General features: G+C 44.2%; 2 protein-coding genes across 5 annotated transcripts; one reads left to right on the top strand and one right to left on the bottom strand.

Annotated features, from left to right (window-relative positions):
- Positions 1-1,176: 1,176 nt before the first annotated feature.
- On the top strand, positions 1,177-34,039 carry LOC118310054 (caM kinase-like vesicle-associated protein). The gene is made up of 11 exons (XM_035632812.2): positions 1,177-1,402; positions 23,928-24,035; positions 24,174-24,305; positions 26,909-26,983; positions 27,631-27,769; positions 28,383-28,503; positions 28,639-28,714; positions 28,825-28,961; positions 29,124-29,202; positions 30,964-31,051; positions 31,204-34,039. Exons 2-11 carry the CDS (start codon positions 23,941-23,943, stop codon positions 31,561-31,563), a joined length of 1,302 nt encoding a protein of 433 aa, XP_035488705.1. The 5' UTR covers positions 1,177-1,402; positions 23,928-23,940; the 3' UTR covers positions 31,564-34,039.
- A 5,933-nt stretch (positions 34,040-39,972) lies between these two features.
- Positions 39,973-99,573, bottom strand: sema3fb (sema domain, immunoglobulin domain (Ig), short basic domain, secreted, (semaphorin) 3Fb). Of its 4 annotated transcripts, none has more exons than XM_047332858.1 (19): positions 99,105-99,573; positions 96,900-97,063; positions 62,099-62,259; positions 61,706-61,768; positions 61,131-61,250; positions 59,808-59,897; positions 58,037-58,130; positions 55,896-56,015; positions 55,511-55,650; positions 54,136-54,250; positions 48,997-49,066; positions 48,754-48,898; positions 48,314-48,536; positions 46,823-46,911; positions 46,577-46,618; positions 45,436-45,593; positions 44,970-45,037; positions 44,535-44,668; positions 39,973-42,901 (listed from the first exon to the last, which is right to left on the bottom strand). In XM_047332858.1, exons 2-19 carry the CDS (start codon positions 97,015-97,017, stop codon positions 42,449-42,451), a joined length of 2,403 nt encoding a protein of 800 aa, XP_047188814.1. In that variant the 5' UTR covers positions 97,018-97,063; positions 99,105-99,573; the 3' UTR covers positions 39,973-42,448. The 4 variants fall into 4 exon arrangements, with proteins under 4 accessions (XP_047188814.1, XP_035488117.1, XP_035488120.1 ...); XM_035632224.2 differs by having other exon boundaries at positions 44,970-45,052; positions 99,105-99,572; XM_035632227.2 differs by lacking the exon at positions 59,808-59,897.
- Between the last annotated feature and the right edge of the window lie 44,606 nt (positions 99,574-144,179).

The following is a 144,179-nucleotide window of genomic DNA, read 5'->3' on the forward strand; positions in this document are numbered from 1 at the left end:
AGGACTTCATCTCCAACAACAACAACAACAATCAGATGGACAAACTGATTTTCTCACCCACTGGTTGGAACAGAGCCACGCAGATTTTGTTTTTCACAGTGAATTAGCAATGAGAAATTTAGAATCCAGAGTAACGTCAAGGCCCCCTTTTTCTGGAAGATATCTAGTCCAATGTCTTGATTTTTTTTTCAAAGAAGAAATTAAAAACAGTAATGCAAAAAAAAATACAATAGCATGACACAACACAGTAGACTAAGATGTCCGTCACTGGTGGTCCCCTCTCGCTGTCGGGTCAAAGTCAGGGCAAACGCGACACACACAATGCTGCCGTCTGTACGATGCCTTGCTGTCATGGCAACTGTCAGGAAAAGAAAACAGGTGTGGAATATCGCGCTTTCCGGGAGAAACTGACAAACGGTTTTCCTTTTTTGGTCGAGGTAAAACCAAAGCCAGTGTCCCTCGTTTGCTGGAAACATGCAGTTGCAAAAACTTCTTTTTGGTAAATCAATCAATCAATAAGGAGAAATAGGAGACACCTGAACCACATTCAGCTGAGTTACACCAGCAAAGGTTCTGAATACTCGTGTCAATGTGATAATTCAGGGTTTACACATTTGCAAAAACTTCTCACTCATGTCATAACGGTGTGTAGATATTGAGTGTAGATTGACTCATTTTATTGACTGTAGCATCACAACCTACTTCTGAATGCACTTGTATACAGTCCCCATGACTCTGCCAATCACTTGTCACTGAGCACAATGTAGACGGCGTCTTGTATGTCCAATCTGTCATGAGAAAAAATCTTCTTTTACCTCTACCATCGGACAGTTTATGGTAAATGTTGCTGGGAATGGATGGAGAAAAAAACAAAACAATACATTCGTCTAAAATGCGGTTAAACTGTATTTGACTGTACTTAAAGTTAAAATAGTGGGCAGACGACAGTGAGGAGTGCACGCGCGCCCTCCACTACATCCTCGGTTATCATGTACCCATATGAACGCGGCGCATCTTTCTCTGATTGATGGTCTGTACAGTAAGGTTTGGGGTTTGAACTCGTCGCCCAGTATCGTCTCTGCCCCCCCACCCCTCCTCCCCTGTGCCGCCCTCCTATGCGCGCTGCGCTCCGTGCGCCGCGCGCCGCCCCCTCTCCTCCTCTCCTCCTCACCGCGCATAGCATCGACGCGCGCGCCGGCACAACAGATGGTCCACTACTACAGACCGGAGGAGCGCACGAATTCCCCCCCCCCTCCCTTTGCACAAGTACTTTCATTTCTCCGAACTTGACAGGGACGTTTTTTAGTGTTCTATAGGAGCAGAGGGGGGAAGTTCTCCGGGGGACAAAGTCGACCTCGACAGTCACTGGATCGTACAGTCACAGGCGGAATTTGGTGTCAAGGTAAGTTGTGATGTTTTGGCATTTTTGTTGCAGCATGCGCAGGAAAAGCTCATGTTGCGACGGCTTCCAGTCTTTCCCTGCCTCTATTTAAGCCCATATATTGATAACGGTATTATTTATAACACTGCCCCTAATTCATTTATGTTATATAATATTTTACAGAATGAGGAATGGGAAGCGGGGAAGAAAACGCTCCCGTGCCATGAGATCTAAAGCATGCAACGCTCATTCTAATGGACTCATTTATTTAATACAAAGTTGTTGTCCCTTTAAGTTTGAACCTGATCGTTTTCTCTTGTTATCCTTTAAAATTTGACACCGATACACAAAGCCATTGAGATGTTTAATATGACAAAACTTTATCGCAAACTTCGCAGCGACAACATTATTTGGGTCACAATTACGCATGGACAGAAAACATCAGAGTGTCTCAGAGTTCGGACATTCCAGGAGTTCATTACACCACCAAGTCATCACTGACTCCACAGGCACACGTTAGTGCTGCTGCTGCACCACCGCGATGATTTCAAACTTCCAAAATATAATCAACCCCCCCCCCCCCCCCCCTCCTCTAATGGAGTGAACTTTTAATGTGAAAGACCAGACAAGACAGGACAGTGTCAAAGTATCTGACCTCGTGTCTGTGGTGGTTTCTCATGTTGTGGTGGGCTAAAGATGGAAACCTCAGGATTTTTTTTAACAGAAAAGGATGACATAATACCTCTAGGTAGAATGGGGAAAAAACCAAAAACTAATTTGGGCGTTCAAGTAAGAATTTAAAAAAGTTTTGTGAAAATGGTGAAAAATTATTTTGTTGTTTTGCAGAACACGTGCTCTGATGACCTTTCATAGACACTGAAATCAATCAGCGTTTCGTAAATGCGCCCATCCCACTCGTTCCAATGCAAACGTTTATAAAGAGCAACTCCGTCCGCCGCCAGCATGCAGCTGATAGATCAGGCTTTTTTTTCTTTTTTTTACTGCAACAGCCTGTGACATTCTGTCCTGCCGCTATTCTCTCTGAACTCCTGCATGTTCTGTTCCTCAGGTGAACAATGGAGAGCTTGACACGCGTAGTTATCAGATACATGTCCAGGTCTGTAGCTCTGTCGGGTCAGTAAATCAGCTGAGACCCCAGCACCACGACGATAGGTTGGACCATTCATCCGTGTGTCACGTCCCTAAGGCCGGTAAAGATGAGGATTGCACACTGGGTCACCAGTGAGCCGTATATAATGATTTGCTCAGTCCCAGAAGAGCTGCAGACATGCGGTGGACCCCAGGTGGCCCCATGGCAGCGGCAGCAGCAGCAGCAGCTACAGGAAGGCTGAGCAGATTACCACACACGCTCACAATTTGTACACAATGAGATCTCCTGGGAGAACGCTCCAACTTGATTCCGCGTGTGCTGCCGGCACGGCAGAGGAATGTGGAAGTGTGAGGCTTGCTTTGAAAATGTGACTGCGGATGCAGACATTTTTCTAATAATCCTGATATGATGAGGGGGAAGAATGATGCTGTGAATTAGTGGAAGTACATAACCAGGAGAATAAAAAAAATTGCGGCGTTCGTGTTACTTTGTGCCAAAAGTGTGGTTCTCTGTTTACATTGCGGTACAGATTGCACTGTGTTCGTATCCTCTGTCTCGATACATCATGCACATAGTGTTTCTCCTCCTTTGCGTGAGGCTTTGTTTGTGCTCATTAAAAATTTCATGGGACACTTGAGAGTCTTTTGCCACCAATGCGCCGGTGCATAAGAGCCACGCGACAGACCGACTTCGCTTTGTGCGCTCCGACACATGTCATGGAGTGTACTATGCTGAATACTTCATCAAAAGACACACTGAGCAGCAGCGCCGGGACTTCAATTTGGCATGTGCCGCAGTGAGGAGACCATGTGGCGGGCCAGGAAAAGGTTTTCACGCTGCTCTTCATGTGTCCAACAACAGCCTGTTCTGTTTGTGCGAGTGCAGAGTGCGGACGCAGAGATGCGCAACAGAGAAGACGCCTTTGTTGGTCCATTTTGCTTTTTTGATTATCAAAAATTGTATGTGTCTACCTGGAAAGGCAGCGTCGTTTTTCTTCGAAGAAGAGTGAAGTACGCATTTCCACACTCAAGCGTAGGAAATGTCACTGGGAGGAGGCAGCTGCTGCTGCCCAGTATGGTATTTCATGATATTGTTGTGAGAGAAATAAGAAGCAGTCGTTTGAGTATGAGTGAGGGACCTGTATTCAAGAGAAGGGAGTTTAATGACTTAAGTCAGAGACAACATCCCACAGGTGTAGAAGGCTTCGCTCTGAACTAATAAGACAGGACTGGCTCTTTTATATGAGAGCTGTGGTGTGCGGACTGGACCGTGAGTGTATAGTCTCTCGCTTTGAACAGTGGAATCAAAAGTTTGTGGATGCTCAGCCACTGCAGAGGCCGACGGTTGTATTGCCTTTACGTAACCCCCACGGGAGGTATACATCATAATTACTGGTTTTAGAACCGCATAGCCTGTGTATTCCTCGACTCCGGAAACAGCCAAGTACATAAAATACTACACTGGAAATGAAATATTGTGAGCACTAGCTTGCTCATTAGGGAAACTTTCCCAAACAAGCCTGCGGATGCTTTCCGTTTCACAAATGACTCGTGCCGTATGAATATGACGTTTGAAATATCGCAAAATAAATCCTGTTCTACTAATTCGCTCCGTTTGATCGCCTCATCGGCTCTTTTTCACTGCCGCTGTTCACGCAAGCAATCGCTGTCCTCACGTGACTCAAGCCGTCCCAGTGAAAAAAAGGGCCACCGTGAAGTCAGAGGCTAACAACACCTGGGTTATTCATTTTTCATTTATTTGCCGTGCCCAAGCTCACCCCATTGACAGTGGATCAATAGTGAGAGTAAAATGGGGGGTGGGATACTACAGCGAATTCATCCTGCAGTGATACTGTACGTCTGACGTTAGGCAGCTAATCTCAGCATGAATGAGATGCCGACGTTCGTGACAAAGATGATGGATGCCTTCAAAATGAACTCAGCAGACATACAGTGTATGCACACATTACCGGTTGATTGTAACCTTCCTCGTTATTTAGAGCTCATCCATGCACTTTCTCGCTGCTGGTTAGTTATTTATTCATGATGTGACAGGTAAATATCATTGCCCCGGCACAAGCCATCAGAATTCAGGTTCAAGATTTTACAAATAGGGACAAAGAGAAAACAAGCAGAGGGAAGCGATACATCTTGTTGCAGTGTCAAGTCAACTAACCTTAATGTGATTTTTTGGGGGGCTTGAAATTTGTTATGAAATCGAAATATTTTAAAATAAGTGTGGAGATTGACTAGAATATCCATTGAAGCCATCGGTATTTTGATGGCTTCAAGACTTTCCAAATCTCAAAATATGCCCCCTGTGGTTCCTGCAGTGATACGGGAAAGAAAGATTGTAAATAAGGGGTATGGGGGGATGTGAGGAGGGAAAGGAACAGGCGATCTTTTCGGCAAACATTAACGCAGATACCCGCGTCTCTGAAAGGCTCACATCGGCCGATTTCATTGGCCAACCGATGAATCGGCCGAGCTCTACTGATGACAGTCGTGCAGAGACAACTAAGTTCCCAAGTGCATCATTGTCAACTCTGACCTTCTACATTTTTCAAATACATATTTTCGTTTATTTTCCTCTTGTTTTTGCAGCTCTACCCGTTCGTTGCAGACTTACCAAGTTTGTTTTTCAGTCATTCGGTGAGGTTTCCCACGAAAAAACACAGTCGTGGATTAATCACAGATTAATTTCTCCCTGTCACAGGCATCTGGGAACAAATTGCTGGCGTAAACTCAGGTCGTTATGGCTTTCATGGAGGGGGAGCACAGCGCGTTGTCATGATGCTGGTGCTGTCGGCTCTGTTCATGAGCAAAAAAACAATAATTGTCTACAGTCGAAGAAATCCAACAGGAGCGTATTCTGCTCTCGCGACTCGTCTTCGGTGAAAGGGTTACTTATGGCACCATGCAGCTTCAAAGAGCCGTCCTGCCGGCATCCACAAATAGAACAATTTGAAGGGGAATTTTAAATGGAAATGGATTAATATTTCACCTCAGCATTGATTCATGCCGCCAATGTAGACGTGTTCATCTGCGAGCGAGTCGCTTATGCGAAAGCAATGCGGTGACGTTGCCGCAGTCTTGATCTGGCACATCCTCTCCTCTCCACTGTGCATTAGAAGTAATGGGTCTCCTGTGTGGAGCATTACTGTCATCACCACTTAGTTTGTCACCCCGGCTGCCTGCTCTGTCATTTTCTTATTCGCAGCGGTGGTAGAGATAGCTATGGGTTGAAGCGATAAAGGCTGCGATGGATGGAAGGTATTACCATTGAGTTGTAGTGTTTGCTGACTGCGTCCTGAAGAAATGGATGGCGTTCTCTATTATATTTGAGCCTGCGAGGTAATTTCTCAGGTGACATTTGCAGTATCACGTCAAGTGTGCTGCAGGGTTTCTGCAACAAAACACAGATGAAATGTGCTGCAATTTCTAATGACATCTTCTGTTTCTTACCAACAATAAGATAAGTGCAACAAAAAAACAACAACAACAACAACTGTAGATGTCAAATAGAAAATTTGATTATTTTCTGGAGTAAAAATAAAAATGACACCGCTGATGTTTGTCATGTTTCATGTGTCAGTCCTGTTTATTAGATCCTCTCCCCCTTTTAATATTGTGTCTTCCACATGCTGAATGGCGTTCTACTGCATGTAGCCCAGGTGAAGGACAGGGGAGATCTATTTTCATTAAAGTTGCATGACAGACCCTGAAGACAAGTGGCAGTTGCATGACTAAAATCAATGGCGCTCCCTCATGCTCCGGTTGTTTGTCACCGTGGCGATGCAGTTAAAGATGCGCCGCGAGTTGACCTCTTGGATCAGGATTTAATGATGCTCAGGCATCAGCCTGAAGGATAGATTACAGTACTAGAGATAGAGAGGCATGTTGGAGGTTGAGCAGCTTTATGATCTGTGCATTTTCTGTCTTTAAGCTGGATTTCTTTCTTTTTTTTAACAAGATCACAAGCTCTCAGCTCTGTCAGTTTACAATTTTGAAATCTGCAACAGTGCAGTTTTGATAGCTGGCAAAAGAAAAGGAGGAGGACAAGAAGGAGGCTGAAGGGGCTTGTTAATGGAGCAGGCAACTTTTTCAAGACACTGTGCAATTAAATCAGAAACGTTAAAGGAAGTCCCCCAGAGGAAGCAAAGTTTAGGCGCCCAGCAGGCTTGTTCGCTTACAGTACACTACAGTATGTAATACATTTTAATTGCACAACTGAAACAAAATGAAATGAATGCATCTGCTATTCATTTTTTTTTACCCCAGTAACATTGCACGCTAAGAATCCATTTACCGATTTTGATTGGGGGCAGAGGACACAAGTTGTGAACATAGATATCATCACCTCTTTAGTTGATATGACATGTCTGTTAGCAGTTTCCTATTCACACACAAGCAGCAATATGTATCTGGAGCGTTGTCAGTCCTGATGAGTGTGCTGTAAGTCCAATATTCAAACTCAATCAGTCATTTTTGTCTCTGTTTTGGTTTCCACCAACTGCCAGGGGAAATATCAGGCTCTTTGGCTGCTAATCATGTCATAGTTTTCACCACATAGTCTCTAACTGCGCCTGTCTGTTCTTTGCAGACCTAAAACAACGGGACGAGAATGAAACAAAAAGCAGTAAAGTAGTCTGGACATCTGCGAGCGACATTCTTCAAGTACGCCCCCCTCCCATATTTACATTGTAACATTGCCACTGGATACATTTTCATGATTAAAATATTCATAGACGCTTTAAAAAAAAACTAACAATCTTGTGGTATTTTCCTGAACTGCTGTTCTTATGGCTCAGGAGGTTAGTAGCTTATCATTTCAGTCTGTGCAACACCAGAGAGGTCTGATAACCTGGAATGAGTGAATAAATGAACAGTAGGATCGGACATGTGTTGTTACAGAAGGTAGGTATTTGGGTCAAATATTGTTTACATGACCCGGAATCAATCTCTCTACTGAATGTGCTTTTCTAATTGGACTCGAGTGCATGAGATGCAGCCATTTCTCACGGAGCGAGAGCCACTTTGCAAAATCTTTGTCAACAGATTAAAGGAGGAGGGAAGCTGTGCTGAGGGAGCAGGTGGTAGACGAATGAATGAGCAGATCGTTCAGAAACAACTGCTCCTGCTCGCGTTGCGTGAAAGACACAGTCGCACCACTGATCCATGCGGTAATGTACACGTGAATGTTTTATCTCAACTTGCCGTTTGAAGACATGAACAAACCTCCTGGACCTACGAATGACGAGCAAAAAAACCCAACAACTTCTAAATTTAGCAATATGCAGCATACGACATGCACCGTCCTCCAAAGCAAGTGATGCTTTTCTCTGCATTGAACACTACTGTACTATGATGCCATGCTGAAGGACTTTGTAACCACGGCAACTGACAACAGGCGCAGAGAACGGCCAGATTAGCCGGCAAAGTGTGTACAGAGGGAGCATTTCAGATTAGACATAAAGCATTACGGCCAAGTTGTCTTATGTCAAGCAATCATTTAAAAACTGAAATAAATCGTTTGATGTGAGATGACTTGCAGCAGCCGTTGTGTTGCTGTGCACACCTCGTCGTTAACGAGCTCTAGCTATTTTGGAGCAAAAAAGATTTTGTGCAAATCCACAAAGGGATATTTAGACCACAAGCTCAAAGGCTGAAGGCACGTAGCTGAACTGCAAAATGAGCTAATCACAGGCTTCAGGAAAAGAGCTTTGTGGAGGGGGTGGATGCCTCCATTAGCAACAAGGATTCACACCTCGGTCATTCATCTCGCCACCTCCCACTGCATTGACCCCCCCCCTGTTCTGAGTCACCTGGCTCCTCGCCACTCCTCCATGGTGGTTACGTGAGCCTCTCTCTCTCTCTCTCTCTCTTGCTGTCATCTCCTTATAAAGCCAACACACCAACACACCAAGAGCAGATTATCTGTATCAAGGCCCAGACAAAGCAAGAAAACAGAGAGAAGTTTATATTTAGTTACAGACTGCTACTATTGACTGGAGATAGACTCTTTTTTTTCCAAATCGTGTGGGAGGAAAAGAAGCATGAGTCCAGCTTTGTGGTGGATAGTAGGTTTTTGTAGAGCAGTGGGCATGCTCCTCTTGCCACATTAACTTCTCCGAGAAAGGCCAAGCATGCGTCAGAGGACCAACCCCGTGGGCTTTTCAGTGTTACGGCTGCAATCTTACCAACATGCATTTGAGCCGTGGACGGACACCGTCTAGGCTCGGTTTTAAATGAGTCAGTCACTTCAGACTGAATTAACTGTGCCTGCACAGTGGCACGATATTTTTTGCCAGGGACATTGCCGTCATTCATCATGAAAATAAAACCAGGGCACAACCACATGCCACATATGACACAAAACAGACAGGATTTGAATGGTCGCCAACGTAGATACATAATAACTGCGGTGTTTGTGCAAATGGTCCAAAGTTTATTGCTATTAGAAGCCAAACTATCCAATAGTTAGGTAGTCAAATTCATGCTTTTTACATGCTGGCACCATAGGAAAGAGGTTTTAAGTGGCTCACTCAAGACAATACCATTCATTCTCTGGGGATCATGAACGTCTGATCAAACTTTTCTACCAGACTGGTAAATAGGTATATAAGTTGCAACATTTAAATGCTGATACAGTAAGTGGAAAGCTTGACTTGCTGGTGGTGATAATTCAGGAGAAGTCCTTAAGATCCATCCACAAAGGACCATGAATTGCTGTGTTAATAATATTAATATATATAAGATTGCTGTGTTTAATAGCAATCCATCAGATATTTAATTTGGTCGGGACCAAATTTGTGAGAAAAAAAAAAGACAGATGGACTGATATTTCTAACTCTATAGCCATGCTGCACGAATGGGCAAAATGGAAATTTGATCATCTAGAATTTCATGAAAAAGAATGGCCAAACTTCATCTGCTGATGAAGATCGTGTGATTTAAGCAAAAGTTCCAGATCAGCTATTAAATCAACCATGAGTTCACATTTTTTTTTCCTCAACCCATGCCCCAAAACCTACCAGCACATATAAAACATGGCATACATGTACAAGTTAATGTAGTATGACATTAGAAAGAGAGTGGCCAAAAACATTACATTTTGGCAAGAATCTGCAAAAATGAACAAGTTTTTGACACATAGTGAACATCAGTGTTACGGGATGTTTTGGGGGATCAAATGATAATGTACTAAAGGGATGTACACAACTCACCTAAACTTTGGTTTTAAGCATTAACTGAGTGAGTACCATTCAAAGTATTTAGAAAAATATTAAAGGGGGAATGTATTGCATGGATTAGTAAAGTGATTGGAGCATGCTCTCCCTCCCTTTGTGAAATACACATGTGATCACACTGTGGGTGTGAAAAAATGTTCAGCACTGGCTGAAGAGCAAATGGTGATGATGTTTTTTGGATGGCCCTTGGCGTGTGCAGATCAGCATTTGCTTGGCTATGCTGACAGCTCACCGCCCCTGCAACAGTGGGCCTGTGCTTACAGTGGACCATAATGTGCTCACCGTGGTCTGAGGATTGAGAACGCAGCAGCAGGCTGCTCCGCCAGCAGGCAAAGTTCTTTATCCACCAAGAAACATGTCATCGCTTACATTCAGAGGTGGTCCTCGTCCCGCTGTTTTGCTCACATGGCCACTGTGTAACCATGGAGACAAGGCTGTTCTCATGTGATCACACTCATTTTGAAACTTTAAAGCCACTGCGGCCCCATTCAGTCTGCCGTTATGCATATGCTGTGTCCCCGACATCAGTTAACCTGCACAGAGCGAGAAACACCGCCGCTCTGCTCGCGTGCCATTTGCAGAGCAACTGGAAATTCGGTGCAGGGGCTGGCATCTCCTGCTAAGTAGTGACACGATGCTAAATTTCATGAACATTCTGTCAGGAGAGATTATGCATGCATCACCCTGCTGGGTTTTCTCCTCCACAGAGAAGCTTGTAAATATGGTGAGGCTGTGGAGAATATTACACATCTGTCTTGCAAAACATTATTAAAATACTGTAGGTTTTTGTGACAAAAAAAGGTGGATACTAGAACACGTTGATGTCTCCTATTTTTCCAGACAGTAGTCATTATATTATTCCGAATTGAATGACTGCACTGGTGTGATCCCATATTTATATGACGATGCCCAAACACGAAGGGAGTCATCCTCAAATACGACAAAGTCAGTGAACTGAACTGCTTTCACTGCACACGTCTGCAATCATCAGGGTATGACAATGTTTTAGAGAACATTTGCAAACATCTCGGAAATTTGAGCTGCAGCTTTCCGTCTGCAGAGCATCTGTCAAGTTGTGTTCCATCTAATTAATGACTAAGCCGTTTACAGATGGCTCATTTGGACACGGCCACTCATGTCCACGTCATGTGTTGGGATGATTGCTGAGACGGAACGGCTCACTTGTTAACTTTTGTTCTGTTCATTCGGTTAAAACATACGGTGCGTTTCAGTAGCAAGGATTATTAATCTCACAAACTCCTGCAAAAGACAACCCCTTGCCCCGTAGCACACACACATTAAACATATGATGCTTTCCTTGACTCAGCTCACAACTGTGCTGGGAGAGAGAGTGGCTGTCAGATCAGGGTACTCTTCTGTTATTACAAATCCTGTGTGAATCACATGCATACTGATCAGCTTGCTGCCGTTCGAACATTTCATGCTTCCTTTAAATAGGACTACTTTAATAGCATTCAACAGACAAAGAGACAGCTTGTAAACCAATACGCACAAATAGCTGGAAGGTTCTGAGAGGTTAAAGGTAATATTTTTCAAATTATTTTTGCTTTATGGCTATTTCTAGATTTCATTTTCAGTATAAAGCTTTTGTAGTTTAGACTTTGGGCATTGAATTGTACTTTTTGTAGTTTTCCCTAGTTTTAAAAATGTGTGGTTTGTAAAAAGGTTTTAGATCAATTACTTTCATTGATGAAAGACATTGTTAAACGGTACTATACTGTATTTAAGGTTTTGCTATCGCTGCAAAGCCAATGGCGGCCGTCCAATAACCAGAAGGCCGGCTGCTCAATCCCTGCCCGAATGCTTAAGTGTCCTTAGGCAAGGCACTAAACCCTAAATTGCCTCTGATGGCTCTTCTGTCAGAGTACAAATGTGACAGGAAAAGCGCAGTAAATAGCAGCTGTATGAATGCGTTTGTAAACGGGTGATTGTGACCCTGTGCCACTGTAGTCGATAAAACTAGAAAAGCACTATATGAACACAGTCCACATTCCATTATTAATTGAACTCCAAAATTATGTCATGTGGTTAAAAGTACAGGCATACATATATAATGCCGTTGCCTGGGGTTTTATCTGGGCATTCATTGTAATGTTTCATGACTGAATTAAACCTCCAACCTTGACCTGAAGGCTTATATGTACAGTGTAGCAGAATATATGTACTGTATTTGCATACGTGGACTTGCACAGCTCAGACAGCTGCAAAATGTGCACAAATTCCACGGAATTTTCATTGGAAGCGATGAATTAGAAGAGATATTTAAAAATAGGATTAATAAAGGACATGATGTGACTGTGCTTAATGCTCCTAGTATCACATTCCAACATTGTGTGTGGTGCCGCAGCCCAAAGTAAATCAGTGAAAAGTATAAAGAGGACCATCACATTAACTAACAGTAAATGATACAATATTATTGTTCCATTTTCTAAAGGCTTCTCTCCAAAGCAGCGAGCAATAGAGAGAAACTTCTCTTTGATTTCACACCAGGCCCCCAGACAACAACCGCTCTGCAGCAGTCCAACCTTTCAGTTTCTATCTCCTCCAAGAACCTCGTAACACACTTCTAACAAGCAGCGGCATGGTGCTCTGGCCGTGAAGTCCCTTCATGCTGTTGAGTTTTATTTGCTCTCTCCGAATAAAAGAGAATTTAAATGAACCCGCGGACGGCTTTTCAAGACAGGACTTGGATGGAGAGCAAACTAAATTTAAAACTGCTTGGCCTCTGAACAATGGGGAGGGCTGTGTACAAGACTGAATCATTACAACCTAAGTGGCTTTTTGAGTGTTGTACTGAATTGTGCCGAGTTGATGATGCTCTCCAGCTAGGAAATGTCATACGTACGAGTTTGCACTATGTTAAACCTTCCACTGCAGTATTCCTGTTTTTGCTGACTCACTGGTTTAGTTGAATACCGAAAAATACTCATACAGAGCTCGAGTTGTGGCAACTGGACAGAAGATCCAGACAGAAGATCCCTTACATTTCAATTTTTTTTTTGAGCGGTCGATAAGACTAGAAAAGCCCTTTCTGAATACAGTCCACTTACTGCGTGAATTATGTCGTATTGGAGTTAAGGAAAAATATGTTTATCTTCCTGCAGTCTGTAGAAGAAACCTTGATATCTGTGCCAGACACATGACGTCAGTCACACACAGATACATGTCTTTTTTCTGTGATTAATCCAAAATGGTCCACAAAACAAAATGGCTACTCACCCCTAAGGTACCAGGATTGCTCTATTCAAAGGTTTTATCCGACACAATACCTAACAATGATTCAATCCACCACACAAACTCTAACAAAACACGAGAGCACAGCATGGTCAGGCTGGAAGTCAGGAAGATGGCAGAGAGAGCGTCACCATCAGCAGGCATCCTTTTTAAATCCAGCTTGATCAGCTCCCAGCCAATCACCATCTCCAATCTCCAACTGAAAAAAAGACATAAGAGGAGCAGCACCTCCCACTGGCAGGGAGGGTTACCACAGGGAACATCCACATCCACATACACATAATCTTTGCCTTGAATTTTCGTGCAAAGATTCATGGTCTTCAGAAGATGAATCCTGATGAATATGCGGAATCCCCAGACTTTTTATCTATAGCGCCACCATCAAGTCAAATTTTTTACTCATCCACAGAAATATCTCGGCATCTACCTAATGTAATAACACAAAAGAGGCTGACAGTTTTCAGTGAAATGTCTTGACAACTATTAGACGGATTGCCAGGTAATTAGGTAGATACATACATGGTGCCACATGAACTTGGATGTTTTCCTTTTTTTTGATTCATTTTGGATGTTATCCAATATATATCTCAGTCATATATCCACAAAAACATGGATTGGCATCAAAGTTTGCACGTATGTTTGTGATTCCTGATAACTTTTGGCAAAACTTTCAATGAGCCATCCTCACATGAAAAATGTAATTTGAACTTTGTCTTCGCTTAATAGCAAAAGTTGATGAACCAAGTCGGTAAACATGGTAAATCTTACACCAGCCATGCTGACATTGGCATATCAAACATGTTAGCTTGCTTGACTTTATTCAGTATTATTATTTTATACATTTTTTGACTGCAACCATGATAGCAATTGCACAGCTGTGAGCTTAGGCCTTGAGTGATCTCAGAACTAACCAGAAAATATTTGGGGGTCTTTATTAAAAATGTGGCGGGACAAATTAGACTATGGCAGGTCGCCACGATCTAGGTAGTTGATGGGAAACTCTGCAGCAGGCAGGCAGACCTCGGCTGAACATGGTGGTGATGACTTGATGGAAGCCAAAGGTATGAAATAAAGACAGAAATGGAGCATACAGCATCATATACAGGCAAGAAACTAGCAGGAATATCTTCGCTAAACTAAAATAAAAATAGCTTGATAAAAGGATGGCCACACGAAAAGCTGGTGATTTCATGTCTCACAGTAGATGAAAATGCTCTGGATGTTTCGCTGGGCTAATAACGTACAGCCCATTTTGCGAGACTGATTTTGTTTCGAACAATTCAATTATGTAATGCAAAATGTGGTACAGAAATGTCATGAATGTGCCCTGGTGAGTACATGTTGGACATTATGGGGTTTGCCCTGTCCTATAGCCTAGGGTTGACTTCTGCTGCGGTTCAGATACAGTGCACCATAATTCCATCAAGTTGGCTACAGTAGTTCAATCCCACAATGGGGAGGCGTTCACCATAGAAGAGTATTGTTTGCATTCAAATGTTATCAATTTACAGTCTCCTTCTGTCAGTTTCAGTAATAGGATTTCTTGAATTTACTGGTCATAATCTTTGTCTCTTTTGCACATCAATTTCACAGTCAGCACTCTGAGGGGACTTTTAATTAGTGCAAGCTTGACAATAAAAACTGAGCTCTGCCTTTATTCATCCCTGCCTATGGATGATAATATTTCATGTAATGTCGATTTTATGTGTGGCAATTAAAGTTTCTGTCCACTGAAGCAGCATGGAGGAACTGAGAGCTAATGAGATTTGCTCTGTCATAGAAGAGGAGCTGGGCAACTGGGTCTTCTCATGTAAACAAGAGTCCTGTGTTTTGGAGTCAGCATATTATAAGGCATTTACATTACTGTCGTGTCAGAGATAATAAAGGTTTGATCATCTGAATAATGTGAATATTTTCACATTTGTGTATACGGTTATTGCCCAACATAATGCATAATATACTGTTGTTATTCCCAGTGTTTAAAAATATGAAGCCATTGAACAATACTGTCTACAATTTTTGCATTTATTTCAAACTACTTGTTTCTTTCAGCCTATTAATCTCAGTGAATCCTACCTTGATCCATGGGCCTGTATTGATTTATGATACTGTGGTGTTTTATAATTCTACCAATGGGCGGAATGAAAAGTGGAGATCTGGTAATTCGACACATGGTGTACATTACCAATAAGGACATTAAGGAGGAGATAATAGTATTACTCAGCCTACTGATAATTGAATGGACAGAACATTAATCACCAAACCAAATGACAGAGGTTTTAGTTTAAACTTCCTCGCATGACGGTTTGTTGTATTTTTGTTTAATGTAACTGAAACTTGAAATCTTTCGCTTTTGAACTATTGGTCAGACAAAATAAGCAATTTTAAAACATTTGGTTCTAGAATTTTTTTTTAAATTCTATAGAGTAAAAGAGTAATCATCTTAAATGGCATCAATATAATATCCCTGCTGATTGTTGAGAAACGGCTTGCATAGGATTTGTAGTAGTTAAGGCGGGACATAACCATCAGAGGTAGTCATAGTCAGTCACATAAGAAAATAATGTGTGACATTGGTACAAGACATAACGTACAGACAGGCGTACTACAGTAAAACACACACTTCTAATAGCCTTTGATAAGAATGGAGGCAACAAGACCAGTTGATAAAGTTCTCAAATGTGAGCAGGTCGAGTAAAAGCTTCTTGAGCGTTGAGTTGTTATCAGAACCATGGTTGTCTGTGTTTGGAAAATGTTTCTGAAGCCATTGAATTATTTATTACAATATGCGATTGCTTGCACAATGTTGGGAGATAAGGTTTCGGATGAGGTTGGTAGGAATGAGGTCAAGAAGTAGTATGATGGCTACATGTCATCAGTAGCCTCCATGGAGGCTATCATACATAGTAAAGTTATAGATTTGTCTAAATGTGTTTTTGTGGATGAGTGTGCATATTTTAGAAATGTAAAGGCTTTGTCAGCCAAAACTTTGCCAGGCTTCTCAGCAGATAAAATTCTCCAGTTGGATTTGATGGGAGTCTTGCTCCAACAAATTCATAATGTTTTGGACTGTACATGTAATAAGGGCATTCAAAATGTGTTTTTAGTTTTTACTTCATGTTCCTGTTTCAACACACTCCCCTGCATCCGACCAAAAAGGTACAGAGACAAAAAGAGACATTTCTTGGGCTAAAATTAGAGATACTGGCTTCATCCGTTGCAAATGTGGGAGGACACGAATGTTCACTGCACACTGCAGTGTATGGATTCACACTGCAATGCACTTGTGCACGTGTGCATTCAGGCATGCACTCATGTCTATACACTCACACACACTATCTCCCCTCAGGATGGATTGTCTGTAGCTGTTTTTGTCAAAACAAGATGGCATTTGTTCTCACACACTCTTTCCGTAGAGACAGCACTTCTGAGCCGTCTTACCTGAGGAGTAATATACATGATACAGTATTTGGCTGCCCAGGTCACACTGACACACCCCGGGCATCCATATTGGAGGTGAACAGTGGACATGTGGCCGTGGGGGGACTCCACTTCTAAACATAAATTTGGCCTCTCAGCTGGACTGTCACAGGGCTTCTCTTTGTCTATATGCTTAACAACTTAATGCGTATTTAATCCATTTTATTACTTGTTGCCTTATTGTTTCTTAATTCCTCACTTTACTAGACCTGCTGTCATTGAAAAAAATGTCATTAACTTGTTTGAAACATATTTAAAAGAATTTGATCATGGTAGCATGTCTCTGCTATTGTTAAATTAGCCTGTAAAAGATCATTAGCCAACCATCTAGGTTGATAACAAAAAATAACAGTATTTAATGCATTATCTTCATTATGTACATGATCAGGGTTTCCTTCTATGATTTCACCAGTGCTGAATTTTTTTAGGCTCTGTTCCTTACTGCACAAAGTTTATTTACTCATGGAATCCACTCATGGTGTTTCATAGTATTATCGTATAGTATAGTATAGTATATTTATATTTTTAAAAAACCAACATAAAGAAATAGAATAATACTTTAGTATAAATAGCCAGCTTTGGGCACTAATTATTTAGTAACATGTTACATTGAAGTGATCACTGTTTCACAGCTATTCAGTAATTGCATTACAGTTACTTTCCCCAGCAAGGATTTGTTACTTTACACCTAGAAGGAGTTATATGGTCAATATCTGGGTGGTCTCTCTGCGTTTAGTTGGAAGACTGGTCGAGGTTGTGCCCCAACTTGGCCCAGGAGGACTGAATCACCGGTTTTCGTTGGATGATCTATCCACGTGGCTGAGGGTTCGGACTTCTGCCGAGCTGTGTGCATTCCCAGAGGCTGATTTGGCCTGAGCTGCTGGATGGTCTGCTTGTCCTACAAAAAGGTCTTATTTTCTATCGCTACATCTGCTACTTACAAAAGATGCAATGGAAGCTTTGGACTTGTAAGTATGATGAAGGGCTTACTTATTGTCAACACCTAATTTGTATAAGGTGCCAGAGTACATAATAAATTAACACAAATCATGAACAAAATCATTTAAATCATATTCCGAAGATCGCAGGAAATGCAACTTCTCCCCCGGCAAACCAAGTTCATGCCACAATTACCGTTCAAGCATCAGTAGCGGAGTCAGCTTATTCGCTTGCTTGAATCAGTTTAATAATTGATGTAACAAAACCACAGCATCTCACATTCACAAAGTCTTGCAGGTTAAGCAGACAAAATGCAGCAAAAGGCTTTTTTGTTTTGTTTAAATCTGCTCCTTGCAGTTCTGAGTGAGCTGCTTCTGCTGGTTAACTTAACTCTGGGTCTTTGTCCATCTGTGCTCTATAAACGCTTTTTTGAGAAGGAGGAGATGTATTTCGCCCTTGCGATTCTTGTGAAGTGCACGGTTGAGCCCTGCGGTGAAGTCGCTGTAAGTGATTCTCCATAGAGAGAGCGATGGCACAGGGAGACTGGAGAAAGTGGGAAGGGAGTGAATTGGGGAAGAGTGAGGTCCGTCCCTTCTGCTGAAGGAGCCTCTTCAGTGTTTCCCCATTCACAGACTGCAGCAATACGAGTGAGATTCAAGATGAATAACAGCTCATAATGTATGTGATTGTAATCATTTTATGATGGTCACTTAATGATTAGGGTCCATGGGCTTACCTTGAAAAAAATATAAGGTGCATTAAACCCACCAATCCCCCATGATGTCAGGCAAACAGAGATTCGCTGTATGAGAGGCTGACACCGACAAGTAGTGCATCGCGCTGAACTGGGATTAGAGGAGGGCTAAGCAGAGAAGACTGGTAATTATTATAGAACTGTCAGAGCTGCCATGCTTTTGCTCCAAGCACACTGTTAAGCAAGCGCCCCGGGACCCCGCGATTCCTCGATACATGAAAGACACGAACCACGGGCCCAGGGAGAAACACTGTGGAAAAGGAGACTATCATCCATGAATAATTAATATGACTGTGTACGAGCCCACTTTTTAAAACCTTTACCACCGTCCTTATTCGGATTCCTGCTCCGCGCATGTTGCTGATTGATGCAACTTTCCATCTCTTCGTGCATTTCCCATCTGCTGTTGTTGCCCTGCCCTTCTCCAATCGTTACAGACTTTCTCCGCTGGCCCCCACAGTGGTTGAAACCGGAAGCCTGATATGCTGCATTGCGACTCTAATTAGTGTGGTCAGAGACCCATGAGACAGCGCATGCACACTTTTATATCAACATTTCCAAGAAGCCATTTCCCGCTTAAAGTCATATGTAAGAAGACATAACTCTTGTGAGGTACAGTAATGAATGTGATAATGTTGCACATAATTTTGTTTCCATCTTCCCCCGGCGGGTGTCTGAGGAGTGCTTCAACAAATACATTGGCTCCCCACTGAATTAATGCAGATTTTACTGTGAAATAATAAACAAATGAGGTACGTTCATTGCATCACAAGCTCAGGTTGCCCATTTCCTCTCATTATATAGAAATATTCAGGGAGTGGTGCAGAGAGGATTTCACCACCTGTGACAGAGGCACTGCCGGGGTCATGTATCAATGGATTCGGATTTGCATAACATCAATATTCAACCTGGAGTACAATGTTCATACAGTAAATCTGAGATCTGATGGATTCTCTTGGCCCTTGGTTTGGCCCTTGGTTGACAAGAGTTCCCCTCGGTGTCAGACAGCCTTGACATTAATGGGACATCGTTGTTAGTGTAAAGCAGGCGATGACGGTCATTAGCAAATTGATGTGCCACATTTTGAACCTTTGGAACATAATGGCGGCAGATGCACAATTACAGTTAATGAGATCTAATTTGATAAGTGGTCGTGTTTTAGTAGTATTAGCAGCACCGCTAGGCTGCCTCCTTATCATCCTGATTACTTACTTTGGACTTTGGCTTTGATTTGACTTTCTCTCTTGGCACCCATTGATGTGTTAAGACTCCACCCCTGACTTAAAAATATTTGAATACTTTTGGTGTGGTCATGTCTTTAAAATGTATGCATTACCCCACCCAAACAGCAACAACAAATGTTGTGCACGTCTGACAAATTCACTGTAGAATTAGGTCCTGCTAGATGAGATGTAGTTTATATCATTTATTTTAAAGTTGGTATTCAGATCACATCTCGTGACATCGCAGCTCAGTCTGACCTCTCAGATCACCTGTTCAGATGCTGTTCACCTTTTACTTGACAAGTGTCATGTACAGTGTTCAACATCATCATAAATAAACATGGAGGAGAAGCTTGAAACTTCAACATCCTGTCGTGATTGAAAAGTTCTCTTGCTAAGTTTCCTGTGAGCATTGTGTGTGGAGAACATTCAAGTCAAGTCCAACAAGAAAATTGTTTTTCTTGTGTCGTCCCCCAGTCCTTGTTTTCCTAATAAGCATAGTTTACCTGCTTTCTTCACTGGAAGAGATAGTGAGAGGACACAGTTCAAGACGGCACACTGGTCTCTGTTAAAACTGAAATGTTTCTGCCGTGCCCATGTTGTGCTCTTGAACTTATCTTCTCCTTCCAGCTGAAGGCAAAGTGCTATCACAATCTCCTCCAGGAGCTCAGCGCGGATGGAAGAAAATAAATGTCGAGGGTTTGTCTCCTAATAGCTGCAGAGTGTGCCGTTGTGTGGCTTTGGCCAATCCCCAGGATCAGAAGAGAAAGGTTGAACATCAGAGAGAAGGGGAAGATGATCATTTAGATCGCGGAGCTTAGCCTTGTCAAAACCGAAATACTAGTTTGTCCAAATACCCCTTGAGAAGGGATTGTACAATACTGTGACAAACACAGCGCTATAGCCTGGAGGAGAAAATGGTGGAAGTTAAACTTGGATTCATAGAGGTTTTTTTTTTGGTTTTTTTAACCTCTTGGGATCAGTGCAAAAAGCACAACACTGATGTAATATCACACTAAAACATTGGTTTGGGAAATTGTTTGCTTTCACATTCAACGGGCACAGTCACAATTTTAGCATTACCTTGGATGTGATGCTTCTGGCTACCTGAGCTCTTAAAACCTAGATAATCTGAATGAAACCTTTCACACTAAATGTAGTCATTTGATCCATTGTTTATATTCAAAATGGATTAGTGCAGCTTCAAATGTGGACAAGAGAATGGAACGGATGATCGAATAATTGGTAGTCCGTCAGAATTTAAGTAAAAAAAAAGGTTTATTTCGACAGCATGTATTAAATGGACAGATTTTTCCACAGATGGTACTTTAAAAAAAAAATAGGAATTACAATCACACACAACTTTCCTTGAAAATATGGTTTTGCACAGCAAATCAGTAGCATATGATTTGAGTTCACTCAGTGCCCCGGGATAAAGAACGAACGACAAAAAACGTATCATCCATCAAAGTTCATGTGCAATGAATACAGCATATTTTATATGATCATTATTTTGTTTATCTTGCTCAGGTGTAAAATATAGTCCCTGCATATCTGTTGAGCCTTAGCATTTCTCAGGTTCACTTCAGTGAATTTGTAATGACCTGCACATGTCAGCACAAGTATGATGCATGGGGTCTGATCTTTACTGTGCAACCTCATTTAGAGGCTGCTGAGCCAGAGGGAGATTAAAAGAGTCGGGGGTGAACGAAGGGCAGAGCCAAAAAAACTATACAGCAAATGAAAGATTTCCAAAAAGACGAGGGAACACTTCTTCGTCTCAGAGGAATTTCATGGTGGGATTAGTGCAAACAGCTGCTCCTTCACGTACATAAAGGCTTACCATACCAAACAGGTACCCGCCATTTCACTGGGATGCAGCACCCACATTATCCCACGGCAGCAGAAATAATCCTCCCTACCAATGATTAAAAACTTTCGACACTATGCCGATCCGTAAGTGCTGCATTTGTCCTAATCTTTAACTTCGCCCAGACACAGGTTTGCTCATCGCCTTGTCTGGCTACAGGAGGAGCTGTGCTTATCTAATAAGCCCATGATCTTTATCACCATCCCCTTCATTATCCTCCGACCTGTAGATCCTCACTGCGTCTCCAAAAAAAAAATTTGGTACCCGAGTCACACGCTGGGCCATAAAGCATCGCGAGGCATCGATCGGTGCCCCCGAAGGGCAGATAGCAGTCGGAACATAGAGAGATAATGCCTGAATGTTGCTGATGGTGGTCAGTCTAAACGGGCCCATTACACAGTTATGTGATGCAGCCGGCATCGGGCTCGTTCTGCTTGAAATACTTTAAAAAGTCTTCATCCAATACCCTAATCTGCACTTTTTGAGAAAACAAATAGAGGCTGAATGAGATTCTTTGTGGAATCACTTTTGGTTTCGTGTTTAACTTCTTCTTTTTTTGTTTTTGTCTCAATAGTCCCACTGTTAACGTCTTCACTGATTGGACTCAGAAAGCTTCTCCGCCTGTTCTCCTGCTCAACAATGCTCAGCTCTCCTGTGCAGTGTTACAGCTACTTGCTGAGTGTAAATATTTTCTCGAATATTATCGATTTTTCCCAATGCCTGGCTTCTGCCAGACTTACTCAGAACAACGTCCATTTAAACCACCGCTCCTGCAGAACCTTTCTTTCCTCTTTGTGCCGTAGATTTTCTGAGCCAAAAGCACTTGTACAGTATATCAATGGCGAAGGAAAGAGATGGGAAGTCGTAGAAGGTCAGCTCCTCATGCCGACTACACAACGCAGACTTGTGTCCCAGGACGAGAAAAAGGGAAGTTCAGAGAGAGACCGCAGATTCCTCTTAGTAAATTGCCGCGTCTCTGAACTGAGCGTCGCTCATTTAGATTGGATTACAGTCAGTACGTGGAGCTACAGTGGACAGATTGCCCTTCTTACACGGAACGCTTTACTTCGCATGCTGGCTGCACTCATTTACATGTGGACATCCATCACCCAGACTGTCGGCGCAGATGGATGCTGCGTGGCTAGGAAATAAATATTTCTTGCCCTTTATTCATCTGGAGGAGTTTTTTGCCGTGCAAAATTGTTTTCTCCGGCAACTTCACACAGAATGTTTTACACAGGCTCGGGACTTGTCGGTGAGACTGCAGCGTTGTACTATGGCCCCCAGAGCAGTATCACTGGTGCAATAGTGCCTTATTGAAGAACACTTCACTGTTATAGTTGTTCAGATAGGCAGCAACTGTTCTCCCACCAGATTTCTCCAATCTGTCCAGGGATTTCAACCATGAGGAACAGTTAATCACACGCTTGCTTTTTGTAACCGATCCCACATGCCGTTTTCTTTCAAAAACAATTTGCCCACATCGAGCTGGCTATTGTTGAAGAGCATTCAACAATGAAATCACCTTTTCCCCCCCCTACAGTACGTGTTTAATCTTGGGTGCGGCGATATTACAATATCACTGTGAACAGAGGTGTAAGAGATGTAGCCATTTGTACCATGAAAGATATCCCTTTAATATTTTTGCCATAGTGTTTGGTCATTTTGAGCAATATTGGAAATCGATGAGCAGGACCAATTTATGGATTTTTTTTCCATCGATGTGATGAAATCTGTACATTTGTTGGATATAAAATGCCCTGAATTAACTGAAAAGGTGGATTTTATCCATATCTCCCATCCCCCTCCCTGTTGATGACCATGTGTGCTTAGTTTTACAGTGAGAGTGATGTGTTGGGGATGAGAGTCTAATCCCTAGTCACTCATACGTGTCCAACTGATAGATTAGCAAATACAACATTAACATTTACTGTTGCAGACTCTAAAAACAGCTAATTTCCTCTGTTCCTGACTGAGGGGGGAAAAAAACACCCCAAAAAAGGAAGCCTTTCTCACTCCTTGAAACACAAAAATAACTGCTCCAACTTAGCTGACTCCAAATCGTCTGATTGTGCGAAGAAGAAAAAAAACACAGTGAAGTTGCACAGACTTGGCGTCAAATTTCACTCCTTCGCTGTTGGGGGGAGGCACAGAGAGGCTCCGTCGCAGTGAAGGGTTCAAGTGTTGATGCGGAGCCGGTGAAGTACTTTAAATTCCTCTCCGCGTCCCGCGGTGATGTGCCTCCAACTTCTGACTCCCTTTCTTGATTGGAAATGCTTCACTTGTTGCCGTGGTTGAATCGTATGAGCTGCACCTTCTGCACCCTGACCCCCTAGGGTCCGTATACTTTCCTCCTGCAGAAAAAGCGCCGGTACATTCAGTCCAGACTTCTGCATCCCAGCAAAAAAAACCCAAAACCCTGATGTCATATTAGTTATATAAGTTAGCATTAACATTAAAAAAAAAAAATCTGAAGCTCTGGCCTTTATTAATGCAGCACCATGAAAGGCTCTGTGGCAAGCATCCGCTGCGCTCACACCGCCTCTGTTGGCTCTTTAGCCCTCACCCCGTTGAAAAGCTTTTCTCAGCATAACTGTTATCTCTCTCTTGTGATTAATTCCATTCTCTCCCTCTGCCGCCTCTCCGTCTGTGTCTTGTACCGCAGGTCAGGAGTGGCCATGCCATTTGGCTGTTTAACAATCGGGGAAAAGAAGGATTATCACAATCCTTCAGACGTGACGGACAAATATGACCTGGGTCAGGTCGTTAAATCGTGAGTATCTTACCAGTGGCTTGTAGAGAGAGTTTTGAATGACGTTTGTATCCTTTCTCACACAGCCATCACGATCTGTGTCTATATATTTTTTTTGCCAACACATCTGACATTCTGTGATGATGTGCTTGCTTTCAGGGAGGAGTTCTGTGAGATTTTCAGGGCCAAGGACAAAACCACGATGAAAATGTACACGTGTAAAAAGTTCCTAAAGAAGGACGGAAGGAAAGTCCGCAAGGCTGCCAAGAATGAGATCGTCATCTTAAAGATGTGAGTTGCCGATTGAGATTAATGTTCCCCTCAGTCCAAATTCCCGTGTTAACCAGTGCGTGATAAGGTATGGGATGGCAATGTCATCAGAAGTTTTTCTATTTGTTTTCTTCTTTTCTATATTTCTGAAACACTTATTTGACAGGAAAACTAGGTTTTTGCTCATTTGCTGACTGGTCACACGCAGCCATGTTTGTCTGACTGAGACTTTTTTTCTTTCTCTCAGTTTCCCCTCGATTAATCTAACTTTCTAAGCCGCATTAGCATAGCCCGGGCCTTATCGAACAATTTGTCGCAGACAGCCGGTGAAGCGAGATGAAGATGAAGGTGCGATTACTTTACGAGAAGACATTCTTCTGAAAATTACACTTCAGACACGACAATAATGGGGATCTGCACTACTACCGTTTTTCACGCTCTAATCATTTTGTGAATAATCAAATCTGGTGATATTCGCAAAGGCTGTGAATGATTGCTGGCAAAATTTCGAATGCAGTCTTGAATGTGAAGTGTTTGAATATAGGGATTAAAAATGAAAAGAAGTACTGCTTCAGGTATTAATCCTGATTATTTCATTTTTATGACATAGAATGAACATTGTTTGTCAGTCTCTTATGCCACGATTAGTTTTTTTCGTTCTACTTTTGATACGTACCCCTCCTTTAAAAAACGCGGCTTCCTTATTGTTGCTTAACTCGGATGTTTGAGCCTCACTGTGCAGATGGACGTGCGTGCAGAGTTTGACACTGGACGGCACTTTTCACTTTCAGGAACCTGATAACTCAGCTGGAAGTCCGTTGTGGTCGATCCATTACACGCGTGTGACGTGCAGACTCAGTTGAGACTTCTTTCGTCCAGTTACATAGTCATAAAATCTGGATTTTTTTTTTTTAATGATGGAGATGGAGCAGATGTTATAAAAAAGTTTTGAATGAGGAAATGTTACTTTTATTTTAGAAAAACCACAATAGACGCACGTTTTCTCCGAGCAGAGTATATAATGTCTGTCTGGAGGGGATCATTAATGTTGTGCACGAGCTTTGTCGTTGGTAAATAATTAACCCCTTTCGCAGCAGCTGTTATGGAAATCTCACACAACCATGGATAATGGCCTAAAGTGAGGAGGATGCAATTAAATCTGAGCATTGGCTTTTTTCTTCTCCATGTCCTCTGTTCTAAACATAGCACATTGAGTACACAACTATTTTGGATTGAGAAACTAGTTTTTGTGCCACTTTGAGTAATATTTATCCATCCATCCACCAAATGTACTGTCCAGCTAACTTTGGGCAAAAGGCAGGGTACACTGTGGACGGCTCATCAGGTGACAGTGATAGCCTCTGCTCCACAGTGCCGCCCATCAATATTTTTTTTAATAATACGAATCGTGACATTTTAATCTTATACATAATTTTTTTTCAAAAGCTCACCATGAAAATAATATGAAAATATACAAATTATATTAAAAATACTAACAACCACAAAATGAGGGAATTTCAATTTGGTATATAAAACGAAGGGTTATGTGGGTGTCCAAAAACCGGACACGTTTCCAAACCTCTTCCATCAACAAGATGAAACAATATTGCCCAGTAGTAACATATTGCTTCGCTTCGGCGACTTCCTGGCAACGCTGAAGTTGAGTTGTCCAGTGCTGTGGCCCTGTGCTGCGTCAATCTGTGAAGCAGAGACCGGCTGGGATTGTGAACCGAGGGCCAATACAAACACTTCACTGGGCGATTGCTCATTTTTTCTTTCTTCTTCGTGGCGAAGCAGAGAGCGCGGTGCTGAGACCAATCCAATGTGAGGAAAGGAAAATGATTGTCTGTCACACGTGTAGGCCAATGCGTGCAGCGCACTCACGCTGTTGCAAGAATTACAACAGCTGGTTGTGGAGGATAACGTCTGACTTGTTGTAGATTAACAGAATATTATCGTCCACGTGTAGCTGTGATAAGCAAAATGACCGTATGTCCCAAATGTCTCCCTATTATCTACCTGCTGGACTACAATACATTCACTGTCTGCCAATGTATGTTCTTTCAAGAACACCTCACGACAGAAGATAAATTGTCCAAATGAGGTGCAATCATATATTTTCTTTGAAGTTCCACCCTGCAGTGTTTTCCCTTCGCTCCGGATGTAAGAGATATGTAAATTACAGTTGTGAAACACCAGACCTGTCAGCGACGCAACATGAAAATGACTCGAATCCATCCTAGATCTCAATTTTCCCTTCAGTAACTAAGCTATTGTGGCTTGAATTGTCCAGGGAAGTTTAGAAACGGGTTGACGGGCGAGGACAACAGTCTGCAGCCTCAAATACTGTTGCTTTACCATTCTCTTTACCACAAAGTTTCCTAGCTGGTATTGTGTCAAACGAATTGTCATGTTCCTCGGAATAATTGTCTCGATGCCCACATAAGAGCACATACTGTAAAATCTGCAAATCTCTGGACAGACAGGCAGTTGATGGAGTTGATCTCAGTCTTGTCCTGGATGAATGATTCAGACTTCATCTCCTACATGACTCCTGACATCTCTCTCTCTCTCTCTCCCTCTGATTCTCCCCCTCTCTTATGCTTTGTGACGTGTCTCCCCAGGGTGAAGCATCCCAATATTCTCCAACTGGTGGACGTCTTCGAGACCAAAAAAGAGTACTTCCTTTTCCTTGAACTGTGAGTTCAGATGTCTGATGAGCCAGGGGAAATGGCTCTCTGCTTTTCCTCTGCTGAACTGTATGTGTTGATTATACACTTGTGGGGGAATGAGCCGTTGTGGCCCGAGGCCTTGTAGATACGAGCACAGCTCTGGACTCCACTCATTTGGTATGCGGATATGATTGCTCGCTAGCTGCTCCATTCTCATCAGCGTCGTGTTCTTGGGTAATTTGAGGCATTTCCATGAATATGCTTCATGTAGGACACTCATCACGTCCTTCGAGAACACTGGATATGTGGGATTAGGAATTCCGGTTAGGATTAAATTGATAAAATAACACCTCTATGGCGCATGGAGTAAAACCGTTTCCCTGAAGCAGGTATGGCAGAGGGTTAAATCTCGTCCAAAGATGATGACGATGATGTGATAAACATTTCAGTAATAATGTACAGTTATAGCACATCCACAGAAAACCCACCTAGGCCCACTGTGGTTTAGCGTTCTGGGACCACTATAGGGGCTTTCTGTGGGCATTTTTTTTTTACAGCTATAGCCCACACAAGGGCCCCAAAGGGCTCACTTCCTTTGTGGATGCGCCACATAAACACACCCGGCCCGCAATTTAACCCCAGCCTAACACATTTCACGCCTCCTGCTTCCACAGAGCAACAGGCAGAGAGGTGTTTGACTGGATCCTGGATCAAGGCTACTACTCAGAGCGAGACACCAGTAACGTGGTGCGCCAGGTGCTGGAGGCGGTCGCCTACCTCCACTCGCTGCACATCGTTCACAGAAACCTCAAGGTGAAGTGTCTCGTAATCTAGGTTGTAAGCAGAAGTGTGTCACATTCAACCGCCTTTGCCATGAAAAAGGTCTCGGAGGATTTAGTGATGAATAAATACAGCCACTGAAATGAACAGAGAAGACTTCTAGTTGAATAGATTTCTAGAGACGCATTGAGGCCTTAAGCATGTGAGGGTCCGCTAGGTTAGACACTGTTTGGCTGCCCTCTTTGTCCTACATCGCTAATCATGTCTCAACATTATCTATAGCAAAGGTCTGCATCTGTTTCTCCATCTGGATAAGTCTCATGTTCCCAGTACGGGGCTGTCATCTTAAATTGAAATCAATGCAGTCCTTGAGTTGAAATACTTCAAACTTGATACAAGCACTTAGTTTTAGCTCAAAGATAATACACATACACATATACTGGAAGTCTCGTTTGATTTGAGTCTTCTTCTTTTTTTATTATCAGCAAAGCATAATTGAACTTTTAGATGGTTTCTTTAGTCTTCTCATTATTTCTGCTAGAACGTGACACAATCAGTGCAATTCAATCTCTGCGACCTTCACTTTGCTGCGAACATGAAAGATCTTCAACATGAAATATTGTATGAATTTTGTCTTTCCGCGTAGTTGGAGAACTTGGTTTATTACAACCGATTGAAGCACTCTAAGATAGTCATCAGTGACTTCCACCTTGCCAAGCTGGAGAATGGACTGATCAAAGACCCCTGTGGGACACCAGAGTACCTGGGTGAGAATGTACACCTACGCTGTGGGAATAAAAACGCTGTTATGCAGGCAGATTGGTGGAAAATGCCATGTGTCAGGACATTGTAGCTTTCAAACTTGAGACTATTTTTTAATTTTTTAATTGTCTCTTGTGCAGCCCCTGAGGTGGTTGGCAGGCAGCGATATGGCAGGCCTGTTGACTGCTGGGCTACAGGTGTCATCATGTACATACTGTAAGTTGTGACAGGAAACAGGAAAAGAGGAAATCGTGTTTATAGACCTGGTTAAAATATGGCATTTAGATGTTTTTGACTGCCGATACTCTTTTCTTTTGCGACGCCAGGCTGTCGGGCAACCCTCCTTTCTACGACGAAACCGACGATGACGACTATGAAAACCATGACAAGAACCTGTTCCGAAAGATCCTCGCAGGCGATTATGAGTTTGACTCTCCATACTGGGATGATATCTCGGACTCAGGTACTTTAAGGATTAAGATGAACACTTTAAAGGAACTAAATGACAGCTTGCTGGGTAAACATTTCAAATGTGATTTTTTTTTTTTCTTACAGTCTATAGTGATCAAACACATAGATAAACCCTTTCTTACTGACTTTCTTTTGTGTGATTTCCCTCTCACAGCTAAGAGTCTGGTTGCCCGTCTGATGGAGGTGGATCAGGACCAGAGGCTGACAGCCCAGGAGGCTATAAACCATGAATGGTAGGCAACAGAGCTTTGATAAACTGTATTGTTTAATTCAGAGCAGCGTGATTAGCCAGCATTAATGTGATGAGAAAGGTTACATGAGATCAGACTCTCTCGTTTGAATGACATGTCAATTGAAATTGTTAAGGCGATGCTCAAACTATCTAAAATTCCGTGACGATGAGTATGTACGTAAGTAATGGTCCCACAAACTTTTGCTAGCCCACTTCATATTACATCTCTTCCCTTGGCCAAAATCATTGAAACAGTCTGCAAGAAATTTTTTCATTCAGATCTTTGTTTTGATGCTCAATTTTAAAAAAAAATGTTTTGTCTCTCAACTCTCTAAAATCAGTCATCATTACTGTCTTCTACTGAATTATAGGAGGTCATACCTGCATTTATTTCCACCCGTCATGATTATTGCAATACGCTGTCCACTGGCATCAGTCAGAGCTCCCTCCACCGACTCCAACTAATTCAGGACGCTGTTGCTTGGATGCTCACAGGCACTAAGAAATATGGACACATTGCTCCTATACTTGCCAACTTACACTCGGTGAACTGTTGCACTGGCATTGATTGATTTATGAATTCATCACTCATAAAGCAGCTAATGGCCTCGCTCCAAACTAACTCCAAAAAAAGTGCCCTATGAATGAAATGCATTATTGTTATTATATTATTATTATTCCAAAATGTTACTGATTAGATAGATAGATAGATAGATAGTAGGTACTGTACTGATCCCACACACTTTACTCAGCACCTTATGATGTGGCTCTTGAGTTATACTGCTGAATTATTGCTTCCAGAGAACTCCGAGTTCAGCCTCATATTTTCAGCCAGGGCTTGTGGCTGGGCCTGAGTCCTGGCTCAAGACTGAAAGGAGACTAAAGGCTTTTTCAGTCAAGGCCCCTCAGCTCTGCCACTGCCCGAGGATCCGAGGGCTTGCAGTATCAGGGACATATTTTAAACTTCAAATGTATCTACAGAATTTAAAGGTTTTATGTTTCCAGTTCTTCAATGCCTCATACTTATACTTTAAATATTTGTGGTATTATATTATTTTTATTCTCTCAACTTTGTGTTAAGTTGTTGTTAATAAATGATGATTATGTCGACGTTTCCAAGGACTTCAACTGTGTTTAGTGCTCCCTAGCAAATGTTCGCCTGCTAATACCCTTGCCTCTACTATGTTTACCTGCTTAGTCTAATAACTCGGTCTAACTGATGTTTGGTGATAAGCGGGTAGTGTATATAGGGGTTTTGAGCCTTTAAACACAAACTATAAAGCTTGTTAAAGCTGAGGTGGGCTGCATATTCAGGTGACAATTCTCTATAGGTTCATCACTACAATTGACGCCCTCTCACACTGTCACACTCTTTCCACATTATCATTAGATGGATTGTCATTATAAACATTGATTTAAACGGTTTTAGTCAATAGAACACAGTGAACATGGTAAGAATTACACCTGCTACATAACAGCATGTTAACATGTTCATTCAGAGCATGTTAGCATGAGGACAGTATCAGATTGCTCACATAAATCACTGTCACAATTGCAAAAGCTACAAGAGAAAAACCATGGCAGGAAAAAGAATTAGATAAATCCTAAAAGGTTAAACAGTTTTTGCGAACGTTTACCATTCCAAAAAATGAATAGAGCAGTAAATTGAGTAAGACTGTGTGCAGCAGCCTGTCACATCCAAAGATAGGGGGAAGCGTGAAGCGCAGTAGTGAAGTTGTGTTGTTCCCATTTTGTGCTGCAGGATCTCTGGTGGCGCGGCTTCAGATAAGAACATCAAGGAAAATGTGTGCGCACAAATAGAGAAGAACTTTGCCAGAGCTAAATGGAAGGTAAGCCCGTTCTGTTTCTCTCCCCCAGGAAGCTCTTCTTCACAGAGTTCAACGGCATTGTTATGGTCCTCGAACAAGGGGGCATAGTGGAGCAGTACTGTTCAGGTTAGATCACCTATCTGAGATCAGTCCCTTTCTTCCTCCACCCGTAGAAAGCAGTGCGAGTCACCACCATCATGAAGAGATTGAGGGCGCCTGAGCAGAGCAACTCGAGGGCAACCAGCCCTGCAGCTGGCTCCCCGGCGGACCCCGCGGACCCCCAGGCTGCCGCCGACCCCTCCGCACCGCCGCGTGGCGCGTGTCCCGGCGAAGCGCCTGCTGCGGCCACAGAGCTCCCTGCCGGAGCTGAGATGAGCCAACCGGCGGCGGAGGCCTCACCTGAGGTGTCGGCCCCGGCCCCCGAGCCACCGCCGCAGGGCCCGGCGCCGCAGGAGGCCGAGCCGGTGCGTTGCAATGGAGAAGCCTCGACTACTCACAACGCATCGGCCGAGGCCGGGGACGAGCAGGGTTAGACCCCCGACCCCACCTCCCCGCGTGACCACTGCTGTCCTCACCAAGTCCCGCACACTGTACATTAGCTGCTAGCACGGTGACACTGACTCTGCTTCTCTCTCACTCTGCAGCATTAGCATCATCTGATGGAGGCTGTGTGCTACCTTTCCCGAGTGCTGCGTTGCATCGGCTTTCTCTATTAACGTATTGTGTCTTTTTTTTACCGACCCCCCGGTGTGTTGTGTCGGATTAGACGAACCGAGTCTATCCCCGCGTATTTGAGTTTTAGGGGCAGAGAAAGATTTGCTCCTAAAAGGTGCGGCTTACATCCTAAGTTCACTTTCTAATTCTTCTCTTGGTGATAAGAGAAAATGGGAAGAAGTGGTTGTGCTGAAAACGGCTTTGATTCCCTTTTAACGAACCAACTTGGGAAACTTCTCTCTGCCAGTCTTGTAATTACAGTATTTGTTCTCAGAGTCGGTATAATTTTTTTTTGCTTCGCCCTAATTTTTTGGACCTTGTACCATAATAGCCTACTCAGTAAGTTCTGGCCCCTCACACGGAAAGTATGCTCATCTTTCCTACCTGTTTTTGTCAACACTAACCAGTTATTGTGCGTCAGACAATGCTGAAATTGGTGACTGGGAGTTTTTTTTGTGTCCAGTACTAAGAGTTGAATTAGGCAGCTTCACATATAAGCACACATACACACAAACACTATGTTCCTTTGCTTAACTTCCTGCTCAGGAAAAGAACCTCATAGCTGTAAGTGTAAAGATTATGTACATAGAGACCTTTGTAGAAGTAGCCAAAACAGCATGCATTCTCACTTTTTTGCCGTTCATTTTGCATTTACTACTAATGGTGGATAATGAACACTCTCGCCTCTCGCCACAAGCCATGTTGAGGCGAATGTATTTGTATCTGTAATCTATTATTACAGATCGGTGAGCGCCCCTGCTATCAGTTTGACTTATATGAAAAGGAAATTAAAGAGACAGTCATTACATAGAAGATCTATGCATTCAAATTGATTTGTAGCCTTTTTTTTTTCTTCTTTTGCAACATCACAGTAGTGTTTATGTCATCTTTATCCATCACGTGACAAAAAAAATACTGTCCATGTTTTTGTGAGATATCAGTCTATCTGTGCGTCCTTTGATTTGATCACATCCTTTGTGCAAGGACACGGACTCAAATGCCACACACGTCTTGATATTTGGTTGTGATTCCGGCACAAGACAAAATGTGCATTGAAAGACCACATGCGGCTGTCAGGGGAAGACGTGATCATTTGGACTTTGTGGTAACTGGGATCGTCTTCGCCAGCTCCGTTTCGTTGACCTGTATTATACTGAGAAAAGAAAAGTATGACACGTGTTTGACATTTCAGAACTTATTTATTTGTTTATTATTTATCTATTTTTTTATTTCCATATATTTTCAGCTTATACTTGCTACCCAGTAATAACAAACTATCCTTTCTTTTCGCTGGTCCCCTTGAGCATTAATAATGAGCTACAGAAGGAGTTCTCTTTAATCACTCTAAGGAAATTGAGCAATATTTGACTGGCTGCAGAAACTGTGATTCCCGGTGTCATTTTAAATCCGTGTACCTGTCAGTAAAAGTCTACAGTCTTTGCAAGTCCCCTTGGGCAACTTAACCAACACATGGCTGCTGTCAGAAAAGTGTGTGTGTGTGTTTGTGTGACAACTGTCAGATAAGCATTACGGGCATATCGATCTCCTGACCTGTAAGACCCAACATTTTTTCCTGCGCTAAAATCGCAATTGATATCAATTAATTCCCAAGTTACACAAAGACAGCAGCCACATTTTCAACAAAATGATTCGATTATATAATTAAAGTGTATCACATCATTCGGCTGATGCTCGGCCACATTATCCGTCTCTTCCCAATCTGTTGTCAAGCGTACTTACTGGGCACACCTGTGAATTTAACATGAAAAGGTGCATTTCATGAAAAAAAATGGGGAGAAAAATAATCACTTTAATTATCTGATGACTCTCAAGTTTGACTTTGTTGTCGCCGAGTCTTTTATTCCCTCAGATTTCTCCGTTTGATATGTGCTGAGGTAGATTTGGTATACACAACAGTCAGTCAGCTTATACATACTACATTATTTCCTACATTGCTGAAGATAGATATTTAGATTTTAACGAGAAGCTTAAGCAACAGAGATTTTTATGTGAATAGATTATTCCATGTAGTCCGTTCTCTTTGTTAGATGGCGAATAAACACTGTTTAAACACTGTTACACAATTCAAAGCAATGCTTTTCCCCCCAATACATTGCTCATCGTATTTAGTACTACATGTCTGTTCATTTTACCACTTACAGGTGTATTTGTAGATGTGATGTTTGCCAGGACCAGTGGTCACCTGTGGGTCCTGTCTTGCATTCGTGATGTCTGTACCGTACTCCTTCACTGAGTTGATGAATTTGATGGTAATAAAATTTAATTCATCCGTAAGTTCAAGCGTCATCCTCTCGTTTCTCCCCTCAGTGGACAGTCAGCGGGAGGAGGGTGTACAGAATCTTTCAAAGCAGAGATGGCTCCGCGGAAGCTTATTTTGAGAAAATGTGTGGAAATTGCCTGCGTCATCACACTCCCCTTAACTCGAAAGGAGAGCATCTGCGTCAGGCTGTCTCAATTAGCACAAGCTTAGCGCCCATCCTGGTGGGGTGTGAACTTGCGTTCGATAAATCCCCAAAGTGCCATTTGGCGACGCTTCCCACGACACTTGAATCGCATCGTATTCGAAAGGATAATGCACAGAGCTCCGTCATCCTCGGCCCTCTGGGGTTTGAATAGGCTGCCCCTCGGGAGCCTCTCTCTTTTTCATGCCCATTGTACAACATAATGCCGCCAACCATACAGCCTTCTGGGCTCAGGGAGAGTCTTCCTCTGTGACACTGGATAACATCACTGGGAGTGGTAGGGTGGAGGTAAGTGTCAGTTTCCAGCGATGCGGAGATGAAGGGACGTTCATCAGAGTCTGTCCTTGCTGAGAGGAAACACCAAGATACTTCATCTTGAGGGCGATACCAAACGTGCACACTAAATAAACTAAAAGAGCCGTGGATTGGGTTATGCGGTACGATCAATACTAAAGGAATTCGAAAGCATTAGCAAGCAAGAATTAGTCTCCTTACACACATCTGAATTCGCCCAATAAGCTCTGCTTAGAAAAAGTGTTTGCATCTTTCAGGTTCAGCCGGCGTCACATTCAAACCGATGACAATGTTCTGAGTAAAGAATTTCGATGGTGATGAATGGGCGAAGTGTGTACAGTAGTACTGACTTATTTGCATGTTGAGGTCAAATAGCAGTCAATCACATCAACTCTGCTTATTACTTTGCTGCCGGGGCGACATGGCTCAGGAGGCTCGCGTGGCAATGTCCACTGATCAGAAGGTTCTGTAAGGAGTTTCAGGTTTCAAGAAGTTTGCAGACAGACAAGTCGTAGCAGCCGAGGGGCAGTTTCAGCGAGAGACGTTTATTCCGAGATGTGGTTCATAGCACAAAACAAAGACGATTCAAAGTGCATATGGGGTGTACAGTCTTTTGTACCCACTATCTATGAAACAGGCAGCGTGAGACGTCACATGTTTGATTGTCTACGCACGTACACATCTCCGTCATCATACTAGATATCTTGAACATGACATTGGTCATCTATGTCATTATATTCGATAGCTTCAACAAGATACTGGTCACAGCAAGGACACATCTGCGTCAGCATGATTATGTTCAGCATCAACAAGACATTGCTCACACCGCCCACAATCAGGACGAATTCTGCTTCTACGTATCCCCCCCTTTTTTAGGGGTCTTCTAATCCTGCTTTGATCACTACCGTTGAACTGTCCTTGAACAAGACACCGAACCCCCGGCTGCTCCTGATGCTGCATCATCAGCGTGTGAATGTCCCCTTTGACTGACGAACTGATGGGTAAATGTCACATGAGTGGAAAAAAAGAATAATGATAATACAATCCATTTACCTCATCTCACCGCGTGCCTCTGAAGGCCCCACAGAAAAACACACCTTGATAACTTTCTTCAGCGTTTGACCATAATCACTGTCATCAGATATGTAGACCACGGCTTCAACAATAATGAATAATGCCAAACAGCCAAAAACATCCATGGTAAATCAACCGACAATTATTAAGTTATTTTTTCATATTAAGACAGTTTTTTGAGATTCATCTTGCTGCACATCACTGTATCTTGTTGGAGTGGACTGAGAACCACTGAACTATATTAAACTATGAATTAACTCAACTACAAACTAGTTTTGCCACAACCAGCAAAAGTACAACAATAAACATATTATTGCATCAGTGTTAACAATCTAAAATGCATCAGTCATAGAAGCCATTTTTTCCCCCCTGCAGAATGAGAACTTCGACTTTAGATGCATTGGGTATACTTTGCTTGGATTTTGAATGTGGGCCTCTTTTTTTTTTTACATGAACATTTCATAATGTTCATTGATATTTAAGTAAAAAATCTGAGTTCTCCTCCACCACTGTTCGGTTCCAAGTTTCAGTCAGCAAAGATGTTTGAAGCAACAATGCATCATATAGTGCAAATTGTCTTGTTCACTTTAAATTGAGCTTTTGCATGCAACGCAGATTTGTTCTCACAACACAATGCTGATTATTCCATTTGAACTGTACGGTAGACAGTCGCATTCTGCCACCTGCTGGTTGACAGCGTGTAACGCAGCCGTCGGCAGGAGACTTGGTGAGACTCGGATGGAGCGGCAGAGGGCGATGTTGCTCCCTCTTTTCCACGGTCGACCTATGAGAGGCACTGAGGGTGCACAATGATTTTTCCACACTTGGCCCCCTGAGTCTCCTCCTGCATATGGTTACTTCATGAGGCGGTCAGACAATATGAGAACTGGGAGTTCAACGAGGCCAGAATAGGGTGGAACCCAAAATCTTTAACCTAGTTCGTGACTCATCCCAGGTTGAGACATCAAAATGAATGTCAGCCCATCATCTCTTTGGCGGGCCGAGTTTAGCCGACAGGGGACAAGTCTGTAGGTCTTCAGAAGGATGCCTGTGCACAAAGGCCTCTCACTATCCAACTTCAGAGTCTCTGCTCCAACAATGCAGTAAGTGTCCCACATGCTCTCACTGCGAGAAAAGCAAAATGCCCACAGAATGCCACCACTGCCTCTGAGCCACGGAGCTCCAGATCAAACTCAGTGATAAGACCGAGCTGAAATCCACATATGACAAGTCAATAGAACGATGCGAGTGTTTGCCCATGCTTGGCGTTGTACCATGTGAAGGCCCACAGTAATCTCTGTTGTGTTGTGAAGAGCAGTGAACAGAAGTATCTGATCAGATTCCCAGGGGTCAGCCTCAGTTGTGGGTAGCTTTGAATTCCCAAATGTCGCATCGTGCGCCTTGGTTTCTCCGCCAGTTTCTGAATCGGAGACAGACGTGGCTGGATTAGGAGTGATGTGGTGGTGAGGCTTTTAACCGACAGCAGTGCGGGGTGGCTGACCCTGAACATTAGCGTCCCACCCCGACTCCCCTCGTCTGCTCTGCTGCTCCCCGGCAGAGATCAGATAAGCAGAGGGGAACAGAGCTCTGCCTATTGGGAGGAATGAAGACGGGGGACAACAGATTTCATCTGACAGCTGGAATGTTCTGTGAGGGTTTTCCAAAACCATTCGACCTATTGTCTCTTGTGTCCTGAAACAAACCCATACTGGCTTGAGAAGGTGCCTCCAGACATGCGCTCATCACAGTGAGCCACGCTACAAAGTGTATATTCAGATCAAGTCGTGTATATTCAATGTGTATATTCAGATCAAGTCATGTATATTCAAAGTGTATATTCAAGTCGCAGTCAAATAGAACAAAAAACACAGTGTTATCTGCACTATCTGTTTTCAATTAATAAGTAATGCCAGTAAAAACATGGCCACAACATTTTTTTTTTATCCGTGCTTCTTCTAGTTTGCTCATTATGTTTTAAACTTACATGAATTATGAACCGCCCGAGTTGATCTGAGAGTTCAGAGAGCATGCATTCCTCACTTTTTTACATGGCAGTTTGATCCCCATGATTTTATACATGGGGAAAATATTTGCACTCGGAGGTGCAATGTGTCGCTTTTCACCATTAATAAATCATCAAGCTACATTTGTTTTGATAAATTATCAATGATGAGCTGCAGCTCCATGGGATTAGGTGGTTTGTCTCAGTCAGTCCAGTGGCCCGGTGTTCACTGGATTGAATTTTATCAACACTGCATTCGTTTTGAGTGGCACTAACAGAACCATCCCTTAGTCTGGTCATATTCTACATTTTTGTTGTTTACGAATTCTATGAAAACAGCAATACCAATGATAAACTGGTTGGGCTAATAAGTATTATTAGCCCACACTTGTCCCACACTTGATATATCTCATTCCTCTGTGCTTTAGAGCTCCATGGTTGTCCAAAAACTATTAAAAACTCATCAATCGTCACTGTTCCTTCCACGACCATGAACACATAATCTCCCTCAGTCCCACATACAGTACACTGCCATGAATATACACTATAGCAGCAACAGTTCTGCAGATGAATATAGTCCCGAAAAAAATGTCTTATTTGCATAATGTTGGCTAAAAGCTCCTGGTAGTTAAAAATCAAAGTGCACATTCATAAAACATTTTGAAGACATTATATCTTTGGCAAACCCCACATTGGCTTTGGGCTGAGAGCAACAAAACTGTGGAAGTTAGAAAATAATCATGTGTTTTGGACTTTTCCTAGTATTTGTTGTCAAAAAGATAACTTAACAAAATATCTACAGCATTATCATGTCAACGCAGGGTGTGTGTCACTGAGTTGTGAGCTGTTTTGTCAAATTCAAATCAGATGGCAAATGTTTAAAGGCTGGATAAGAGCAAAACTAAACAGTATTTTAAAAGAAAGGAAAGCCACAATTAGTCATTTGTTCTTAACTTAGATCTCAATATTTCTTACCCCAATGAAAATCTGCCAACCTTGTTGGGGGTCTTCATCCTACCAGGCTGGCACGTGTATTAGTATTCTCTCATATTGATAGTAATCATTTGAATGTAACTTATACTATCCTTCTGTGTGGAAGTTTTAGTTTAGATTATCAATCATGCAATACCAACAGGGCGGATTTTATTGGCCCCAATTTCATCCTGCATCACGACAGTGACCCCAAACAGGTCACAATTACTATTATTGTTTTTCCTCTATTTACCTCGGAAGCTTTTATGAGCTTGACTGACACAAGTCTGACCTGACAAAAGCCTGTTCCCCACCGCTGCTGTTAGCCCGTCGCACAGTACACAGTCATTATAGGATGGAAACAACACCGATAACCGAGGGATCCTGAGAGTTTAAAAAACGGAGAATAAAAAATGCAGTCTATTACTGTGAGAGTCCTGGTGTCCAATCCTATAGGTGCACTTAAATGTCTCGAACTAGCATCAGCATTTGCACTGCATTTCCGACCATACCATCTTCTCTGAAGTAACACATGGTTCGGCCACTTCCTGTGGAAGATCCAGAGCCTGAAGTGAGGCGGGGTCTGACAGTGCAGTGGCCCAATCAGGCGTCACCTTCCTAAAGCATGTTTCTTTAATCGCTGAACCAAAGGTACAAAAGCAAATAAGTTCACTAAATTGCAATATATCTCTCTGCAGCTCACACTACAGGATTTGGACTCGATGACAAGTCCAAATATTTCGACTGCTCGATATCTGGCAGACCTCGGCAAGTCGCTTTGAATGCGTCATTGGTATTTCACACATAGCCATCAGGTGCAGATTTGCGTGCCCAGAGTTTGTCAGCGAACGAAAATCGGGCTTAAAATCGTCTAGTGTGAACTCGGCATAAGACTCCTTGATTATCTTATCAGCACACCTACCTAAAAAAAAGGCCCATTGGCTGCCATTGACTTAGACTCTTCATAATCTAACCTGTAAAGGAAAGAAGTACATGTTTTAAAATTAGTAAAGCAAGAGTATTTTAAAATGAGTAAAACTAGTTAATTATGTTAATAATTGTGTTATAGAATTCATTGTGATGCATGATACCGAGATGTCCTATAAGCACTGAGCAGTTGAAAATGTGGTAGAATATCTTTGGACATTTTGTTGAGAAATTGTTATTGTTTAACAACCCTTCAAGTATATTCTGGTGATTTACTAAACAATAACGTTAATGAACATTTAAATACTGATCAAGCCTTTTCTGACTTCATTAATCGATCAAGAGCTTTTATAATCCATATTTATTTTGCCCAGGGCTAAAGACCCTTGTCCCATCATCACAAACGGTTTCCCTTCCTATGGTTTCATTACAAACACCAATGTAATGTGTATAGTTTATACAAATGTGCATACGTATCTCTTTAACAGGTATAACTTTATTCCAAGGATCCAGAGGTTTCTGGGCAGAACATGGAAAAACATTCAATATAAGGCCAATCACAATGAAGGGGGGGAGCATTCCATTCTTATAAAATATAGAGCTTTAATTTATTAGGCAGCAACAACAATGGAAAGGGAAGATAAAGTAATTTACACAAGTCATTACAATAACATCACCTCTGTGCATTTAGCGTTTTTTTCTTTTTTTCATAAAGTCTGACGATGCAAAAAAATACAAAACAAACACTCAAAAACTAAAGACACAATCTTAAAAATACCAACAAATTGTACAACCCCACTTTGCCTATTTTCTCTCTTTTTTTTGCTGTGGAAACCATGGTCTCATTTGGTAGAGACGCTCGAGAGCTGCGATTGATTCCGGGAATGCAGACAAATTCCAATTTGAGGAGGACATACAAAAACCCTTGTATGAATTATTAATGCATCTTCCAATAGGCATTCATGCCGACTGTCACAAGGCCTGAATAGAAGCTAGTCAATGCGTATTAAAAGCCATTTAATATCAGAATGATACAAAATTTCTCTTGTTCCAGATAATTTTTCCTCAGTTGTATTTTCTTATACATGAAAACTCCTTTCATTTATTATTTTGGGTAACTGCTGTACTAATAATTTTAATAGAGCAGTGTACTAAGTGGCGATTGTAAAAATTGGAGTCAATAGAACCGTTGCATACTTCTTAATAACAACTCTCATAAATTTCAACATGCCTCAACTCTATGACATTCATATGCCACTTGTTTGCATTTATTTCAAAGTATGCTATTACTTGCTCTCAATACACAATAGCAAGATAATTGCACTTTGCACTTTAACATAACTAAATTTATGCCAGTGGGGAAAAAAATGCATTATGCTCTAAACAGGAGTATATTTGGAACAAGAGGGTTTTTAAAGCATTTGTTTTCCCCCTTTTGCAGTACTGAGAGCCGTCCTCCGTCCATACTGTACACCCCTAGAAACAAAGAACAAAAAAAAAAATAGACAACCACACAGTATCTTATCAGAATTACAGTACAAATACAGGTTCATGCACACAATGAAAGCCAGCTTCCCAATATTTTGGTTAGTGTCACAACATTGTTACAATGCTCTGTTGTGTATATGGGCAAATCTTTTTTTTTTTTTTCCCCCCACACATGAATGTCAAAGGAAGAAAGAACAAAAGATGTCTCGTGTGCTTACAGCTGCTGCCTGATCGGAGCACCTCTTCCCTCTGAAACTGGACCTGTTTTAGTTACAGTCAACCACACCTTGCCGAGTGTGCTCTGTTGCATTTGGCCCCAGCCAAAGTCCCTTGAAAGTAAAATAATAATGCCCTTTGTGCAAAACCTTGACCTTTTACTGCACCTCGTTTGCATTTTAAAAAAGAACCCTACCATTAACTGCCATTCCAATGCTAACCATTGTAATAATAGATATCATTATAAAGCTGATCTGATCCTTTTTTTTTTTTGTATGTGTTTCATTTGTTAACGCGCACCATTTGTTCATGGCCAGAAGCAACTACGGGTTACTCAGAGTACAATACAAGTGAACACCTCGCCATTCTTTTGTATAGAAAACGTAAATCTCCCTAAACAGAATTAGGATCTAGTCTGACAAGTAGCGACGATGCTGCATCGTTTTACAATAAATCCTCCAATCAGGAAAGAAATAGAGATTAAAAACAAAAAACAAAGGGCAAGCACCAGTTTAAAAATATATCTATTAAAAGGCCCAATTACAACATACTGTAGGTGCCTATGGAGAAAGTACCGTTTCCCCACAATAACTGGGACCATGTGTCGATGGTCCCCTTGCAATATCGAGTCTCTGTCTGCAAGCAGCCACAAGGAGGCTGCATTACCAGCATTCCTGGTGTGTCCAGTAATAAAAGGGTCCTGGCATTGCGTCAAAGCAAGCAAGAAACAAAGGAGATCCCATCAACCCTTTATCAACAATTCATTTCCCCGCCAGGGCAAGCGTCTCATAGTTCTCCCCCCGACGAGCTTGCATGTCCGATAACACATTCCAAACAGTCGCCAAAGGTCACGTGATGCTGACAGATGAGTCTTGTAATGACAGTAACAGCAACAATAAAATTAACAACATCAATAATAACAATAATGTTTGCCCCCAAAGGTACCTATACACAAAGAGCATGTTTTTTTTTCTTCTATAAGTACAAAGAAATCCACAGAATGATACTATATACAACCTACAATAAATACTGTGTATCATATATCTTACTGTTTGAGAGGATGTATGTGGGGTTTTGTTTGTGAGCCTCTTTTTTTTCCCGTTTGCGGACTTTTTTTTATCCTGGTTTGTGGACTTTTTTTTCTTTCATGTAGCTATTCTCAATGAGTCTCTCCCAGTTTTCACAGGGTTTGGGGGGGTGGGGGCGGGGGGCTATTTGGGGTTTTCTCCAGACACAAAGCTAGGCTCCTCATGTCTCTACCTCCTCCTGTTCCTCATTCTCCTCCCCCTCCCCATGATGCCGGCGGTTGCGGGGCTTCTTGTGCTCCTTGAGCTCCTTCAGGTCTTTAGCCTTGAGGGCGCCCAGCAGCGGGTCTCCAAACTGCCAGTAGTCCTGGCAGTACTGATTGATCAGGCTCATCTCTGGCTGGCTCAGGATGGTCAACAGGTCCTTGTACTGGCCCGCACTGGGGGTCCACTGGGTGCTGCTGGAGTGGAGAGAGGACGGCACCAGCCCTCCCCCGCCCTCCACCAGCACGCTGTTGACGGCCCGGCTCGACAACACCACCAGCTGCAGCTTCACCAGCGTGTACTTGAAGTTCTTCTCCGTGGCAATGCACTGGTACATGCCGGAGTCGGAGGGCTGCAGGGACCGCAGGAGCAGACCCTGCTCCGTCTTGAAAATCCGACCGTCAGAACGCATCTGGGACAAGATCATAATCAGAAACACTTGACACACGGGGAGAGACGTAATGCGTAAAGTATAACAGGGGAAGACCTCAACGAAATGGAATGTGGATCTAAATGTAAATTTGGTCGGAAGTTTTTGTGATAAAAAAACAGAAAGCTATTTTTCAAAAAACAGACCAATATATCTCATTAGGCCATACTGTGAATAAAATATATTTTTTGGTTTTAAAAGAGGGTGGCTATGTAGTGAATGAAAATAAAGTAAAGTTGGATGAAGTAAAAATGTCTGAAAAAGAATTAGAGAGCTTTTGACGGAAAAAAAGCTTGTTTGACCTTTATGCAATTTCAAGATGCTCCCTAACTTGACTTCCTTAGTTTTCCCAAGATGCCAGGTGGGGAGGCTTTAGTACTGAATCTGGTGGTAAAAATAGGACCGGTGCAAAATCATTTAAGATTTATTCTTCACCACATATCAAATCTTCCATAACTGATGACAAGTTAATTGTAATTATCTATATCTTTTCGATTTTGGACCCCTAGCTTGTTGACATTTTGACATATCTTTATCATGGAAAGTGCTGCTCACTTGGCTATTAGCGGCTCCTGTTCACATTGTAGAAACAACAGCGAGCTGGATTACTTTGACGACCTGACGACCTTTAGCCTGAATCTGGTGGGTTCTGATATAAAGTAAGATATGAAGTCATGAGAAGCTGCTTTGTCTCTTGATATCTGATCAGATTTAGGGACATGGTTAGGGAGTGGGTTTGCAGTGCGTGTACGATGTTTCTGTATCTGAAGGAGTTATGAAGAAGTAGTGTAATGTTTTCTTTGTGGCAAACTGTAAGTCATACAATGAGGGGAGGCGGACAAGACTGCTCCTGCAAAACCTTGATAATAGTACTCTCTCTCTGTTCAGAGCTGTCACGTCAGAATGATGTACAGTATTCATATTTACTCACATCCCTACTGCCTAAGCCTTTATGGTGGATTAATATCCTTCATTAAAAAAAAAAAGATCAATCCAAATGTAATCAAACAGTAAGTAGTGGTGTGACTCCATTATTTCATCGATTCCCTTCACATCTATGCCCAGGAATCTGAATGGGTGATTTTTTTTTGCTCTGAATCTGACGTGCAAAGTCGACTCTGTCTGTGGGAATGGAGACCTTCTAACAGAATAGTCAATAAAAGAGAGGCGGCGACACTATATAGCTTCAAAATAAAACTTTTACTAGTGTCCCAGAGTTGTATATCATAGCAGAGGGCTCTTTCACAGCTCCCATTTATATGCCCTTCCCTTGGGGCCTGAGGACAGACGGATGTCTGCTTGAGAAGTAGGGGCATCGTTCGATCAGAGCCCGAGTCACTTAATCATGTTCACAGATAATTACACTGGACTCATTTTTCACATGTGTCAACGTTGCATATATACTGTATCGCCAGCTCTCCATGGCAACAAAGCAACAATACGAAATGAAATACTGTGGTGGAAATGTCCAAAAGCAATCATTCATGGTCATCTGTGGGAATACTTCAACCCATTTGGAGGTTGATATTACACTTTGCATTTGATCAAACTACCCCATGAAACAATAGGCTTATATAATCACAAACTTTGAGATATACACCATGCCAGGGCTCACCTCCTTCTTGCGGTCGCTGTTGTCTCTCTGCAGATGCCACTTGATGACAGCCTGCGGAGAGCGGGCCTGACACTCCAGGAAGGTGCTGCTTCCCTCCACCCCGTACTGCACCATCTCCAGGGTGTTCTTATTGGCTGCAGGGCAGAGAGAGACAGGGATTTCCATGGCAACCAAATAACTCATTACCATGAGACCAAAATCTCAGTTGAGGCAAAAAGCAAAGTCCTTCTCGCAATATGGCTTTCACGGATTAGCTATGAAGCTGCCAGAAAGCATAGAATCACAGCCCATATCAATGGAAACATTGAATCTTTTGGAGCAGCAAAAGTGAGACTTCACATTACGTTTCTTACCTTTCTAAAATCATTAATAAACATTCAGAAGCAATTAAAGCAGTGAAGGAAAACCCATGAGGTGGAGGAACATGCATCTTACTGTTGGAGTTGAAGCCGCGGCACTGGCGGATGGGGTTCCCGTACTTGACGTCCTGCCTCCGGCTTCGTCTAAAGGGGTCAGACCAGTGTTGCCGAATAAGGAGAGAAAACAATAATAAAGCAACCGCAAGCCATTCAAAGCCATTCAACAATACATGAAGCCATTATTATGTGTTCACTTCAAATGGAGATAACCATAAACCACGACCACCCCATTATGTCATCATCTTTTGCAAATTCACGTCGCTTATAATAACATATAATTATTAGTGTAGAGTTAACAGTTCCCCCATACACCACGATCAACATATTATGCGAAACTGATTGAAAAATGCCATTAAAACAGCCATTCAGCGACCCCACGATCCACTCTGTGCATCGTTCAAACACGCTAGTCGAGTCAGTCAGTCGGTTAGTGGTGAGGTTAGTGCAGCTCATGCTGGAACGTCACCGCTGTTGGCGCTCACCTCTTCTGCGAAGCGGAGTAACGGGAGCAGGACTTGCCGTCCCAGGCACAGTAGGGATCTCTGGCCAGGCAGCAGTCGGCGCAGGCCTCGCCGTACACGTCACACCGGTGGAGAGCCAGCTGGGTCAGCCCCACCGCCGAGGACACATACAGCTGTTGCTATTGAGAGGAAAGGGCACGGGCAACGGTGTGAAAACACAACACTGGACAACACTGCCATATTCAAATGGAGCCAAATGTACGGAGGAAAAAGTGTTTTTAACTGTCAAGTTTAAGTTGTGCAATTCATAAAACTTTATTACCAGTATATTTATAGGATTCATAAATTACGCAAGAAAATGAAAGTGCCCAATATTCAAAATTTATATTGACATTTTTATGAGCCAGTAAACTCAAGCTAGATCTAAAAAAGATATGAAAATGAAGCCAAATCAATCTTGATTGACTATAATCTGGAAATAAGCGCCTTGACGTTGCACAACTTGAAAATGACAAATGGCCATAAAAAGATGAGAATTCAGACCACATGAATTCATGTAGCTGCTTTTCAAAGTAAAAACAAAGTGCCATAAATATACATATATATATATATATCATAGCACATTTTGCAGTTATGTATTCAGTGGCTCTTTTCTAGGACATTATTTACTCTCATGCAAAGATTTCACAAAGCCAGATGTATGTAATGTAATGAGATGAGTGTAGAGTCGAGTCCTGCACTGTGCTGGGACAGCAGCAGGCTCTGCATCATCCGGGAGAATATTGAGCTCATCTCTTATCAGGTTGCATTCATGATTTCATGATCAGCTGTTGAGATTCATCAGCCCGGCAGGCTGTGTGTAACACTAACTCCCCGTCGGTGGACTGATGTCATTAAAACGTGGAAAAGGCCAAGCATTTTAATCACTTTGAAAGACAACACTAAACTTGAATGTCTTTTCCACATCGCTCTCTTCATTGTCTCCCCTTGTCACGCGCGCAGCATAAGAACTATGAAGCGACAGGGAAGCACAGCTGGTTATATGTATCTGGGGACCTTTGCAAAACTGTCATTCGTTTCCTTTTTTTGGAAGGTGGCTCTTTTTTGTCCCTCTTTTTACGTCAGCAAAGGTGGAGAAAATGTGTTGCACAGACATGCTTACCCTTTTGGATGAGATCTTCATTGTTGTAACTGGAGTAGGGACCTTTATGGAGAAACAATATATTTTTGGTTATCTTTCCAGCAGATGAAAATGAAATACACAGAGACATTAGCAGAAGAGAAAAAAAGAATTTATTATGGAGGGGGAGGTGAAGGACACGCATAATAGAGAATAAAGACGCAAAGAGGGAAAATAAAAAAAAAGGATGATGGAAGAAGAGGAAGGCAAAGAGAAAAAGGGGCTTACCTTGAAAACCTCCACCTCCTCCAGGACCAGCTCCTCGGTCTGCAGATCGTCCCTGGGCAGCACAATGACCTTCTGAACTGTCCCCTTGTCTACGGACCACAACACACACCTGTCAGCCGCACACCTGCACCCTCTCGCCCGTCCGCCTGTCAACAGCCCCTCGGGTTTTTCCATTTTATTCTCTCAGCAACCTCAAACAAGGGATAATCCTCCCATCAACAGGCTGCGCTGTTCTCTCCACCTCTGCCATGTGCTTCTCTCCAGTTCAACCTCTCCTCAATGACATGACGCTCTGGTCCACTTAGTGCGCTCGCTGCCGCCGCCGCCATGACAAACCTCTCCTGTCATCCTCAGCTTCAGTCTGACCCATATGCCTATTCATCTGAAAGCCGCGAGACACTCCCAGGCCCCTTCGCTGGCATGTTTGATTTCTGCAAAGAGCTCAGCGCTCCTGTTAGCGGGACACCTGAGATTTATTATGACTCCTGCATTGAGCCTCGGCGCAGGCCTAAATGGTTTCGCCCCTGAAAGGACACACATTCCTCCACAGTGGCCGCCACCTCACAAATAAAACCCCTGTCCGTGTCCTCCCCGTGACACACAGATGAACAAAGAAGCCAGTTAAGAGGCGTCGCATGCAACCTGTGAGGGCTGCGTGCCGTGATGTGGCGGCTACGGGTCGAGGCTGAAGACCGCGGGTGACAGGGCCTTCGCTGTTCGGGGCAACGTTTACCTGAGGAGCTCAGGACTTGAAACGTCACCGTCTGTTTTTACATCATCTCTTAAAACGTACTTTTACCGAACGGCTTTTATATAAACGTATTTATTTGTTTCAGTTCTTTTACCATGGCTAACTGTAATTGTAATTGTTATTTTTTTAATTATTATCATAGTCAACCTGGGATCTTATTAAAGGCTTTAAGGCATGCAGACAAACACATAATCTCTCTTACATCATTGGACAAGATTAAGGTGATGGATGAACTAGCTGTAACCCCCCCCCTGCATCCTCCTCCTCCTCTTCTTAACCCCCACTCCCCCCTGGTTTCTTTTCTTTACCCTCCTGCTGTTGATCCATCCCCTGCCCTCCAGGTACAAATCTCCTGTTGTTTACTTCACGTGAACAGTGCGAGGCACAAACCCTTTGATTGGTTAAATTTCCGCTCGAGCACAAAAGGCAAGAATGCTTTTCTCTTAATGATAAATGGTTGCAAAAGGAGACAAGCCCTCCATTTCCATGGGATTTATTTCCATTGGGGGGATTTTTCTCCCTTCATTTTTCAACTTCCAAGTGACACCGTCATTCACCATTCTCCGTGTGATAAGGGGCGGAAAAGGGTTCACAGGTTCAGACCTCTGACTGACTTCCCGCACACCTAAGTCCCCAACAAAAAAACCCTAAAAAGGACTAAAAATTTTATAAACAGAGAAAAAAAACCCATTGTATTCTCTTCTTTTACATTTTTCAATAAAGTTTAGAAAAATACTCACCAGTCCCTAAGAAGAGCACCTCATAGTTGCCATCCGCAGCTGTCACCTGGTCCACAGTGATGGTGGTGAATTCATAGTCCACGTTGGTCCGCACCACTAGGGGGCGCTTGTGCACCGGGTATACGGCATTGTACATAGCCGGGTGGTTCCTCATGAAGTTAATCACTTCATCTGGGTAGTCCTTAGTGGACTTCATGTTGGGGGTGAAGGTACCTCCAGGGCACTGAGAAACAGAAGCATTCAGATTAGTATCCATGAATCCATAAAGTAAATGGAAATCATCATTATGGAAGCCGAGAGCTATCCGAGAGCTTGTCTTGCAGTAATACTTTGGTTATGCATGGTGCCGGATGGCTTCCATTTGAGGTCTTAGTTGGAGAGAAAGCACTGTCATTCCTGAGGGATTTCAATGTGTGGGGTCAGTATCAGGTGAGGCTCACCGTGCCAGGGCGAGGGTACGGGATCTTCCCAGTGTAGGCCACCCATTGGTAATTGGGACCCTCCTTGTGGGCGAAGGGTCCGTTGAAGACCATGCGAATGTCGGCCATGGAGTAGACACAAACTGCTGAGCCCTTGAAGACAGAACTGTGAAGTGGGGCAAAATGTATCTCGAGTTAGAAAAAACTGAGCCCATTATTGCTGTTTGGAAAAGTACCATACAGTATCTGTGACGGTGAACTAACCCAGAGACAGAGAAGACTCCATATATCACAGGGTTTTTGTTGTCCTGTGTCGGTTGTATGTAAACATCACCTGTGAAGCAAAAAGAAAGAGATCACGTCAGCGCAAAGAGTGTGTGAAGGAAACATCCAGCTCATCTTTGCTAATATTTGCACAGCTTCCAGACAATCCAGCCGCTCTTAGCTAGAAAGACCTTTAGGCCGCACATCCCTGGCAGGGGAGGTTTGGCTAACAAAGAGGCTGAACCTTCATCTTTGTTGGAAACATATGGTGCCCATTACCGGATTTAGATAGTGAGCTAAATGGGCTCTTGGGTTGTCTCCTAACGCTTCTGTGAGTCTCTGAACTCCATAACTGCACCAAAAGAATAAAAAGGTCAGCGACGGTCGTGAGACCGATGACAAATTTTAGCCCGACTGCAATAGTTCATAACACAACTACAGCGCTTTGAGCAAAATACAAATGTCAATGATGTCATGGTTTTTGTGATAATGTTCCTGCTCAGGGTATAATTGTTAAATATCTTGGTTTAGTGTTTGGTAATTAGGACTCAACACAAAGTATAGCCAGATATCATTTGGAATTTTCTTTAAAAAATTTCCTCATTTATGGCACCAAGTTATTTAAAAATAATAATAATCTTAAGGGGCACATGGGTGTGTGTACCAAATCTGATCTACCCATTAAATAGTTATGGACATATTTCACTAAAAGCCACCTAAGTGACCAGCAGGCTGACATTGCTATCTGTAGAATCATGCTGGCTTGAAAGCTAAAAGGAAAAAGAGATATAAGCTGACAGTCTAGAAATAATAAGGAGCAAAAAAGACTTGTTCCTTCCAGACGGCCCACCTGGCCTCTCCATATCCCGCTGACAGAAGCCGTAGGTGTAACCACAGGAATCAACCGTGTAACGGGAGAATTAATCATGAGGACTTGTACGGTGGAGGGTGTGGTTGGGTTCAGGTAGTTCATTAATGCATATTTTTTGCGGCATGAGCAGCGCAAATTAACTCTCATTATGGGTCGGGCGAGTGCAAGTATTTAAAAAAACAAAAACCATCATCATATGATTTCCTTCACTGCCTGTGAGTCTGGTTTCCCACAGTCTAGACTGTAGCAGTGTGATTGCTGAACCACCTCAGACCTCTCCTGAAGAGACAGAAAATGTGAGCATGATGTGCCGGGGATTCTCCCTCTCCTGCATCTGTAGTTTATGTCTTCCACAAAATATCCCTTTTCCCCCCCAGGGGAGAACTGCATCATACACACGTCTGAGGCCAATTCTGGAGGTCCGTAAATCACGGACGCTCACATGCTCGGTCCCGCAGGGCTCTGACATCGGACCTGGCCTGATTTAGATCATCCTTTTCTTGTTGCCGACGGAAAAGGTCCAAAGCAACAAATAAAGAGGCGCTGAACACGGGATGGGTGATAAGTCTCTCTCCTGTTCCGTACCTGACCTAAATACTCGTCCCGGGGGGCATGTTCATCGCCTACGGTAGGACAAGGCCCTTCGAAAGGAAACGGAAAAATGTTATCCCAACCCAGTTGTGCAGGGGGAAACGACCGTGGAGTAAAGACAAGATGGAAAATGTCGAGAGACGAAATATATAATATGATATGAGAACTGATCGTTCCTGGAGTAAAGGATAAAGCTGAGAGCTAGAAGGCACATTGTCCCGATTCCTCCAACTCGGCTCCCAGATTCGCCGCAGTCACAACCCTACACACACACACACACACACACTAACACACACACACACACACACACTAACACACACACACACACAGCACCATGCCACCTTCCGCAGCTGCCACAGCTGCAGGAGTGGAACGGTCACGGGTTAGCGTGGATGCAGCGCAGCGCTCTGCCATGGGTGTCACACGACAGGCGAACCTTGACACGGCATACAGCTGCTGTGCGGCAGGAGTGAGCGATTCGCACGCAAAAAAACCCCACAAAGCGCACGCGTACGCAGAGGGGGCGCCGCCGAGGCCGAGATAGAGCCGTCGCGAACGGAGAGGTCACGTGTACAGTCACTCAAGAAACAGATCACGGCTGCATGAGAACACGGGGCCCACGTGATTTGCAATAAAAGCCGTAATGACAGCAACTGTCTTTCCTATGTTTTTTCATGGCGATATAATCTCGGCATCCCATTTACCCAAAAAAGATATTTCCATTTCTGCTCGATCGACCCATGGGTTCATGCTGTGTTGGTGTCTTTGCGTCTCCCTGCCTTTTCATCCCTCCGGCCACTGACATGCAGCAGTGTCTTCTATTCCAGACAACGACACCATAACAACGACTAAAATCCCAATTGGTCAGTCAGGAACACTTTGCCACATAGAGCCTTAAAAGTGCAACGTACTCCAACTGTAAAAACCCCCCTTGGTCATCATCATGTCTTTCTATACACGACGGCCAGGCCGAGAACAGCAACAGTTCCGTTTCAACAAACTTCTCGGCAGTTACCTCTACAGTCATTTCAACGAAAACTCACAAAGAAAAGGGGAACGATAATTAAGACTTCTTTTTTTTTTCACTCAAGCACGGCTAACCTTCTTTGTGGCTTAAAATAACCAATTGTAGGCGTAAAAAGAAAAGAGAAACACGCTCATTTTCTTGTTTGAGAGTCGGATGAGAAGAATGAGTTGAAGCAGGACACAGGGAGAAACGGCTCGTCAGACTCGTCAGGAAAAAAAAATCCTACCTCTCCCAGCAGCAGGATATGTCTTGTTTGTTTTATCCGTCCATGTAGAGTATTGAAACACAGAGCTTGTGGTTTTACAGGAGGTTATGTGAGGGGATATTTGTTAGTCGGGCGCGGTGGCTTCCTCCGCTGGTTGCCAGGAAAACACTGTTGTACTCATGTTTGGCTTTTTGTACAGATTGAACAAACATGACATGAAAGGTTAATGAAAGAGCTTTGGAGGTGCCGGCAGGCGGATTTCATTACCTTTGGACAGAGTTATGCCGTTTCCAAGGAATTCATTTTTATTTTTTATTTTTGCTAAAAAGCTCAAAGCAGCTGGCTGCCGTCGTGACTTCGCGGTGAACAGACAGATCCCGTATGAGGGTGGTGTCGATCTCCTCATCTGGCTCTCGGCCCCAGAAAAGCAGAGAACATGAGCGTTTCCTCAAATGTCAAACTAATCATATAATGATTTAACATTGGAATGTGCGGTAGTTAAAGACCCACTTGCCCTTGTGAAATCTTGAAATCTCAAATGTTCCTCTTTAAAGATAACCCCCCCCCCCCTTCCCAGTGAGGGAGCTTTATAAACATTCAAACTAGACAGTAAATGTGAAGCCATTAGCTTGAAACTCAATCATATCCAATTTACTGTCCCCTCTAGGAGTCCTTGGCGGAGATGACCGCTCTGCAAACTGGCGTGAGCACGCGTCTTTTTTCCCTCCTCTGCGGAGGCGTCTTCGCTTGACATGCCTGTCCTTGCTCGTTCACTGGCCTGTTCCACTAAACATCTACAGACCCGGGCAATGTCCTGAACCTCCTCGTCGGTGCCAACGGATGACGACTCTCCGACCGTGCCGCACTGGTCGCCTGTATCAACACTGACCGAAACCGGTAGAGACAAAACCCTCATTTGTCAAGGCAAGGAGAGCACGCTCCCACTCACAACCGCCTTCTCCTCACTTTCCGTGAAGGGGCTGCGCGCGGGCGGGGGGAAAAAAGGAGGCCGCAGAGTATTTCAGTGCATGTTACTGCTGTGTAGATCTGTGTGCGGCAGGTTGAGTTAGGAGCAAGGAGCGTGTCGGCGGAGATAGAGAGACTGTAGCATTGAACGGACACGGCACTTTTCATTCTTGAGATTAGTCCGAGAGCGACAGTAGCCCTCACGCATCAGTCTCTTATCACTCCGTGGCTCTATTTTAAACCGGTGAGACAGAGAGGGATTCCTCCGGAGAGGCCAATAGTCTCACACACAGTCACAGACATTCCTGCTCCGTGATCTGATCTCACCTTACACACACACACACACACACACACACACACACACACACACACACAATGTAATGTGTCATTCACATGCTGTATGGGCCATATGATGGGAGCGGGCTGCCATATGGGCCGAGGACTGAGCTCTGGTGGGTACGTGTGTGTCCGTCTGTATTACTCTCTTGGCAGGTGCTGCAGTAGAAACAACGGACCCTGCAAGGAGACCATTCTCCACTTAATATTTCAGACGTAATTATACATGACAGGAATCTAAAAGTTAATATGTCTGAGATAAATCCAGCCGTGTCATTTTTATACTTTCTCTTTGCTATTCGATACCCAGTGTCAAAATGATTGAGTGCACAAAGGCCCGGTGTGGTTTCTTGAAAAAAAAAACAGTGTGTAACAATAGTTTTTGTGGTTGTATTACAAATAATACAATAATAGGTTTTTCTTTGTGAGAAAAAAAGAGTCTATTTTACTACTCCATATCACAGTGATTGACATGTTCTACATTTGCTGCCCCGAACTACTGGTCTAAGATTACTAACAGTAAACTAGATCCCTGTGCCTCAGGTGCACAGGAAATAAGATGTCTACAGTAGAGCTGAAAGGATTGTTGGATTATTTGATTAGTGGATAGACAGAAAATGAATTGGCCCCTATTTTGCGAAATCATTTCTATGTTCATGAATGTATGTGTTTCATAAGCGAAAAATACCATTGATTCGCCAGTTGTCGCTTCTAAAATGTGAGGATTCGATGCTTCTCCTTGTCATATATGATAGTCAACTCAATATGTTTGGGCTTGGGATTGTCGGTTGGATAAAACAAGAAGTCTGAGGAAATACAATATATTAGTTTACCCTTTTCTGAAATGCTATAGACAAAACCATTAATCACTGAATCAATAATGAGCAGATTAAAATGGAAGCAATTGTCGTTTGCAGTGCTCGATGTGGTTCATGTAATCTGGCAGAACAACATTGTGACGGCCACCTTGGCTGAACTGCCTACGAAAGCACTACCTACGGAAAAAGCTGTCGCAGTGCTGGCAGAGGGATTGATTGACAAGCTGGTCTGTATGCGACACTCCCCACCCGCACCAGCGCCCGCACAGATCAGCGCTTCCGCAGCAAGATCTGTCTGCACGCGCGAGGGCGTCTTTGTACTCACGGAGCTCGTCGAAGTGCGTCTCCATGCCGTCGGCCCCGGGCACCGAGCAGATGAGCCTGGCCTTCAGGAAGGTGCTCCACTTGTTGACCAGGCAGCAGTGGCCCCCGTCGTCGTTCTGTATTGGGAAAAGGGTGGATAAGACAAAAGAAGAGTTTCTCCATCACTCGCTCACACTCAAATCCTCCTCTGTCCTTCAACTGCTGAAAACGAACCCAGGTGGAGCCATTCCCTCCCACCCACCCACGAACACGCACGCACACAAACACACACACACACACACACACACACACACACACACACACACACACACACACACACACTGTACAGTATGTGTTGGTTCGCAAATCTGGGAAGCTAAAAGGAGTGATGGTGGGGGGGGGATTGTAAACACTGTCTCCCCCTACTCAGACACTTCCATCTGTGGTGGAGCGAGGCCAGAATCCATCCCAGTAAGAAAGAGCCCGAGACCAGTATGTGGTTCTAGAACCGACATCTATAGAGTGTGTCACACTTTTACTTATATTCTCATGTTTTTCCATTTTTAAACGGAGGCCCGTGCACTTTTGATGAATCCCATTTGGGGAGCGGACATGTTTTTATACTTTCCAGTGTAATTACAGTAAACGGCATGGTGTGTTTCAGGTGGCGCGCAGGGTGCAGAGAATGGCAGTGAGCGTATCCAGATGTGTGGCGGCGTGAGAATGACAGGGCCGCGTCTCCGGAGGCCGTGGCGGGGCCCCGCTGAGAGGGGGATGAGTGTTTGTGTGCCGGGTCAGCGCCTGACCCCCTCAAATAAATACAACAGTGAACAGCTGAGGCGATGAGCACACATGCGCTACATTTTCTCGCCCGCACCCGTACTCATATACCCGCTGCAAAATTTACACATGCACGCAAACATTCACCCACGTCGCATATACACTGTACGCTCAGTAGGACAAACCTTCAGAGACATCTGTCGTTATTTGTTTGCATGGCTCAGCTCACTTTGTATTTCTATGGCACACTTCTATGTGAAGAAATTCTAATTTAACTGAGAAACACTTAAAATTATTCAAATTTTTTTTTTTAAAGCACAGAAAGTTTTTCTCTTTTCTGTTCACTTAAAGCTTCGAGTGTTCTAGGACTGCCAGGGAGAAGGGGGTCAGGAGATCACGGGGTCAGAGCTCAGGGGGCAACCGCACAGACAGAGGGATGCATTGTAGACAGGAAGGTTAAAGACATGTGGATTCCAGCACGTCAGCGTTGGCCAAATACTCAAGCGCAGTGGGTGACTCGCCTCGGGGGGACTCCAGCCTGTTTTTCATATCGTCGCAGGTTTTCTTTTCATTATGTTTACATCCCAAAACAAACACACTCCTCACTGTGTACACACCAGGCAGATGCGTCCTATACGGGACTGGGTCACAGGACTCTGGCCCATCTCCGAGGACTTTTCCCGGAAGAAGAAGTACAGCTTGTCGTCATTTCTCTCCGCGCTGTCGGGGATGAGGTGCACGTGGATGAAAGTGGGATCTGCGGGGAGAAGAGATGGTGAGATGGGGGGAAAGATATTGGGAAACATCTGGCTGAAATCAAACATAAACGTTATGTTAGTATTTCCTTTTTTTTGTTGAAAAACCGGCAAACTCCATTATCTTCACATTTCAGCTACATGTATACATTTGGAACCCGGTCTGGATTGTATGTCTGAAAAGTATTTATGTTAAATTTACATGAAAGCCATTATGTATCATTTACAGGCGAAATAGGAGTTTTACCATTCAGCCATCTGGAGTTATACTGATCTGTCCGCATGGCAGTCTTTGTCCCCAAAGTACGAAAAATGGCAGAGTCGGTTCCCATAAAGTCCACATAGACGCCAGCGTACAGTTCGCCATCTGAGAGAGAGAGAAAACAGCTCAGCTTTAGTAAAAGTCTTTGACTCTGACCTCAAATTATATTGTTTCCAAAAAAAATATATTCAAGAGTCGAATATCACAGGAGTCTTCACTCCACAATACAGCAGCAGTCGGGATGATATTATCTATTCATAATAAACCTTCCCTTTTTTTCCTTTTTGTTTCTTAAATTTCCTATAATATAACTGAAATGTAGATTGTTATTAATTACAGAGATGTATACAGAGATAATTATCATTATTATTATTATTATTACTATTTATACATTTTTACCTCTAGCTACATTTCTTTTGAGCAACTTCCTGTAGAAATCCATAACTGCTTAACCTCGGCCAACAACTTCGCCACCCTATCAGCTTCTGGTTCTTTCTCTGGCTCTCTTCTTGAAAAATAAAAATAAATATATGGGTATTAACTATATTGAAAGCCTCCATCTTCCTTGTAATTATTCCTGACTTCCATTATTCTTTACATAAAACTTTGAGGAAATCATCACCGCACATAAATCATTACAAAAAAACAGTGGTCAATCTTCCTCAAACAGCCCTCACACGCACTCCACCAAGACGTAAAATACGAGCAGAATCCATGTCTGGAGACTGACAAATGGAGACAACAGCCTTGTTACGCCACAGGAAGGCAAGGTGCTTGTCCTCCAGCTGCCGACAGGGCCCCACTGGAGAGCAGGTGTGACTGTCAGAGCTGTTAAGGATGGAGCAAAGAGACAGCGGGAGGTAGGGCAGAGGAAACAAAACACACTGTCCTACCACCATTCTATTCAATGTCATGGTCCTCGGCCGTGCTATGTGGAGATTGATGACATATCATTAAAATGTCCTCGGATGACAGGATGTCTAATGTGGTGGAGAGCTGAGCAGTTAGTGGTCAGTGGTGAATCTATTGTTGTGGTACAGGCCTCTTAATCTTTATCAACACCAACAACAGTGTGCCTTGTACGATGTGAACCGGTGGAGGCAGGAGGTAAATCCATCTTGGATGACAGCGCTGGTTCCATACCGGTCAGCTGGCACTGCGCTAATGTGGGAAAGCAGGGCCGGTGATTTACACCCGCTGTCTCGCCCCGCAGAGAGATCGCCTTTCACTAGCGGCAACTGTGAGTTCAGGACCTGACTGAGTGACCTTGGGCTAAAGGAGCAGAGGACGCCGCCTTCAGGAGCAAGGCAAGAGATGAGAAGTTACAGTATCAAGGCCTAGGTACGTGTTAAAACACGCTGGACAGTGAATGAAAATGGAACTAATCCTTAAAACCACTCCGATTACACAGACCAGAGGCTTGCAGGAGAGTTTTCAATGCTCCTTGTCGTATATTCTCCAGATCGGTCTACTGGTGTGATGAACTGAATTTGGTGTCTTCATGGTGTTGGTGGAGAGCAGATATGCTACAGATAGGTTTTTTAACATATCTGTAACATATCTGTCCAAAATCTCTTACAGGGGCGTAGTTGGGCTAAGATCTGGTAGTTGCCGTCAAAGGAAATGTTCACATTTATTATGTTTCTCTACTTGTGGAGCATTTCAGGCACCATGGGAAATAAGACTGAATGGACCCTGGTTAATATGGGAATTACTTATGTAGAGAAACTTTTACTTTTCAAATTGTGACTAACCCTAAACCACTAACATGTTTTCCGAACGTGTCCAAAGAAACAGTGGGGGTAAATTAATATACACATAATATTGTGACCATCGTCAGCTTAACAAGAAAAAAATCCTTAGGATCAACTGATTAGTCTGATTGGACTTAAAAGCACACGGTGGGAAATAGGCACAGAATGAAAAAAGGACACTATGTTTGACCTTTGGGGACAAAAAAAATATGAATTGTGAGCAGAGAGAAAGTCATATCAACAGGAGATGGAGAAAAAGACGGTGAATCCACATGGGACCAGACGGTTGTTGCTATGAAGACCTAAAAATGCGCTGGGCTGGACTGTATCCATGCCCGGGTCCCCAAGTGACCAAACTCAGATGACACTTACTGATCAAAGCCGACGCGCTGTTGAGCTTCGGGTCGTAGGAGCACTTTCCCTTCCCAGATTCCACTTTTCCCGGCTCCAAATGAAAGATTTCTTCCTGTAATGGGAAAATCACATGGAGATGGCAATGAATCCAGCGCTCTTCATCTTGTCACTGCGATTCCCTCGCGCAGGGTAAATGAGGCAGCGTATGTGCTTCCTCTAACTCCTGTGGGACCTATACAGCCTGATGGGGGATGAAGTATTAGAATAATGAGGGTGCGTTCATAGGGAAAAATACATGCGGGGAGAAAAGCAAGGAATTTCTAATCCATCTCCATGCCACGCTGCTGCGGAAAACAATGTGTCATGGGCTGGTTCCCTCGGCATAATAAGCCACATGCCAAATGTCTCTCAGCTTCGCGGTGCCTATGGCTGTGCAGGCCTACCGCTGACACCTGTAATCCAGCACAGTGAAAACAAGCCCGGGATGGAGGCTGGATGACGGATGCTCACGGCTCGTGGCAACCCCGCACGCAAGCACTGATAGGTGATTGGCAGGAATTTGCGTAAGAAAGAACGGGGGGAAAAAAATGAATCAGTGACATGCGTCGACATGTCCTGTAGCCCCGCCTCACAAAACCAGAGCATGTCCCATCGGCTTTTTTCCCCACTCACAACTGGGACAGAGAGGGAGACTTCTCTGTCATTGTCCATCAGCGCCAAAGCAGGAGAGCGCTTATGGCACTGTGCCAAACTCACTTCATTGGATCACACACGCACCCCCTGCGCAATTCACTACTCATCTTTGATTAAAATCACCACTTGTGCAAATAAGAAGGTGCTGGCAGCTCACTCCCAGTCATGCCAGATGTTGACATGTAAAAAAAAAAAAAGGAAAAAAAGGTCACAAACATTTATGTGAACCAGAGGGAAAGTGTGCCCTGCGCCATGTTTTTACAACCCTGCTGTAAAATATGACCCCGTCAGAAAAGTTGCAACATATTTCTCAAAGACGTGACAGAAGAAAAAAGAAAAAAAGGTTGCAACATTTTCAAAGTGTCCCACTTCACCTCAAGCCCTCACGCCCTTTAAAAGTCCCGTTGTGTGTTTCAAAGTGCTTGGAGAGCTCAAACAGTGGAGACGTGTTCAAGTATGTGGCTCTTTTAATTCTTTTCTCTGTGCAGATAGTTGGCTACAGATGGCTGGTGTTTGCTCTGCGCTAACAGAGCCTGCTGTGGGAGTGGGTCAGATGCTGACTAGTCCCGCTGCCTCTGTGGGAGAGACTGCACCACATTCCTACAGTAGGTGGAGGGCTCGGTGGGGTGAAGGACTGATGGGTGGGACGTCCTGCATTGCCACAGATAAGCGGGATTATTGTCCTGGCCATCTGTCTTTCATGTTCATTGAAATATATGCAAAATCAAAAGGGAATAGGCCATGCAATGAACAGAACTGAAAGCCGGCTTTTAAGAAGCCATTTCCTTCTGATAAGCCAGTTTTCATGCAAAACCTGGCATTTGGCGCACAACACAAAGCACAGGGAGGACAATGGTGGACAAGAAAGCGTGCTCGGACAATGAGGCTTCACACACAGAAAATGAAATGAAACGTGAAACTTTAAAAAGACGGACTGGAAAGGATGCATGACAAATGTTACGGAGATAAACAAACGATTGGTTAAAGGTGGTCTTGACAAAATGTGGTCGGACACAAAGAGAAGGGAGCATGCTGCTGGTGACCACGAGCCCGGGCAGTATGCAGGGCTGCGGTGCAGACAGGGCCCACATCGCACCTTTAGTCCGAGTGTCTCGTGCACTGCGCTGGGTTCAGCTGCGCGGCTGGCCCTTCCTCTGGCCTGGGCCATCTGTAGATACATGGACGCCTAAAACAGGAGACAGCAAACCGGATGTTACGCCGCTGATTAGGAAGGACCACGGACCTCCCTTGTGTCCTTGCACACTGCTTGAATTTGTCCTGACTTCCAGACAAGGTGAGAAAATGTGTGTGTGTGTGCGTGCGTGCGTGCAAGATTGTGCAGGGAATATGTGTAGCTTTATTTGACCAGATGGTGGAAAAGGCAACAATAACACTTCTCTATTCTGTTGTCAAGTCAATAAAGGATCTCATAGTGTGCTAAATTCATTCCCTTCAAAGCTGCTGCCAAAGCTTCTAACATTTAACTATTAGTTTACACACATTACAAGGCGTATACACGCTACGACAACCGATCTAAACGTTGAATCAATAATGAAACAAATAAAGATTCCTCAAGTTTTATTGCGCGTGTCAGGATGTGTGTGTGTGCATGCATCTGTGAGTGTATAGTTTCATGTTTTTGCGATCAGGGTTCCCGGTTCACCTTTGGGGGGGGGGGGGGGGGGGGGGGGGGAGACTCAGACCTGTTTGCTCAGTGTGATGGAGGCAAAAGCAGCCCTCTTATTAATGGACTAGAACTGGAACATTCCACTGGCACCCCATAATGGGAGCTCCCACTTCCAATTAGCCAACGTCTCACATGGTAGAGGGTGGCGGGTGGCCTGGATGGATGCATGTAGGGGCAGATGCATAGGTGAGTAAATGGATGGATGCCATTCGTTAGTATGGGCTCGTGTAGGATCTGTACGCGACAAGGGACTCGTGGAGGCCACGCTTGCTTGCTGCAAGTTCCCTGCACTGTTTTGAGACTAGTCGGAAGTTTACTTTTTATATACACCCTTTTTTTTTTTTTACTCCCATGGTCATCATTAGGGAACAAGTGTGGATATTTAGAGAAGAGTGAGGTGTTAAAGGGGAGTATGCTGAGGTAGCGATGCCTGGCTTGGTTTAGGAAATTCAAGAGGTCCCATTAAAGGCTGAGACTAAACAGAGTAGTTGTAACAGCTCACTGGGGACGGCAGCTGTGTGCTGGTGAAGCTTGCGCTGGCTGCTTTGCCAGATGCTGAGACATGGTACCATGAGCTTGAGGCTTAATGACGGACGAAAATCACTGCAAAGGGACCCAATTTACAGTAGATAGAGAGTGAGGGACAGGAAAAGAGAGGTCCAGCTATGATGGAGATGTACTGTTGAGAGATCACCTTTGTGGCCTTCACACTCATCAAGACTTAGACCTCACCTGAGGTTTTCGTCCACGGTTGACAAAGGTACAGACTGGGTTGTAAGCTCCTGTCCCACAGACGTACAGCTGAGTCCGATTCCATGGCTCGACCAGACGGATAAAGTTTGCACACTCCTCCTGGAAACACAAAGATGGAAGCAAATTAAAACCCAATAAGCATCTAATAGGCACATTCATATCCTTATTTTACCAGTGCACCTCCTGCATATTAACCAAATGCTGAGCCTAAAAATATACCAGGAATACTGTTCCTCTAAATACATTTGGGCAATATATCATACTCTCAGCCAGTGGTGTGGTGCTCACACCCTGGCCTGGCAGTGAGGAGGACGGTGAGGATGACTAGGCTTTAATCCATTCCTCTCCAGTTGGCTAGACAGAAGGGAACCAGAGTTTTTACTGGGCCAAGTCTGTACCCAACAGGTGAGTGCCTTTAAAACAGGTTCCTTGAATTGAAACCAACAGAGGTAGCTTTCAATGCAATATTTAGTGTTTTTTTCCCCGAGCTAGCAAGTAGGTGGAAATGAGATGAGCCTGCTGACGCTGTGTGTGGTGTCAACATGCATACTTACATTGGCGTCCTTCCCACTCACAAGGCACTCCATCCTTCTCCGCTCGGACACTGGCCAGTGGATCTGTGACGGGGGGAACGGAGGAAATTTCCTATTTAGAATCCAACCCGTTATACATCACTGGCATTTATGAGAGTTTGGGGCTAAAACTGTAAAAGGGATATCCACCCAGGATAATATTTTGGGACTGTCATAACCCAATTACATTGCTTGATGACCAAAAGAAATGTGCACTCCAAGAAAAATAAATATGAGCAAGCCAAAACGGCTGCTGCTGGGGCAATAGAACAGAACATTTTGCCCTGGGGGCAGCTGCTTCATCCCTGTGTAACAGCCAATTTAAAGGGGCCACAGCTTGAAGAAAGGGGAGATGGAGAATGGGAATGGTCTCACGATATGTGGTTCCTTGTTGATGTCATGGAGATCCAGGGACAGGATGTGGTCCTTGCTGCCAACATACATCCGGTCATGGTCTTCGTCCATACGCAGGATACGGTAGTCGGACGTGTTGAGGAGGTAGGCGAAGTGATGAGCGGTGCCGGTAGATCTCAGCTCTGTTGGGAGATGGAAAACGCGTCCATTAATGACAGCTGTGGTGCACATGCAAATTTTTACCCACAGATGCACGCACAACTGACACATTCCTCATGCCACTCCTGCATACCCGTGTGGAGTTATCTGATGGTTTTCCACCAACACTGTTGTAACTTGACACCACACATTAGAGGCAAGTGCTACTGAGTGTCTGTCACTCTGTGTTGATGGCTTAATACCGCCCAAGTGGATCAGAAGATCTAGAAAGTCTCTCATCATCAGCTGTCTGTCACCTCCAGGCAGAAGTCAGGAAAAACACACAGTAGTTTGACATGGTGATATGGTGTTTACTGGAAATTCTTTCCATACACAAGGTTGGGTACTGTTGGTGTGCTGAGTTTAGCCGAGTTTAAACAACTCCATTTCTGTTTGGACACCACTTGCTGAAGGTCAGAGGAGTGTGTGCCTTCGCCAACACAATGCAGTCGACACGTTCCCTCATGTCGAGAGTAACCCAATCTTCCGCCAACTCGGTGTTGGAGTGTTTGTTTGATATGTTCTTCTTGGTTCAGCAACCATGTACAGGCAGGGCAGAGAGGCCACTGCTAAGACAGCAAAGGCCCCATGCCACGCCATAGACAAACACACTCCCCCACTCTCTATAGGGGAGAGGCATTAGAGGGTGGCTTTCGCATATTGTTGGACAAACACTGAGGTTTCACTCAAACAGCAGAAAAGTGCCATTTCCCTGTGCCACTTTATTCTACAACCAAGAGGTAAAACACGGAATCAAACTTTGAGGTACCCGAGTTGCTTTGTGTTGTTTAGAAGCCAAAATGTGGTGGAGAGAAAAACCAGAGGATAGACTGTCAAATACAGTTAGCCTTGTTTGACTGTTTGCATATCATGTATCAGAACAGGGGTGTGCCCGTGTGTAATTAAGGACGGACGTGTGAAATATGGTCAACATGGGATTTCTGAACTGACAATCAGCACACAAGATAAAATTCAAAAAAGGAATAATTTAAATATTGGAAAATGATTTAGAGGGTTGATAAATAACCACATATCGTTTGCAAGTTCTTTGTGCGCAGTCATCATTGAGTTTGAAGTTATTGAGAAAGAGCCCGGCGAGGAGGAGATCACCAACACATGCAAAGCCACCCACATGTCCAACATTGGCCTTAAAATAAACACCATCAAGAGACCGTTTTAAACAGTCTCCCTATGGAATCTGATATTACCAGTCTTTCCTGCCAGGCCTAAATTTAACACGGGGTTACGTCAATAACCAAAGACTAATAGCATTAGATTTGCCATTTTTGTACAGTTTGATTTAATAACGGTGCCCACCAAAGGAATGTTTGCAGGTCAGCGGAGTGATTGACAGCTGTCGGAGCACCGTGCAGAGGGGCTGCAACATGTGGCCGCACCCTGTGATTATTTGTGTTGCAGTCTTAAGTTGAATGATGAGTCCCAGTACACTCTAGCTGTGTTTATGCTTTGCGGGCGGATAAATTGAAACACACAGGACCGGATAACAAAGAATTGTACACACACACACACACACACACACACACAAACATTCCGAGGGCCAGTCGAAGCCTTTCCTGAGGCAGGTTGTCAGCGACTCCTCACTGTGTGTTTGTTGTCGCAGAGAATCTGGACGGGACCGTCTGTCAGCTGAGGGGAATGTGAGCAGTGCATAGCAACAGCACACCCTATATAGTGCTTCACATTGAGAACTAAACACATCATCAAAATCCTCTGACTGATACACAGACAGTGATGATCTCTCCTCACGTGTGTATCCAGAAAATGTAATTGTAATCTAGCCTATAATCACAGAGGGCTATACCTATTAAATGATGGTGATGTTGAAGAAATTACACACATAATAAGCCTTTTCTCTTTAATTATACCAGCGTTTCAAAGAAAAGTTCCTGTAACTTTTAGTCCCATGAACTCTTTCTCAAGGAACTAATAAGTTCCTGCAGATGCAACGGTTTGCCTGCATTTTCACTGCCGATTAAAGACCAGGGGAGGTGACCAACCAAGGGTTAGAACAAGCTGTTCCACTCCAGGCAACAATACAACATCAGTATAAACATGGAGAAGATTCAAATCGTGCAGCTGTTTATGGATAAAAGGAAGAAACACTGGCAACGGAGTGTATTCAAAACACCCAAAATGCTAGTCTTACTTAAGTAAGGAAACAGATTTTACGAACTATTGTGGAGACTGACCAGCTGAAATAAAAAAAACACTGGTACTCCACATCAGGCCCCTGCGACGATGCACGCTTCATCCCAAGGGTTCCTGAACTTTGGTAAAGCACTACCCCCCCGAGCAGGGACCTTTTTAGGGGGTAAAAAGATTTCCCTGGAACTTAATTTAGACCCTGGTCTCTGTGGTGGAGTTCTTTCAAAGGTTTCTTGCAGTGAAAACTATGAAGCTATGACTGGATAAGTCCAAGGCCCTGTCGGGGTAATGCTGCAAAGGATTCACCAGCCAAAGCCTAAAGGCCACTGAGCCCTCGGATGCCACAAATATGAAACTGTTGAAACCTTTTTCTCAGAAAAGAGAAAGAAAGAATCAGAGTAAGAAATCTGGTTTGAAAAAAAAAATATGTAGAGGCGTTCCAGCTACTAGCCATCATTCCCTACTCTGTCAGCCTTTCTCAACTCAGTCCAAAAGTCAACCTTCGCCTCAGGCAGGGGCACATGCGGCTTTGTGCTCGTATGAAATGTTGACGGAGGACGTATAATAGCGGCGGCGTGAGCTTGGCTGCTACGCTGCTCTGGAGGTCGGGCTGCCTGTGGAAACAAGCCCAGCAGGTCCCCGGACATACACTTGGTGCCAGGCAAACACCCGGTCACGATCGGCCTGGGTGGACCTGCTGAGAGACTGAGCTGCTCAGAGATGATGCTGAGGCGAGGCTCTTGTTGTCAATGTTGAGAAGATGAAGATGAAGAGTAGAGTGTGTGATGATTACCAAAAAGGAAGCAGAAGGAGGATTTTGCTACTTTAATACAAGTACAATACAAGTAAAGAGCTGGCACCAAGTTTCAAATGATCAAAAACAAAAGTTAGTTGAATTTGGCAAAGATCCCTGATCTCTTCAACTAGTCACATTTTATTGAGCACAGATATATTGAGCTGTGCACTGAATCCACTGTTTTCCAGAAGCAACTTCTTACTCGCAGCGGGAGATTACAATTTCAAACAGCAGACGCTCTGAGAGGCTGAACCACTGTGTTTCTTTGTCAGCCACATTAGGGCATGACAGCGTTTTCTGCACACACAGACTTATCCTGGAGATTTAGAGGCTGGGAGCAGCGTACGAGTGTGTCTATTAGAGCCAGATAAACTCTTAAAGAAGCCCATTACTGCGTGTACGGTTTAGGTTCACTCTGGGGGGTCTGCACACACACAGCGGAGGCTTTGTTTCGGGACCGCACCACTTCCCCCCCGGTGGAATGGCAATGGCTCTATTAGAGGTGAAAGTAAGCCGGAGAGGGAACCTGATCCTCGCACTCAATGTCTCTTTCTTTTTCTCATTGACTCACTCTCGTATGCTTGCACGCCCGCACTTGCACGGAAAGAGGAGTAGGTCAGTGTATGAGATCTCTCATTATTTTCCATCTTTGTAATGGTGTACAGAAAAAATAAGGCAATTGCACAGGAGTGGGACCTCCAACCTTCCACTAGTCCACTAGTGGGAGGAGATCCGGTCCACTTTCCTCAGTCTGCTGAACTCAGACAATCCTCTCCTCTCCCCCAGCATCTCGAGGTGCTGCTGGCCGACACTGCCTACTGCCGGAACACTCTGCTTTGGCTCCAAGAAAGGTTTGCGTTGCTGTTTGAGGACAGGCCCCAGAGTAAGACGAGTCCGGAAGACATCGTAGTTTGATGATAGCATCAGAGCCAACTGCTAAAAGCTGCGAATCACACAAGCTGAGCAGGACTTTAACTGGAATTATTTTTAATTTGTGATATGAATCTGAATATTACTACTTCTGACAATGATAAAATTCACTTTTGTGCTCATTTGCCACTGTGAATGATCAGCAGTATCTAATCCCTGTAAATAATGAAACCAAATACCCAAATAAATGTTGCTGATTCATTTGCGGAGCTGTTTGCACTTTGCAATAGCAATTGCATCAATTGTTAGTATCTAGATTTGGAAAGTGAAATGCAGCCACAAGCAACATCGGTGCGGTTTATGTCCAAGTGCATTTGTACCATTCATGTGGGACTTTTTTGTGGTGATGGTGGTCGAATTTTAGTCATTAATGAATAAGCCATATCCACCCATCATATTTACCTAGGGCAGCACGATTTGAGGCTGGAGCCAATCCCCATTTATCAAATGTCAAATTCACTTGCCAATGTTCATTGTCTGACACATCGATTCTCTGCAACAACTTTAACCTATTGTAGGGTTGGGGATCTTTTCAACTTTGGCATACGTGTACCTACATGTACAGCTGCTTCAAGGGAGACGCTCTACAAACTTAAAACCTTTAAAAAGCCCCTAGTCCTCCCACACACTGTACACAAAATGTCTCACAAAAAACAGTACCTCCAGTGGCACCTTAAATGCTACAAGTTCGAGAGGCTAATTGTTTTATCTCTCTGCCAGCACGCACAACTGCAGAATCGCGACTACAAATATGGCCTTTGCTTGAATAAATACGGATCGTCTGCGCAGGAAAGTCTATCCAGCAGACATGAAGCTGGGCCAACAGTAACACGAGGAGCCAAACAGCGAAAAGTTCACAGATGGTTGATTTTCCGGGCTATACATATTTGTTTTGCATTGTATTAGATTTATTTCTCGAGACTGGTAATGAGTTCATCATTTATCGCATGAGACTGGTTTGACACTGTCCTCCAGTGCACATATTGACTGAATGAGCCGACCAGCGGCCTGAAGTACATAATAGTGGTTGTACTGGGAAGTGTTGGACGTAGTCCGCCATCCTATTGCAGCCGCTTCTATAGACCATTATAAATAAAATGTATTCTTGTGGGCTTGCCTGGTTAAATGAGGTATAGAAACAAAGAGGGGAGTCATGCCTCACTGTCAGACTCACCCAGGCCTCCCTCTCCTCCTGAGAGAATACTTGGCTGCTGTCGGTGATCTCCGGGGCTGCAGGCTTGCATGCTATTGCACATCTCTCCATCTTAAATTAATAGCCAATGGGCCGAGTTTACTTTGGAAATATGTTTGGACAGGAAAAGCTCACTGGCATGCGGTTCACTCTCAAGATCACATCTCCAGAAATAAGAAAGCTCACTGGTTAATGCTTCCTCATATGAAATGATTTCCCACCTTACTGTGGCACAGGGGGAAGAGGGGTATTTTGTGTATTAAATTCAGCGCTCGGTGCATCCTGCCGTGTGCTTCAGTAGTATTAGAACTTCCTCTCATTAGGGAGTGATAACTGCATCCAGTGTGACTTAACAGGACACAGCCCACCACACTCATTTACTTTCCTGGCAAATTCACAAGACGCATTGGGTAAGTGATTGTATCATGGAAAAGTCTAGTGTGTGTGTTTTTAAATGAAAACATCCAAGAGAAAGGGAATTAAGAGGGGGTAAATACACATCCTGGCACTGGACAGTGCAGCACACACTCACCATTGACACTGATATGGGTGTTCCACCCCACTGCATATTTCTCTGGTTTTAAATTAGGTTAAATAAAAGTGCAGTCCATTGCCAGTGACAGTGCAGAGCGTGTTGCTGCTTGCAACTTGCACAACTCTCAGCAAAGAAGTATTGAAGTTAAAGAGGATGGGGGGGCGGTGATGGGAGGAAACAAAAGTTTGCGTTTTTTTTCATTGTGAAACTGAACAGGAAGGCAGCGAGATGAGCAATGTGGAGCGAAGTGTGTGGCAATCACCTCGGTTCAGTGGTTTTCCATAGTGGAATGTGTGGCTGATGATTAGAAAGCTGCAGCCACTGCATCGCACCATCATTCTGTCCAAGCATCACAGGAGGAGAGCCGATCACACGCGGTCATTCACACGGTGGGTGGGTGGTCGAAAGGATGAAACTGAAAAAGTCTACTATTGGTATTCCTCTATTGTACTTTTTTTTCCTGCCAACCAATCAAATATTCAAACAAGAAAACACACGTCAAGTGACCCTTCACGTACACAGGCTATGTGTAAACCATCGATTGCTTAGTGACAGAAAACAACACGAACGAGAAACAGCAATGGGTGAAAAGTTATACGAGGGATTCCTTTACTTAGACCGAAGATGAGGTGGAACTGTTACTGACAGTAGGTGTTTACAACATTTGGCCTTCACCGCTGGTATTCGAGTCATAACTGATAAGATGTGACGAGTCAGGAAGCGAATGAGGGTGACTGCGTTAAAGTTTCTAAATGTGTCAGCCAGTCCATACGACAACGCAATCTTCCAGATAAAATGGGACTGGCAGCATTGCCAAACGTCTCTGATTTGGGCGCTTGAAAACGAGTGTGGACGGCATGAATGTAGCAACAGTGATGTGTTTTAAAACTAAAAGGTAGTAATGTGGAAGCAGCGTTAGAGTCGTTGATCGCGTCACCAAAGATGCATTTTAAAGTCCAAAAAGAACAAAAAAATCATATATGTATATATTTGGTACAAAATTGGGGAACATAGTGTTAACAATAGTTTGATTCAGTCTTTTCAGGTAGTGCAAGAAAGTGACAGAAATACCCCGTTAGCCCCTGGCACATAACAAACAAGCTGCACTACCTGAGCAGTGTCCTGAGGCAGTTTCCAACTTGCCAGAAAGAGGTGTGTTGGTTCACACACACACACACACACACACACACACACACACACACACACACACACACACACACACCGGAGTGGCAGGAGTGATAATTAGGGTGTTTAAGAGGGGTTGGGAGAAGTGGCATGCTCTCACACATCAAAGGCAGCTCCTGTCAAGAATCCTGGCCAAATATTTCCAATGCTGTCAATGCCGAGGAGGAAAACTCCCGTTAAAGACAGTCATACTCCTCTTCAGAAGACACACTCCATTTCGACTGCAATGATGGAGCTCTGCACAAAATCGCTGCAGAGACTTGAAGGTTGCCAGGTTGGCAGTTGGGTCGGCTTTTAACAAGGCGCCGTAATGAGTTGAGACACGACAGGGGGAAGTCTCCGACGTACTCATTAATTTATATTTGTCGTAGTCAAGGTAATAGTCACAAGTGTCCGCTACCTATGTGCCTGCACAAGAGTGTATTTGTTCTTTTGACTACAGTTGCCATAGTAGTTTGTTCAGTTTTTCCAAGAAAGTGGAAATGACCCGGAGAATCTGGATGAGATTGAGTCCACAGACTATGCTGCTATCGGCTGTGTGATCTTAGCAAATCGGTCTTCATCCTACTGTCATGTTGCTTCAGCAGATTTTTTCATTTACTTATCTACAGCAAACAAGAGTTGGCAGTCCGAGGGTATTCTTGGCTTGTCTGTGGGTGATGCTTTGGTCTGATAGATGAATACTTAATATAAACAGAAAATATATTTACACTTTTATCGGGTTTTAAGTATGAACTTAAACATTAAAATATTGACTTTCTGTGTGCTATTTAACTGTTGGGTGTAAATTAATTTGCGCCTACCTTCAAAGTGTCCGCACAGAGCTGTAAAAGTACAAAAAGTACAAGTGTCTTCTTGTACACCAGCTTTAGGGGGTACATTTCACAAAACATGAAATTTAGTTCTTTGAGAGATTGTACTGAATTTACACGGTAAGAACGGAGTTGGCGTGAATCCAGTTGCCTGTATCTGAGAGCGGCAATGGTTCTGCCTCTTATCTTAATCTTGCTCAGCACTCTAACAGTGATTTCCTGTATCTGTAGGATAAGGAAGTACCTAGTATAGGGGCAATCACTGAGCTGATGGAGATTAAAGACACCTTCCCCCTACATTTGGACAAGTGTACGTGTGGCTGCTGGAGGCCAGATTTGGCACCTGCACTGCTATCTTGTTAGCAGAGTCACTGAGGGCCCACAGTGCCCTCCGTCGCTCTCCTTCATCAGCCTCTTTCAACACAACTTGTCTTCATGTCAACTATTTACATGAGTTATTTGGGTTTGTGCAAGCCGCACGCTTCAAAGCCAGCAGAGAAGTGACATGGTTGTTAAAGAATGCCTGTGCGATTACCGGAGAGCGGGTATGAGGTTAGCTGTGCAGCTAAATGAAAAGGAACGATAACAGCATGGGAACTCAGCAGCTGCTCGCCTCGGCTTAGTCACTCCGTGGGATGGGGGATAATAAAAAGCGGCCAGAGGCTCGGCCACTGTGTCACATCAGATAGGACGCGTCACTCAGCAGATAACGGGATACGCAAGGGGCGAAGCATCCAGAGGCCGCTGCTAATCTTTTGTGATGCGCTCCCGGAGACGTGGTCAAGCTTCGCTGCATCCTCTGTGCGCGTCCATGCCTCTTGGCGGAGAGGCAGGCTCTGCAGCTCGCTGCTACGAGAGAAAACACAGACATAACAGCATGCCTGTGCAAACACCTGCCTCATACATACAAAGCATCAACACAAGCGACTTCAGAAGCCATCATCTCCTTTCAAACCTTGAAACGAACAAGCCGTTACACTCAGAAAAGCATGACAAAACTACTCTGCAGTCTGCACAGCTATTGGAAAAATGAAGAGTTTATTTTACTGGGATCGTCATCACTTGCAGGTACTAGTATATACTATTATAAGTCATCAACTGTCTCAGATAAGGGACAATACTATAGTAAATTATTGTATATTTGCTTGAAGATTACTTCTTTGAGTGCAGTCAAAGCCATTAAGATGCTCGAGACAAGATCAAATGGAATGTCTGCCAACCAAATTTGAAGGGAAGGGTGTGGCCAGATTTGAATGTGGGGAGAAAAGCCAGCCATTGTGGAGAGAGGCCTGATGTAATTTGTGTTTAAATAGGGATTGTGCCACGAAAAGTCATGCTAAGAAATGAACAAAGCAGAGCTTGGGAGAGTTTATATACTGTGTACTTCTTCGCCCCTGCATTCCCAGTCAATTGCTACGCGTGGCCGCAATTGCATGATGTTGGTTTTGTAGATTTACAAGAAACGTTGCAGCCCCGGCCGCATTTCTAATAACCGCAAGGTGTGGGTCAAAGGGAGTCGAGACATTTTCTTATTATATGGTAGTTAAGTTGAAGCATAGTGAAGTAGGTCTGTGCGATATGGTGATATATCACATGCCAACAGAAAAAAATGTCTATTGTTTCACGTTTTGCCCACTTTACTTTTTTGGTGTCTCAATTCACTCTGGATGCTAATATATTTTTGTCATTTGGATGATGCAAAGTTCTTCTACACGGCACGGATACAGGGGGGAAATTTGTATCAAAGAAACACAAACAAACATGGAGGAAAGTGACAATGACACAGAATGATATAATTCCTTTGACGTGTCTCCCCGCCAGGCTTTACCAGCCGTTAAAGAGAAAAGTAAAGCTACTTAATGGCAGGTTGTTTGTATCCTGTTGCTGTGAGCACCCTCACCAGGGAAGAGGTGTGACCCTCTCTCGTCTCAACACATGTCCGATATGATCCATCATAATGGGCACACATTAAAAGCGCTGCCATATCACACATCATTAACCACCACTCCTGACCTCATTGTATTCAGAAGTTGCGCCAATAATGCTCAACGTGTGTCAACGTGACATGTGACACCTTGCCTCCTCTTTACCACTCCCTCCCTCAGCACCCTGCCACTCCCCTGCTGACCTGGGGGTCTCAACCACTCCATAATTAGAGAGCTGCTGTAGAACCACGCCCCTCTTCGCCCCCCTCTTGCTAATGGCAGCAATTTGTATTCACTGTCAGCTCTGATGAGCTCTCATGCAGAGAGATGGCCTTATATCGGGGCCTCTGGCTCCCATCACCTAAGCCCCTCTCCTGTTGCCTGCCAAGCCCAGCATGCTGATGGACAGGCAGAGTAAAGGGCCGGGGTAAAGGGTAAGGGTGAGGGGGGGGGGGGGGGGGGGGGGGGGGGGGGGGGGGGCGTTTATAAGTATATATGACTTATAAACGTAAGCGTGTTCCGCTGGACCTGCATTACATTCTCTCACCAAACAAATGAACACCCTTCCCTCTCATTCCAGCAGAAACGTATAATAGCGGAGTTCCAGCTGAGGAGGATATGAAATTTGGAGAACTCGTAGGGAAGGAGATCCTCCCAAGAGAGTCTTGATCTAATCGCACACATCTGCACAAACACGGCTCCGTTTTAACGGACATGCTTTTTATTAACAGTCTCCAGCTCGACAGTGACACATCTTGCCTTGTTCCCATCCCACATGTCAGTTTCCATACGTACACACTGCAGTTGTTAATCAGTTCCTCTGTTTTATAGATACAAATAACTCTACCAAAGACCTTACTTGTTTCTGCCTCTGTCTAAAGATATCTGAGCTCTTTGGATTCATCCAAATTCGAAAGGGCTGCTCTTGCAAGTCGTGGTCAGCAGGGCTGCTGTAGCCTAGACAGTAGACATGAGGATGACAGAGGTCGCTGGACAGCAGTGGCCACTCTTTATGTTCTGGCTTAATCTGGGATTAGCTCAGGGTCAGGGTTATCTCTCCTCAGCCTGAGAGGAATCAGGAAACAGGGATTGCCTGGAGTAAAGTGGCATTACTAGATGGCCTGTCCAGAATCGCAATGAGCCTCCAACAGTTTTCAACAAGGGTAAAACAGAGAGGGATAGTGTATGTTGAACATGACTCACTGGGCTCAGGGTTGAAACCTCTCTGCCATCACTCTAACACTTCCCAGCCCTGAAGTTCCAGATCTGCAGAGATCCACGTGCACTACGACTGTGAATTACAACAGCCGGGGAACCAATGAGTCGCGGGAATATGGTATCTGTCTAGCCACGGTCATGTGCATACCTCTGGTTTCCTGAATTCATTGAGCATGGTAAGTTCATTTTAATGCTGATTTAGCACAGAAGCCAGAGGAGGGAGCAGGCAGGCATGCACTCAAGAGCTTGCATCAGAATCGGAAAGTCGCAGCGCTGCAGAATTAGCAGAACAACTTTGACGAGCAGCAGCACAAAGACTTAACTTGAAGCACTGACCAAAAGAGCCCTGTTGCCTTTAGCCTCCCTTATCTTAACCTGGAATGTCTCATCTTCATGTCATGTCATGTCATAATCCCCACAAGCTGGACACACTCAGAGGCAGAGACATGCTCTGCTGTATCTCTGGTTCTGCTGTCTGGTTCCAGAGTGTGTGTGCAACTCGGAGACCAGTTATGAGACCAGAACAGCCTTGTTGCAATGAAGATGGATGTCTCTCAGTCTCCCTCTCTCTCTGTTAAATGGTAAAGCTAGTGAAAATGGATAGCTCTTAAACACAGGCTGTATGGCAATGTTGGACAAATATGTTGACATCCCACTGTGCTTGACCAAAAACAGAAGCTGGATAGATATGGAAGTGCGAGGTATATTGAGAGATTGTTAACAGGCAGTAACCTATTATATCTGAATGAATCCACGCTCTCACAGTTATTAATACCAAACATTCAGCCAATGTTCAGTTGTATTCAAACTGAAAAGCTGATGTCAAGTTTCAGATACGAAGTGATAGCTGCACTACAGTGGATCCGTCATTTTCATAAGAATGCTCGGGAGCTTACTTTATTTACTTTTCATCCTGAATGACAAAGCATCTCAGAATTATTATTGAATGGAGATCTTTGCGATATTTCTGGTATGGCAGAGCACAGCAAATGACATCAAAAGGCTTCAAAAAAGCCCATGGCGAGCTCAAGATGAGGTTTTCAATCTTGTCTTGTCGCTTTTGACTCCATGTCAACTGTTCTCCATGCCGTGCTCTGGAAAAGCAAGTCTGCATTCTCTGCAGTATTACCGTGAAGTTTTTCCAGGTAGTTTCCAACCAACGAAGAGAAGTAACTCATCGTTTTATGTGTATCAACGGAGCAACATCTCTTTGAAAGCAGTGGATTTAAAGGAAAGGTATTTCTTGGCAGCGATAATCCATGTGTCAGGCAACGCTGAAAAATGTCTCAATGCAACAATACATCTCTGTGTCTCTCAGGTGCATCCTGACAGGCCAGCGGTTGATTTACATTTGAACAGACACAGGATAAGGCACCCTAATGTACGTGACACCAGTGACCCGCTGTCATCCTCTGTGCTTATGAATGCCTTATTTGTTAGGCCAGTGTGGGGTCACAGTGTGGGAGGCCAGTTGTTCTAGCCGCTTCCTGAGGATGACAGGAAGGCAGGACAGATTGTGACAGCAGCCATTGTGGCTCTGCTCCAGGTCTCTTCCTCCCACCGGACTCCCACAGCTCCTTCACCCTGGGTGAGTGAATGCCATGCCACCTCAGCGCTTGTCTTCCTGTTTCTTGGTGGGCAGGTTGAAGAAGAAGAAGGGTAAATTGCAGAGAAGAAAGCTTTTGCTATTTTATTCGCCAGAGCCTGGAGTGTCTGTGGTCTATTATCTGTCACACCTGATGTGAGGCAGATGATATTGATGGAAGCAGGAGGCTGATGCAACATCCCTCTTGTCCACACTCTCTTTGATCAGAGACAGGCGATCGGTTGAGTTCCGATGTGGTGCTGATTCCCAGGCCATGGGGACAGGAAGTGGGATTAGAGGACAAATCCCACTTTTCCATGTGTGTGTCAACAGTGTCGTTGCATTTTGCTTGATCACTCCCTTTCTCTTTTCAAAGCGCACTCATCTGAGTTGAAGGCGATTAGCCCTTTATAAACGGCTTTGTGTTTTTGTGTTTTCGGCTGCCACTGCTCACTGGGCCTGTTAGCCCGGGTAAGCCCCAAGTGGGCTTCACCACTGACACGTGCTCCTGTGGGAATGGAGGGTCACAGGGCTAAAGCTGCTACTATGCTTCCTCAGAAGTACTTGTCAGATGGTCAAACAACTTTCCAAAACGCCATGATTGGCAAGATGTGCTGAGGTAAGAAAGGAGCCAGGGTTTGTATATTTCAATCCAGATAATTTTTTTTTATTCTTGACACAGCTATTTCTCAGTTTAAATGTGAACAACAGTACCAATGCCTTCCAGGAGTGGAAGCATGTGCAGTTTTTGCCTCCCCTCAAAGACAGCTAGCACATTCGATTTCTAACACACCGTTCAAACTAGTTTGGGTTTGTTCAAGCGTAACTTGGGCCTTCTGAACCAGCGTATTGCTGCAGCCATTAAAGGAGGCCCATCCAGAGGTTACAAGATTGATTCCATCGTGCTCTCTAAAGCTTTAAGCCTGCCATTCCTAAACCATGGTAGTTTTAAAGGGCCTTCTAAGGCTCTGCACTCTTATCCTCTTTCAGAGTCAGGGCAAGATAATAAGTTCCCTTAAGACGCGGGGAATCAATCTGGTGGGAGAGAGGTTTTCACCAACTGACCAATTTATGTTTCTTCAAAAAGTTCTGTGCAGAAGTAGAAATTGCTAGTCCATGCAATTTACAGATTTATCAATTAAATTTAGTTTTTACCAAGATAGATTCTTAGAGGGTTTTTTTTTTGGGGGGGGGGGTGTTTAGATTGTTGTTTTGACAGACCACCAGGCGTGATGCCCTTGTAAGGTGGTGTTAAGGAGATAGTGGCTCAGGAACTGGTGGTTTGTAGGGTCAGTGAGTTTACCAAGCCGATTTAGCCATCACCGGTTGTCACTGGTAATCTCCCCGCAGCTAACCACAGGGGATGGATAGAGAGGGAGGTGTGTGTGTGTGTGTGTGTGTGTGAGAGAGAGAGAGTGGCCTTGTCCCTCTCTCTTTCTCACACGCGTACAGATAATATGCATAACATGCACCTATGCACACGCGAGTTAAGTACCTTGCACACAACAAGTGTGACCTGTGATGGTGCAGACATGCTGCAGCTGGAGACATTTAAACACAATGTGAACGGGAACTGCAGCCATTCTGGAATGGACATTAATTGAAAGTGTGCATTACAACATGTGCAAGAGCAGCAAACTCAGTTTGAGCACAAATGATGTAACTCCAGATGGAAGGTACAGCGACAGAAAAGCAAGAAGCGTGTGAAAGGTTCATATTGTTTCCTCTGAGGTGGAAAATGGAGGTGTTTGCTATGGCAGTGCTCACCAAAACCTAGGCCCTCGGAGAGGAAAAGAGTCCCACGCAGCCAAAGCATCCTCGTTCTCTTCCTTCTAACCCCCTCAGCACGGCCCCTTTTTTACCCCACCATAAACACTTCATTCCTGTCCGAACCCCAGCAATATGCTTTCTAAATCAGGGGAGGCCTCTTCTTTTTTTTCTCACATTCCCAGCCAAACTGAATTAATCTGAGGAGGCGGGACCTTTTCTGAACGAAACTTGTGTGCAACAGGAATAACACAGCCATGTAATCTTAAACACGGAGCTAAGTGGTGAGCTTGATGGGTCTTACCGTTTGCTGACAGCCCAGCAGGACTTTATTTAGGGAGCAGCTCTCATTTGAAACACGTTCGTAGGAAATGTGCCTGTCAAAATGTATTTAGTGACTTGGTGCAACCAGGTTAAACACCAGCATGTTGTAACTTCTTGAGAGTGAAATTCAACTCTGCTCGGGCTTAGTTTTAACTACAGGACAATACATCTTCTTTTCAACAATGTGTTTACATTACATGGATCCAATGGCCAAGAATAACACCCTCAAAAGTGAGATTTACTAATTCTGGACTGTGAATGTGTCCCAGTTAAAGTTTGGAAGCCCTGATGGCAGACTCGTCCCAGCAGCATTAAACCTCGCTAGGTGACGATTCGCTGGTGGCACAAAAAGATCGACCCCCCCCCGTATTCTTCTTGTCTGTCCTGCTCTTGGACTTGAAGTGATGTGACGGAAAGTCATTTTCTGCAGCTCAACCTCCCTCTGGTACAGCTAAGTCTGTATAGAGAACAAACTCTTCTTTCGCAGTCATCACTTCATCGCCCTGCGGACCTTCTACCCACCGAAATTGGCAAAGTGACCTTGATGAGGGAAATACCAGCTGTCAATCATTGATTACCAAGACTTTTTGCACATTCACTTAAGGGCTCCCCTTTCACGTTTGATCAATATCAGCCAAAATGTAGTCAGAGAGTTACACAGAGCAGTGGCTATTCAGGGAAGCATTGAGCCTCGGGGAAGACAAGACATTTTAAATGGGTTGTGTGCAGGAGAACGGCACGGAGGAGGGGTCTCAGTACACAACAAGTCAAACCGCGAGGTGGTACAATGCAAAACAGTAGGGAAAAACTAGTCACCAACACAAAATGCACAGCAGGTAGAGTCTGATACACAGTCATTTTGATTTATTACAACTATTTTTGTAGATTGTAAATGGATATGACAACATTATGCTCACAAATTAGAGCTGGGAGCGCTGCAACATGATGAAAGGAAGTCACAAAGTCTGACAATCAGACATGTTTAAAACAACCTCCCAGGTAAGCCACACTTTTAAGGGAAAAATTAAGCCTGGGGTAAAATCATTTCCTGAACTTTCCATCTTTGACCTACTTTACTGTCGTTGTGTGCATCCACAATTGTCTGTGCAGGGAGGGATTATTACCAAAAATGTGGATGTGTTCACCCGCCGTTAAAATTTCAAATAAAGTAGTTTACATAATCTGCCTAAACCATTAAAAACCAGACTGGCCGTTACTCTTCTTGTCAGATGGTGATGTAGCAAATGCCTTTTCCCAGATTTCAGCAATTACTTGGGCTCAGTGTTATCATAGCTTAAAGGGATGATGGCCAAAACTATCAAAATAAGACTTAAGGTGTAATAACTATTTTTTTAAATCCTTTCTCAGTTGGGTGAAAACATGTGATGAGTATCCCTAACCAGCAAGTTTTCTTTTTCAATAGAAGCTAAATCCTCCTTTCATATGAAAGAACACCTGAGACCACAGGGCAAAGAAAAGAGCGAAGTGGGCCAATCCGTATGTGTAAGCACTGCATTCCACAGAAGAGTTGAATCCATAAATGGGTAAAGAAAGTAAACCACATCAAGGTAATACACTTTCTGGCTGGCTCTGGCAACCTGAAAAGTGTCAGGTGAAAAGGTTGCTGCCCTGGCTCATTATTCTAGGGTAGCATATTTGACATGGAATCAGCCGTTAATCCGGGGAAAATCTTCCTGGGTTATTCAACCAGGGTTGGTGGGAAACGGTTGAGGGATTGCTGGGCAGCGTTGCCGCTAAGCCACAACCGTAAGCATCCCACTCCGGCAGCGTTCGCGGCCGCCGCTCTGCACTCCCCGTAATGACTCATTGATCCGAGCCTCTCACAATCCCTGCCCGCCTTATCTCAGCTAATGGGGCGGCATCACAGTCTGTCACATGCTGCAATCTCTCAGAGAGACTGAGTGCACTTAGAGGTCAGCGCTGTTGCTCTCCAGTCGAAGAGCACCACAACCAGGTGGAGAAGGAAAGAAAAAAGCTTCATGTATCTTTCTGAACACTCTCCCTTCTCATTTGACAGGTCCAAACTCCCTCTAACAACTGTTCTGTTGTTTTTTCGTCCAGAGTGGTGTGATATACTATCCCTGTAGGACTTCCTTTTATCATTTCAATAACAAACTCGCACTTCACACATCCATAATTCTTCGGGGGGGCATGATAGCCTCGCTTTGACCCCAAAACATTCGAAAGCTTACAAAAGGACTCCCCTTACTCAAACCCATGAAAAGTTCTCAAATCCACAGTCGTTTATAACTTTTGGGGCTGGCATGACAGCGGGACGCAGCAGGGAGTAAGTGGGAGGGGAGCAGAGGGCCGGCAGGAGGAGAAGAACAAATGAAAAGTCTAAATGGAGCAAAACAAGTTCACTGTTCTGTAATACATGTCCCCCAGCGGACTCGCTCAGCCAGCTTCCCAGACAGGCCAGTGCTACTGAGGTCACAGGTATAAAGGTATTTTCGTCGTAGAATCCCAGCATCACAATATGTCCTTAGAGTGATGGGGTCTTTTAGGATCAGGGGACTGAGGGGAAGGGTGGTGTAGCTCCAGCATGAATTCCCCTCACAACCATTTTAAACCCTGTGCTGCACAACCTGTTCATCAAATCCATCCATCCAGCCATCGGTCAGAATATTAATCCCATGTGACCTGGGGTCAGCACTGGGACACATGTCCGAGAGAAAAGAAGAGATGATCATAACTTGCTCACCCCTCTCTACCCCCCCCCCCCCCCCATAATCATCATCATCATCCTTCTCCTTCCCCGAGGAAACCTGTCTCGCTCGATTCAGTCGCGCCGGAGGTGACATCCGCACAAGGCAGCAGACATACAGACAACTTGACAGCCGTGGAAATATGAGGAGCTTTCGACAAAATTCAAAACTCGGCCTCCCCGAGAAATCTTAATGACCAATCAGTCTTTCCCCAGTTGGGTTTAAATCCGCCACAGCCAGACGCACCTGACAGCCCTGACATATGACTGACAGACAGGATATCCTACTCTGTGACCCTGCAGCCCTCCTCTGGAGCAATTCCGGCAGAAGGTAATGAGCTACGGGAGAGATCCGAAGTGTAGACTGCAAAGTGGCTAAAACAGCTTTCTGTTGAGAGCGAATTCCTAGATGGTAAAGACAAGAAACCAGCGGGGAGGAGGTATACAAATAAGGCACTCACTCACTTAGCGATATATAGACTGAACACTCGTAGACATTCTTGTGGGAAATTGAAAAAAGAAAAGTAAAGAATGTTTTGGGTGAGGGTGAAGGGTGGACGGGATAATTGAAGTTAGCTCAACTTCCAGTTTGAGGCCAGCTTCTGCTTTGACGGAGCTTGAGGGCCCCCCTTTGGATTTAAGACCGTAGTGGGTGTTCAGACCTAGAATAGCGAGGTTTTGGGTGGCGGCGTGTGGCGACAGGTATGGAGATGTAAAATATGACCTCTAGAATTTCAGCATGAACGATATGTCTGAGTCTGAGGGTTTGTCCGTCGCAAATACATGGCCCAGTGGTTTTATAATGTTATTGAGAAGAATCGCCAAGGTTAATGGTAGACTATGCCTGGAGTGTGTGCACACATATATGCAGCTGGGGATAGTGCACTGCGTTGCAGCAAAAGTTGAACTGGTTTCAACCTTTGGGATTTCTACTGTATCATACTTTAATCATATTCCTCACAGTAACTCATATTCTTTCATCAGCCTTTTGACACGAGTGACAGAGGGAGGGTCTGTCTGGTTTAATCGTTGAACATCAGAAAAATCCAAGCAGTTGTATTTCATTTGTTTCATTCTGGAGATCTGTGATGTATGTCATGTCCTTCTTTCTCTCTCTTTCCCTTGCATTTCCTGTCTCTCTCTCCACAGATCATCAGACCAGGCCCAGGAACCAGGGTCTAAATTTAGTTACCCTCGAAAAAGACCACTACAATACTAACCAAAGGTTCAGGAACTATGGGGGCGGGGCTACAGTGCTGGAGAACTCGTCGCATTTTATTTCACCCGCCATGTTTAAAAGCCGGTGTGCAGCTGCAAGCTCACTGCTGTTTTGTTTTTTCACCGCGCTCCTTCATGGACACGCAGGAGAGAAGCCACGATAGACTGGCCGACGACGAGGTGCAGGCTCTGCTGAGCATTTTCCTCGGGGACGATATCCAGCGGGAGTTCGTCACGGGCGACGCAAAACGACAAAGTGTACGCCACACATCACCGGCCTGATTTGCATAATCTTGCTGGGACTTCAGTGCCGCAGGATCCTTTTAGTTCCTGGAAGAGTAGTTCCAGGTACTACAAGTTCTGTACTTTTGGTGGAAACGCGGCTCCAGCAAACTTCAATGTGAAGTGGGAACTTCTTCGTTCTCACACTCTTTCATGGCCCTGCGACAGCACCCAGCGATTAACCGTCAATTTGGTTGTGTCCTTCTCCTCCCAGGGGGAACGGCGCTCATGGATGTGTTACACTTTGCCAAACAGAGCAGAGCTCAGCTCCAATTTGTCCGCTTTTAATGTGGCATGTTATCGTTGGCCCCGCTGAGGCACAGCGGATACACAGAGAGCCAGGAGAGATAACATTGACATTGTTCCACATCATTTTTCTATACGGAGGCTGAAAGTTAGATTGTGCAACTTAAGGCAACTGCCACAAGACTAAGTGACATCATCTATTCATTTGATTATCCACTGGTTCCTAATAACTGCATATTATTTTGAAGTGGGTCCACACTCTGGGAGTCGACAGGACTCAAGCTCTATTATCTCACACTGTCTAAACCTTTCATTTACACCTTGGCAACGGTGCCTTTTGGTTCCAGCTATCTCAGAGGATAAATGTTAATCTGAACTGGAGAGGAGCACACACCTAACGCCAGGGTTTGGCTGCTCCCCAATCCCACTTTCTTTCGCTCCCCTCTGCATCGACACTGCAGGCGACGCACAGCTGCGAACAAAAAACGAGCCTCTCTCTCGATTCTACCGTCCCCCCCCGCCCCCTGCCCCCGCCCCACCCGCATGATGGTTCTGAAAAACATTTTAATTGACGCAGCAATTAACGAGACAAGTCAAAACAGAGCTCTTCTGGAGCCTCCCTGTGAGGAGAGAGTAATCTGCCTCCCCAGGCAAGTTTTTTTTCTTTTTTTCTTGAGAATGTGGAGTATTCCACGGGAGATGTATGGATTGTATCTCAGCCAGAGACAGTCCACCGCAAAGAAAATATTTGGGAACAAAGTGTGATTAACTGCAGTATATCACCACTGGGAACAGCGGGAGATTAATTGATGTGCATCACCATTAAAGGCTCATGCGAGAGCTTTGCATGTTTTGGTTATTTTACTACTAATCATGCATGTTCCGTATTACTGACAATGTTTTTCCACATCACACAATGAAATATTAGATTATTTTAAGCTTTGGGTTGACTTCCAAGCAGGTTTTCATCCATTTCTATATAAAAATGTAATTGCGTAGGGTTGAAACTTTGTTGTTAAAACAATTACAATAAATCGTGCTCACATTTATTTTAATGAAACTTTAAGACAGACTGAATGGAAACGCAAATGAGGAGATTTGAATTCGATAGTCTTGTTGAAAAAGGTTGCCAATACTGAAATCAATCCATAACATCTCAAGCATTTACATACCACAATGATTCGACATGAGAGCAATCAACTTTCAAGTTTCTGCAAATTAATTTCCATGACAAATGCACTCAAACATCTGAAAAACCACATAATGGTTTGGATCATGCTCAGCATTGCAGTGCGTGCAGTTAGTTGTTACGGCAGTATTGGAATGATCCTTTAAATACATACAGTATTTTATCCATTACGCTGTTTGCGTAAATCACAGTTGGTTTCGGGTTGAGCTGCAATGCACAAGAGGACAAAAAGATCTTGAAACGGTCATTGCAATATTATGACGCAAACGATGAGATGAAAGATGTGTGCACGTTATTATATATCAATTTTACTCAATATATTCCCCGGATAAGACAGTAAAGAGCTTTTACAGTATAGCAGCAGTTTTTTCCAAGTGGTGTTTCTGACACGGAGGAGAGATGAGTCATAAATATTATCCGACTCAGTGCGCAGCCCGGTGAGGCTAACAATGATGAACAGTTTTGCTGGAAAGGACTCCTTATTCTGCAGACGATATTTATCACAATCAAACTCAAGGCCTTTTTGTTCCTAACAAGCATTTGAGGCAAGACGCCGGAACCAAGGCTGCAGCATCAAGTTCCACAGAAACCAAGGATTTTACAGCAACACTTCCCTTAACATGTATCACTCGCCACTCCTAATGTCTGATTGGATCAACTGTGTGCCACATTAAAGACTGAGAATACGAAGGTATGCTGGCACACAGTCATATCTTACATCTCTTGCTCAAAACAGCATTGCATTTAAATGAATTATTTTGCAAGAGGTTTTTCACAGGAGACACACAGCATTGAGACAAAATGAATGATAATGTCCACAGGCGTATAAACACACATTAAACACGCATCCGTCCCAATTGCCTCACCAATGATAAATGAGAGTTAAAAAGCAGAGGAAACTATTTGACAGGTAAACTATCAGGTTTGTCAGTGATTGTCCGCAGTCGTGACAGCTCTTTTCAGAGGCGGTTCAAACTTCCCCTCTGATTAACGCATGAAAGCGAATTTCTCTCTTGACATCTCAAGTGGCAACCATTGCCGAGCAGCCGGGGCATGTTGCTAAGAGAGAGAACTGGGGACGTGTTACGAGTCAGTGAGGTGAAGGCGGAGGTCGGCCCCAGCTGTGAACGGACTCATCGCTGCGTCTGTCAGCGATCCCACTGTCTGCGCGTTAGAGAAGTTTTTGGAACGTGTCACAACCTGGATCTTTTTAATATTCTTCTTCCCGTCATGTTTTGACAAGGTGAAAATAATTGATAGGAAATAGCAAGCCGATATTATGCAACCTCAAACAGCGTATCACTTTTTGAATCTCACAATTAACACTCCCTCCTTGATTTTGTTTCACTGGGCTTTTGTGCAATGTTGCTTCAGCTCCAGCTTGCTGCTTTGGAGTTGTGATGCAGGCACAGGCTGCATCGCCTCTACCACATTTTAGTTTTCGAGCGCATAAAACTGGGAAGTTTGGAAACGCAGCTGGCCCCATATCAGTTTCAAAACTCCACGGCTGCGTTGTAGTTGTAGTATGGACGGGCAAAGACGTTTGGAAGCCATGACACCCACATTCGCCTTCTGATTGGTTGCCATCAGTCATGACTTATACTACCAGTGGTGAATGCAAAACATTGTAAGCACTTGTAACAATAACAGTTCCATCAGGTTGTCGGTCCCAGAAAAGAAATCCCTGGTCTTACTGTTCACCATTTCTGTCTCTTGTTCATTATATTCACTGTAACTGAGCAACCACCCGCAGAGTAGACAATCGGCTTACTGCTCACACCGGCACACACGTGTCCATTGCACCTGAATGGTCATATACAGTAGTGAATACAACGCTTGTTTGGACGGGCATCGGTTTCATTTTACAACAAAAAACTAGAATGCACGTAGCCACAGCTTTCATTCCTATGAAGAACAGAATTGTGTGATTCAAAGCTGATGACCACAGACACACACACAACACACACACAGCGCTGCATGCAAAAAGTGTCTGATTTAAAACTGAAAGCACCTGCGGCAACCCAGTCCCCCCACCCCCCAGTTTTTTTTTTTCAACACAATCCTTCATCTATGAAGTATCATGGCTCAAAAACTGACTTGGAAGTTAGGTTGGAAACTTCACTTAATGTACTAAACATTTCCACGCACTGCAGTGAGTCCGAAGGTGCCTCGGAGATTAACCCACAAAGCCATGATTTAGCTGTACCGTTAAAGGCTCGCAGGCTCAACGCAGTCGCCCAGGAGTTAATTTCCACAGCGCATTTCATCTCCTTGGTGTGTCGTTAAAACACGGCGCATCGCACCTAACCATCGTTTATCCCTCCATCGCTAATTAGTTCCGATCAATTACCTTTACTGAATGCTGCTTCCCCGTTTAAGAAAACAGGAAGGGCTGCTTATTCATTACTGCTCTTTTTGCCGGCCTTTTAAATATCCCCCCGGGTTAGTTTTAGCTTTTCTTTGCCTTTTTGCCGGCCCTGCTGGAAGGCCTCCATTGAAAAGCCATCGCTCACCGCGGGGTCCAGCGCGTGACAGAAGGGGGATGCTTGGACCCCCTGGACCCCTACCCCGGTCTTGCGCTATGAAAAAGAGGACGTTGACTGACTTAATTACGGGCTTTAAAACAGCAAACACTTGTCGCAGTTGAGCTGCAACACTGAGCTCTGTCTGACAGAGTCATGAGCAGGAGGGGAGAACCACCGTAAAGGTGGGTGATGAGATCAGTCATTGGCCATCTGAGGTGGAGTTGGGAAGTTTGTTCAAGCAGTGAGGGCAGCATAAACATAACCACACTGGTGACAAATGTCTGGACTGCTGCCTGATCACGCACCGGTGAAGTGACCGAATATATGGACGTGTCCAACAGTCTTACAGTTACAGACTTTACAGTGTGTGCAACTTTCTGCCCTGGGAAGCTCGTCCAACAACTCTGTCCACCCTTTTCTGCAACTCTATTCCTCACCGTGCACCCTGGCTGTCTTCTACTTCCCCTCTGAAAGATAAAAACATAAGCATGCCAAAACTGGGAAGGTGGGAGCTAAAACCTGATCCACACTGTAGCCCATGAGAGAGATTTTTGGAACGGGCTGGAGTTTGGAGGGAGAGGCGTAGACGTAGGTGTGAAATCCTAGCCTACACTCGGCCTGCCACTCGTCCTCCTCTCTGTCCTCTCTCCTCTGTCTCGCCCTCCCTCCGGCAGGCCGCTTCATCGTGGACTCTGGGCCCGTTTGTCTTCTCACAGAAAGGAAATGCAAAGTAGGCTCCTCCGAAAGCTCTGGGAAACGCCACAGGACGTCCCGAGGGGGAAATTAAATACGACCACTAATCCACACAGTAAAGTGGCAATAAAGTATTTATTAACCCTCCACTGAAGGGCTAAGCGGGAAAACAAGCAACTGGGTTAAGAAGCCAAACGGGGACTTAGCACACGCTCTGACACCGTTGCCTCTCATCTGAAGATTTACAGAACAATGAGAGGACTTGCAGAGCGCGGGAGCATGTACATCACGCTCAGACAAGCAGGGAGATCAGAGAATCAAAGGAGGGGGGGTGAGTAATTATTAGTATTGAAGTGAGCAACATTAGGGAGTTACTAAATAGTTTCACAAATATCTCCCCTGATACCCGTAATCCTCTGTGCTTTCTCACTGCAACACGTTGCCCACTGTTGGTCTGGCAAGGCGCCAGGACGGAGGGGAGGATGTAAACAATCCTCTCTGCTCCTCTCGACTTTTTATTTTCCACCCATGCAAGGACCTCATTTTTCACCTCCACTCTATAGCCGCCGGCCTCCCTTCGCAGCTCCACGGTGGGGATTCTTGGACCTGGACTGAGGAATCTATAAGGGCAGCACAGAAAAAAGCCGGCGGGATGCCGTGCGCCGCATTCATTGAGGAGAAAAAAAGGTCTGATGCCAGTTTGACGCCCACCCCCAGGTCTCCCAGAATGTGAATGGACTTCTGTGAATAAGACGCAAACCTACACAGACGCCCCTGCAGCTATAGGACCATCGCCGGGGTAAGAGTGTGTGGGCGACGCCAAACAGCAACAACAACAAGGGGAGTTGCAGGCCAGGGTTCCTCTCTTTGCACCCTGTCACCGATCAAGAGGAGGCACCGCCACAGGAGGGGGTGCCTGAAAGGATAGGTCGCCGACAAAAAACGCTGGCCCCGGCCCCGGCCTCAATGCATGTGATCGAGTGTCCATCCCCACGCACTGCAATTAACACCTACTCCACCAGCAGGCAGCGATGGGGAAATCTCCAAATCAGCATTTCAAAACCTCGCCACAACAAAGGCATCAGAGTGCATGCATTGTTCGATGCCTTGAGTGCTCTTCACTGTGTCTTCCAAACAGACAGCCTCATTTCCCCTTACCGAAGTGGAATCGCGTATGACCTCATCGCTGACCAAAGGAGGAGGAAGAGGAGGAAGGGAGCAAACACGCTGAAAAAGGATTGGATTGGAGGGTCGGGCGAAAATGACCGACTGCATTTTACTACTTTAACATGCTTGGGTGAACTTTGAAAACAATGATCGGAATAGAATCCAGTTTGCGCAAGCTACTTTCCCTCCAATTTCCAACATTGCCACACAAGGCCCCACTTATGTCTCACTGCGTAGAAAAGGTGCGGCACTGTATCTTCATTCTATCATGTAGGTTATACATTTCATGAAACTGTAATATCAGGGCAAATTGCACCAGATCAATCTCTTGTTTCACCTAGTTATCTGATACCTGACCCAGCGGAATCAACGCAGCACACTGCTCTGATTAAAAGCAACCAGACACGCATCATAAAAAGTTACAGCTGAACAGTTCATTTAGCAGATGAATAGCGTCGGTTCCCCGCACTCTCGGCATTCGCGGCTTTGTGTGTTTGAACACACTTTTAATACTTACTTAATCCACACGACAGCAAATGACTTCACCAGCATCGGCATGACATAATGTTTATGTAACTTTTGTAATCAGTAGTTCTGCAGCCTCTATAAAGATTGTCATGAAACAAAGATTAAGTGCCAGTGAACTGCAAACAATTTATATACAAGCTTCTTTTTTTCATCCAGTGCATGCCTTTGGTTCCCCAGGAACCTCTGTCTTCAGTTGTGTGCCCCGAAGCATCTCCTGATCTAGTGGAATTTACATGTTACATAAAATGATAATCACTGAGCAAGATGTAGGTCATATAAGTTTGAGTCTAGAACATGTGAAAACACTGTCACTGTTTCTAATGTACAGTCCATTAATGTGGCAGAACTTTTTTCTGCCAAGGCTACTAACAAGCTTATTGGCCCGCGCATGGTTTCAGCTGTACTTGCTTCAAACAATGCATATCACCTGTGTATGATTTGTAAAATGACACACAATTATTGTCTGCCTAATCCTGAGGCTACAGTTCGGTGCACAATCTCAGCCTTGGTGTATTTAGTGTAGCCGTCCTCACTGGAAACAACTCTCAGCTGTGTAGGCAATGAGACCTGAGAGACCTGAAACTCGATCCCTCACGGACAGAGGGTGAAAAATTATGTTGAGGTTGAAGATCAGAGGGGGGGCAGTGGCCTTGACCTCACCAGTCGGGGTCATGCCCTCCCACTTGACCTTTGAGAAACTCCCATACACTTCATGCCTTCAGGGAGCTACACAAGCACGAAGACAGTCCTTAGGCAAATCTTGACCCGCACTCTTGTTGGCAAGGAGGTACAACATCCAAAGGCAATATGCCGATGAAATAATAACACAGCCACAGTGCGTGTGGACACTGTTCTTCAATCCACAGCATCAGTTGTCATTCAAATCTGTATTTCCATTAAACGATGACATGCTTATCCAGAGGGACAAACAATATGTGGACCAGTGCAATAATTTCTACTCCCAGAGAAACTAAAATCCTGCTTACCAAAGGAAAAAAGAGTGTCGAATAAACTCCGGTCTGAGGACACAAACAGTCTTTTCAGATGCACTTCTTTAGTTAAAGTTTAGTTAAAGGCTGTGATTCAGAGATTCAAGGGCGAAATGAGGTACCTCCTGAGAAAAGATGACCTGCGATGGTAAAAATGGTGCGACTTCGGGAGCCGAAGGGAGGGAACAGGAGATCAAGTGAAGACGTGGCATTTTTATGCAAGGAGTGAGCCAAGCGTCTTCCTGCACCATCGAGTGGGGGCGATGCGGTGTGCAGGTCAGGAGTCGCAGGTCCGGATGTGCGGGGGTGCCGATCCTTTCAATGGCTGATTTACCAGTACTGGGCTTTGAATTTGAACCGAGCGGCTACAGGGAACAAGTGGAGGGAGGGAGGCGATACGGGAGAATTTGCGGAGGTTTGTCTTTGCCTTTGACCAGACTGGCCTCCAAGGGGAACTGCTGAATCCCCTTACTTGAATGCCATCCACATTTAATGCGCCAAATATTATCTGGCTTCTGATCTACGATGACTAAATTTGCCTGTGAGCAGCTAAATGATGACTGGGGTCATATCACCTGTGCGTCCTTCTTCACTCTGTTTCTCACGAGTAGCACATCTAGAGAAAGGTATCATTATATCACATTCTAAAACCCTTTCTGAAACGTAGGTGCAGCTTTGAGCTTGATCCATGAACGCGTCTAATCCATCTGGACCATTATTCTACCTGACACCTTAATCTGCCGCAAGAGAAACACTAGCGCTAAGAATATACAGTGTTCAGCCCCTGCAGTGGTTCGGAGACAAAGCCCGTCTGAGTCCTCAACCTGTTTATCCAGTCTACACCAATGCCCTGTTTTCTCAGGTGAGAAAAGAAACCAAATCCCACAGGAAGTCTTAATTATGCCACCTAGAAAAAGGACCAACCTTGAAGCTTGGCAGGTGTTCTAGATACTGTACCCAGTCGCAGGCTCAGACGAATCCGGTTGCCTGCGCAGTTCGACCAATATGTCAAGCCTGAGAGTGCTATCATTATCTGTTAGCAGTTTTCCCGAACAAAAGGGTAGTGCAATAACAAAAGACGGTGATTGACAGTGTTCTCCACATCACTGGAAAGTTTCATAAAGTTTGACAGGGCTCCCACGATGTGAATGACAGCAAAACCTCACCCCAGCAGCCTTTGTGATTACAGGAAATAACCAAGTGCTGTCGTATTACTTGGTTACATGTGGAATCATTTACAGCGCCAACATGTTTGCCCCATATTCTGCATAGACATAAAAGACCTGAGTGCATCAGCTCCGCTCTGTTTATAATGGTTTGCTCTAATTCTGGCCATTTCATGTAAAGCCGGAAAAATAATAAACACATGGATGGAGATGCTGCATCGGTGGGGAGAAAGTGACATTATCGGCACAATTTGGCTGGTATTTTCCAGTCTGGTGGAGAGGGTTTCGGGGAGGGGGGGGGCGGCGACAGATGCACCAACATGCCCGTGAAAGACAAGACGGACAGACAACACAGGGTCCTCAGTGCTTTTGAGAGACGATCTCGGTTTCACTGGAGGCCAGGCACCGACAGAGCCCGTAACCTGACTCAGGAGGCCGTTCCGCAGGTGAAACCCCCCAACCAAAGAGGGAAAGGCACGCTCTCAACACAACACATCCCTCTCTCTGCAGATGCTAAAAGAGAGCGGCGGGGCCATGCCAGGGATCCCAATCACCCCGGTCCCTGTGCATTTACTGCGTCTCCCATGTCGGCGGGGGAAGAGAACTGAGTAGAAGAGGGAAGACAGACAGAAGTGCAGCAGGAGACCCGGCATTCAATAGATGAGCCAGACTATATTTGGATGCCCCTCTGTCACCTTCAGTTTCCCCGGCCCACCATAACCCCCTGGAGATGTATAAGAGCCGTGTTACCTGCTAACACTTCTGCATGTGCACACGCAATATATCCAGCAGTCCATTGGCCAGATGTCAGGGAAAGAGAATCCAAGAACTGGCACAATTTTCTCTTTATCAGACATTAGGACCACCCAAGCAGCCTGCGATACACTTTACAACCTTGCAGCCATATGGCAACGAGGATCAAGTAGAGCAAGGTGCCAAGTGACTATATTCTATAACAGTCAAATACAACGAGTCGATTCATGGGCCCTCATAAAGACAGGCTTGTGTGTGCTTAACGACCATGGGATGGAGAGGATAAAAGATACTCAAGGAACATCAGCGCAGGCTTGGAGGCACAGCCGACAGTAATGGTTGGCTGCCACGGCTATGATATGACACCGTGACCGCAATTTCATTCGCACGGGGAAACTGGCGCCATCAGAGGCACAACACGAGATCGCTGCTGGTTTTCGGAGGGCAATGTGCTGAAATGTGCCAACGTACCCATCTTATTGAGGAATATCACACGTCCGTCCCACACAAATAGCTGACCAGGAGGGAAGAGAAGGGGAGAAGTACTGACTGAATACTGAATGCAGATTGAATGGCTTAGGTTCACTGCAAAGCTTCCTGGAGATAACCAACATAACATCTTTCTTTAGCTGAGCACACTCCTGCAGCCAGCACACAATTCTCACCGGGCCAGAAAGCCTCGGCATAACACTTTGGCCTCTCCGTGCACCTGTCACTTGGGTGCACTTCCGAGCATTCTGCGCGTGTGTTCACTGGGCAAATCACAATAACTATAATTAAATGATACAATCGAATACAAATAAATAATACCGATTCACAGATTTATTTCAGTTTTAAACCAAACCCAACCCCCCCCCCCCCCACCCCCCCCCCCCCCCCCCCCCCCACCCCACCCCAGCCGTCGCTATCATCCTCGTTGGATTCCTGTGACAACAATGTGGCAACTGGTGTGGAAATAAAATGTAATCATGGTTCCATCAGTCATCCACCAAACAGAGGGCAGAGCGGAGGTCGCAGGCGCTCAGAGACTAGGCAGCTAATCGATCCCTGATTCCTAACCTGTCAATCTCAGGCCTTTTTTTTTTTTTTTACCTACAGGCCGTTAAGCTATTAAATCTAACTAGATGAACACCCGCGCCTCTGGTTTGGACGAGGACGGCTGCCGGGGCCAGTAAACACATTTCATTTAGGCGCCGTTGCTGCATGATTTTTGATTGAACTGCAATGACGTGTAAGAGAAGAGAGAGATAAACGCATCTCAAACTGTGACATGAATTTGGCATCGAGTCCTTTGAAAGCAAATCGACTATTTTGACATGTCACGCTCAGTTACACTAATAAGACAAGTAACAAATGAGGTTTATACTGTCTCGCAGTCATCATGAATGGATTCAAATATTCCTCTCCGTTAAGCTTGTGGAGCTGCTGCCGGGGTTCCATTCCAGATACAAACCCACACACCACACCTCAGATTCTCCAGCTCTTAAGTCATGTGCACCACGACGGTGGATTAACACCATTTCTGGAGCCCTGGACTCAGACCAGACCCCCTTACAGCCTTACACCACAGCCTCCCTTTGCTTCAACACGCACGCGTCTTCTCCGCTCACACTCAATCAGATTTCAAGAGTTTTACACGGTATAGGATTCGGCTTTTTGCCTACCAGCACCTAACACGTAAGTGGCGCTCTTGACAGCTGGATCGCAGCGGAGTGCAAGTTGTGCTGGACCAAGCTGCGTTTGCACTCAGACCGCCGTCACCACCCTGCCGACTGTGTTCACTGGTTAACCACAGTGCCACAAATGACCACTGCGTGCCTGCTGAGGGAGAAGAGAGTTTTACACTAAATATAACCTGGCTTTGCTGCTGTGGAGACAAGCTGAGGTCTGGGCCGCTGGCCAGAGTAATAGTGGTTTTCAAAGCTTTGTCAGTCATTACTTTGCTGCCGCGGGGATATATGGACTCAGTCAGCACCCACAGACAGTAATTAGAGATCACAGCCAAACATCAGCAGCGGTGCCGGACCATTGGGGGCAGTGCTACAAATGTTTCAACCATACTAAAAGAATAAAGTTAGGTCCAAGGTGCGTCAGTCGGCTTGGGACATCCTGCCAATTGGATCAGCAACAGCAAACAGCGGGATGTCACCGGTGATGACAACTTCAGGCTGCGGGTTACTTCATATTGCACCGAAGGGGCCTGGATGCAAATTTGCCTGAGCAACCGCACAACAATTCAAACTCCAGTCCGTACCCTCGGCCCCTGCCTCCTGCGTGCCGTCATAGTTGATCGGGTCAGCGATAAGAGCGCAGGATAATTCTCACCACCTCACCACTAAAGTATACCTCTGGAGCGCGAAGAAGAACGTGAGCACTGGGAGGTATTAAAAATATATATATATATATATATATCAGTTTAAACATTTACTACTATAAGTGACAAGGTGGCAGTAAACGGACGAGCCCTGGATGAACCGATAGCAAACTGCTGATTCATCCAAACAAATACCTCACTGCATGGATACAAACCAAAGCTCACATTGTCAGATGTAATCCTCATCTGTTGTTATTATTCATGGACATTCAAATAAAAAAAGAGCGCACAGAATCATAACTAATGCACAACGAGGGCCGCCATGTACCAGGATTTAACTAAAAAGGGGGAGTTTCTCAACTTCTACTCGGCCACCCACCCACACAAAGCACACTCAGCCACACATTCGCTCTCGCACCCGATATAGACTAAAGACTTTGCTGAGGAGTAAAAATAGGAGCCTGCTGTTAGCCGCTCACAGGAGGGCGTGCGGATGAGAAAATATCTGGAATAATAACAGCGATCGCTCCGCCGCCACCTGCACCCGCCGTCGGTTAGGTGACTGCATCGTGGCAAAGTTGACCCGCATTCCGGTGCCGTCCCGGTGGATTTGTCGCCGTGTGTACTTCGGAGGGAGGACCGGGGGTCATGCTCCAATCCCTGCGATGTCACGGTACTCAAAGGACAACTGAGAAGGTGCCCTGTGTTAATCATCACATGCTCTCCGCGGCACAGGACACGGCTCCACCCTCGAGCTGTGACTCACGTCGGTGCTTGACCCTGTGCCTCTGTTTATCCTGAACCACGTGTTTACCTGTTTTCTGTTTATCCAAGCAGACCGAGAAAAAGGCCTCGTGTTTAAAGATCTATGAGATATCACTGAAGGCTTTCAGTCGGCAGTTTACACCTTCTACGTAAACAGCAGCATGAGAAAAAACATCCGGTGACTCTTTCGCAGTACAGTACTGTGGCAAAAAGATGCTGTAGTATAAGGCCTGAAACAGCAGAGCCATAAGCATGGATTTAGATTTGGATCTACTGTAATGCATGGACTCAAATATGTCATTGCGGGAATGTGGGCCAACAGCAGTAACGTTACACTCCTTTCAAAACACGGCACGGAAAAAACTTCCCCGAGAGTGTTTTGGGTATTCGGGAAAAAATCTCATGTTTTCTGTACTTTATGATCTTCAAAAAAAAAAAAAAAAAGAAACTCCACGTATAAATCATTTGAGCTCTGAATGGATTTGGAGTACAAAGGCTGACTTTAGTGGTCTCACAGAGGGGGCGATGCTCTCACACAGTTCTTTCACATGTTAATTCAGGATTTCACTTAAGTGGTGGGCAGCTTCACAAAATGGTTTGCGCTATAGATTCCAAATAGGTCTCGAGAGATTGACTTCACCAGACAAGGTATCCTTACAAAATGTGCCCGAATTTTTTTAGAGAAAACTGACAAAAGACAAGCTCATTAACGTGAGTTTTTCTATCCACTACTGTTTTGACAAATAAAAGGAGTCGATCACATTGAAAGAAACAGCTCGTGGCTAATTTTTTGTGCCGTAAAACCATTGCTGAAGATGATATTGAAATAAAGCCAGTAAAACCTCAAATGAAAGTGGAAAACATGAAAATGAAAATATGGCCCGTTTGTTTCATGTACTCATCGGAGGGAGGCTGACGTCTACTTAGCGCTCTACACAGATCAGTGGACATTTAAGTCACTTGTTTGCGTGTGTGTGAAATGTAAATGGCTCAGTCTGCTTCACTTTGCTTGGTTTCAATAACACAGTAACCTTTTCAACTCAGCCAAAATTCGAAAACTTCTGCGATATTAACAAGTTGTTGTTTTGTTCTCTTTTCAATTTTCAGTTTCCACCCACTGTTTACGCTTCACATTCATGTTAAGAAACATGTGGCTATAAAACTGGTTTATTACAAAATGTTAGAAGGATAAAAAAAGGTTTTCTTATGCGTCAACTGAAACTAGCACATTCTCAGCAGTTCCAGAGTATCTTCATATCATTCCTGTCTCGGGTGAGTTTCCCCCGCGGCGGCAGTTTTGTCTCAATTAACCTGAAAATATCAATTGATTGTCTGTGGCAGAATTTCTTCACTCCCTCTCTTCATCCTTAAAAAAAAAATCCCCACTTGCTATGCTTGTCCGACATCGATTGCATCTATTTCGCTGTCCAAACTCAGTCCGACTTCTTTCTTCTTGCAGACTCTGCGCTCCCTCCTCGGCTTGCTAAGCGCAGGAGGCGTGATAAGCCTGAACAAAGTCTACTTCCAAGGTTTATGCCTCAGACTTTACAAACTCTAATCTCGCTGAAATGTGCAGAAGTACAGTAGACACAACTCGTATTTGAGCGTCGCAGGATTTGTTTTGCAGTGTCACGCAAGGCGGTGTCCCCGTCAGAGGAGGCATGTGCACACTACATGAAGCCAAAGCAAAGCAATTAGGTCCCATGATTTACTCGGCCTGCTTTAATGGGGAGGTGAGGGCCTCCCAGATGGAGGTCAGGGTTCTTAACCTCGCTCCTCGGCTACCGAGTTAATCAGTCTGAAACATGTGTTCATCTCAACGCCGAGCGAAACACTCGGCTTTACGGCCGCAATTTGAGTTGCTCTTCGCGATGCCATAATGATCAATAATTATGAAGAGGGAACTGATAATTAACACATTCTTTTGCTCAGCCTCACATTGAAAAAACCTGCATGTCGTCCGCACTCGCCGTCGGGCTTGGGCTCCACCGAAGCTGCCGCCGAGTGAGAGGCAAACCACCTTCCCAAACAGCTCGAGCCCCCCCCCCCACAAAAAAAAAGAGAACTTAACACATCACGATGCACCAGGGGGAAGTGCAGCCGGCTTGCCAAGGTAAGGACTACATGGGCCTCTCAAAAAGCAATTAAGGGAGAGAGAGTCATAATATTGAATGTGGAGGGGGGGGGGTGCATTCCTTTGAGAGAGGCAGCAGCAGTAGACTGTGAAATTCATATTGACTGGAGAGGCAAACACACACACACACACACACACACACACACACACACACACACACACACACACACACACACACACACACACACACACACACACACACACACACACACACACACACACACAGGTAAGCAGCAGAGCCCGAGCTTTTTTCCACCCTGCTTGTCAGCCAAAGAACAGTGCCTGTGGTTCGGGTGAGGTCAGCCAATCCGGAGATGCACCTATACAAAAGCCTCTCTGCAGAAAAACCTAATAGAGCAGGAAAAAAATCTTATAGAGCAAAAAAGAAAAAAAGGAGAGGAAATTACACAGTGTATACAGTCCTCTTAAAAAAACACAACACAGCCTCTGTGTTAAGAACGGAATAAAACGATATTTGGAAAATGAACAACAAAAAAAAACTGCTGAGCTCTGTATGTGCGCTCAGCGATGTGTTAAATCCCACTTGATTAAAGCAGGAAAAACGCCTTCAACAATGAGCGGTGCCAGTCCACTTAATTAAGTCAACTTGTACGAGGGAGCGCTTGGGAAATGGAAAGCAAAGCAAACAGGGGCGCCGCTGCCACCGCCCGCTCCCTCGGCTTTTCTCTGGATCCTAATCAAAGGCTTGATCTGCGAGCAGGACAGGCCTCGGGGACGTCGCTCTGCCTGGCTGATCCTGGCAATTTGCTCTTGATAGAACCCTCTCGCTCTCTCTCTCTCTCTCTCTCTCTCACACACACACACACACACACACTACACCCCTCAGATCCAGGCAACCCATCTCACATCATCTGAGCAGCCTCCGAAAAAACGCGCAAACACGGCCCCCTGAAGTACACGTGCGCCTCACCAGGGAATAATCACATAATGGCTATAGAGTTATTACATGCTCCTCATTATCCCGTCTCTCTTTTGTGTGCGGCTCCAATTTAGGGATTCCACAATAAAGATGATTGAAGATAAAGACGCTACGTTTGATTAACTAAAACAATAATCAGGCATATTGTTCCAAAATGTGTACGAACAAGACGTACGTCTTTGGTTTGTGCGTTGGCTCTGTCACTGTTAGCGTTTTTGAAATTGTTTCGTACAATATAGGCCAGTGGAAGCATCTGGTGATTATTACGATGCCTGGAGGTCTGAGGAGTGGGGTGGTGAGCGGATGAAAACTGCATGATTTGTCGCGGTGCAACACAAGAGTGTGCGGCGACGCTGTAAGTTCTCCCACTGCAAAAAAAAAAGCCTTCAGCAGTTACCAAAGCCGCAATCGCTCGCAGTTACACATCTGTCACATCATCAGTCATCCGACCAGCCGGCATATGGCAGAGTTTAGGAAACCGGCGACGAATAGGAAGCACCATTTGGCACACCAGGAATCAGAGGTGGGACGGATGAGGCTCGGGCTTCTTACCTTTGAAGGAGATGAAGACGCGAGGCGCGGCCAGCGGGTCATTGATCAGCGGGTTGCCAAGGGTGATGCCGGACAGCGCCAGGAGGGCGTGGACCGTCCACAGAGCGTCCAGCTGCATGGTCGGACCAACCTCCAGTAGCACGCAAGGAAAGGGTCTCTTTTTTCTGCAGGGACAAAAAGAAACACGTGAGAAGACGCTTTCTCAACCGAACACCGAGAAGTTGAAGAAAAAAATCAGCTGCAAATACGCAAGTCTTTACTTGCTAATTTATGTGACGTGTCAAATCGATGGCTCCCGGGGGCCCCGTCAACGTGTTTCGCTGACGATGTGTGGAGATGACACCCAGATCTCTGGAAGCTCTCACAAAACCGATGAGTCCTGCATATGCAAGAGGAGCCGAGCTCTCGGGAGACGCGCGCGCAAGCGCTTCCATTTGGTAAAAATTACATTTGTTTGTGCAGAGTGTGACGAACCGATGGAAACACCACGCACGACTCCAGTGAGCCCAGCATTCTCCTCGGCTCCCCCCCAGCTCCACACACCCGAAACACATTCCTGCTCCATGACACCATACCTGCGCGCTGCTCTGTAATCATGACTTCGCCACCAAGCGCCAGGTCCCACCGCGTCCTCACACTCATTGGATTTGGCGGCGTTGAAAATGAAACATTAACTTTTTTGGCTAAGGGGGCTTGCTGAGCGGGGTGCAAACGATGACAAACGCAACTGAGACCATTTTTTAACAAGACTCCCAAACAATGCACCGGCGACCCAGAGCTAAGTGTTAATAGTTAATGAATGACAGACATCAGGGAGCCACCGCAGTGATCCACACATGCATCACAGATCATCAGGGACACTTGTCTCACAGGTCACCTCTGGCCCTTGGACACTCTCGGTCCATGTGATCATCTCTGCCCCCACGCTGCCACTTCCACAGCCTATTTTTCTTTCTTCTATACACCACACTTTATTGCTTTATTACCTCAATGACTGGACAGTCATGACTCCAGACATCTCGCCTGGCCACATTTGCAAACACTTGGACACTTGGACCGGGGTCTCCATCTCAAACACACCTTCCGAGTGGTCGGCGGAGCCTGCAGAGTCCTCGGGCCGCTTGGCCGGGACGGATTTATGAGCATAAGCAGCTGTTTAAACTTCGGCTGTTTACTGACAATTTGTTAACCATCCAGCTGTTTATTCTGAGACGGAGGCCAAGTCCTTCACACAGGCAGATGAAAAAAAAACAAAAAAACTGGGGGATTGTGAAAGACTTTTACGCTCACATACTACAAAGCTGAACTCGTGTCACACAAAATAATACATGACCGTATGTTCCAAGTTTACAAAAGGAGCATTTATGCCAAAACACGTGATCACACTGGTCCAAATAGAAATATTGCCTGAAGGAAAAGCATAACAGAGTCACTGACGCTCTCAGCTTCTTTATTGCTCATGTCTCCAAGTTATAAACTGTCAGATGTTGGACAAATGTACTGAAACTTACAGTATGTGGCCAAGGGCAAAAGGGGGCTCAGTGTGTGAAGTTGCAACATGACACTCCCCATGAATCCTGCATGGTTTATTCAGTGGACAACAGAGGACCCTGGTAATCTGTTACATTTCACAACAACGGAGACTAATTTTTTTTTTTAAATCATCCCTTCTCTGGTGTGAACGCTGTCAATGACAGGGACAGTGCCAGCAGCTCAAAACTTTTGTATCAGCATGTTCTTCGCAATGACGACGCATAAGATGTATGCGTAAAAACAATGTTGTTGCTGAAACACAATCTATACTGAAGGGTGTGTGTGTGTGTGTGTGTGTATGTGTGTGTGTGTGTGTGCGCGTGTGTGTGTGTGTGTGACAGACTGGCAGCCTTGGCCACACATGGACGACAGTAAACAGTCTGGTGCGCTTTCGGGGCGCGCGGTAAACTGGACAGCAATTCAATGAATATTGGCGATGATAAGCGCAAGAATTAAAGCCATAAGAAATATAATTCACGGTTTAGCATTTCATCTTTGAATATATAGGCTATATCTGAATAAAAACAAACTGGGGGCACGCTGCAAATAATGAAACAAGCTATAAAATAAAATAAAGTGCGCGGATGCGAGACATTTAATTTCAGTAACCATTACGCAGATTATATAGACATTAATGAGCAAGAAAAGCAACAACCCAAGCAGGCTCCTTACCTTGTCGTCACAGATCTCCGAGTGCAACTTCAGATCCAACCTTGTGAGTCATTGAACAAAACCAATTCCAACAGATCGATCACTTTCCAACTTCACCAAAAAAAAAAAAAAAAAAAAAAAATCATTCAGCAAAAACGGAGAAAGATCCCGGCGCCGCCTCTTGGCCAGTCCCCGTTCAGGAGCGCGCCGTTTGGACAAGGCTGTACCTGCGCACCGTGCGCGGTCAGTGGCCCCGGAGTTGTCCGCGTCCACTGTGAGGAACTGGAAGAGAAGAAGAAGGAAACGTTTCTCTCTTCTAGTTGAATCTCGTGCGAGAGCGCGAGGCGAGAGGATGTTGTAGTCGCACGGCCACGATCAACATCTCGTGTGGTGAGGGGGTGGGGGGGGGCTGGGGGTCCCTGTGGGGTAGAAGAGGTCCAGGCATGCAGCGTGCGCTCCTCGGGAAAGTTTAGGCGCTCCTGGCTGCGGGGAGGCAGGGCACTGGCAGGTGGATGCAGAGGCCCGTGTGCCTTGGACACACCCACAGGGCGGGCGGCGCACGGCCGAGCCGCCCATCAGCCAGCTGAGGGGGGGGGGGGGTTCCTATGACACATTACACTGTGTGGTGTCATGGCAGCCGACAAAGCGTGGACACTGTCATCATTTGGAATCTATCTGATCATTTTTATTACTACAAGGGGAATACAAGTTTCCGATAAGACAAACTAATGACGCACGAACCCAATGGGCTTTTAACTTACAGCTGCAACAATCGATCCATTAGAAATCACCGAATTAAATGCCAAATATTTTTGATGGATGATTGATTGATCGGTTCAGGTGGTTCTTGTGAAAGGTCAAAATTCTCTGATTTCAGCGGATCATCATTTTGTGGAAAATAATCCACAGACTTATTCGATAATTCAAACGATAATTAGTTGCAGCCCTATAGTCTTAATATACAACCTTACAGCACTAAATGTTAAGATGACTAAAATAGAAAATATAGTTTTCTTTTTTTTCACAACCTGGCAACCCCAAAAGTTGTCTTTATTTATGTCTTATAGCCAGAGCCGGCCCTAGTCTATACGGGGCCCTGAGCAGAATTTGATTTGGGCGCCCCCCACCGCCACCATTGCTATTGTCAATGCTTGATCATTCGCACACCTTTTGTAAATCTAACTAACCCATCGTCAACTTGAGTCGTTGTAGCTGTGTTGCTTACATAATACCAAAGTCAGCCTTTATGCTTTCACTACATTGCGCATGCATGAGCGCATGCAAGCAGGAATTGATTGAACCAGTATTAGCTTGCCCGTTGCCCGTTGACATAAAATTGCATTTTTGTATGATTGCCAACGACATAATATAACATGTTTATAGAAAAATAAAATAATAGAAAATCAAGCTTTCTTGTGGGACATTTCAAGTGCTCTTGGGGGCCCCCTAGTGGCCACGGGGTTCCTAAGCAGCCGCTTAGTTCTCTTATGCCATCGGGCCGGCACTGCCTAAAGCGGAGCCAGTAAATTATTTAATAACTACTATTAGAAAGTGGAAATTAAATAAAATATGTGTGAACATAAAATCCAAATCCAATGCGGGTGCATGTGTGGCTTACCTGCTGCTGCAGTTACATTTAACAACACATATTTCGGTATATTTTACTTTTTATATTGATATGCTAAATGTGCTGACAAATGGTTCGCTTGTTTTGAACTTTGAAAAGATATGGAGAAGCATTAGCATTCATTCTGGCAATGATATCAACCTGTGTTGTCCAAAATAGCATTTTATTATACCGGAGTGGTTTGTGTATGCCTGATTTATACTGCAGAAGACCGAAGGTGCTCTCTTGGACCATAATTCCTTTCCTAAGCGGGGAGAAAGGTTTCCAATTGCTCTTGCAGCTGCTATGGTACGGCAAAGTGTCTTTCCCGAAGGAGGTGTTTGCTTGCTTTGGATCAGTCGACTGTGTTTTCATCTTCTATCGCTGTGACAACCAGCGAGCCACCATCTGCCACCCACACATGAGGTGTGGAGGCTTAAATGGTGCCTACATGTGTTCTTTTCCTCTCAATCAACAAGTGAGTGTAGCTTCAAAATAAATCTTTTATCGTATCTAATTACATCCTCACGTTCGCCTGCCTTAGTTATACTCTTAAAGCGGCGTATTAGGAAGATAAAATAACTTGTGTGGACTTCACCATTCAATGGGTAAAAGTTTCATCCTCGCACGTCTCCTGCAGCATTACACTGACTTCATTCTACTGTCAGTATTTGACCTGCCAAGTCAATTTTAGTGACTTAGAGCACGGACAATGTGGTGATTGTTGGCTCCGACTTGTCAGAAATTAAAAGTCTTATCTTAGTCATAGCCATTGATTTGAAAACGGTTTCAGAAATGTAATTCATTTGATGGTACACAGAAAATGACGATTAAAAGCGCTTAATTTGCTCCTCTATTCACGCTTTGATTGGACGCTTCAAAGTCACCGAGTTGGCGCCTGCGGAGATTTTTCTAAAGCTCATTGGGAAAATTAAACATTTACCCATTTTTTAATCATATTCCATTCAGTGTCTTTTCACACCTGTATTATCTTGCGCACCCCCCGCTCCCATTCCAGCGTGGGGCTTTAAAATTGCGTGCGCTGGATTCACAATGAAGCCCCTCGGGGAGCTGGAGGGAAAGTTTGCGAGGTGTTCAGCTGTGTGTTCAATGGGGCTCAAAAGAAGCCGTCCCACTCAACTTGTCTTCCATATGAAGCCATGACGTCGTCTCTGTAGCCTTCACTCTGCAGACTGACCCAGCATAAAGGCCCTTTTTTTTTTAGTCACTTGGCAATGGTCGAATAGAAAAGGACCAGTCTGATGGGTCCAAGTAGTCTTCTTCTTCTTCTGCTCACCATTCAGTATAGAAGCAGTTCCTTCAGCTCCCCCAACGCCAAATCACTGCACATTCCTAACGCCGTCCAGTTCCCCGAAAGGAGCAAGACAATCCGCTGTCAGCCCAATAGGCCATGTGTGCATGTGCTTTTCTGCTTGATGGGAATCCAAGGTGAGTGTGTACTTTATCCAGAAGGATGTCCCGCTCCTAAGTGGGCCTGAACTGTAATATTTATGATAAAAATCTTGGCTGCGCATGATTCCAAGCTGCTGTTGACATCTATCTAAGTGGTGTATGACGTTGTTTTAATGTTCTGCAGTGGGAGCTGCATTCCAGCCGAGGTGTGAACAGTGCTTTTCTGTAGGGCTCTGCCCGCAGGGCATGAACAGATGCCAGGGGTTCTATCAGCGTGTGTGATTGTACACAAGTCAAGAGATCATCTGCAACACAATCCCACTTTCAATGCGGGTGGACAGATGTGACACACTCCCTCTCTGTAGACATGCTGTGCTGAACCCTCAGAGATCTGCTTTTCAGACATGCGCTGAAGTCCGCACAGTTTCCTGAACTCACTTTGCGAGCGTCCGCAGACGTTTCTCCGGACGTTGTCCAGAACTTTTCCCTGCCAGCCCCCAGGTAAAATTTTCCAAGGAGAATGTCAGAGTGAGCCCGTGTGAGAATACAGCAGGAAAAACCTCAGGAGAAATTCACATCGCGAGAGTGTCCACGACTGAACACAAAAACACTGCTTTCATGCGCACTCTAGAGATTTTCCTGTGGGTGTGAATGCATTAACTTGGACAATCTCCTGCATTCTTCATATAACAGCAAACTGTGCAATTTTCAGAGTTCATGTCTGAAAACAGTCCAAGACTATTGCAGTAGTCCCGACCGGGAAAAGTGAAGGGATAGCTGGAGCTGGTACGGTTACACCTCTGACTTTGGTCTGATTTACGGTCAGGGCATGACTAAGATCCAAATCCAGTGTGCGTCCTTAGGCAAGGCCTGTCTACCTAAGACATTAGTCAGAAAAGAAAAAGTCAGATGATTGTAAGTGGCTTTGGGAAAAAGCGCCAGCAAAATGAAAAATGTAACGTAATGTCATGTGAAGCCCCCTCAAGTCGGAACAACAACTCGAAAAATTTGGTGACCATCTTGATGCACGATTTGACCTCATACTTGAAGAAACAGAAACTTTTTGCCTACATATATTGTAATATGGTATTAGATGGTAGTCCGAACGATTCAGAAGAGAAATTGCCCCACTTTGGAAACTGCATGGACTAACGGAGGAGCACAGAAATGCAACAAGTGACCCACTCTTCTTTTCTTTCTTTTTTTTAAGTTGATTTAAATCACTATTTGCTCTTTGTTTCAAATTGGCTCCGACTACTTGTCCGGCCACTGAACATAACACCGATTCCTGAAAAGAATTTTGTCCGTAGCTAACACTGTATCTCTACCACGCCAACACACCCCCGCATTGGAGTGCACATGCACATGCACATGCACATGCACATGCACATGCACAGTGCCATCAAACAAAGCTACAGCTGCCTAGTGCGCCAACAACCAGACTGAGTAATATTTTTTAAATTCAGCAGGCAGGTGCTCACCTTGTGCAGTGACCAGATAGGAGAAAAGCTTCGCTCCCAGCACTTTCTGTAGATGATGTCCTCAAAGTTATTAGCATTTAAATGAGAAAAGAAAAGCATTGTATCTAGATCGTGTGTGTGTGTGTGGGGGGGGGGGGGGGTTGTGGCACTCAACAGTATTTAAACTTGTTCAACTCTTCAAGAGTGTTTAGGACAAACTTTTCTCATCTCCCGAGGTGAGCGACTGGATGTGAGTGAGTCGGTTAAACAAGCAACTGAACGAATTAGGGAAAAGACGGGCAGAGAAGGGGATTTCAGACTCTTGTGATCACGCTGAATAAAAGTGTGTGACTCCCCGGAGCGGAGATTACAACTCAGTGTTTGGACCACCTTCCCTCTCCCCCCCTACCTGTGGCTGCTGCCTTTGAGCAACAGTTTCCTCTGTTGATCTTGGCAGCGTGTGGAGCGCCATACACTTCCCAGACTGTGAGGGCTCAATACTTTACTGCCAGTCTCGCCCCTGCGGCCCCAGGGAACCGCAAGCCGCAGCGGCCAGAATGAAGGAAATGGCTTTGATTTCCTTCCACTTTTCACACATCGGTTGGGGAAAGAAACGAGGACCGTACGCCGGTCTTGACCGAGCTGAAATAATAAACGCATGCCCCAGTGTGTGTGTGTGTGTGTGTGTGTGTGTGTGTGTTGGACACAATATGCTGTGTGTGTGTGTGTGTGTGTGTGTGTGTGTGTGTGTGTGTGTGTGTGTGTTGGACACAATATGCTGTGTGTGTGTGTGTGTGTGTGTGTGTGTGTGTGTGTGTTGAGGAGCAGGTGAGTTAATTTCTGCCCACCACTGCTCTACATCAGCGTTGACATTATGTGAAAGGTAAATACTCTGTAATTGAATAAAATCACAAACCGCGACATCGGCCGGGGGAGGACCAGCCGACGCACTTTGAGATTTTCAATACAGCTCTGTTCTCCGAGGCTGGCTGTCTGGGGGTCGGGGGGTTTTTTTTTCGGCTGTCAGTGTCAAGTTGAGTGGCAAAATATGAACAAATTCTCCACCGACCAAAGTTTGTATGGTGATTTCATTTTAGTGGAAGACTCGGCCTGATTATTTAAAAGAAACACAACCAAGTCCTGTAGGTGGGTCATATATGATTCATGCTTGGTGTGCGTCATTCGTCCTCTCAACGCTAACTTTCTGGGAGGTACCGAACAAGGAAAAAGTGTTTGTGCCGTGCTGCTCGGACCCTTAGGAGAAGCTGAAGACTGAGTTGTATGCACACGTGACATCTGTGATGAGAAGATTGGTTGTTGGGGTAGTCTAAGAAATACTCTCCTAAACTTTTGGATGACTGGTTGCTGGCCCCGGCTCCATATTTACTGATAAGTAAATCAATAGTTGACACGAACTAGTGCAGAGTCTGTTCAAAATGTGCCTGTCATTCATTGTAAAAAATGGCATTGAATTGGTGCAACTTTATAGATGTACATTTGTAGTTTCTCTCATTTGAGAGCACGGTCAGTTTATTCCACGCGAGTGCAGCTGAGGTGCTGCCTCGTCTTGTGCTGATCATATTAAAACGCATCAGGCCACATGGCCCCCATTTGCTCCCAGAGCTGCGGCAGCAACTGTTCCAAAACACTTAGCAGAAATCAATTACACGGCCGCCACACTAATAACTACTGGCTGTCTTTGTGCCTCTGTCAGCAGGCCGTGTGCTGTGGCCCTTCAGGTTGACAGGGTGGCTCACGGAAAAGCGGTCACAAGCTCTATTTCGGAGAGCAACATGACTAACCCACTAAAGGGGGAGACCAAGCGATATGACGAACAATCTGCTCACTCCCTCCGACCCTGCCTCGCTATCTATTGTGCAGTTGACTTGGCAATGCTTCCCTTTGTGGATGCTTCCTGAGGATGTCATGGGACCCCCCCGACGGATAAGAGTGCAATACTTCCTCTGGGCTCTCGGTCACTTCCCTCCGAAAGGACACGGCGGTCATAATTCCCCCAATCCAGGATCCACTAATCTGACTGAGCTCCTGTCTTTTTTTTACACTGGGGGGAAAAAGACACGCACTGTGATAACTGCTCAAACCTGCTCCGCCAGTGGCACTTTTTTGAAACATGTCGTGATTTGATTGTGGAAATCATTAGCGTCATCAGATGAGGTGAAAAGAATGTCACTGTCAACACAGTTGAGTCAAGGCTTGAAGGCATAGTCCCATGTTGAAATGCCTGATTAAACATGCATGGTTAAAGCGTCTGGAACGATAATCACGGAAGACTTGAACCAAATACAACAAATATTTCATTTTGGAATTCATAATTGTTTTTCTTGCGAACTTCAGTTCATTGGGAATATAATATAATAATATATACAAATATTATACCTTCAACAAACATTCATACATCATGACATACGTTTGTTCTGTAGTTTATCTATGTGTTTATTAAAATCCGCCTTAAGGAAGTGAAGGAATAGGTGAAAGTAAGAAATCTTTTCAGACGTTCAAGGCAACAGCCTCGGTGGAGCGAACCCCCCCATCGAAACCAAAACATTGTGCCACCTTTGTTCTCCTGAGCTGAGACTTTTCTGTGTCTATATTTCCATGCCAACCAAGTAAACTGGCCTGGCTGATGAGGTGTTGGGAGTTGCCACTGCCAGAGCGGAAAGGTTATCTTAAACTCTCTATGGGAACTAATCCAGCAAACTCTCAATACTGGCTTGCACAGCTATTGTTTCTGCAGGGACAGGATACTCCCTCCCTATCCCACACCCTCACCTACTGTATCCCACCCATGAAGTCAAAAACACCCCCGGAATCTCGTCCTAATTGACATGACTCAAGCAGCAGGTCAGCCCAGCGAATTTAAACCATATTTTTCTAATTCTTCTAATGTCTAATGTGATAATATTATTATCTGGACATCACAATATTTCGGTCTATGTGCAAGATAAGAGGTCTGGCTTCAGCCGTCTCAATTGTGACAACGGAAGACGACCTCTGTCAAAACGAGTCCTACGACCTCAGTGCCCCAAAACTACTCTGTGATTTGGATCACAGCACTGACAAATACATTAAGTCATGGAGGAATGTAGAGAAGGCTCACACTCCAGAAACTCCAGAAAAGTGTTTTATTTAAGTGTCTTATTCCCAAGAATTGTTGAGGACATTTTATCACCACGCAATAAATGTAGGATGCTGAACTTGCTTCGCCCTTCCTGCTGATGTTCGCCTCTTTCCGCTTCACCAGCTCACAGGATACCATGGTTACGGTTCCAATATTCAAGGGTGTGCCTTTACACGCATTAGTGGGTGACACTGTGCTCGCAGGCTCACCACCCATTAATGATGGAAACTCACTTCTTTTTACGAAGGGGATGAACTCTTACGACACGGCATCGCGAAACCACTTGTTCAACCTCTGTGCCAAATCCACGTTCGCTGACTCATGTTATCTCCCCGTTGCTGTGCTACTGTGGCTGAAATACAGTCGGTGGGAGCCTGGGGTCACAACGACAACAACAACAAAAAGGCATTTGCAAATGAGACTCACCCTTAAAATCTCTCAGCAAGATTCCAATTAATGGCGACAAGAAGGAAGAATGTGCACAGCCATTCTCCAAATTATCTTAAAAACCATCTCCAAATGTAGCGTTCTCAGGTTGAATACGTAACTTTGATGTCCTTCATGTTGAGCACAATGACCCCGTATTTGCGTGAAGTGTTCAGGACAGTTTAGATACATGCCTGCATGGCAGTTATGAGGGTGACAGGTGACTAAGTAACATTGTGTTTTAAGTGCTGTGGAAGCTGCTGGTCTCTCTATGTGAGGTACAGAACTTGTGTTGTCTGCCATAGCGCTGCAGGGTCTGTGGGCACTGCATGTCTGGGCCGCTCTCTGCTCCTCCGTTTTGTAGACTACACAGCGCCTACAGCACTGTAGGCCAAGGCCTGGAATGAATTAGTTTCTTTGGGAACTTAGTAACACTGTCAACATCGCTAAACTGCAAAGGTTTCATCCTTTCAATCATCCAAGATTCATCCTTAATCACTACAATACTCACGCGGACTTAACACAAAAACTTTACAAACATTATCAATCCTTTTTAATACGTTAACCCTTAATTGTGTTCGGGCGTGAACCGAACCCAGTGGGACCGAGTGATGTCATGGGGGTGTGGCTCTCTGGGCTGAACACTGTTTCCCTGGATGTCTTCAATAACACTTCCTCACTGTTCTAATGATGTGACAAGTGCCAAAGAATCATCAGACCAAAAGCAACACTGCGTTAAAAAACACACACACACACACACACACACACACACACACAAACAGGGTTCTGTGTTGGTGTGGGAATGTGGCTTCAGGTTCCAATGAGACAATGAAATATGATACAGGAAGTGTCTGTTTGAGTAATAGACGCGTGACTTTAAAAGCTTAAGTATCATGATAATGCCATAAAATTGAATGATGTTTGGGTCAATGACTGTACAATTCCTTTTGCAATACTCCTTCTGTATCACCATGGTGCTAATCATGATGGAATTTAGAAGTGACATGCAGAAACAGTATGATACCATACAGTTTACTGTGGGAACAATTTTGGGTCAGCGACAGCATAGCAACCGGGTTAAATCATTCTGTTGAAATTATAATTCTGAAGTATAACTGTGTATTTCTCAGTGTGTCTCCCAACAAGCAATGTTTCAGTTGCTCACAATTTTTTAATTCGATTTACTTTCTACCTCAGAATTAGTCCTTCACTGTTGCCGGTGAGTTCTGTGGCCGCTGTTTCTGGAAAGACTTGCTGCGAGCAAATTGTGTAAATGTCAGGCAGAAATCACAGCTATAGATCTCACAGAATCTGAACAAGTACAAGCCCTTGCACTGCTTTTCATCCGGGGGAAACTTGTATTCTCCATTAGCAACGATAAAGAAGACCCACACAGAAAGTTTGTTCAGATGCGGGTGGAAGACCGCACAGGCAGCAGGAAAAGACATCATGATCAGATATCGTCTCATGCGCATATGGTACAGATGTTTTACCCAGGGCTCCAGGTGACAAAGTCATTAGGCCTTATTTCACTTCTAATTATTGATGGTGATGAGTGCCACAGAGGATCGCTCTCCGCTGTAATGATACATGAGCAAGTTATGTGACAGCCTGTGCTAAATGCCCCCCCCCCCCCCCCCCCCCCCCCCGTCCCCGCACTCCCCTCAACGCCGCCTGTCATGTCCTTTTTAGTCGTTTTCGATTTAGCATTAACACAGCAATCCTGTCTGCGATGTGCTGTGCGAAATGACACTCGCTTTCACTACGTTCAAAACAAGAGTTGGGAGACTGCGTCAAACAGCACTCTGCGTGAACCTTTTGAACCACAAACTGTTTTGGTTTCTTGCCTTGGCTGGATTTCTATCACTCCCTGAAACCCTTTTGTGCTGTCCTTATACAACCCGTTGGCAGTGTCACCTCAATATGGGTTTCCAGCGCTGATCTGCTCCCTGGCATCAAACGTCGGCCTGATGCACGAAAATTTACGAAGACTTTCGGCACGTCAGCGTGACTCACGCTCGAAAAAGCACACCCTTTCACCCAGGGTTAGAAAATACTTTCCTTGCAACTTCAAAGCAGTCTCTTTGGAGTTTTGCATAAGGAAAAACATATTCCTGCAGCTGTCTTAGGGTTATATTCAATTATCCTACACTAAGAAGGAGTTTAAGGACAATGCATGCATGTCACCCAGTCGGACCGGTGCCAGGTCATTAAAACAGGCCTTAAAAAACAGCCCTTATATGAAAAGGGTGGATCCATTGCTGTTTGTTCTTACCGGGCGATACTGATGACAGGGTATGCACGCTTCATAAATGTTTCTTAAAGAAGTAAGACAAAAAGGAATACATACATCCACTCTGCAGAGAGTATGCCCTGATCCCAGATTTAAGTCATTATGTGATTGATGAGGAGCTCACAACATCCCAGACTGGAGCCAACGGCTAAGCATGTTGGCCTGGTTCTCATTTAGGAGGGGGATCACTGCATGCGTGTCTCGGGGTGTGCCTTAGAGAGATCACTCCCAGATTAGTCCGCAGTGTACAGATACACTTTCTGATATTCGACATAGAAATAAAGGAGAGTGCTATTGTTAGAGGTCTGGTGTGATAGTTTGCCATCTGGCTTAAATGTTTATACAGTACTACTGGTCTCGCTTTATTGGCAGCACTCCAGAGGGAAATGATCCACTACAGGAAAGTGTTAGCGACGCCTCCAGGGCACAAAGGCTATCTCCCTCTCGAATGAGAAAGGATGAAAGGATCTTTTGTTGCCATGGAGAGTGGGCTCCGAGGTAAAAGTTCTGGCAATACAGGGACTCCGGCCACAGGGACTCCGAATTTTCTCGTGAGAAATACCTGCAAGGGATGTATTCAAATTTATGGTGCCAATCGAGCCTCAATGGGGAGAAATTATAGGACTGTCCCCACTTAGCAGGTGAGAACAGGTAATGAGATGACATATAACCGAGGGAGGGCTGAGGAGCAAAAACACCACCTGCAATTACCTGCAGCTCTCCCGGAGAGAGAGCGAGGGAATGCAGCGTGGAACAGGTGATCAGATAATCCCCCTATCCCAGCGGGGCAGCCTGGCAGCACACTCGTGTATTGGAAGGCAGCACTCCGATGGAGGTCTGGATAGTGACACACAGCCCAGCGATGAGAGGGGAGAGATAGGGTACGAGGAGATTAAAACATGAATCTGGTCTCACAGTCTCTCAGCAAAAGAGTTGGGAGAGATGGGTGTCTTTGTCAAGACTGCGTCGCTTCTGATTTTCCACCACACAGAGACAAAAATTGGGACCACGGACGCAGATTAGCAATTTCAGTCTGGCTCAACTGTCGTGTTGTGCATCTCAACTCCTCTTAACTCAACAAAATATTACATCTCTAATCAGACTCAGCAGAAGTGCTGGAGCTGGAATATATCGATGTCAATATAAAAGGAGAATCCACACACGAATCTGCGCAAAAATCTTTTTTTGAATTAGCAAACTTTCAGCCAGAGACCCTCGAGGCACGAACAGGTGAATACAGCAGTAAAAAGGCTGAGAGAACAGCACTTCGTTGGCATCAATGCATAACTCATGCGTCAATCAGGCCAGTCCACATTCTCATTGAAAAAACAAAAACTATTTCTGTCCAGAAGAGCTTTTGAGTACGGTATCAGAAATCGGTTCCGTATATCACGCGGCCATGAATGTACACTGGGCACGCGAGGGCCAGTGTCAACACGATTGCTTAGTTGCAGAAAATACTATGAATGGAGAATGGAAGTGCGACCGTGCATTTCTTTTCTTGGGACGACAACAAGGCGGAACTGTCACTGAAAGAAAGGTCAGCGAAGCTTGTTCATTGTTATCCATGTTGCATTCGCCGCCGGTAGTCAAGTCATGATTAATTAGACACAACCAGTAAGCGGGTGACTGCATCATCGTCTCAGTTTTCTGCCTGTTTTCGAAGTATAACGGGGCCGCGAGCGGCGTTTTCCAAAGGCCTCAATTTTAGCCTTCATTAAAAACGTTGCCTATGTTCACAGATTTAAACGTATTTGTTGTCTGTTACGCCTCGATGACACATCCCACCACCGCCATCATCAGTGAGGAAGAATTGACTGCGGGTTACAGAAACAGGCCGATACAGCCATTTTCAGCCTGAGCAAACAGACACTTTAAAACATCACTAGAGGTTGTAATGAGCGTGCTGCTCAGTGAACTCTGACCCCGCCTGATGGGACTGACACCGTTCAGTCCTGCTCTGTCTCTTTGAACCAGGTCTTTTCTCACCATTTCATTTGCTCTTGTTCAACAAGTACACAAAACACACGCACACACACACACACACACACACACACACACACAACCCCACACAGACCAACTGCCATCACATACACACACACATTCATTTGTCCACTACCTGTACCTCACCCCTGCGGTTTCCTGCTGTGGATATTTACATCACAAGAAGCTTGAGGACACTGGTGGTCCATTGACGGGGAAATGTGCCCGTTAAAGAAGATGGTGTATTATTTACAGCATCACGCAGAGATCGGTTGATGTGTCTTCCCAGGATCAATCGCTCGCTGTGTTTGTCTAGGTGTCTGGATTGTTTGCCGGCTTTTAAATAATGCATGCCTTGTCTCTCGTAGAGCTAACAAAGAATGACAAAACTAAGTGCCCTGCATGCAACAGGCAATTTAAGTAGCCATGAAATAGAGGCTGAAGGAAAAATGGCCAAATCGCCCTGCACGAGCCTGAGTATACTCATGAAGTGAGGACTGGTCAAATCCACAAGTCTACAGGAAGCCCCATTTTCTGCACAGAATCATACCTTCAGAACCAATTACAGAACTACTGAGTTAAAAACTAATTCAGTATATGGCATATACAAATATTTATTCCAAGACATCCTGTTTTATTTCAGCCATGCTGGCACCATTGCTCAAGGGATCCAGTCCAGGTCTGCTGGTATAAGTCCACCTCTTTGGTCCAGAATAAAACAGCTATTGGTTGGATTGAAATTTGAAGACATTTGTGGTCCCTAACATTGAATCCCATTAACTGTGGCGATCACATGTCATTTCCTTTAGCACTACCATACTGTTGACATTTCAGGCGCTGTTTAAAAGCATACTATTGAATTGATTGTCTTGAAAATTGGTACAGACATTTATGTTCCCCTGAGGATGAATTGTATTAACCTTGCTAATCCTTTTCAATGTAACCATCACGTCAAAATTTAAATTAGTTAATTATGTCTTTATGACGAAATAAACCAGAGGTAGGGAACAATTTTCTCATCAGGGGCCATTTCGATTTTTGCCACAACCCTCTACTCCAGCCTACAGTACTCAAACCTCTCTAATGCCATGGCTGGAAGTGCTTCTTTGACACGTTTCAGGTTTGGGTCAGTCAGTCAACTGAGTCTCTGGACAGCCGTTTTAAGAAAAAGAACAGCTAGCAAGATTCAGTGCATGTTTCACCAGAATGGGAAAAATCCCCAGGACGTGCATTCAGTTTGCAGAGCTCAAGCAGGGGGAGGTTGTTGTACCTGGCTAAAGGCTTTTTTGCTTTGCACTTCAATGATTCCGTGTCAGAGGTTGTCAGGCACATCAGATGGTTGGCCTAACAAATATTTTCAGCTCCTCTTGTTTACCTATGATGACATTCCGCATCTACTTTTCTTTGGTTGACAGGCGTCACGACGCATACATACGTACGTTTGTTCAGCTTGACCGAGACCTGACGGGCCCGTGTCCGGCTAGGACCACCCTGAAGGTAGTCTGCCATTTTGAGGTTATTTAGCTTTTATCTCATTTCTTTTTTTTACTGCTGTCATGAGATATTTCTTTTGTATTTATTTGTTGCTTTTTTGTATTCATGAATTATCCTGCAGAAGGCCAGAGGGTCCCTGTCCCCGTGTAAGACATCGACATGTGACACATTGTCACTGTGAGCATGTCAGAGCTGTTAGATAAAAGCATTGCAGTACACTCTCCCAGAGCTTGGCTTTTTACTTATAGTTTTGTTGATGTTTATGTATTTTTTTATAGCATTAAGTGAACACAGAACCATTTAAAACAGTCTGAGATGGACAGATGCTGTCCTTGGAGACTTCACATGGTGATGGAGAGCAAATAAGATAATTTAAATATCGCAGTCTACTAGCTCAGCAATGCCATCTGCAAATGAATCCGATTTTAGACCAAAACTGGCACAGAATGCAAACCTCGGCTCAAAATTCCTCAATACCCCAGTCAGAAAACCTCACGTATCTCTTCTTGACCTCCAAAGACACAAAGGAAAGCTTGGGTAAATTGTTACAGCTGCTGCTTCCGAAAACAACCAAGCCAACTCTTTGAGAGTCTTTGGCCGCGGCAGGAACGGTCAGTCGGAGCTGCACGAGATGCCACTGTTTGATCCACGCTGACATGGAGATAGAAGGGGGGGAAAATGAATAAACCAGATTGAAATTCTCCAGCCTTACACTGTTTCCCCCGGGGGAGAAACCAAGCAAAAGGAATATCTGATAAAAACAGGCAGAGAAACTTTGGGTTCTGAATTATTGAGGCACTCCGAGGTTGTAGTGTATGCACAGGATTGTGTTTATGCACAGAGACCTGGTGCACATATGCAGGACTGTGCCGACACACCGACTCTGCTAGAGAAGCTCTGCTCTGGCATTTCCAATGTGTCTGTTCGAGTTACATTCGAATCCCTCGCAATCCGGTGATCCCTTTAATTTTACACCTCATTCAAAGCCGCAGTCGGCGGCTCACGCATGACAAGATGGAGTTAATAACAGTCAGTTTGATCATGACCTCGGTTCGGCGTCGGGAGCCGCAGCTTTCATTGCCGGTGCTTTTGAGCTGGATTTTCTGAGGTGGTGTGGCCTTCACACTGCGCCGCGTGGAGAGTGAAAGAAAATTTGCTGTCAAGTATGCGGTATCCATGGTGACCGCCCCCATAGTTAAAGGGAGGGAATCTCTGCCAGCATTGTGTGTCTAGACCATGTAAGTATCTCCAGTTGGGGCGCAGCCGAAGCAGGCGTGGTGCTCGTCTTAGCTTTCATGTGCTAGATCAGAGCCATGCTAATGTTACTCTGAGCAGCATCAGCAGCACTCAGCTCAGCCCCGATTTAATGGTGAAGTGCCCATAGCAACCAATAACTGTAACACTTTAATAGCTTTAAACACTGGCTAAAAGCAATGCCAAAGCCAGCAGACCCTTTTATTGTGATTTGCAGAGCCAAATTCAGAAAGTAGACGTTGATATTTTTTCAAACTGTTTTCCTACTTTGTTTTTACAGCTAATATTTGCTTCATTGGCAAGATGCTGACTTAAGCTTATTTTGAAATGCTCAAGTTTGTGTGTGAGAAACAGCAATGAGTGGTTTGTTTTCTCATTCAATTATTTATTTATTTTTGAGCAGCTATTTCACTCACCAGTGATCCAAATCATTTTTTTCAACACTGTTGCACATGTAAGCCTGCGGCACTTCACAAATTCCACAGCGGACCGATGTTGGCTGCTGCGTGTGCAGCCCCCAACTCCAAGACTGCACTGAAATGTGAATTATTCATACCAGATTGAAACATATGTGCTAATGCAGTCAGGGAGATAATAAAAAAAACCCAGAAAATCCATCATTAAATCAGATAAATCACACTTTCACAAGTAAGAAGATCAGCTCTAAAAATTGACTGGTACCTCTCTAAAAAAAACCCCGGCTTACCTGAGTAGGATTTGCAGGGTTTAGGTGTATTTCTAAATACGGAAACAGATTTATTGTCACTTTCATAACATACAGTACACTCAGCCTACATGGGAGCGAAATCCACAGAGCAATCACGCATCTTCACGTCTACCTGTTCAGTTCAACACGTGATCCTTGGATTATGTGAGACACGTCCTGATAATAAACATTTTATTGCCCGCGCCTCGCAGAGCTGATGTGTGTCTCTCATAAACAGTTATTATTCACCACCCTGTAATCTCAGCAACCTTCCAAACATGCAGCCGGACCATGAGTGGACAGGTCAAAGTGAGAGATTTCAATATTATTATTTGTATTTTCTTTTTATAGAGCCTGTGAAAGATGAAAGCATGATAAATAAAATGAACAGGTTACATGTTAAATGTTACATCCACGGCATCCACATTAAAACCTGGGTTAAAACAGACCATATGAACAAAAACATACAGTACAGGAATGAACAGATAATAATAAAAAACCTTGAGACATTTTTTTTTACTGTGGTTTCACTTGTTCACCATCTGCGCACACTTAATCTAACACTGCAACAGATAGCATCGATGAAATATGATTAGATCATTTCATACCGTTTCATATCATTTCGGTCATCAGCTCTTCGCTTTCTATTTATTGGGCAGGAGTGGGAAATTGATATCGTAGAGTAATTCAGTCTGACTCCTAGTGTAGCATCAGTTCACAGAGTTCAAAATAACAGTTCAGCCAAGGGACTATAAGAAAACGTTGTCTGTTTTGGTAACAGTTGCTGGATACTATGGTTTGAGTCCAAATATACATACAGTAAATGTTGTGTTTCCAAGAATCCAGATAGAAGAACACAACTGCCTTTTACCACATAAGACAAACTATGAATTACGACTCCCTGGTCGTTTGAGGTAAAAGGATAATATTGTCCAAGTCTGAGCTGAATGCACGCTGGGGCACCTGTTCATGTCTGCAGGCCAATCTCTTACTTACTGTAGCTGTCACAGTATGTCAGTAGCGTGTTTCCACCTACTTTTTTTTCAGATGAGGTTCAAGTTCCCTGAGGAGACCCTTCCAAGCTTCAAATGAACTTGACATCAGCTCAACTATCTTACTCAACAGACAGGGTCTGGAGGTGCATCTGTGTCTTAGGGATTATGAATGTCGGGAGCTGTAAACCATCTCTCAGGTGCCATCAAATAAATGAATACTGTTGACACCCGGATACTAACTGAAAAAAATAATTCTGATTCTGATGTATTGTCTTGATTTGGGGCTGCACGGTGGTGTGGTGGTTAGCACCTTCGCCTCACAGCAAGTAGGTTCTTGGTTCGAATCCCGGTTCAAACCAACCCGGGCTTTTCTGGGTGGAGTTTGCATGTTCTCCCCGTGTATGTATGGGTTCTCTCAGGGTTCTCCGGCTTCCTCCCACAGTCCAAAGACATGCAGAATGGGGTTAGGTTCATTGGAGACTCTAAATTGGTTGTGAATGGTTGTCCGTGTCTGTATGTGGCCCTGTGATAGGCTGGCGTCCTGTCCAGGGTGAACCCCGCCTCTCGCCCAATGTTAGCTCGGATTGGCTCCAGGGATCTACAACTTATGCCACATGGTGACAACTCACACTGAAAACTTTTTTCGCAGTCCATCTTCGGAAATTTGTATTTTCACCACGACAGACGCACGTCCATAACATCCACCGTCGCATAATGACGTAGTATAGTGAAAGCCCTATGAATCCTCCTTCATAGGAGGAGTCGTTTTCCATTGAGGTCAAGGAATAGTAGATAGGAAAAGATGATAGGAAGGACAATCCAAATCCACCCAGAGACAACCATTCCTGCTCACATTCACACAGTCGGTTCCAGCCCAGAACGCTCTTGCTCTGGGGCGACAGTGCTAACCACCAACACTGTGCTGCCCCCATGTTTCAGGCACGTCCTACGTACTCACTGAAATGTTTTGAGAGATTTAGGCTCCTTTCAATTGGCATACGAGATGTGCCATAGAGCAGTTTGCATTAACTATCTGTTCATGTCCTGTAAAGAGTAATGAAGATGATGTGATGTTTTCATAGAACAAAACCAGACCCAAGACAACAGTTAAAAAAATATCATGTTTTTATGTCATGGTCCCTTTTCCAGTGCTGGAACGAAATATAATTAGTATTAACTTTGAACGTGGCCTTCTAATTACCTGAGAATCTGTTCACGCCAACGCAGCTAATGAAGCAGAATTGCACAAACGAATAAAACAGAGAAGTTCATTATTATACGAGATACACATCTCTCGATGGGGGGGGGGGGGGGGGGGGGGGGGGGGGGGGGGACGGACCTGGGATGGGGTCTCCTTAGGTTCTGATAAGCATTTACCACCTGTTCCCCAGGGCCACAGATCAGAGGCATTTGATCGCGGCTCAATTAACATGGCGCCGTTGGTATTTGGCAGCGTTATCGAGGGGCAGATAATCATTTCATTGTGCTGCATCCATGTCCTGCCACCACTCTCGACCAGAGCTGGACCCGGAATCAACCAAGCAGCAGTGTCCCCTGTAATGAAACACTGTATTCCAGCATCCCTCTGCTAATCCAGCCAGGTATCTCATTAGCGTTCCGGTTGCGTGGTATTTCGGAGCAGGTGGGCAGCCTTGTGGCGGATGCTGACGGACGTCTCCTTTCATCTCAGGCCCAGACCTGCTCCTTCTTTCATGGGTGTCATTCTCACAAAGAGAGAAAAGAGATGGGGAGTCTCTAATATCTCAGCCGATGGTGACACATGTCATCTGGCCGTCCAAGAGGGAGATTGCCATCGCCAGCGAGCTTTCTATACAGTCATTGTCTGGTGGAGGCAAGGACAGTGTTTTTATTAAAGCATTTTGGCTCAAGCAAACAAACCCTACCTGACAACATTAGGTACAGCCTGCGTCGTATTGATCAGCCAAAATCGCTGGCCGCAATTGGACGATTCCCGGTGTGTGGCGCAGTCCAGGGTTGTGGACCTATCACAAATATTCGCACACAGCACGACATGCTTTCCCACACACTGACCTCGCGGTTGGCACACATGTGACAGTGTTTCATCACGGGGAGGCAGCTGTGGAGCAGCCGCCGCTCCGTCACACAGCGGGACATTAACGTGGACAAGTGACGAGCAACAACACAAAACCTTCACAAAAGTTCATAAAGCAGACATTAAATGTTATATATATATATATATATATATATATATATATATATATATACATATTTGTATGGAACCAAAATTATCACTGTTACAACATCGGCACTTGGATAATCTTGATGTAGCGAAATTGAAACATTTAAATCTCATGAATTATTTAATGTATTATATATATATATAAAATCCTCCCACGTTTTCATTTTAATTTATGGACTTTGATGTATAGCAACCCCACTGCAGAGCCGGCAATTGGCATAGGCTGCATAGGCAAATGAGTCTGGTTGTCTGCATTTTGGGTCCAAATTCTAGCTCAGCCCTGAACGCTTTTAATTGCAAAAACAGAGAAACTTCGCCCCCTGAACTGTCAGTCACAAGCTGACGTCATGACGAACACTGTCTGCTGTGATGGCGTGATGCAAGTAACCAACGCATGCATGTTATCACGCATCATCCAAGACAAAATGAGTCGAGAAAGGATGAAATTATTCTTAACAGTTCTCAAAAGTTTCAATTATGTATTATGTGTAATTAATACTTCATAAATATTTGTATTTTTGTATATTATTATATATTGCACATTTTAGATGTTGTACAGTGTTTAATTTCTTGCATGGGGGGGGTTGTCATGTACTGTAAACACCTTGGGGGTGGGTGGCGCCTGCCTAGGGCGCCAACATTGCCATTGTCTTTGATTTATTCCTGGGAAGATGTTCTAATTATTGGTTCACAAATTAATTATTTTTCCTCATAAATTACGTAAATGTTACGTGATTTAAAAAAAAACGATGGATACAGTAGTGGCTACAGCCAGACATGCTCTACTTCCGTGTTTTCATTTTTTAAATAAATTTCATATGTATGATCAATTACAAATGAAGCATTTTATCATTTGAACAACAACATTAACTGGTAGGATTATTCACTACTGGTAACGTGGTAATAACTCACTGGTGCTGGAGATTGGACAATAGCCGAGACTGTGAGCGGTACATCTGGAGATGCCAGATGTGGAATTACAATAGCAGCATCAAGCAACAGAGATGTTTTGTGTTCTACAACAGAAGAAAACACCCGTCATGGTGTTTTCTGAGATTTGATTCTGTTGTGAAACCTCAGAAGACATGAGCAAGCGGCATCCAGAATCATCGAACTCTACAGTGCAAAGACAAAAATTCACGACCATAAATGAACAGATTAAAGTTCACATTGGTGCGATGTGAGGCTCAGTCCGAGTCAGTCAGCAGATCACGCAGGTGTGGAACGACTCGGATTTGAATCATCTCCGCAACACTGGGTCTGTAGACGTCTACGACACAAGCAACTTCACAGGTTTGAGTGTGAGGGCTGCTTTTTCTGCAAGGGTATAATGTTCTAATACCTTTGTAGAAGTACTATGCAGCCAGGATTTATTGACAGACAATTTTTACAGGAGGAGGATTTTGAACTCCTAACCCTAACCCACAATAAACGTATTATTATGTTACTATGTCAAACCGAATCATGTGGCCCCTTACGTAAAAGTTGATCCAGATCTCTACACCAACAACAGCACGTCACGTGCAAATAAAAAACGTTGCTGTTTCTTCACGACATCAAACACACTGCGGTGGAACCAGGCTTTAAACGACGCACGCAAAAATGCATGAACAGTATTAACAGTAAACTTTGGCGGGCAGTCAGGTCGGAGCAGGTAGTAACGTGAGCCCCAAACAGCCACTTCCCCCTGACCCCTCTGGCCTCCCTCTCTTCAAGCCGCTCTGTAATTACTTTGACCCGCAAATCCCGCCCGGCTCTGTACCCTGCACACTTCAAAGGAGAGTATCGCTCACACGTTCCCTCGGAGGATGAGTACAGCTGTTGCGATATCTGAGGTGAACACCTAAGAGAGGTCACATTCCTACTTTTCACTGGACGCTCGTGTGCTTTTTCTGGATCTTCAGTCAATACCATTTCTTTTCTTTTTTTTAAGCAATTTGAAATTTGAAGAGATTAAACGCACTACTCAACTCTACCACCAGTGACTTAATACAAAAATGAATATAGACAAAAGTGTTTTCAGTAATTTTCACTTATCAGTCTTCAGCACATTCATGACCACTTTTGCATTTTAAACCACAGCAGCTGCACTGCATGCTGTGACTAAAACTCCTCATACGACATTCATTTACAAAGTACTGTGTTAAAAGTCAAAGCTTCCATTATTCATAAAAATCTGATTCACCTCCTGCAGTTTTCCAATTTGAATTCCTGTTTGCACAGCTGCATGGCTTTGTGACAAAGCAAGCAGGTAAAAAAACACACAAAAGTGCAACTTTTTCAAACGTGTTTCAAATTCATCACCTCGTTGGCAATGCAGCATGACCTATAAAAAAATGACATATAATTACACATAATCTGAATCTGAATTCATCATGGAAAAAGTCACCCTGCGCTCCACAATAAACCCTCTCACACACAAACATAAATGCAGCTGGTGTAACATGTAAAAAAAGAAGAAAAAAGATTTGAACATTTTGGATTTGTCAAATTAGCATCTTCTTTTTAAACTAAAATGAAATTGGGCGGCAAATCATCTGGGCTTAGTACTGACCTAGGAAATTATGTCTGATTCAATTATTACCTTTCAGTTGTATTTCAGCAACTCTCATGCTCCAGTTTAAAACCTAATACAGATGCAATATCAGCAAGATGACATCAAGATTCTTAATTATCATTATCACTTTTTAAAGTTATAATTCTTGGGATTTTCATTACGTCAAACCATTTTCTTATTAATTGACTGCATGGGATTTATGTTGCTATTGCCATTAGGTATTTGGACAATCTATGTTTGCATGGTCAGTAGTATTTGCCATTCCCACTCCGGATTCAAGTCTATTGTGTGATTCACAGGAAATTATGTATTAAAGTACATGTCCATGCCTTCCTGTACATGTCTGCTACGCGATGAACCCTCTCAGTATGGGGGCTTTTTGAGTGTGATGTAAGCGGATACACGAGTTGCACTTCCTCTCCTGTATTTCCGACAGACCAGCTGCTCAAAGCAAGCGTCCTGTGCCCGAGTGATCGGTAAACGTGTCCATTTCAAAACAGAACTCTTTCACTTTGTAGCTTAACATCACACGATCACTCACAACTGCAATCTTTTGAGAACCACTGAAGAGAAACGAATTCAGTTGCTTCTCATCCAAATCAGATTGTCTCAAGTTGGATGCTTCTTCTTTTCCCTCGTAAAAGTTAGAGGAAGGATCGTTCTCGTTCTGTGGTCATTTATATGTCACTGGCATATACTCTATATTCACATTCTTAATTTTACATCAGTATGATATGTTGTAACTTGTTTTGATTGATGCCTGTGCACTGACAAACAAGGCCAGAATCACTGAATCTACAGGACAGTAGGAGTTAAAAAAAGAAAGAAATCTGCCTGCTTCCTCCCTGATTTTCCATTCTTTCTTAACTGGTTGATTATCCCAACAAGCCCAAACATTGTCTACTTCAGCTTATGACAGCCCATTACTGGCAGGCTTAGTGTGAGCCTTGTTCAAAGCGGAGGATTAGAGGGTAATTAAAATGAACAAGCTGATGTCATCTAAACTCACTTGCTCGGCGGAGGGGGGGGGGGGCGGCTAACACTACTCCCTTGGATCCCCTTACTCACCCATATTCCTGGGTGCAATTAGATGCCACACTTGTTCCACAAGGGAGGCCGTACAGGATGCTGCGGCGACTGGCCGGGGTCCCTGTGTACTGAAACACTTAACATCCTCCGCTGACATAATGTGGTCAGAGCGGAGTTTGGCTGAAATTAGCGTTTAGGGTCAAGGGTGAAATATCTAATGGCCAGTAAAAGATAATATCTAAGCACGGGAATTCCACTTCGCTCAATGGGAGGCATGGCTGTAAGTCACTGTCTTCAGTAAAAAATACCAGTTGTCGTTCTGTAATAAAATGGGGTGACCTTTCTTGTAATTTGTTGTGACCTTACCTTGAACTCAGCTTGAAAGCATCATCAAATACAGATGTGCATGTGGTGGCAGGGCAACAGCGGTTGAGAGAAATTACGAGCAACATTGCGAGCAGTGTGATGCAGTAATGAGCCCTAACACCAGGACTGTGCTGCAGAGAACCTGCGCAAACGACAGGGTGATTTGGTTTAATACCACCTTATGTTTCTAATTCACAGTGCACACTACAACCAAAAAAGGATTCAATCTCCATGACCAACAAACAACTAAATGGATAACAATAGGCTCATGGTTGTTCACAGCTAAGTGTCAAGTTAAAGGTCGGCGACTTGAGAGGCGTGGATCAAACAGCGGGCGGTCAAAGGAGTGGCCTTACTCTCCGTCTGTGACAACATTTCACCATCACTTTGGTCCGATGCACAGCAGGGTCTGCAGCAAACAGACGCCGCTATTCACAGTGTCCCACAGAACTGACAGCAGTCCAACACCCCGACCTCCATCAACGCTGGCCACCCAAGGTAATGAGTCCAAGAGCCATTTAAAGAAAGAGAAGTTAAAGGACAAGATAATGGCACATAGAAGTCTCGCTGGAGGCAAAGGTCTAGGGAGTGGCACTAAAAAAAAATCAAACACAGACATTTTATTGATATAGTTGTCATTGTTTACCAGATCCTGTGTGATGAGACAATCACCGGTATGTGAGCAATCAGGTGTGGTGACAACTTGTACATTTGTCACTCCCAACTAATTTCACGAAAAGAAAATGAATTGCTGCGAATACTGAAGTATTGTCTGTATTGTACCCATTAGCCAGCCAAATCCATTAAGTAACTATAACTTCAATTATCTATGAAGATTATTCTACTTTAAGGCATTTACATTATTGTCAAAATACAATGATTATCATTATCTTCAGTTTATGAAGTTTGTATTGTGTATTGTTGAATTTTAAGGAAGTTTGGTAATTTATTACCCATTTTATCAATGTTCTAAAGAGACATTTATAAATATGTCTAGAAATATATGTAATAACCCCACCTTTGACGGCACCACTAAACAGCAGGTCCATTTTAGATATAATTTCTGGATTATGCATTCATTTTTTTTTTTAAATGAATGAAGTGCTACATTCATTCGTTAACAGCAGTGGAGCAGCCTGCCGCTGAGCGCCCAAGTGTCGCACCACAGCCTAAAGTTCACATCCGCAGTCCAATCTGTGGTCCAGGCAAAATAAAACGTTTTGGTTATGGTTATGGAAAGGTTTTGGTGAAATGTGAATAAACGTACAGTATTCTGTCTGAAGGCAACTGCGAATTTATTCTGCATTGACCAACAAGTTCCTCCAACTTCAACTGAGAGCTGCGAGTGCCTTAAAAAAATTGAAATCACGCTGGGGTCACGTGGATAATGTCCTGTCCAAGGTTGGATCTTGAACATTTTACTAAAACACTAAAGTGTCAGTGTATTTGTGACGTGCAAAATATCCAAATTAACAACACATCCTCATTACCTTAAAAGAAATCACGAGCCAGTCGCAATAAAACATTTTAACTAATAATCAAAATGTCACATAAATGGCAACAAAAGTGAAAAATTAGTGTGTAGAGTGCAGAAGAGGGATATTAGACAGTGTGATTTGTACCAAGACGACAAAAACGATTTACAAATATCAGATCAAACACATAAATCAAAATTAAAAGAAAATGTGTTAAGGTAAGCCATTACTCATTCTTAAAATAAATACTTCTATAGGAGTAACACGATACAAATTCTCTGTATCTCAATTACCCTTTCCCTCTAAATCTTTACTGATAGAGGCGCATTTATTTTCCCGCTTCCCCTCGAGGAATCAGAAGCAGATGTAGGGAAACACCAACAGTGGATGAACAACACGGCGTGATTAGGAAGCGGGTGAGCGACGACATAAAGGGGCCCCTAAAACCTATAAAAGGACATGTTGCATTCAGAGTCACTGATGAGTGAAATAAAAGGCGCAGCACAGGCAACAAAGTGTGATCTAGAGCAGAGGTCCAGCCTGCTCCACGCTAGGAAGGGCTCAATGGAGCTTTTCAAAGAGGTGGACTCTTGAGAGAGTGCCAGGTCACGGTGAGCGGACGTTTGGAAAAACAGCTCTGAGGGTGAAGGCCTGACCGAGCATTTAGATGGGTTGGCCTCCACATACGACTTCCATCGGGTAATGAGCAGAAATTCCACACCGTGCGACTGGAAAGATGAGCCAGTGCAGCTTTCTGAGTGTTGCCCTCACAGGAAAGTATTCTTGATTGTTCATCATATTACAGCGTAGCCGATATCCGCCTTTTTAAATGTTGGCCCGGGGCTGCAGTCTGTGGACGCGGAGCAGAGCTCGGCTGACTTCAGTGTGAGCTGGTGGCCCCCTGTTCTCTTGCCCCGCAGCCTCCGCGGACGGCGTCCGCCGGAGACTTGTCAAGCCCAAGGCTCTGGTTAATGCACCCTCACCTACTCAGACACACACACACACACACACACACACACAGACACATAAAGACCTTTTCACTTGTCAAAGCGGAAACTAAATCATTCACCATCTTTGTCACGCTATAAGCAAATAGTCAATTTTCCCATACCACCCATGGTATATATATATATATATATATATATATATATATATATATATATATATATATATATATATATACATAACATATAAGGTGTTCTACTAAATAATGGATATTTCAATCATATTCATTACATTACTAGAACAAACTGAAACAGGGGAGTCTCGGTTTGGGCCTCAGGTCTCTTTCAACCTCGGCCAATATGGTCATTCTGGTTCACTGGCCCTTGAAGATAATAACTGAGTTGGAAATGAGGCAACATTGCAAGAGGAAGTCAGTTGAAGGAAACACAGGCAGACAATCACTCTGATGTGGTAAAACTGAACTTGGATACTCTGGAGTTTGGGCGCTGTGTTCTGATCATTGTCTAATGAAGACAAATAGAGACATGGACACAATGTGAAAGTAGAGTTTGGCGCACAAACAGAACCAACAGTTAGCCTATAAGGTAAGAAAATATTCGCAGATTTTTTTTTACAAAAAGTGTATTGGTTTAAATTAGCTCACTGCCCCTTTAATTTAGTGATTACAATGTTTTTACTGCGCAAAAGACAAAACCATAACACAAAATCCAAGTAGAAACTAGGCATCACATGCAGTGATGCACTTCAACGTGTTGATGTTCCAATGTCTGAGTACTCAGTGGTCATTACTACATTATTGGATTTCATTATCAAAGAACAAAGAACCCATTCAATTCTGGAGCAGATCCTGATAAATGGGCAGATCCAGGATCTTTTTTCTCCACTTTCTTTAATTATGTTGTAGGTTTATGTGCTTTCCGACCACCCTTCAGTATACATGGGCCAAACCCCACCAATCTTTGTCTACAGACAAACACAAGGTGAAAACTGTATCGGCACTGCCGTCGCAGCTGGTAATAAAAACCACAACACTTCACAAGTGTGAAATTCCAAACCTGGAGTTTGAAGACCCTTGCCTCCTCATCCGAAACCAGTTATCGCCAAAAATAGAATTGGCTGAAAAGTCGGTGAACGCTCTCGGTTTTCCCAGATGAGCCTCCGTGGCTCAGCTGCAGTTGCTCAACTCTAAATTGGGACCGCAGGACTTGCTATCGTCCCTATCATCTCTATGTTCTTATCCGTCAGGTGCGCTCTCGAAAGCAAAACAACTCGAGACAGAATCCAAGGCACGCTAGTGTATTTATAATGCATGCATGCATGCTCAATTCAGTTAGTTAGTTGGTTAGTTTTTATTACAGAAATTCTGTTTTATTACAAAGTAGGACATTTTATTCCAGAAAAATCTGTTCCTTTTCGCAGATAAGATTTTTGAGCAGCCCAGAGATTCAAGAAATGTGTCATTTGAGGCTCCAGAGGCACAGGTCTAACGTTGCCTTCATTTCATGCAGATCTGAATTTGTTTGCGACTTCCTTATGACTGAAAGGTCAGAGTTATGTGAGTGTGTGTGTGACCTCTAGAACAAAAAAAGTCTTCTCACTTTAATGCGTACATGTGTAACTGAAACACAGTGCATCTGTTATATGCAAAAGCATTATATACATAAAGCTGTGTTACTGTCTCGTATATTTCGTATATTTCCACCAGAAAACATGAGAGGTTTGTGTGCAATGAATAGGCTCACCTAGGGTTGTTTCCCCGAGCTTCACTTCAGAAACGTTAATCGTTAACAGTGAGGGGATCAAATCTCCGGTTCTTGAACCTTTTCAGGCCACGCTGAATGAATTTGGCCTCATGCTGAATTTATTAAAACCAGTTGGTGCTCTTGCGATACATGCACTCCTAATAAGCCCATGACCTGGAGCATTTCAGCTCGCAGTGTAGTCGCGATACAGGCCAGCAGACCCTGTGGGTTTTATTACTGGAGGTTCTGTGCGACACGGCAGACTCAGAGCTGAAGGTCTGTCGCGATTTTAATTGAGGTGAATCCTAACCATGTATATGTGATCGGACTGGAGGTCCACTGTGAGTCAGGATCCTCAGTGTGTATAGATGTTGGCTCATAACCGTTGGTTAGTGTTGCGCTGCGCATCATACTTTAACAGATGGAAATGAGATGTTTTTGAAACAATGGCACCCTGATTAGAGGTAGAGAAAGGCCGTCGTTTGTAGTCAGTGATGGTCGATTTTATCAACCGAAATTCACTGGCAGATTCAAAATCAGTTGTAGACTAGCAAGCTTGCTTAGCTGACAAATGAGTAACTTATAAAAGAAGTCTTAAACATACTGACACGATAATCATGCTGACAGAAACAGCGGGAACGTTTCTGGAACATTCAGGCGAGGGTATGGGGCCCGGGTACGGAGCGCCCACTTGCTCGCTGTGAATTCCTCAGGGTTTTTTCACTGCTGAATTCTCACATGGGAATCACCGGGGCTGGCAGAAAAAGTCCCCAAAATGTCTGGAGCATTTGCGTTCTCACCTAGGGACCTTGCAGAAAGGTCAAGGTATATGTCCGGACTTGTGCATGTCAGAGGGCAAAAGTAACATGTGCCAGGCAAAACCTGACGATCCAGGTAGAGGACACAAAAATAAAGATGGAGCATTGGGTCATGTCGAAAAAAATCAGACAGTCTACCATAAGCCTGTTTGTGTTCATGTTTGGCACCAGCAGGTTGACACTGCCCCATCACAAAGTCGACAGTTGACTGAAAAGAACATTCTCCTTGCAGGTGAGCATGTCCACTGCCATCAAATGCTTATATCAGCGCAACGTCTGCTGTTTGTTTTACTAAGACGAGATTTCAGCCTGTGCGAGTAGACGAGCAAAACACAGCTCCATCTGAGCGCGTCTCCCGTGTGACCACTCGGTGTTTACACCCATCATGCCCCGTTAATTACCTGCATGTCTCCGGAGCCTCCAGTTATATCCCCGGCAATAACTGGCATAAACAGCCATATTTCATAAATTGATCTTATCATTTAATCTCCTTAATTGCATTACTTTGAGGATTACCTGGCTTGCGGTGAGCCCTAATCTTTAGACTTCAAAACAAAAGACAGACATATGTAAAACAAAGGCTGATATAAAAGACGGGAGACCTGGGTCGAGGCATCATCACGCAATTTCTCCGCACGGAATGCCAAGTGGCTGCTGGGAAAACCTTTGTTGTACCATGATGGGGAATAGGGGTATTTGACTTAGATCTCCTTGATTGCTCGTGGGCTGTGGCTACACACCATTTGCTGCAGCTCTCAATAGCTGTCTGCAGTGGAATGCATGGGCCGGCATTGCTTTCAGCACAAGCATTAATAATTTCACTGCACCATAACTCCAAATCATACAGTATAACATGAGGAGATTTAGAAGATAATTTCAGGGTGATGATAGTTATTCTCAGAATGTTTCATTGGAATTGGCCCTGACTATACAGATATGGAACTAATCAAAGGTATGTTTTTTTTTTACCCTTTCAAAATATTTTTTTTATTTTCAGAATGTTTATTGCCAAACTGCTTGTGGGTCACATCTGCTAGGAGTGACTTATATGGTGGCGTGGCCCCAGTCCGTCAGACACTGATGCAGGCACACAGGGGGCCCAGCCTTATCATTACTGTGAAAATGTCGAGGTCCTCGCAGATAGAGATGTCATCTCGTATGCCTCTTTGTTTGGATGGTTTTACACTTTTATCACTCGCACATGGAGCCTGTCTGACCAAACCGCTCACGCACAGTCTGCAGGCCTCCCATACACTCACGGCCTCTCACTTATCTGCCTCAGGAGCTATGAGTGTATGTCAGTCACACAGTTCATACAGCCACAAGGGTTTTGCCACATAGTACATCATCTTTGCAGCTTACTTTCTGTTTTCCTTCTGCACATCAGCTTTTCATCAGACAACTGTTTATGCTTGATTTTTCACAGACCTCTGCACTATCAGGTCTCCATTCAAAATCTGCAAATGGCTTGTCGCTTAACAGATTATCAGGTGAAAAATTGAATTTCAATGGGGCTCAAGATTGGAAAATGTGCAGTTCATAACACACTGCTGACAAGGTGTCACCTTTAAGCATGAAAACACATGAAAATGGCATGACTATCCTGAAACGTGCTGAAAATTTGGGGGATGCTAGATGTCTGTTAATTACTTGCCATTAATACATATGCAATGCAACCACCATTGTAAAGATGGTGAATGTACGGACAGTAAACGTGATTGCTAAGACTCATATTGAACACCTTATTTAGAATGTGGCACTAACTCCAGTATATATATTTTCCAAAATATACATAGTAATGACCAAGCTTGGGTTAATGCACACAAACACACACACACACACACACACACACACACACACACACACACAGTTGTGCAGCACAGTGGTTTAGTATAAACAATATTTAACATGCCCACCAGCCTAGTTCAGCATATGAGCTTCAGACATTAATGTCTGCAGCAAGTTTGAAGGCATTTAATCCAAAAGATTTAGTCAGAACTACAAATTTTAACCTCGTGGTGGCACAAAAGGAATTGTCAGGGAATCACCAAAGTCATTAGGATCAATCCTCAGGGCAACAGGAATATCTGTTAAAAATGGCAATCTATGTCACAGTTACTGAAATTTTTCATTTAAACTAAAATGTAAAACTATTGGATAGGAAAAGTTAACAGAACATGGGTATCTGTGCAAATGAATTGTCAATCTATTTTAGTTGTTGATTGACCAACCAACGTTGTCATCTCTGGATGTCCGATGTCCCTAATGTCTCTAAAGATGCCCTTGTTCCTTATTCGTTCTGCTTTAATTTACTTGCTTGACATTAATGGATTTATCTTTGACTATCAATATTACTGACATTACAATTGCAAAACAGATTATATGTGATACAATGTTTTTTGTCAATGTTTTCAAATACTGAAAAACACATGTTCTTCACTCCAAACACTGCAAAATACATGAAAGGTTATCTATACCTGATAATCTTGAAATAATATATCAGGTCACCCAAGTTTTATTCTGGCAATCAGATTTCATTTTTAAGCCCATGTAGGGGTAACACAGCCACGCCACTGGCCCTGAGACTTTGCAACATGCAGCGGTGATAACACAGTCCTGATAAATCCGGCACTGATTGAAAACAGTGAACCCTACACCTCTGGTTGTTGTCTGGAAATGTAGAGCCAGGGAGCTTGTTTGGCTGACCTTTCCCATCATTAATCAAGCAGGCCAGGCGCAACTCTGTGTGCCTGACATGCCACCCCAAACAACACCATGCTACAGCATAGCCCTCAAAAAATACACAGATATTTTATAATCAATGTTAGCATGCTAATGAGATATGAGTAAGCCAAACAGTCTCTGTTTGGCTCAGTCTCTGAACACTCTCTGTTTCCACTTTAATCAATGCTGTGTGATGGAAAACTATGCTGTGTGATGGAAAACTATTTTTAAAGGTAGAGCGCTCGATGATGTTTTGCTTTTTTTTAAAAGAGTTTGGAGATTGAATAGTCAGTTAGGTCATCACACATATTCTTAAATGGGACACAGATCATTTGGAATCTCTACCACATCTCTACGATGACTACATTTGGTCAGCCAAAGTGTTCCCCAGAGGAGCGTTGAGTGTTGTGGTCACATTGCACAATCTGGTTCCATCTGCGGAAACAGGTCCAGACAGCCCATAGATAGGAAGCCTCACCAGCTTTGCTTTCTTTTGGAGCATTTTCAGACTGCCATACTTGGAAAATAATTGATGGCCTCCCCTGATGGCCTCCCACCAGACAACTTCACGCAGTGCATCTGCCCTTGGGCCATCATTGACGGAGTGCCCACCATCCTGCGTAACACGAGAGGTGTCAACTTGGCTGCGGCAGAAGAGCTTGAGTGGTAGGCTAAAAGAGGCTTTCCACGTCACCCAACGGGGGACTTCATGCAGGGCAAGACAGACAAGGGAGCGGGGAGACGCCACGAAGATCAGGGCGGCTCTTTCTGAAGGAGGAGCGGCCGGCTGCCCGCAACAAGATTGGGTTTCCCTACAACTTGTTGCCTGGTGCTAAATAAACGCTGACATGTTGTGTGGAGACACCCTACACCCTGGCTGAAAGGGTTGCTCACCCAGAGTTGTTCACAGCACCCGATTTCTGACTCTCTCTGTACCCTCTTAACCCCTCCATTCCCTTTTCTGTGCGAGACCTATCATTCCTGTCTTGCCCATTGCAGCTCCTGTCAGATCTGGCCTGCCAACAATTACTTGTTAAGTAGTAAGGCATGGTCGCCTGTCACTTACAAAGACGTAGCCCCGTAACACAAGGTACTGCGTGTCTGCTAGTATGAGCATCTCAGTCTTGAAGATCTGGCATTAAAATCCAAAACTTTTCAGAGAACTAACTGCTGATTTTCTGCCTTCCACACAGAAAATTCTCATCCTCGTCCCAACAGTCTGATTCAAAACCCAAGGCCAATTCTAAAACCACGCACAGAAATGTGTCAGATTTTCCAGATTCAGAGCTCAAAGGATATACCCCAATTTTTTTCTTCTGCTTTGCCAAAACCATTTGAGAAAAGGTCTGCCCAGTGCTACAGACCTCACTAACTGGCTTCCATAGCACAAAGGGAATTCATCATTAAAGAAGTACAATCAATATCTCTCACCCCCTGCATGGCAAAGCGAAGCAAGGCCCCGATAGCGAAGCCCGGTGTTGAGCGCCAAGAGGGGAATGTGGGGTACCAGAGGAGCTAATTAGGGAGTGAATGTCGGCTATCTTGTTAGCCCACATCCAGCTGTGGGAATGGTGCTAATGAGACGTGCTGTACCAACATGAACAGGCGGTTATTGCAACATGGAAGATCATTGCCATTCCTAATCTCGTATGCTTGTATAATCATTGAAATTATACATAATTAATGCTTTTATCCCCCTCTGGAGCTTCACGTTGGCGAGCAAAGGAATCTCTGCCAGCTACATGGACACAACATGCAAGATCATGTCTGACACCATGTAGGCACCTCAGATATCTCCCCGAACTTTGCTGAGGCATGCAGAACGCTGTTCTGAGAAACAACATTCATTTAAGACTGTGTTTGAGTATTCAATACACATTTTACATGATAAAAGTAGCATTTTTTGTTTGACATCAGTTTGAGATAATGGGACATAAATTTCAATCATGTCGAATGTGAACAAGAAGAGCAAAATATGCGAGCAAACCAGCAGACCAGATCAGAGCCCAGACGCAGAAAGTACAGTCAATACTTAACTTCCACAAGTCGCCTCTGAGTGCCTCCTTGAAAGGAACCTCTTTTGCTGATTAATCTAGTAATTACCAATTAACTGTGGTAATGGCTTGCATCCAGGCAGACTGCAGTGCAACATGCCTGGTTTATCTTCATTAGAACGAAGGGGGCTATGAGCCCCGAGGCACATTTTGACCCCTCTCTCCTGGGACACATCACTTGGCAGCAGGTCAGGCTTCATATCAGACTTGAAGTAATTCCCCCTCTCCCCCCTCCTTTTTCATAGAGGACATGATTTTTGCATGTTCTCTTGGGAGAGGTTAAATGAAGGTTTTTCTTTCTCCAAACATTTTACTTCCATTCATTAAAAGAAATTGTTGTAAACCAACATTAGCTGCTCAAATCAGCCTAATCATCTGTGGGGTTTATTTAAGTGTATATCAGTATATCACAACGACCCAAAGCTCTGCAGGGAATTCTGTAATGAGAGATCATTGCAGGGGTTACTATCTGAAGCTTATTACCCCCTCCACTTAAGTTCCTCCGCTCGGAGTTTCAGTATGGAGAATATAACTGCCACTTCTGAAACCAAACCTAAGGCTTCCCTCCTGTAGTTTGCTTATAGAGTTCCCCTAAGCCTTTTCTGTAAAATTGGAATTTGCTGTGCAACTGCAGCACCTTTTTCTCTGAGACCGAAAACACGGAACTAGTTGAGAGGCCAATATCTGCTGTTCCCTCGGCGTCGCCATTGATCGCGCCCCTCCCTCAGTTTCGTAGGCTCTTCACCAGGGTAAATATTTACAAATCTGCACTCAATAACATCTTCTGCGGTTTGGGCACAGCAGCATGGTGGAGCAGGGGAGATGAAGCACATCATGAACTCATGGGAACATGCGCGGTCTCAGGTTCCATCCGCTCATCGGGAAGCTTCAAATGCCACAAACAACCGGTCCCAGATGTGTGCCATGATGCAACACAGATGAATTAAAAGCTCACGGGATATCTTTGATTGTTTAGCGTAAGGAATAGATAAGTGGCAGTTGGCAGGATTATCTGTAATATAGATCAGCAGATGGGGCTCATGTGAAACATCTGTAGAAATAAAGGCATTTTCCTATACACTTTAACAAATGATGCATGTGTGTGGCAAAGAAAAGACAAATTCATTGGGATAAAAAGGGAATTCCATGTGAGCAACTGATATTATTTTTCCAAAACATAAAATTGTTCAGCTAAATGACAGAGAACATGGCCAACAATGGAAATTATCCAACTCCTCTGGTACTACCAGGATTTTAACGTTCCAAAATAAAATAAAAATCTTGCCAATAATATGAAAACTGCCAATAAATATCTGCAGATTAGCAGAGAAAATTGAGTGTGCTTTTGACAAGGTAGAACTCCTGTATATTTAAATGTTACTAATATCTGACTGTACATACTTATCAAGTAAATATATGTGCATTAATATATGTTTTTTCTCCTTAAATACAGAACTGTCATGATTAAATCGGGCGTAAAAACATTAAAATACCGGAGAAAAAAAAGGTCTCCCAACATCAGTCTCCAACCTGTGCATTCGGCAGTCTGAATAAATGAACTGACAGTACACACACTAATACCCCAGTGTAGCCAACAGGTGCATGAACACACCCCACTAAAGGCTTTTTCATGCTCCACCCTGGGAACCTAACTGCGTGTGGGCACTTCCGTGAGCACAGGGAAGGCCACTCAAATGTAACGTTTTGATAGAGTGAACATGTGGGACGTAAGGGACGTAACACCTGCTAGAGGAGGGGCAACGCTGTGTGCTCTCGTCCCATTCCAATAAAATGTCTTTTTTTCTGATATGGATGACACCTTAAACCGGGAGTATCACTTTCAAGTGGTGTGTACTGTACGTTCATGGGTCAGATACTCAATCCCTGACCCACTCTTTTTTTTAAATTGGATGTTGAATAAAAGCTCCAGTTCCTTGCGTTGGCTTACTATTGATGAAAATGAATTGATTCTGAAGGAGATATTGCGACTGATCTTACATTTGAAGAAAATGAGCATTGACATTGAGAATTCACTCCGTACTGTAGAACAGAGGGTTTTTTTCTTTTATCAGTGTTCATGGAGTGGTCGAAATCCCTTAGATAGAAGTTATGTGGTTATAGTCCCATTTTGCAGTGCTGTTTCAGCTAACAATAAATGCAATGCTGGCTTGATCATTTGTTTTTGGGCTTCATTGGTGAAGGTTTTTACAAGTCTGACTGCTCCAGGATCCTGCAGAATACTTGATGCTGTAGTTTGCGAGTAAATAAGTAAAGTTTATTAAGTATAGCACCTTTCCCAGAGCAAAGTCCCAAGGGGATAAATAAAATTACACCATAAAAGAAGTAATTCACAATAAACACATGCAGTGAAAGACAGTGAACAACAGAAAAACAAATTAAAAATGTCTGGTTTCAAACACTACAATGCGCAAGGTGAGACAAAGGGCGGTATGAATAAATGGGATTTCAATTGTCTTTCAAAGGATTCATTTACTTCATAAAGCATGACACTAATATTGAATCACTCGTGAGCATGTTTTCAAGGCAAGAGGGAGGATAGATCCATCTGGTAGATAGCGGAAAAGGACTCTTTTTGGTGAGTGGGGGAAGAGCTCAACCCAAAAACAGGTAAAAACCATGAGCTTCGTCTGGGTCCCCATGGCTCTAGAAGAGAGCTGTCATGCTTTGTACCATACTGAAAAATCTCAGCAACTATTGGATGAATTGCCATTGATTTCCAATTGGCCCCCATTGGAGAAACCTGATGACTTTGGTGATCCCCTGACTTTTCATCTTGCTCCACCTTGGCTGATGTGTTGAAAACTATTGGATCGATTGCCGTGAAATTTGGTACATATGTGAACAAAACGGTCCCAGATGATGTTTGTCCTTAGACTTGATCCCCTGAGCGATTTCCTCTACTGCCTCAAACAGATACTTGTTTTAGTTATCCAGTGAAGTATCTCTAGATCTGAAGGATTGTCAGAGATTTTGGTGGCGATATTCTTTGCATGAATCCTAATGACTTTGGAAATCCCCTCTAGCAATGAAACATTTGATTAATACTTTGGTTGATGAGTAAATACCTGAAAAACTAAGGGATATCACATTGGCCTCAGCAGATGACTCAGGTGAAAGATCACTTCCTCAGTGATAATGTTAATATACCTTCCTCACTTGGAGATATATAAAAAATAATGTTAAAATCTCAGTTATATGTAACTTCATTGTCCTTCAAAATGTACAAAATAAAAAGTCTTGACAAAACCCAAAACCGACTGATGCTAAATTACCCTTTTGTCGTCATAGTAAAATCGGGATATGAGGTTGACATGCTTCAGCTTTGGTCACCCCTGACTCGTTCACCAAGAAAGGGATGATTCAGCTGTGGACTGGAGCAGATTTACAGGGGCTCTAAGATGTGGATTTGTCAAGGCCACCTGATGCATTGCTCATACGGCGAACACAGACTACATCCCGGTAGAATACATCCGATACAGGAGAGACATGAGCAACAGAAGCTAGGGTTTATGATCAAGAGGCCCAACGCACACATAAATTACCGTCTTCGTTTATGTTACAATTAAAAGAAAGAGATGGAATATTTAAGTGTTTAAGTTTGTGGTTGTGAGCAATACGTGCACATGCACCTTTTTTTTTACGTGTGCATGGAGGTTACAGAGGTCATGGTCTTTGGGACTTCCACCCTCACCTTCATTGGACAATGCACCATAAAAAAAATCTCCTCATAACCTGTTGGTTAGCCTCCTTTCCCACGCCGGCGTGAGCTGGGGCCCCTGGCACCGAGGGCTTATAAAAACGGATCCCAGGTTGGACCCCTCCAGCGGCGTGACAGACAGGGCACCAAACAACTCTTACCAACCCCCCCCCCCCCCCCTGCACAACCCCAGCATAAATAATGCCTGTGTAAGTGAGCTACACAGCCCCCCACAGCTGCTGTGGCCATGTTTTTTATGAGTCATGGCATGACACTGTGCCCCATGGAAGCCGTAATGAGCCCTCCTACCACTTCCTGCTTACTGGTTCAGGTAAGGAAGGGAAAACTTTGTCTTTATTGGTTGTGCTGCTTGGTGTTAGGTTACTCTGCCATTAAAGTGATAGATGGCAATTAATGTGTGGACGGTTCAAGCTGCGTGCATGGTGTGGTCTACTGCTGACCAAGGTCTAATTCAAATGGGGGAATAAAAACTATTAATATATACAAAGTAGTATGATGACCAACATTTAACATGCTGAAATTTAACATTTGTGCAACCTTTTACACAAAATGTACAAGATTGCAAAGTAAAGGCCAACCACTAGGTGAAGTGTAGAAGAAAATTCATTACTAAGAAGAAGAATATATTATTGTACAAAGCAGCTGATTAGAAATTTATGGAAGACATTGCAATGTAAACGATCACAACATCCCCATCTTCTCTGACAATTTCCCCCAATGATTGAAAATTAGCACCACCATAACTTATCAATTTCCTTGGACACACTTTGTGAAGGTCAATATATAATTGGGTCCAAGTTCCAATCCAGTTGAACTTTGGCTGCAGAACCGAGCAAAAAGTCACGTCAGTTTGTGCCACCATGGCTTGTACAGCTACCTGGGAGTGTGCCGCTGCTCTCTCCATCGGTGTTAAGGCAGGTTAGTAAGGCTATGTCACATTCACACCGTTTGCCCCCAGTGAAAAGATCAATCAATTAATACTTGAAATTGGGTAAAAGTCAATTGGTGTGGGTAAGTGAAGAGGCAAAGCCGAAAACCCCCCAAACCACCAGGTCCAATAACTTGCGCAGTTATTGTCGGCTTCAGGTAAACCTGCAATGATGTCAGATGAGAATTTTAACAGGTTATTTCAAATTTTTTTTAGCAATAGAGAGTTGGCCGCATAATTGCTGATACATCCATCAATAATAATGTACAGTAGTACATTACAGACAGACTGTCATACTGCATAAAAAGGCAGCACAGTGTATAAACCAAATGAAGGGCCTGACAGCTCCAATCTATAAACGTCATTGTTAGCATTGGGTAAACGTACATGCCTTTTGTAAGGAAGGAAGGGAAATGTTTGAACAGACTCGTTAGCCAACACACACTGCAGAAATAGAGGCTCGGAGGTGGAAGCGCCACTTTCCCCTCGTTTCCATTAAAGTCACACAAGCAGAGTTAGTGCCCTCCAACTTGTGGTGTAGCATTACAGTGAACTCCATGAAACCATCCTGGCTGTGCATTAACCAATGTCATGTGTTTACCGAGCGGGCCGTTCCGCCCCCGAGACGTCTTAAAACCCATTCCTGGACTGTAAGACTGCTTTTAAACACTGATTTGAGGAGGCACGGAGAGACAGTTCACGTGAGTTTGAGGAGTTATTGTATGTCTCTGTCAACCCGAGGTGAGCCAACAGGAAAAGGTGCTCCACAAGGTGAAAGTCTAACTTTTTTTTTTTTTTAGTTTTGGAGTGTTAACACGGGTAAGCATCTCTAGACACACTGTTCATCACTTTTATGAGGGTCAAGTGGGCATGTGCTGTGCAGAAGAGACAGAGGAGGAAGTGGCTAATGACTCTGTGTTTACTCAGGGACACACACAGCAAGACCATCGGCTCATTTGCACCACCCTAACCCTACTGCACCGAACAGAAACAATTTATAGCATATTTATTTAACCTGACTCACCGTGTTACTCATGCGTGTTACTGATATCGGTGGTGTGCGCTGACTTTTACAGATAGGCAGGCAGAGCCAAAGAACCGACAACGGAGAAACATGGACCAGGCTAACCTTTTCATGACAATAGTAGTAATAGAAGTAAATCTCTCTTAAATTCAGGGCCGGTCCTGTGCCATGATTTCTTGCTGCCTCTCTTTCTCGCCAATATCTCGCTGAACTGTTTACCTTTCGGCACACTTTCCTGGCAGAAGAAGTATTGGCATTATTCCTTTGAACTGTCAGTAAAAATATACAGTATAGGAGAAATATCTCGAACCAAAAGGTCCACAGCTACTCCACAATACACACTGACTCCTTGTCGTCACGCGTGTTGACCAAGGTGATTAGTAAGACAAATTGTATCAATTTGAAACGATAAATTACAGTGTAAATTGATCGTTAACTTGCTACTGCTATTTCTAAACGCTTAGGGGAAAAAAGACTCAAATAATTTTCTACTGTGCAAGTAGCCATAACATACCTGATCTCAGAGAGGTTGAGTCAAAGGCAGACAAGCACACTTGTATTTACATAGGTACAGCTAATCAACTCTCCCCTCAGCAGCCTTCATCAATGCAACAGCGACGTGCTCGGAAATGACAGAATTGATAGACGCAGCGGCTGCTAGTCCGGAGCCCACTGCAGCCACAAGACGGCAGTCAATTTTAAAGACAAATGCAAACATGCAATATTATGAGACAGCTCTTATGAGATGTCATAGTTTTATTTGATGTCTAATTTTAGCTTTAGCAATGCTTGTCCTCATGGCACGCCCATGGTAGAAAACCGCTTCTTCATCACAGCAAAAAACCCAAGATAACATTTGTAAGTCTTTGCTCAGCATTGGGCATAAACAGTAACGGACCATTTACTGAAAACCCCTCCACAGCTCACCCAAAATTTGTGTTTCTACTTATGTCAAGAATTTTGGAGGGTTGCGTCTCTTTTATCCTTTCCAAAACCTAATAACCAAAGAGCAAAATTGTAAGTAAAGATGGTAAAGTGTTTTCCTGCTGTGGTGTAAACTACAAACTTTAGCAGGCCCAGCTAGCCACCTTACCACATACAGTAGTGAGCTCATCCAATGATACTCCAAGGCCAAGGAATAAATCGTTGGCTACGTATAAATATTTGGTGTTACCATATCAAAATCCGACCCTTTTTTTATAGGGAGACAATGCACCACTGTATCAAGAGTAATGCCACCACTTATCTCCCATATGTTAAAACTGCACTACAATAGGCCTACTAGGGATAACTAGCTGTATCTACAGTACAATACAGTACTGTTTCTTTATTTTCATATCTTCTACAGACTGCTTCTGTCACCAGTAAGTGGAGCTCCACTTCCAAAAGCTTATTTTGGTCAGACAGAGTCAGTTCACTTTGATGAGTTACTGGTAAAGGTTGATCCACATGTGTACTGAACACCTTTAGTGCACATGTGCCACCATAGGGGTTTGTAAATCCAAACAGCCTAGATGCACAATGGCTTGAAAAGGCCGTGGGGTCTGTTTTGTACTACCCAGGTGTTACTTTGTCATGTGTCAAACAAAGAGGAAATGTTCATTTTGACAGACAGCAGGCTCGTTCCTTCCCTCCAGTTCGCCTGAAAGCGCCACAGTGTGCGCTGTACGCACCCCTTAAATGAGCGACGGTTAAGTATGTAAAACATGCGGCGGGGGGCCCCTTTGACAGACATACATGTTGTCGGCAGGTTTTCTGGGGTCATTCTGAGTGACAATGTAAAGAGAGAGGGGTCAGCGGGGAAAGGGGAACTTTGCCTCTTTCATTTCCTCCGGGGTGAAGCGCCGGCCCCCTCCTGCCTCCTCATCTCAGGTCGAGAGACGCCTGATGGGACCCAGAGCGAGGTCAAGCCACAGCTAAGACAGAGACTGCTGTACTAATTCGGCACATACCGAGCTTTGTTCTTCCATAACTGGATCAATGCACTCTGCTCCCTCTCTCCCGTGGGACACAACATGAATGAATGAAAAGACATGTACAGGGAAAGTGATACAGTGTACAATGTGCAGTCAGGTGCTGTTATTCTTTCCGTGCTTAATCTGCACACATGACAATGTGCACAGCGACGCGTAAAGGAAGTGTTCTCAAGCAGGAAGACTTAAGGATCTCTCGCAACATAAATGTTCACCATCACAAAGCAAATCTGAGAGGTCTTTGCGCTACTTTCCCTCTCTTTGTTTTTCTAAGGCTTAGGGATTTTCTTCCATGCTGTCCCCTGAACAGTATCAGTTCCAGGTCAACCAACCAGAATGTCCCGCGGTGGGACCAAACCCAGTCCACTGGACTGTCGCTTCCTGTAATGAGAGATTTGTTGCGACTTTCATCATTGTCAGCAACGGCTCATTGAGCCCTCCACCAGATTATGACCTTCTCCCTGCGTCTGTCTCCCGTGAAGTGGGCGCAGGAGGACGCAGGGAGCAAAAAAGAAGGTGAGGGAGAGCGAGTGAAGATGAATCGAGTCGTTTGTTCTGTGAGTGTTGTGTAGCACAATGGACGTCTTTGTGTATTACCTGAGGGGCAGAACACTGACAGACACACAAGTGTGGCTGCTGCCGATGAGCGCTGCTGCCAAAGACTGAGAGAGGGAGATGATACTTGACCTCTGGGGGGCTGACTGGTAGCGGCAGAGTTAGCAGAGGCAGACCTGCGATGGAGGCTATTACCGACATCGGCTGTGCAAGTTTTGTTTGATTGATTGATATGGAATATTTCCACAAAGCTCTGTAACAATAAAAGTTGTAAGAAAGTGTGAAGTGTGTTAGTATGCGCATACAGGCCAAATAAAAAGGTCTAAAATGTACTGTAACAATAGCTTTTCGCTTTTCTACTGATATTTCCTCTAAATGTGCTCCTTTCTTTAAAGCTGCTATACTGAATTATTTTAATATCAAAGTGAGATTATGTGACTTTTACTGAATGGAACACATTTGACATTTGCTGGAAATTGTCAAATGCCAAAATGTAGTGCAGCCGTTGGACAAGAAAAGAGGGATCATACTATCAGGGAACTATTCCACCCATGTCAGTCGAGGCCAAAACAAGTTCACCAACATTAGTCAACAGGCCTTAACAGGCCGAGCAAGAACAGCAACAGCAACTAAACCAGAGAATAGAGTCTTTCAGAAGTTGCATTAATGACTACAGGAATGTTGAACATGTAGTGACAAACACATATTTAGATAGATAGATAGATAGATAAATACTTTATTCATCCCAAGCTGGGAAATTCTGGTGTAGCAGCAGCACGTTTCACACAGCACCCTTCACATATTAAAAAATATATACAAAAATTACACAATAAATTAAAAACATACGACTTGCCAAAAAAATACAAAAAATATAGAAATTAAGAATAATAAATTCAAAGAATTACTTATCAACTCAACCGTCAGTTTCCTCCATTGGAAAACTTCAGCTCTTTTAGCTCAATGTTGTGAATTTTACAGCCGGCAACTAGCTCATCACTCTCATCAGCATCATTTCCAGACGCAGGCATTTAACAGCAGACAGAAAAAAGGTCGAGGCTTGCCGGGGAACGTGGTGGAGCACTTGGCGGTTAAAGAGACTGATGTTTCCCTCAGGACTTGTCGAAGAGCAAAACAAATCGAAAATATCTCTCCTGTAACCAGTACATAAGAAAATGGGCCTGATAGTTCTGGAGGAGAAGCCATGTCGTTTGGATCACTTTGATTTGTTTCTTTTGAAGGAGAACTTGAGATGATCCATCGAGCGGCCTACCGCTGCCATCCAGCTTCCAGCTTTTAACCAATTAAAACAGCCGAAACCCGCAGGCCAACCTCTAAAATCCTTCCGCTGTGCAGGACCTTCAACCTGTCAAGACCCTACTTTGTTTTCAGTGTCCACAAGATCTTTATTCTACTGCCACATTCCCACAGCTCCGCACAAAAACCCTGCCTTCTGCGGCCAGAGCAGGAATAGAAAAAAAAAAAAAAAAACCTTGCCGGCTTCACATGAGAACACTGCGAGATCCTCATGTGATATTGATGAAAGGCTCCGCCCAGACGGCTTATAGATTTTCTCAGCCTCCTTTGAAGAGTACCCGAATCTCTTGTTTTGGTTCAGAGATACATCAGGAACCGAGATGAAAACCTGCTCTCCGGGGATTGCTGTCGAGATCAGAGGTACGCGAGCTCTTTCCTCGCAAACAGGGATGCACCCACGTGGCGGGGATGTGTCGGAGTCTTTTCCAGGGTACGCAAAAAACTCTATGAGAAGATCAAACGCAGCTGCACGCTCGGCTTCAGTGTGCTGGCCAGTTGTCCAAACTCTACAGTCTGAATGAGGGGAAAGAGTATAAGGCCTTTTTGCGCTCTCATCTCTGGGATGAACGACAGTAAAGTTTTCTCTGCCTGCCCTTGACTGAAGAAAGTTTGAAAGGGTGCTCAGCAAGACATCATATTCAAGCAGCCTGACTTCTTCTCTTTACTGCTTCTTTCGTCTCCTCTCTGCAGCCCCCTCCTCTTCTCTTTTCAACCACTCTCTGGCAAGATTCAACCAGAAGTACATCCTGTCACCCACAATCCACAAACCCTCATGGTGGCAGAGCATTTCTTGTGGCAGACCACAGGTGATGTGTCGGGGGGCAGCCCCTACTTTTCCAATTCAGAGGCTTTGGCTCGGAAGTTTTTTCTTTCTTCTACCACACTGTGAAAAGTGAAGATGTTGCTGATGCTCGTCTCCTCCGAGACCACCGCAACCTCGAATAACTAATCTTTGACAACAGGATCACAGGCAGTGCCAACGCATACCACACTAACGCACACGTAGGCGCACAAAAAACAGCACGCCCACTATTTGAGTGAGGATTTTGGTACAGCTCAAAATGGCATTTGGATATAATACCAGATTTTTTTGGCCCTTTCTTTCTTTTTGTGACCCGACAACAAAAAAAAAAACTGTAGAGACTATATCAACATATTTGATCATTTAGAGCTATATTATTCTTACAGTTAGTGAAATCTTGAAACCCAAGAAACCCAAGTTTCTAAAAGGTTCTGACAGTTGCAAAAGGGGGGAAATAAATGCAGCTCAGAGCCTGAAACACTATTTTACAGCTTTTGTGTTTTTGTTTTGCTGTGTTTTTATCAAAGCCTTTTTTTTGGGGGGGGGGGGGTTGTTGTTAGTCTTAATAATTTATTGTTAGAACCTTGCAGGTACAACGGCATGTTTTTAACGATGAAATTAGCACCACATTCCTGCTGTCACAACAAAGTGAGTGTACATCCTTGGCACTGGATCACTATTTGCTCAGCTTTTGCGTAGAGTGACTCAAATTTAAAAAGCAGTCTTTAGTTAGGAAACAAAAAAAATCATGCCATTGATATCATCACTCCACTGATTAGCTGATAGCCAGAGGAGGTAATGTTTCGAGTATAATGTCTTTTTTTTTTAAAGACCAGGTGCACAAGCACATACACTCATTATAAATGTTTCAGTCACAGTGGAGTGTGTCAACTGTGTGACTACACGACGTTTTTGTTAGCGATTGTGAAGAAGGTTAAATTCTGCCGTTCACAGCTGTCAGGGCAAGATGTGGGACAACCATCCTCGCTCATTTCCTTTCTCTCTGAAAGCCGGTGCATCTTGCCAGTGGGACTGTCCCCTTGAGGGACACACATGAGGGATGTGACTGTGTCAGGGCTTTAGCCACTGTGTCCGTGCTGAGGGCTCGACTTCACAGAGCCATGCACGTGCTTCGCCGCATCCATCCCAGGAGCCACATCTGGAAGCCACATGTGTTCAGGACCCGGTGTGGACTGGAGCCAAGGCCCAAAACAGCTCAAGGGGACATTTTATGCAAGGCTGGGATTGCTGGATTAACCCAGGTTGCTCGTCAGTCATTTTTAATTACCAGCAATGCCCGTTGATGTAATCTCCTCCTCATGGTTTCCCTCTTTAGGACTAAGTCACTTGGGCTGAACAGAGAGGTGGAGCAGGTAGTTAGTAGCAGGGGGTACATGGCCCTGAGCAGATTGAGCTCTGCTCAGACAAAATAGGATCTGATTGCAACTGAAGTCTGCAGCCAAAGTTTGGAACAGCCAACACATCCACTGCTTCGTTGTGATATTTTTATGCTGTGATGTCATCTTTTGGTAAATTAAGGGATTTGGCAAAATCCAAAGACTGTACTACAAAGGACAAATTATGCATTATGCATGCAGCAGTATTTGTATTGGGACCACCGGAAAACAGGGCACCAAGTCCATTGAAAGCCAAGTTATGTTGGCCTGTTCTTTTATGTTCCAGCCATACAAATGTCAAATTGTCCGCATGCACGGTTAATTTCCAAAGCAGGCAATCTTACTGTAAACTGTTTGATGTGTTTTATGAACTTCAAAGCAGCCGCCGGTCGCCTCTCCACATAATGTAGCATTTCCATAACATAGTCAAAGCTAACTAACTTGCTGACGAGCATGCCGCGTGAGCCGCAGCAACACACCGAACTAGAATGGCACGCAGTAGAGCACATTCCCGACAGTCCCCTTAAATTTCATCAAGATCCATGAATTATTCCCTGGGGAAATCCTTCCAACAAGTTTCATGGAAATCCATTGAGCAGTTTTTGCGTAACCCTGCTGACAAACCCAACAATTCCTCAGGTAC

This window comes from Scophthalmus maximus, chromosome 6, assembly GCF_022379125.1.
Source record: "Scophthalmus maximus strain ysfricsl-2021 chromosome 6, ASM2237912v1, whole genome shotgun sequence".
NCBI lineage: Eukaryota > Metazoa > Chordata > Actinopteri > Pleuronectiformes > Scophthalmidae > Scophthalmus > Scophthalmus maximus.

Excerpts from the sequence above, each read along its gene's own strand:
- sema3fb (XM_035632224.2), bottom strand. The coding sequence starts at position 97,017 with ATGCAGCTGGACGCTCTGTGGACGGTCCACGCCCTCCTGGCGCTGTCC. Across the intron at positions 62,260-96,899 it reads CGTCTTCATCTCCTTCAAAG|AGCTGAGATCTACCGGCACC; the intron begins GTAAGAAGCCCG and ends ATCTCCCAACAG. Across the intron at positions 55,651-55,895 it reads TAACTCCAGATGGCTGAATG|ATCCCACTTTCATCCACGTG; the intron begins GTAAAACTCCTA and ends TTCTCCCCGCAG.
- LOC118310054 (XM_035632812.2), top strand. The coding sequence starts at position 23,941 with ATGCCATTTGGCTGTTTAACAATCGGGGAAAAGAAGGATTATCACAAT. Across the intron at positions 29,203-30,963 it reads GAGGCTATAAACCATGAATG|GATCTCTGGTGGCGCGGCTT; the intron begins GTAGGCAACAGA and ends TTTGTGCTGCAG. Across the intron at positions 31,052-31,203 it reads TTGCCAGAGCTAAATGGAAG|AAAGCAGTGCGAGTCACCAC; the intron begins GTAAGCCCGTTC and ends CTCCACCCGTAG.